This window comes from Antechinus flavipes, chromosome 4 (assembly GCF_016432865.1).
Source record: "Antechinus flavipes isolate AdamAnt ecotype Samford, QLD, Australia chromosome 4, AdamAnt_v2, whole genome shotgun sequence".
In the NCBI taxonomy this organism is placed as follows: domain Eukaryota; kingdom Metazoa; phylum Chordata; class Mammalia; order Dasyuromorphia; family Dasyuridae; genus Antechinus; species Antechinus flavipes.
In genome coordinates this window covers 72,415,735-72,559,913 of record NC_067401.1, presented here as the reverse complement: position 1 = coordinate 72,559,913, position 144,179 = coordinate 72,415,735, and the positions used below count along the sequence as shown (strand labels likewise).

Genomic DNA, 144,179 nt, shown 5'->3' with positions numbered 1-144,179 from the left:
GAGTCAATTCAACTGAATAAAGTTTCCTTACCTGAGTTACTCATTGTGATCCAAAAGCATCAGAAAAGCTTCCTGGAACTCCCCGAGGCATTTTTGTGTTCAGGTGGCTAGGAAGTAATTTCAACAGCCTTCACTTTCAGAGTATCCTGAGTCAACCAGAATTCAACAATGGTTTCAATACTTTTTAAGGAAAAATAGCCCAACTCACATAGTGGAGTCAGGAAATGATTTGCTGAGCATCGTCCATTTATGCTCTCATTTGACTTTCACAGTCGTGCTGTGGCTAGAAAATAATATCTATAACTAGAAACAATTTTATACCCATTAGACAGATGAAGAAACTGAGGCTTCCATAAACTCAAAGCTAGCAGGTTCCAGTGGTGGGATCTGAAGTCAAGTTTGATCTACCAAAAGTTCTCAGACTACTGATGTTAAATAAAGCAAAGAAAATATTCACATTGGGAAACCTAATTAAATAATTAATGAATTAGACTGTCTACACTTATTATTAAGCTGCATAATATTTAATTTGTTTGAGGGAAATTTTATGTCTTCGTTTTAGTCACTTAGATCCTAGATCTGGAATTTAGAGGAAACGTTAGAGAAGAAAATTAGGGATTATAACACCACCCGTATTCTACAGATGAGGAAAGTTAGTGCCTGCCTGTGAATAAGGATTTCACAGTCTTAAATTTCTCAGAGGGCATCAATATTAAATTGATAGTTTCCAGCATTAAATGTTGCGATCAATTCAAATGAGATGGTGGTGAATTACACTTACTTCTTCTGACGGCCTTGATAACCTAACTGCTGCCTTATAGCGACACCCTCTGTTTGAAGTTTGTAACAGCAATAGTCTTCAATTTCAGGTCAAGAGGCTGAATGGAAAGATAATGAAGTTGACACCCTTTTAAGTATCAAATTCTCCTAAACTGTTCCTGTGGGTGTTAGTGGAAGATTTAGGAGAAATAGTCAGGCGAGAAAGAGGAAAATGAAAAAGACTGGAAAGAAAAAAAAAAAAACAGGTGAGTGAAACAAAGAATAATAAAGCATATTAAATTAGAGCTAGAAAGAATCTTAGAGGCTATTCATTCCAATTCCCAATCCCATCTTACAGGGGAGGAAACCAAAATCCATAGAGGTTAAGTTACTAGCCCAAAATCACAGCTACAAATGCCAAAGCCCATATAATCTATTCAACCACTAACTCTTTTTAAACAAGGGTTCTTAATTCTGTCACTGACCCTTTTGATAGGCTAGTGAAAACCATGGACCCCTTCTCAGAATAAAGTGTTCAAAATCATAAAATTAAATTCACAGAATTACAAAAATAAATCAATCTTAGATATATACTAGATGTGTGATCTAGGGAAAGTAACTCAAACTCAACATCAGCCTCAATTTCCTAATAAAATTCTTTTATCAATGATATTATATCATAAACTTCTCAGTACAGCATATCAAAAGTTCTAAGCACTCAAGCCATCAGAGTCAGCTTAGTATGATGGAAAAAACAATGGTTTTGAAGGGATAGAGGCTGGGTTCAAAACCCAAGTCTGCTATTTAGTCATTGTCTGACCTAGAGTCTTAGATCCTCTTCTATAAAACAAGGGGATTTGACTTGGCCTCTCTTTATGATTCCTTCAATTTCTAAATTTATGACCCTCTATACTTAAGGTGAAAGAAAAACAGAAAATTGTATTAGTTTTTTTTTCTTTCATCTTTTTTTCAAGACACATTTATAGATTTCTTAGGTCCTGGCAGAGGCCTTAGAAACCATCTAATTTTAAGCTTTCATTATGCAGAAAAGAAATTTAAAGCCCAGAGGAACATGTTCAAGATCTTGTAATTAGATAATAAACTTTAATTGACACCTTCTTCAGTATTAATATAACTCTCAGCTACATAAACAGGCTATGTACCTCAAAGTTTCCTATTCTATTCGTTTTAAGGATAACCTGTTTCACAGATTTTCTTGTACATTTTAGTGGAAAGAATTCTGGAGCCAGAACTAGAAATTACCAAAGTTTGAATTCTCTGATGTTTATTTAATGGGCAAGTTATTTAATTTCTGATTTTTATTTTCTGGTATTTATAAAATTGGAATAATAAGACAATAGTATGGAATAGGGAAGTAGCCTTAAAAATAAGAGAGGGAGGGAGGGAGAAACAAAGGAAAGAAGGAAGGAAGGAAGGAAGGAAGGAAGGAAGGAAGGAAGGAAGGAAGGAAGGAAGGAAGGGAGGGAGGAAGGAAGAAGGAAAGAAGGAAGAAGGAAGGAAGGAAGGAAAGAAGAAAAGAGAAGAAAAGGAAAGAGGGAGGAGAAGAAAAAGAAAAACAGTATGCTTCAGTCTGTATTTAATCTCCATCTCTTTCTCTGATGGTGAATAGCATTTTTCATCATGAGTCCTTTGGGTTGGTCTTGGATCACTGTATTGCTGAAAATAGCTAAACTATTTACAATTATTCATTGTACAATACTGCTGCTACTGTTTATAATGTTCTTCTGGTTCTGCTTACTTCACTCCTTATCAGTTCATATAAATCTTTCCAGGTTTTTCTGAAATCATTCCACTTGTCATTTCTTATTGTGTTATTTTTTAATAATCCTGGTCCCTACCTATCCTAACTTAAACACTGATTAGTTTAGCAATTAGCATATCCTCTTCATTTATTAAAAAAAAAATCTATCTAGTTTTTATTTATAAAAGACTGTTTACAGACTTTCATAAATAATACAACACCTCCCCCCCTTCTGGATACCTCAAACTCAGTGCTCACAAGTTGCAGACTGAATTCCTAGGAATGACTCTTCCCCCAAGTTCAAAGAATTCTGGGTGGGTGCCATTCCTAAAACCATAACTCATTAAAGGTCTTTCTCTTCCATTTTTCTTGATATAAAATGAATAAGTGAAGCATTGAAGTATTTTTTTTTCTTCTTTGATGCAGCTCCTTGAAACTCCTCTTCATCATGGAAACAATAAGAGAATTGCTATGTTATCACAAAGAGTGCTTTCCAGCAAAGAATGAGGGAACGAAACAAATTCAAGGCACAGTGGCTACTCGCACATGGCAATGACTCTAATTAGTTTCTTCTGCTTTATGCTTCATCCCCTAAGCACAGGTGATAAAATATCAATCAAGAATTTTTATACTTAGTTATAATCTCATGAGTTCAAGAAGTTGGATATTCCTGCCACTTACTATGTAATGATTCTTCATCAGAAGTGATCTTTGCAAAATATCTGAAAAGGTGACTATCACCAATAGAATTTGGCCAAGATACATGCTTGCCAGAAAATGTTGACATTAAAGGGAGTTGCTCCCCATTAGTGGTCCCACAAAATGTTTCATATTTTAAATATCATGATGCCTTCTGGGAGGGCATAATGGGCAACATGGTACTATATTATGTTTTAACTATTTTTATGTGCATTTGTGAGTCTTTTGTGTTTATGCTCAAGCTTACCAAGGTCTTCTTTATGAACCCAAAGCTGGGATCTATGCAGAAAGAGTGTCTGCATGCTGTGGGATCTGTGGGTATTTTCACTTTGTATATATTTTACATTTTATTTTACATAATTATATACAAATAAGTATAAAACATGTATCTAAATAAATATCTGTATTTTAAATATTATACAGTTAAATACATAATAATGCAGATATTTATTTAGCTATGTGTGTTTTATGCATATGTAGATATATATGATTTATATACATACATTTTATTTCATCCTAATCCACTATGATAAACTTAGCTCTTCTCATCAATACAGTGATCCAAGACAATTCTATAAACTTGAAATAGAAAATGTCATCTGCTGCAGAAAAAAGCATTTGATAAAATCCAATAGTCAATCCTATTATAAACATTAGAGATTATAGGAATATATAAGAATTATAGGAAAATAAGGAATTTTCCTTACAATGATCAATAGCATCTATCTAAAACCATTGTTGGTGGAGTTATGAACTAATCCAACCATTATGGAAAGCAATTTTGAACTATGCCCAAAGGGCTATCAAACTGTGCATAGCCTTTGATCCAGCAGTGTCTCTACTGGGTTTGTATCCCAAAGAGATCATAAAAAAGGGAAAAGGACCCACATATACAACAATGTTTGTAGCAACCCTTTTTGTAGTGGCAAGGAACTGGAAACTGAGTGGATGCCCAGGAGTTGGGGAAGGGCTGAGTAAGTTATAGTATATGAATGATATGGAATATTATTCTTTTATAAGAAATGATCAGCAGGATGATTTCAGAGAGGCCTGGAGAGACTTACATGAACTGATGCCAAGTGAAGTGAATAGAACCAGAAGAACATTGTACATAGCAACAGCAAGATTATGTGATGATCAACCCTGATAGACATGGCTTTGTTCAGCAATGTGGGTGATTCAATCCAGTTACAATGATGGAGAGGGAGAGAGCCTGTGGAGCATTGTAGAGACTGAATGTGGATGGCAATATGGTATTTTCACTTTTTGTGGTTGTTTACTTGCTTTTTTTGTTTCTCATTTTTTCCCCTTTTTGATATGATTTTTCTTGTGCACATATGCAGCATGTGGAAAGAATTGCACAAGTTTAACATATATTGGAATTACTTGCTGTCTGGAGAGGGAGTGAGAGGAAGAGAGAGAGAAAAATTTGGAGCATAAGGTTTTACAAGTTGAAAACTATCTTTGCATGTATTTTGAAAATAAAAAGATATTTTTCAAAAAGAAAGAAAGAAAGAAAAAGAAATTGCCATCCTCATCCAGAGAGAAAATTATGGAGATTGAATATAGATCAAAGTATATTACTTTCACTTTTTTGCTTGTTTGTTTTTTTCTATTTTTTTCTTTTGTTTTGATTTTTCATTCAAACTGTGACTAATATGAAAAGATGTTTTAAATGATTATATTTGTATAATCTATACCAGATTGCTTGCTATCTTGGAGAAGGAAAAAAATTTAGAACTCAAAATCTTACCAAAATGAATGCTGAAAACTATCCTTATATGTAATTGAAAAAAATAAAATACTATTGAACTTTAAAATATATATATTACTTTATTCCCAGTTAAATGTACGCTTCGTGAGGGTAAAGTCTGTTTTCATTTTTGTCTTTGTATTGCCAGTTCACAGTATAATCCCTGGAATATAGTAAGAATCTAATAAAATGTTGTTGTTTGGCATGTATTGCTATACAATGGAATTGATCCCAAATGCTTCTTCCTCTTTCCATAATATTGTAAACCACAGTCTGTAGTATTTTCTAGATCCTTAGAGGAAGGTGACACTCAAAGGCAAGATAAAGAGAATTGTTTTAGTTGTTAAAGGACTACTGTGAGTTCTTTTTGTTATTTATATGTGCTCGGTTTCTGATAGATGAAATAAAAACTGTCCTACATCTGAGATATAGTGTTAGTTTACACAGACCCAAGAAGTTTTTTACCCACATATGCAAAGACCTAAAAATTATATGCTGTGGTGTCTCTAGGAGAAATTCTAGAAGTAGGCAAAATGAGCCAAATAAAGTGATTTACACAAAACCACAGATCAAATCTAGTCTATGTAAGCTCAGGACTTCTGGTCTTAGACTATGAGTTAAATGCATTCCTTTTTTTAAAGTTCAGAAAATACTAAACAGGTAACATCTCTCTTTTTTTGGTCATTAATGATACTTTACTATAGAAATATTAATAATTATAATATTATCATTTACATAACTTGAAGGAAAAAAATTACTTGACCAAATCCAACTTAAGTTCCAAAAGTTTAGAATGTACTGTAATTCTACAATCTAAAATAACTGTAATTTTAATTGGAGTCAAGTACAATCAAAATTGGTCTCCATAAATGTTAGCTACAAAAACAAGATCATATGTTACAATTAAGGGATTGGTTGGTTTTTTCACAGGAAGCCCTCAAAATTTCTGATTCAAGTAAATCCAACTGGAACTTTGTCTGGATTTTGCTTCTTTGAAATCTTTCCAAATTTCAAAATTGCCCCAAAAGTTGAATTGAGATTTAGAAATTATCTGGGTTATTAAAAAATAAATCAAATAATTGTTTTTCTTAGACTTGTTGTCAAATCATAGGAATTTGAAGATCTTTTACTGATTGTTGTTTTAATTTGTGTAATAGGAGACTGATCAATGAAAGTCCAGTCCTAGAAAGCTGATTCTGGAAGCTTCTGATAAACAGAATAAAAGATGCAGTTCTTCAATCCACAGCATATGCAGTTACTTTGTGATTGCTTCCTGTCCCTTTATTGCTTTGAAGAAAAAGTTCTTCAGTTGACTGCTGAGCCAGAAATGAAAATATACCCAAAAAATTGTTGATTAATAATTTCCAATTATATCTGATTTTATGGTGCTATTTAGGGTTTTTGGTTTGTTTTCTTTTCTTTTCTTTTTTTTTTTTGGTAAAGATATAGAAATATTTGGCCATTTCTTTCTTCAGCTCATTTTATAGATGTGGAAACTGAGGCAAATAAAGTAACTTACCCAGCATCATACAGCTAGTAAGTAAGGGTGGATTTGAACTCAGGAAGGGAAGTCTTTCTGAGTCTGGCTCTCTATCTAATATGCTATCTAGCTGCCGAAGACACAAAAAAGATCCTATTGGGAAAAAAAAAAAAACTTAATCTCTTTATTTCTTATTAACTACCTGTGGAAAAACAACTCTCTGAGCTCTAATGTCCTATGGTATTTTGAACAAGGGTTATGTACCCAGATTAATCTTCTCATTTATAATGTATGTTAGAATCATGACTGGCCAGTGTTGTTACCCATTTGGCTTACAACTTGGCACTGGTCAGAATTTATCAATGGATTATTATCAACCCATGCTTGGAGTTTTGTTTTTGAACTTCTCAGTACTATATCACTTGCCAGCCGGATATATTTCATTATCACACTTGTGAGTACATCCACTGTCAGTCAGACTTCTGCTGATTAATGCGTTTGGTCTCTAGTGACCATTACTGTCTTGGAATAGGACCAAAAAAAAAAAAAAAGCAAAAACAAAACCAGAATACCCAAGCATGCTCTGAAGTAGAGACAGGTCCCTCCATTTCAGAATATCACACTTCTAGTAGATTCATCAAATATCCATAAGTTCCCCTGTGCAGGTTCCCAGAACATTTTGAGAACTGGCTCTTCATTGGCCAGTCTCCCATTTCAATTAAATGAGAGAACAATCTAATTAGAGCTAATAAATTTATTCATAATCTGTTTCAGCACTGTGAAATTACACTAGGCTTGAACCCTGATAATTAAATAATTCTCAGCCCTAGTTTCGACACACCCGCGGGAGTCTCCTGTTTTCTTAAAGTGTATTGCAAAATTCTCAAAAGAAAACTAATTTAAATTCACTTGAAATTCCAGAGTTATATAAGGCTTGATGAAAGAATGAAATTTCTTAACAATCTGAGCTATCCAGCTCTTTTTGTAGTGGCAAGGAACTAGAAACTGAGTGCATGCCCATTAGTTGGGGGATAGCTGAATAAGTTATGGCATATAGCTATGAAATACTATTGTTTTATAAGAAATGATCAGCAGAATGATTTCAAAGAGGCCTGGAGAAACTTGATGACATGAACTGATGCTAAGTAAAGTGAATAGGACCAAGAGAACACTGTACACAGCAGCGAGACGATTATGTGATAATCAACTCTGATAGATTTGGCTCTTTTCAATAATGAGGTGATTCAGAGCCATCTGCATCCAGAGAGAAGACTATGGGGACTGAATATGGATCACAACATAGTATTTTCACCTTTTTGTTGTTGTTTGCTTGATTTTTTTCTTTCTCGGTTTTTTTTTTCTTTTTGATCTGATTTTTTTGTGTGCAGCATGATAAATATGGAAATATATATAAAAGAACTGCACATGTTTAATCTATATGGTATTAGTTGTCTATGGGAAGAGGGCAAGAGGGGGAGAAAAATTTGGAACTCAAGGTTTTTGCAAGAGTGAATTTTGAAAACTATCTTAACTTGCATTTTGAAAATGAAACTATTATGAAAAAAAAATTGAACTATCCAAAAGAAGCAATGAGCTGCTCTAAAGACACGGGATCCTGTTCACTGAAGGCCTACAGGTAGAGGCTGGATGACCACTTTCTGGGGAATTTTATGGACAGGATTCTTGTTCAGGGATTAGCTAGACCAGACTGGCTGTGAGGTCCCTCCCAATTCTGAGATGATAAGATTCTATGATGGAAAATAAATTATAGAAGATATTAATTAAATGTTTTAGAAAAGCAAACTACTCTTAAGTATATAATCATTTCCCAAAGGTTAAAATTCACTAGACAAGAGAATGAAATGAAAATAGACTGGATTCTTCACTCAACTAGACTATGAGTTGATACAGAGGAAAATACTAAACTTAGAATCAGGAAAACTTGGATTCAAATCCTGCTTCAGATATTTACTAGCTATGTGACAGGGCATGTTAACAACTTCATAAAATAAGCCTGTTTTCTTATCTGCAGAAAGAGGATGATAATAGTACTTACATCACTGAGTTGTTGTGAGGATTAAATTAAAACCATGTATGTAATAGCTTTTTGAAATCTTACATCAAGGCTAGCTATTTTTATTATTCTTTTATATACCTAAGACTCCTAGTAAAGTACCCTACAGTTACTAGTACACCCTATTTGCTTATTTACTTGCTGCTAACTTCAAGGAAATCAATAGCAGGATTACCATGAATTCACTGAAATCTCTTTCACTTCTCAATCTATGATGCTGTCATGGACCACTCTTGAAGATGAAGTAATAGCCTTTTGGCAGCAGAATGATCTCTCTACTTCGGACCTGCTAAAAGCATTAAACTACAAAAAGTTATTAAACTGTGCATACCTTTTGATCTAGCAGTGTTACTACTGGGCTTATATCCCAGAGATCTTAAAAAAGAGAAAGGGGCTTATATGTGCACTAATGTTTGTGGCAGCCCTCTTTGTAGTGGCCAGAAACTGGAAACTGAGTGGATGCCCATCAATGGAGAATGGCTGAATATATTGTGGTATATGAATGTTATGGAATATTATTGTTTTGTAAGAAATGACCAGCAGGATGATCCTTATACAAATCAACAATACTATATGAGGATCAATTCTGATGGGCGTGGCTCTCTTCAACAATGAGAAGATCCAAATCAGTTCCAATTGTTCAGTGATGAAGAGAATCAGCTACACCCATAGAGATGACTATGGAAACGGAGTGTGGACTACAACATAGCATTTTCACTCTTTATGTTATTGTTTGCTTGCATTTTTGTTTTCCTTCTCAGGTTTTTTTACCTTCTTTCTAGATCCGATCTTTCTTGTGCAGCAAGATAACTGTATAAATATGTATACATATATTGTATTTAACATATTCTTTAACATATTTAAAATGTATTGGACTACCTGCCATCTAGGGGTGAGATTGTGGGGAAGGAAGGGAAAAATGGAATAGAAGGTTTCGCAAGGGTCAATGTTGAAAAATTACCCACACATATGTTTTGTAAATAAAAAGCTATAATATATATATGAAGTAATAGCCTTTTGGCAGCAGAATGATCTCTCTACTTAGGACCTGCTAAAAGCATTAAACTACAAAAAGTTATTAAACTGTGCATACCTTTTAATCTAGCAGTGTTAGATTCCCACTAAAGCATTGAGCTAGCCTTACCCCAAGCTCACCCATGCCTAAATTATCACTTCTTTTTATAATATTTGGAGCCAGGACTGAGCCTAGGCAAACCTGTGGTATCTTTACATCTTTTCTTTAGTTTACACCATCATAGAATTTTAGGGTCAACAAAGTTTTTAGATCAATCTATTTATTATACAGATTAAGAAACTGAAGCTAGGAGGTAGGTAATCTTCCCCTTGATGACAGAACAAGGAGTATAAAAATATGAAAGGGGCTTTTGATTGGAAGCTCCCAATTTCAGTGCTCCCAGACAAATGGAAATATTTGCAAAAAATTATTTCCTTCTTTCTTCCTCCTCTGTTAATGATTTCCCTTGTGAACTCTTGACTACATTGTTTAGTGATAATATGTCAGGTCATTTTCCCTTCTTTTCCTCTTTCCTCCCCCTCATTCCTTGTTTCAGGTCCTCTCTCCTTGACAGCAACGTCATAGTTCTTCACTACAGATCAAATGAATTAATTCTATTCACTTTTTTGAGAAACCTATTTATAAGAAATCAGAATGTCTCAGGAGCATTTTGAGAATGGGAAATGGGTCTCTGCTATGTTTTTGCTGATGAGAGAAAGAGTTGTCATGCTTAATTTAAAAAAAAAAAATTGAAGGAAAAAAAGGCAAAAAACAACAAACAGCAAAGGTAATCAGTTCCAAAATGCAGCTCATGGTCAAGCAGCTTCTTCTGTCTGCTATGAAATTCTCCTGGCCAGTCTATGTCTGCCTCATAGATCCAGGACTTGTAACTTGTATTCTCTGGAGTAAAAAGAATTGCAGAATGTCAGAACTGGAAAAGACTTTGGAGGTCTACTCCAACCCAAACATGAGCAAGAATCCTCTCTCCATCAATCCCAAGAAGTGGTCATCCAATTTTTGTTTAAAAATCTGACTAGAAGGGGGAAGAAAAGAAATACCGAGGAAATTTTGGAGGATTTTAAAAAAAGAAATACTAATAAAAATGTATTTTTTTAATAAACACAATGGAAGTGGGTGAAGGAAGGGCTGATTTCCAGAAACTGTCCATTTCTCTCTAGGCTCTGCTACTGAATTTCTGGACTTGGATATCATACCTCGGCTACCATCACACTATGAAGATATCCATAAGCCCCTGAAGCTTCCTTACCCTGAAATCTCCATCATTACCTATTGAAGGGGGTGTGAAACTGTGTTTTCTTTTGATCTGTAAAATTAACACTCAAACTCTGTCCCCTTTGATTCCTCACTCCCAAACTCCAGAGAATCTATGAGAGCATGTTCTCGGGGCTGGCCCTTTCTAAGGCAAATCACCCCTACTGATAACGTGATAGCCAGATCCCCATTCAAATTCTTTTAGGAGACCTGGGCTGGATATTGATAAGCATCTAGGCCTGGGGACTTTGGCTTTCTTTTCAACCTGAAACTTGAGCTTCAAGATTCCTATTTAGAGGGCGATTTCTAAACTCATTCTTTGCAGAATGTCCGAAGTAGGACCCTGCCTTCTGTGGAGATATTCTCTTCTCAGTGCTAACCCCCTTTGCTTGCCACTGAGGAAGTCAGGCTTCCTAAAGCTGGCTTTCTATCCAACAATAAACTTCCATTTTTGACACCTAAAACTCTTGGGGTTCATGAATTCTTTCACAAAGAACCTGGGTCGACCAAAAAGGGATTTCCACAACTCTCTGAACTGCCACTAACCTCATCACCTATGACCTTCTCACCCTGGAACATCCTTCAATTTTTTCCTTCTTTCTTTGGTGAATTCTTCCAGAGCTTCTGTTTTGGGGAGGAATCTAGATTAGCCAACTTTCACCTCCCATACCATCTCTGCTTCTGAGTTTATGGACTTCATTCCTTCCCTACCATTTTGTTCTCTTTTCTTTATTGCCTTCCCCTATTAGACTATAAACTCCCTGAGGGAAGAGATTTTTTTTCCTTGTATTTGTATCATCACAGATTAAGCACAGTGTCTAGCACTTAATTCCTACTTACTAAATTCTAGTTGCCTCTTTGCCTTCCACTTCTGTATTGCTCTAATTATTAGGAGTTCCCTTTTTTAAAACATCAAAAATAAGCCTTCTTTTGTTCCTATTTCTGTCATCTAACACCTTTCCACCAGACAGCCTTTTTGAAGACAACTATCTTGTCCATCTTAAATCTTTCTTCCTATAAATTAAACTTACCTCATATCCACTGATCAGCCTATCCTTCAGAGAATAAGCCCTGACCACCAACACAATCCACAGAAACCTCTCCCTCCACTGCCTGCCTGTGGTCCTGACCATCTGTACTTTCTGAACTATATACAGAACTGTGACATCTCTCCTTACCTATTCTTTTGGATATGGTTCAGACTTATGAGGTCCCTCACAATTCTCAGATTCCGAAATTCTTATCTTGCTTGGAAATTGAAATTTTTGAATGTGTATATCTTGTATTCTCTACTTGACTATAAATTCTTTGTATATACAAGATCCTAATAATCTATTTGTTTGTATACCTTGGAGGACCTGCCACAATGTGGTCACAGACATGGCATAAAATAAGTTTACTATAATAGTTTCCCAAACTTAAAAACACCATTTGGTATTCTCCCTAAGAAATAGATTATATCCCTCACTTACACCTGCATCAATAAATTATGATTCCTTATTATGTGCTTATTTTTTTCCTTAACATATAACTGAATTTGCTCTAAATTAATACCAGCTCTTACTAAATCTCCTTAAGGTCAAGCCTTCTTGAGTCAACATTGGAAGGAAAAAAGCAAAGCTCATAAAAATGGCTGTATATGTTTAATGTCTTTATATTTTTATTAACTACATCACCACTTCAGGAATCCTTCATGCCACATATAAATTAATGTCGTCTGATTTATTTCCAGCATGAGTAGAGTGTTAGGTTTTGAACACTAGCCAGCAATCAAAGAATGTTTAGCAAAACTGAGGCCTAAGAGATTTTGAACAGTTGATTTCTAAACAAATAGTAGAGTTCAAAACTATTCTCTTTCTAGTCCACCATATTTTAATTGTTGACAAGACTTTGTCCAATCATGGCCATTATTCTTCGGGGACAAGTAATATTAGAGGATAATTTTTAATGTTTCATTTTTATGTTACATCTCTACGTTGGGATGAGGATAATTGTGTCCTGTTCAGTTCTATTAGCTGTATAGTCCATGATAGAGAACTCACATTTCAAGATATCTGAAAACATCCGATCAACATTTGTTAGCTATGTAGAGTCTAGGTCAGGATGTACCTCATTTTTCTCAACTATAAAAAAGAGTTGGTCTAAATAGTCATTCCTTCCAGCAATAGTTGCATGATTCTATGATCCTTTAAAATATAATGAAGCCAATTTGATGGTCAAGTGTGAAGTGCAAAGTCTTTCTGAGCTAATTTAGATATTTTTGCAGACTCCTTTTAGGCTGGATTTAGGGTATACTGCAACTTTAAAAACCTCATTAAGTGCTCACTTCTGTATATTATATGCTCAACCAGACAATTTCTTTTCTAACTTCAAGATGGAGTTTAAAAAAAGGACCTTTAAGAAGCTGTGGACATGTGAAAAACTAATACGTTGTCAGGAGAGGTGAGAATTGGTCTAACAATCCTGAAAAAGCAATATGGAGGGGGCAGCTAGGTGACTCAGTGGATAGAGCACCAGCCATGAAATCTAATCTAAATTAATACTAGTTCTTATTAAATCTCATTAAGGTCAAGCCTTCTTGAGTCAACATTGGAAGGAAAAAAGTAAAGCTCTATGCTGAGGAGGACCCGAGTTCGAATCTGGTCTCAGACACTTCATACTTCCTGGCTGTGTGATCCTGGACAAGTCACTTAACCCAAATTGCCACAGGGGGTAGGGGGTGGGGAATTTGGAGTTGGAAAAATCATTTAACAATTTGTACCCTTAGATCCAATTATGTTTCCTGAGCATGTACCATAAGGAGGTCAAAGACAGAAGGAAAGATCCCACATGTCAAAAATATTAATAGCAGCATTATTTATAGTAGCATAAAATTAAAAATGAAGGAGGCACCTAACAGTTGGGGAGTTCAACTCAGCCATTTTTCCAATTGTATCTGACTCTCTATGACTCTATTTGGGGTTTTCTTAACAGAAAAAATGGAGCCATTTCCTTCTCCAGTTAATTTTATAGATGAGGAAACTGAGGCAAACAACATTAAGTGATTTGTCCACAGTTAATAAGTATCTAAGAGCAGATTTGAACTCAGGTTCCTGACTTTAAGCCTGGCATTCTATCCATGACACTACCTAGTTGCCCAATAGCTGGAAAAGAGCTGAACAAATTGTGAAATGTAAACATATTAAAATATTAGATTATAAAACATGACAAATATTATTAAGGCAGAAAAATTTGGAAAGACTTTTAAGAACTGATGCAAAATGAAGAAAAGAGAGTTAAGAGAACAATTGACACAATGGCAATAGTAACAAAAAAGATAGCAAAAAAAGTCAGCAGAACTCTGATCAGAGCTTTCCAATTAATTCCAAAGAACTGACAGCAAAACAGCTCCCTCTTTTTGGCAAGGAAGTAGTTGATTGGATATATGCATTAAGGTATACATAGCCAGTCGCAGTAGGTGGATTTTCAGAATCACAAAATTTTAAAGATGGAAAGGACCTCAATAACCATATAATTCATCTATAGCCCACACCCCCAAAATTTACTCTACAGTATGCCAGATAAGTCATCCTCTAGCTTCTTCCTGAAAACCTGAAATGAAAGAGAATTGACTATCTTCCAAAGTAACCCAATCTCCTTTTAAATAGCTCTGTGTTAGGTTTTGTCTAACTGAAATTTCTTTGCTATAGGGGAGGGACATACTCAGGTGTGGACAAAGGTATTACTGGGAGGTGATAGCAAAACTTTTTTTAAAAAATTTTGGAAGCTTTTTCTTCTTTTTAAAAAGATCTTCATTCATCCAAGTAGTGCTGTATAGCTAACACAAAGAGCAACTAACAAAGTCACTAAGGCATTTTTTTCTTACGGTAGAAAATGTAGAAGGCACAAGAATTTAGTGCAAGCACTTTTACATCAGACTATGAAGGCAGGTGAATTCAGATGCTGGTTGAGTTGGGAAAAGGGAATTTGGGTCCAAGGAGCCCATGGAGACATCAGACTGCAGCCTGTTCCTTTTTTCCTTTTCCCTTCTTCTAATGAAGAAGTCACCAAATTGATATACAGATGGCACAATGGATAGAGTACTTGGCTTAGAGTTCTAAGTTCAAATCTAGCTTTGGATACTTACTTGGCCTTGGCCAAGTCAACCAACCCTGTTTCCCTCAGCTTCTCATCTGTAAAATGAACTAGAGAAGGAAATGGCAAATCACTTCATTATCTTTGCCAAGAAATCCCCAAATGGTGTCATAGAGAGTCAGACACAACTGAAAATGACTGAATGACATCTTTCCCAGAGTTTTTCCTTCCCTCCTTGTTTTCTAGATGGACCACACTCTACTGCTTCCACCTTCAGCAAACAAAAATAGTACCAAACAGGGAAGGTGAGGAGTGATGATAGCAATAGCAACACTGATAAAACACTTAGTATTTGTAAATTATGTATGTTGTTTTGATGGGGATGTGAAACTGTGTTCCCTTTTGATTTGTCTCCTTTGATTCCTGACCTTACCAGTCTCCGTGAAATCTGTAAGAGAGCTTCTCAGGCTGGGCCATTTCTAAGGCAAATCATTTCCATTGATAGCTGGATCTCCATTCAAATTCAGGCAGAAAAAGGCTTCAAAGTAATTTCATTTGGGAGATCCTGGTCTGATCAGCTCAAACTGCTCCAGCCCCGCCATCAAGATCTGCTCATATAATAGTTTTCTGTTTATTCTTTTTTTTTTTTCAGAAGATCAAAAGTAGCATGCATGTTCTGCTTCTTTGGTATAGCTACCAGGACCCTGCCTGCTGAAAAGGCATTATTTTCTCAGTGTCAGCCTCCATTTCCCTAAGCTGACTTCTCATCCAACAGTAAACTTCCATTTTTGTCACCTAAAACTCTTTGGGTTTGTGAATTCTTTCACAAAGGATCTGTGTTGACCAAAAGGGGATTTCCACAACTCTCTCACTGTCACTAGAACCCCATCAATTTCATCTGGTCCTCACAATAATCCTATGAGATAAATGTTATTAGTATCCCCATTTTACAGATGGGGAAACTAAGGTTAACAGAAGTAAAGTGATTTGCTGAAAGTCACACAAATGGAAAATCTTTGAGGTGGGATCTGAACTCAATCTTGCAAACTTACAAGTCCAGCTCAAACTTACTGCCACCTACCAGCCAATAATAGTAATGATGTTCCTAGGTTGTGAGCAAAATTCTCATCAAGGTCTTTAGGGCAGAGAAGAACAAAAATCTAAGAACATTGCTCTCCAAGGCTGAAGCATCATGGATGATGAAATCCTAGGAAAATCAATCAATCATATCAATCCACAAGCAAATTTTTTAGGTGCTAGAGATAACAAAAACAAATTGGAATCAGTCCCTGCCTTCAAGTTTACATTCTATCCTACTAGAAGAGGCAGCAAGTATATGTGAGTGTGTGTGTGTGTCTGTGAGCGTGTGCACATAAAATAAATGATCTTTAATTTGGAGAGAAAGGTACTAGCTGCTATGGAATTCTGGAAAGAGTTCCTACAGAATATGGCCCTTGAGCTGAGTTTTAAAGGAAGTGAGATTTCCTAAGAGGCAGAAGTGATGGATGAGGGAGTAATTCCAGATGGGAGAACTATATTGTGTGTGAGAAATATTTAAAAAGCCAGTCTGATTGCATCAATGTGAGTGTGCAAAGAGCACTAATGAAATTGGGAAAATAATTTGGGAGCCGGTTTTAAGAAGCTTAAAGTTGCATGGATTGTACTGAAAGAATCTTCCAATTCCAAAATACCTCTATAAATAAAATAACTATTTCTCCATCCCATTCAACTGAATTTACCAAAATTATTTCTTATATTATTTTCACATTGTGAATTACAAAGTTGATTTTAGGATTTGTTTCATTTTAGGATCAAATGATATAATATACTTTGCAAAATCTAAAATGATGTGTAAATATTATCATCATCGCTATTGCTGCTTGCTCTGCTTGGTGCCAATTGTCCCAGATAACAAAACCACTGATTAAGGCTTTGTTTTCAAACATAGGACAAGTCCTAACAAACTGATTGAAAAATGTTTGCCTAATGTAGGTGTATGTATGTATATAGATATATGTATGTGTGAGAGTATATAGGTGGGTGTGAATGTGAATGTGAATGTGTGTGTTTCTGTGTGTGTTTAATTGTAACCAACTTAAGAGAGGTAAGAGGGATGATGGGAGGGGAAGAATAAAGAAATAAGTACACAGCAGAAAACAAAAGAATAATCTACAAGTAAGCAAAAAAAGAGGGCAGCCATGAATATAATCTCTTCTATTATTATACATGCTTTCTTGAAAGGGAAATTTATTGTTATATATTTTGAATCCTCCCCAATATTCTGCTGGGCGCATAACAATGTTTTGCTGCTTTGTTGTTGTTGTTTTTATTTTCCTTTTCTGCCTTTCTTTCTCTATTTTGCTTTTTTCTTATTGTTTTAAAATTAAACTTTATTAGTTATAAATAATATTTTAAAGAAAAAAGAAAAATGTTTGCCTAAATTATTTTATCTTTCTTGTTCAAGTTTGCTTTTGTAAATCAAGTAAAAATTTGAGACAACACTTACTTCCCTCCAAACACACAAGTTGTTCCACTTTTGTTCAGTTATACAGCTTTCAATCCAATCCAATAAGATTTAATAATAATAACGATAACTGATATTTATATAATCTCTACTCCCAGGAGTGGGAGGTATTTTGTGCTAGGTATTTTATTTTCCCATTGAACCTCACAATCACTCAAAGGGCTAGTAAGTATGAGGCTGAAATTGAATGCAGATCTTCCTGGCTCCAGGTCCAGTGATCTATGTACTGTGTCTGTGCTTACTATGTGCAAGGTTCTAGGGATAGAAAAACATCATTTTTGCCCTCAGGAAGTTTAAATTCTATTCAGGAAATTTATTTATTCTGGATAAGAACTAAGATTTCATTGATCAAAGGAACTTCAGGAGGGACATTCCCTCTACCAATACAGTTCAGCACTTTCAAGTTTTAGTAGGTCATCTGAGACACTGAGAGATAAACTGGCTTGCCCAGGGTCACACATGTAACATATAGAATCATCCGGATTTGAACCCAAACATTTTTAACTCCAAATTCAGTTTCCTTTTCACTTGGCCATTGTTTCTATATACTAGATACTATACTGTCTTTGTATAGTCCCTGCCTTCAAAAGGAGAAGAAATCAAAATTATCTATAATCACACAAGTGCTCTAAATCACTAATGATTAGGGAAATACAAATTTCCCACCACATACCAATCCTCTCAGATTGGCTAAGATGACAGAAAAAGATAATGATGAATGTTGGAGGGGATGTGGAAAACCTCAGACACTAATGCATTGTCAGGGGAGTTGTGAAATGATCCAACTATTCTGGAGAGCAATTTGGAACTATGTCCAAAGGGCTACAAAATTCTGCATGCCTTCAACCCATAATTACCACTACTATATCTTTTATTGCAAAGAGATCAGGAAAAAGAAAAAACCCATATTGCAAAATGTTTATAGGAGCTCTTCTTTTGGTGTTGAAGAATTAGAAATTGAAGGGATGTCCAGCAACTGGAGAATAACTAAACAAATTGTAGAACGTGATTGTGATGAATACTATTGTGCTCTAAGAAATGGTGAGCAGAATGGTTTCAGAAAAACCTAGAAAGAGTTATATGAACTGATGCAAAGTGAAATTAGCAGAACAAAAAAAGCATTCTACACAGTGATAAAAGTATTGTACAACGATCAACTGTGAAAGACATCTATTCTCAGCAAAAACAATGATAGCAAACAATTCAAGTTTTTTGATGAAAAATGCTATCTACCTCCAATAAAAAAATGATGAATTTTGAATAAGATTGGAGCAGAATATTTTCACTTTTTTCACATTTTTAAAAAATGGCTAATTTTTAAATGGTTTTGCATGATTTCATATTATAATTGATATCACATTTCTTCTCAATGAATCAGGGAGGGAGAAAATCTAGAATCCAATCTTTTTTAAATGAATGTTGAAAATATGTAAATAATTAATTTGAAAAAAATAAAAGTAAATGATTTGAGACTCCTTGACTTTTGCAGACCTTTATGAGACAGATGGCACATTATCCCTAAACTCTTAACATTCTTGAAGTAACTGTGTCTTGTTGCTCTCCCACTGTGTAAGTAGGAGTATAAGGGAGGAAGAAAGGAAGGAAGGAAAGAATCAAAGGAGATTCTATTATAATCCCCTGGAGTTTCTTTTTTTTTTTTTTTTTTTTTTTTTTTTTTTTTTTTTAATTTTTTTATTTAATAATTACATTATATTTACACTCATTTCTGTTCCGATTTTTTTTCCCCTCCCTCCCTCCACCCCCTCCCCTAGATGGCAAGCAGTCCTTTATATGTTGGATATGTTGCAGTATATCCTAGGTACAATATATGTTTGCAGAACCGAACAGTTCTCTTGTTGCATAGGGAGAATTGGATTCAGAAGGTATAAATAATCCGGGAAGAGAAACAAAAATGCAGATAGTTCACATTCGTTTCCCAGTGTTCTTTCTTTGGGTGTAGCTGCTTTTGTCCGTCATTTATCAATTGAAACTCAGGTCTCTTTGTCAAAGAAATCCACTTCCATCAAAATATGTCCTCATACAATATCGTTGTCGAAGTGTATAATGATCTCTTGGTTCTACTCATTTCACTTAGCATCAGTTCATGTAGGTCTCTCCAAGCCTCTCTGTATTCATCCTGCTGGTCATTTCTTACAGAACAATAATATTCCATAACATTCATATACCACAATTTACCCAGCCATTCTCCAATTGATGGGCATCCATTCATTTTCCAGTTTCTAGCCACTACTAACAGGGCTGCTACAAACATTTTGGCACATACAGGTCCCTTTCCCTTCTTTAGTATTTCTTTGGGATATAAGCCCAATAGAAACACTGCTGGATCAAAGGATATGCACATTTTGATAATTTTTTGGGCATAATTCCAGATTGCTCTCCAGAATGGTTGGATTCGTTCACAACTCCACCAACAATGCATTAGTGTCCCAGTTTTCCCGCATCCCCTCCAACATTCATCATTATTTTTTCCTGTCATCTTAGCCAATCTGACAGGTGTGTAGTGGTATCTCAGAGTTGTCTTAATTTGCATTTCTCTGATCAATAATGATTTGGAACACTCTTTCATATGAGTGGTAATAGTTTCAATCTCATCCTCTGAAAATTGTCTGTTCATATCCTTTGACCATTTATCAATTGGAGAATGGCTTGATTTCTTATAAATTTGAGTCAGTTCTCTATATATTTTGGAAATGAGGCCTTTATCAGAACCTTTAACTGTGAAAATGTTTTCCCAGTTTGTCGCTTCCCTTCTAATCTTGTTTGCATTAGTTTTATTTGTACAAAGGCTTTTTAATTTGATGTAATCGAAATTTTCTATTCTGTGATCAGTAATGGTCTCTAGTTCATCTTTGGTCACAAATTTCTTTCTCCTCCACAAGTCTGAGAGATAAACTATTCTATGTTCCTCTAATTTATTTATAGTCTCGTTCTTTATGCCTAGGTCATAGACCCATTTTGATCTTATCTTGGTATATGGTGTTAAGTGTGGGTCCATGCCTAATTTCTGCCATACTAATTTCCAATTATCCCAGCAGTTTTTATCAAATAATGAATTCTTTTCCCAGAAGTTAGGGGCTTTGGGTTTGTCAAACACTAGATTGCTATAGTTGACTATTCTGTCTTGTGAGCCTAGCCTTTTCCACTGATCCACTAATCTATTTCTTAGCCAATACCAAATGGTTTTGGTGACTGCTGCTTTATAATATAATTTTAGATCAGGTACAGCTAGGCCACCTTCATTTGATTTTTTTTTCATTAATTCCCTTGAGATTCTCGACTTTTTATTGTTCCATATGAATTTTGTTGTTATTTTTTCTAGATCAATAAAATATTTTCTTGGAAGTCTGATTGGTATAGCACTAAATAAATAGATTAGTTTAGGGAGTATTGTCATCTTTATTATGTTCGCTCGGCCGATCCAAGAGCACTTAATATTTTTCCAATTATTTAAGTCTGACTTTATTTGTGTGGAGACTTTTTTATAATTTTGCTCATATAATTCCTGACTTTCCTTTGGTAGATAGATTCCCAAATATTTTATGGTATCAACAGTTATTCTGAATGGAATTTCTCTTTGTATCTCTTGCTGTTGGGTTTTGTTGGTGATGTATAAAAATGCTGAGGATTTATGGGGATTTATTTTGTAGCCAGCTACTTTGCTAAAATTATGAATTATTTCCAATAGCTTTTTGGTAGAATCTCTGGGGTTCTCTAGGTATACCATCATATCATCTGCAAAGAGTGATAGTTTGGTTTCCTCATTGCCTACTCTAATTCCTTTTATATCTTTCTCGACTCTTATTGCCGAGGCTAGTGTTTCTAATACGATATTAAATAATAATGGTGATAGTGGGCAACCTTGCTTCACTCCAGATCTTACTGGGAAAGGTTCCAGTTTTTCCCCATTGCATATGATGCTTACTGATGGTTTTAAATATATGCTCCTGACTATTTTAAGGAAAAGTCCATTTATTCCTATGCTCTCAAGTGTTTTTATTAGGAATGGATGTTGGATTTTATCAAATGCTTTTTCTGCATCTATTGAGATGATCATGTGGTTTTTGTTTGTTTGGTTATTGATATAGTCAATTATGTTAATAGTTTTCCTAATATTGAACCAGCCCTGCATTCCTGGTATAAATCCTACTTGGTCATAGTGTATTATCCTGGTGACAACTTTCTGTAATCTTTTTGCTAATATTTTATTTAAGATTTTAGCATCAATATTCATTAGGGAGATTGGTCTATAATTTTCTTTCTCTGTTTTCAGCCTACCTGGTTTAGGTATCAGTACCATATCTGTGTCATAAAAGGAGTTTGGTAGGACTCCTTCAATCCCTATTTTTTCAAATAGTTTATATAACATTGGAGTTAATTGTTCTTTAAATGTTTGGTAGAATTCACATGTAAATCCATCTGGTCCTGGGGATTTTTTCTTAGGGAGTTGATTGATAGTTTGTTCTATTTCTTTTTCTGAGATGGGACTGTTTAGGATATTTACTTCTTCCTCTGTTAGTTTGGGCAAGCTGTATTTTTGGAGGTATTTTTCTATTTCATTTAAGTTGTCGAATTTATTGGCATAAAGTTGGGCAAAGTAACTCCTAATTATTGCTCTAATTTCCTCTTCGTTAGTGGTGAGTTCTCCCTTTTCATTTTTAAGACTAACAATTTGATTTTCCTCTTTCCTTTTTTTAATCAGATTTACTAAGGGTTTGTCTATTTTGTTGGTTTTTTCATAGAACCAACTCTTAGTTTTATTAATCAATTCAATAGTTTTTTTACTTTCAATTTTATTGATCTCACCTTTTACTTTTAGAATTTCAAGTTTAGTGTTTGACTGGGGGTTTTTAATTTGTTCCTTTTCTAGCATTTTTAATTGCAAACCCAATTCATTGACCTTCTCTTTCTCTATTTTATACAAATAGGCCTCTAGAGATATGAAATTTCCCCTTATTACCGCTTTGGCTGCATCCCATACATTTTGGTATGATGTCTCATTATTATCGTTTTCTTGGGTGAAGTTATTAATTATGTCTATGATTTGCTGTTTTACCCAATCATTCTTTAGTATGAGATTATTTAGTTTCCAATTATTTTTTGGTCTACTTCCCCCTGCTTTTTTGTTGAATGTAATTTTCATTGCATCGTGGTCTGAAAAGGATGCATTTACTATTTCTGCCTTACTACATTTGAGTTTGAGGTTTTTATGTCCTAATATATGGTCAATTTTTGTATAGGTTCCATGAACTGCTGAAAAGAAAGTGTATTCCTTTCTGTCTCCATTACATTTTCTCCAGAGATCTATCATATCTAGCTTTTCTAGTATTCTGTTTACCTCTTTGACTTCTTTCTTATTTATTTTCTGGTTTGATTTATCTAATTCTGAGAGTGCAAGGTTAAGATCTCCCACTATTATAGTTTTACTGTCTATTTCTTCTTGCAGCTCTCTTAGTTTCTCTTTTAAGAATTTAGATGCTACCCCACTTGGTGCATATATGTTTAATATAGATAGTGCTTCATTATCCATGCTACCCTTTAGCAAGATATAGTGTCCTTCCTTATCTCTTTTAATTAGGTCAATTTTTGCTTTAGCTTGATCTGAGATCAGGATGGCTACCCCTGCTTTTTTGACTTCACCTGAAGCATAGTAGATTTTGCTCCAACCTTTTACCTTTAACCTGCATGTATCTCCCCGCTTCAGGTGTGTTTCCTGTAAACAACATATTGTAGGATTCTGGCTTTTAATCCATTCTGCTAACCGCTTTCTCTTTATGGGGGAGTTTACCCCGTTCACGTTTATGGTTAGAATGACCAATTCTGTATTACTTGCCATCTTGTTAACCCCGGTTTATGCTTTCCTCCCTTCTTTCCCCTTTCCCCCCTTCCAAGTATTAAGCTTGTGAGCACCCTTGCTTCTCACAGCCCTCCCTTTTTAGTATCCCTCCCCCCGCCTTAGAGTTCCTCCCCCTATCTTACCCCTTTCCCTCCCAGTTCCCGTATTCCCTTCCCCTTAGCTTATTCCTTCCCTTTCCACTTTTCCCTTCTCACTTTTCAATGAGATGGGAGAAGTTTCACCATAGATTGAATATGTCTTAAGATTTTTCACTTAAAGCCAATTCTGAAGGCAGTAAGATACCCACTATATTCATCCCCCTCCATTCTTTCTCTCAGATATAATAGGTTTCCTATGCCTCTTCATGAGATGTACTACCCCCACTTTACCCTTTTTCTGGTACAATGTCCTTTCCACATCAATTTCTAGAACAAGGTATACATGTATTCTTTATACATCTATATAGTCAAAATATAGTTCCCAAGATTAATCTTTACCTTTTTAGATTTCTCTTGAGTTCTATATTTGTAGATCAAACTTTTTGTTAAGTTCTGGTTTTTTCATCAGAAATAGATGAAATTCGCTTACTTCGTTGAATGTCCATCTTCTTCCCTGGAAAAAGATGCTCATTCTCGCTGGGTAAGTTATTTTTGGTTGCATACCAAGTTCCTTAGCCTTTCGGAATATCATATTCCAGGCCCTTCGATCTTTTAATGTGGATGCTGCCAGATCCTGGGTGATCCTTATTGTGGCTCCTTGATACTTGAATTGGGTTTTTCTAGCCGCTTGCAATATTTTTTCTTTCACCTGAGGGTTCTGGCATTTGGCCACTATATTCCTTGGTGTTTTGATTTTAGGATCCCTTTCAGTGGGTGATCGATGAATCCTTTCAATGTTTATTTTTTCCTCTGTTCCTATGACTTCTGGGCAGTTCTCTTTGATAATTTCCTGGAAGACAGTGTCCAGGCTTTTTTTTTCATCATGTTTTTCTGGGAGTCCAATGATTCTCAGATTGTCTCTCCTGGATCTGTTTTCCAGGTCTGTTGTCTTCCCCAGAAGGTATTTCACATTTTTCTCCATTGTTTGATTTTTTTGGATTTGCTTGACTGATTCTTCTTGTCTCCTCGAGTCATTCAATTCCACTTGTTCAATTCTGATTTTCAGTGAAGTATTCTCTTCACTCACTTTTTTAAAATCTTTTTCTAATTGTCCAATTGAGTTCTTTTGTTCTGTGGAATTTTTTTCCATTTCGCCAATTTTGTTTTTTAGAGAGCTGTTTTCTGTTTCCAGTTCACTAATCCTATTTTTCAAGGATTTTACTTCTTTATCCACTCTCTCTTTAACTTTCTCCAGACTCTTTTCCCATTTTTCTTCTAGCTCCCTTGTGAGAGCCTTTTTAATCACTTCTATGAGGTTCATCTGTGCTGAGGAACAGCCGATCTCCTCCTTTGGGGAATCACCTGGGGACTGCCTGTTTTTAGTCTCCTCAGGATTTAGAGTCTGCTCTCTATCTGTATAGAAGCTGTCAAGGGTTAAAGTCCTCTTCAGCTTCTTGCTCATTCTGTCTATTAATCAGAGATAAACTACCAAAGAAAAACAGAAAAAAACTGGAGTCTTTCTTTGGGGGAGGGGCTGGGTGTGTTATCGAGCTTCCTCTACAGACTGCAGGGGGCAGCAGTGAGGCACTAGCAGGACTGTGCTGCGCCTGCGCTCTGAGATCCCAGAGCGTGCTGAGTCACTGAGGGGGGGGAAGGGGGGGGGGGCCAGGTCCTGAGAGACTTCAGCTGTTTGCGGTTGTATTCTTCAGCCCCGGTGTTTTTAGCTTTTCTGCTGGGCTGTTGACTTGCTGCCGGAGGAAATTATCCAAACCTGTAGCGAAGCTCTCCCCGCAGAAACGGCTACGATCACTCTCCACCCCCTCTCCAGTCTGCTCCCGTGCTCTCACTGCTGCTGCCCGCCGCCTGCGCCCGATCTAAAACCGCCCCAGCCCTCCAGTAAAGACAGACCTTTCTTGGCGGATCTCAAGGATGGCTTCTCTTGGTAACTATTTGTGGGTTTTTTTCAGTCAAGCATTGATTCAGAGGCTTGTAATGAAGTGGATAGTGAGAGAAAGCGCGGAGCTTATGCAACTGTGAGCCTCCTCTCCGCCATCTTAACCGGAAGTCCCCCTGGAGTTTCTATGAGAATTGTAGCCATCTGTATATAAGGAAAAGTACTTGATTATAGCCTATTGTTTGTCCCTTCTGTGCATTCATGCAGGTTATTTTCAGACCTTAAATTATATTATTTAACATGTATTGGTCAACCTGCCATCTGGGGGAAGGGGTGGGAGGAAGGAGGGGAAAAGTTGGAACAAAAGGTTTTGCAATTGTCAATGCTGAAAAAGTACCTATGCATATATCTTGTAAATAAAAAGCTATAATAAAAAAAAAAACTTGAAATGTATGTTCTCCTTCCATATCTCTATTGAACTTCTTCTCTTTTTTTAAGGCTTAGCACCTTTAAGAGTCTTCTATGTTGCTTTCCTGATCACTAAATTGATAGTGTTTTTTCTTTTCCCAAGTTTTTTTTTACATTATTATATCTCCTGACAGATAGATGATATAGTGCTGGATCTGGAGTTAGGTCAAATTTGTCTTCTGCATAAAATTTGTTGGCAAATCACTTAATTTCTGTTTGCCTCAGTTTCTTCATCTGTAAAGTGAGGATAAAAACAGCATCTCCCAAGTTTGTGAGAATCAAATGATGTGTTTATGAAGCATTTGGTATAGCACATGCTAGTTTTTATGTTTTTTAACATAAAAATCTAGTCCTATATCATACATATTTGGATAGATACTAGATTTCCTCCCTCCTTTCCCCCCTCACCAGTAGATTATTAACTTCCTGAGGGCAGGGACTATATTACTTCCACCTTGTACTCCAGAACTTAGTATACAGCAAAGTGCCTAATTTATAGAAAGTATTGAATAAATCTTTGTTAAGTGGTAGAACCTGCATATTAAAAAACTTGTGTAGCCAGTATGAGGATTTCTTTTTCTTTCTTCTTCCATCACCGCACCCTAGGAGTGGTGTCTCCAGAGGGAATGCATGTGGCAAAACTGGTTGCAGATATATGACTTCTCCCACTGTAGGTGTGGCAGATAACAGCCTAGAGTTATTTGAATAATCCCACCCAGTTGCCCCATATTCTTTAGTAATTAAGGAGGATAATGAGGAAAGGTTGGGATGCTTAGTTAGATTCTGAGGGAAGGTAGGAAAGAAAGAAGGAAAGAAGGGTAAATAAGAAAGATAATGAAGAAAAAATGGTATGTTTTGTTAGATTCTGAAGGGAGAAAGAAAAGAGAGAAGAAAAAAGGGAAGAAGGGAGGGGAAAAGGAAGGGGGAGAAAATAGGGAGGGAAGGGAGAAAGGAAGAAGGGAGGGAGGAGATGAAAGATAGACTGATAGGCAATAGCAAGATTTGTCGTTACCATCTCTGAATCATTAATTTATGCCTGAGATTCTTTTAAAGACAAAATTTTGGGGAATACCTTCCAGGGAAATAAGAGCAGAGATCCACAAAAGGAATGTCAAGAAAATAACCTTAGAAAAAGAAGAGGGTTCTTGGGCTAGCATTGCATCACTACAGTTGTGACATGGGGATAATTGTCTCCTGTCATAGAAGTAAATTCAGGGGTCATTCCCATTTGTGGTTGTAAATATTGCATATGATTGATGTAATATAGATTCTAGACAATAATTTTAAGGTCTCCTGTCCTTAGGGGGCTTCTGTTCTAACAATCTGTCAATGATTCTAAATCTTCTGGCTTTCAAATCTATGATCCTAAGTCTCTCTGATCTAAGAATGCCATTGTTCTGTCAGTGTTTATAAAAGTTCTCTGGCCTAGAAATATAATATTTCTTCCCTTAGACTTTAGAGAAGATATATGTGAGTGATCCTGAGTCTATTGTTCTAACAATCTGTCTGTCAATGATTTCAAGTCTTCTGGCCTTAGAATAGACCTAGAAACATTACTGTCCATTGGTCAGTGATAACCAAATTCTTGAGACCACTCCTTGGTTCTACCCCTAGGCCCATAAAATTAGCATATCGATAACATGGAGAAATGCATAAATATGTCTCTTTGCTTCTGTTTCTTTGCTAAATTTAGTGGAATTTAGCCTGCTTCAATTGGCATTACAATTACAATAAACTTTGCCCCTTGATTTGGTTATGAGTGCAAATTCTTTTGAGACATCTTGCTACAAGGGCCTGCCACCCCCAACTTTTTGGGGTCCCTTCCCAATCTCAACATTTGATGGCCCAGTATCAGGAGAGCTGGGCCTCTTCTGGTATGATTCCCTCCTTGTCAAGGGAAGCTCTTCATTTTTTCTCCCTCAAAACTATAGCTAGGATACCCCTACCCACCGGGAGAAGGCTTGCCTGGTTAATCATGAGCTTTATGCCCAGCAAGTTTTCTTTGCCTGGGGCCCCCCAGACTGGGAAATTCTTGCAATTTTCAGCAAAATTCCTAGGCAAACTTTGTCACCCTTTCCCTTTCTCTGGCATGCCAGAAAAGACTAAATGTTATAGGATGGCTTTTGGCCAAATTTTATAACTTCTGGCGAAGATGGGACGGTCTTCTTTCATGACATTTTTGTCTGTGTCTGCATCTCTGTACAGGATACTTGTGTCATGTTTGTTCTGTGAGCTAGATTTTGTTACCTGGAAAGATTTAAAATGCAACCAGCAAAATAAAACCTTTATGCTATAGTAAGAATGTTAGGAAGATTTCTTTTAAAAGTCTAATTTTTTCCTGTGGACTTCAGCTCTGGCCAAGCTGAGACTACACAAAAGAGTTAGCTAATTAAAATTAAAATAGCATCTTAGCAGATGCTTAAAGTTTTGAGAGGAATGATTTAGAAGTTTGGCAATTAGTTATTTTAAGATGGCAAGAAAGATTCCTGAAACACTGGGGATAATTCCAGGAATTTGCCCCATTCCAAAAGAAAAGAAAAAAAAAAAAAAACAACTAGATAAATAGCAATTTTTTGCAAGCCCTTCCTTGACTCCTATCTTGTCCAGAGTCCCCTTCTTTTCCTTTAGGAAAGTACCCCAAAAGGTATTGATAGATTTTTTTCTACTCCACTCCCCAGAGTTCTGAGTGTATCTATCTTAGTTGTGGGGCTTCCTAACAAGATTATACCCTAAATCCTCTGTTTGCTAACTCTTCTCATCTCAGAACTATAGGGAAACTCAAATTCTGCCTCACCCACAGAAATAGGGGAAGCAATAAAACCATGGGGACCCCACACAAACACCTCCCTAATTCAGTTTTGGGGGAGTGAGGGTAAGACCCAACAGTCACTATTCCCTGAGCCCTGGCACCTGAAACTACCATCAAAGGGAGATCCTGGCACCAATCACCCCAGCTTTCAGCAGGTTCTGACCAGGAACTACCAAGGAAGAATTTGGGTACCTCGGGCACCATCCAGCGTGGCAGTGTGAAGTGAGAAAACTAGTCAGCCTCTGCATTTGGTTAAGACCACCATCCTCTGTTTCAATTGTAGATTTGTATTAATTATGTAATTTATAGTAAATATTTTATCTCTGCCCAATTTTCTGATTTGTAAAGAGAAATAATAGTGATTATTGTTGTGAAGACCACATGATTGCAAAAGTACTTAGTATAAAACATGCTATATGAATGTTAACTACTTTATTTGAAAACTTTATGGGTTTTTTTAGATGTGACCAACTGATAAATGATTTCTATTTGTGTGTAAAGTAATTTGGAAATCTGTTTAAAAATATGATAATAAAAGCTATTTTAAAGGAGCTCTAATTAAAGCCCACTAAAGGGATATGTAAATTGTAACCTATTTGCATTGGTAGCGTTAACAGAAGAGTTTGGGAACTTTAGGAAAACAGAAAAGCAGTTTGCTACTACTTTAAAAACTCTGGCAGCAAATGCTTGCTTTTGAGTTACATAGAGTCAGACTTCCAAGACCCCTGTCAGTAAAAACTGACATCTTAACCCTTTTCCTGATTTACAAAAGAAATGATTTGTGTGAATAGGAAAATAACCAAATGGCAATTCACTTTGTGAACATTTAATCAGATTCTAGAGAATCTCATTAACTAAATTGAAATCAATTTATAATCTGTTCTATCTCAATTTTAAGAATTATCTTGTTTTCTCCCTAAAACAAAAGGGAAACTTATTTAAGGGAATAGGAACTTCCCTTTAACAGCTACAATTATTTGGCTATACTTAGGAAAATTATAAAATTATTAATTAAGTTATTTGGAGTTGTTGTCATTGTGTTAAACTAAAATTGGTAATTACTGTGTGTGAAACAAGAGGGATAAGATGAAAGCCATATTAATTCACCTCCAAGTATGAGGTGTGCAATACCTTTTCCCCCCTTCATGCAGTGAGGGGAGGTATCAAACAGTCCAGCCCATAAAAACATTAAGAATAGTTGGGATGGGCAACAGCAACAGCCCCTTCCCTGGGGTCTCTGTCAACTCTCCTTAATTTGTAAGCTTGCCAGTTTTCTTTAAACCAATAGAGTAAGTAAGGTCATCAGCCCTGAGAACTGAGCCTGTTTAGGATTTATAGTTCCTAAATAAGGAATGTGTTTCCTAAGAACATATAAGCTAGTTTAATGATTGATCCTTTGTACCAGAATAAATTTAAATATATAAAACATGTTAAACAAAATCTCCTATGTGTGTAAGTCCTGGTAAATTTTAAAAATAAAGTTTCTAACCCTAAGCTGCAATTAGTAGAATTTGCTATTAGAGATAAAATCTCCTGGGACTGTAATTGATAATCTTTTGAGTTTTGAATTTGATTGTCTGATCATTAAATCAGGAACCCACAATTCCAGAGAAATGCTATAGGTTACTCAGAGGAATGCTTTCCTGGACCTCTTATCTGGGCAAGATTTGGAGGGCAACCTTAGTCTCTGCTTAAGTCCTTCTGACTCAGTTTCCCTGTTCTCTTTTTTGTTTCCCACCTGATTATTCTCGAGTCTGGCTATGAGGTGGAATTGTTACTGCATGATCCGTTGTCAAAGAGATCTAAGGATGCTTTATCCTATCATGTATATGTTCTCAGGCTAAAGTCTGAAGAATCTATTTTGACACTATTATACTCATGTCACTGCTTTTTTCCTCTTATAGCAAATTTCTATAATCAGAGCAAAGGGTCAGTAGAAGCCATGAGCCCGTACAAATCCCCAGGGAACACAATGGTTTTCTACCTTAGATCTTAAAGATACTTTCTTTTGCGTACCATTGCATAAAGATTCACAACATCTTTTTGCCCTTGAAGGGGCAAATCTAGGGAAACATAACTCCCATCAATTAACAAAGGCAGTCATATATATAAGATGGAGATAGCTCAGGGTTTTGTGATAGCCCCCACATATTTGGACAGATACTGGCTATCCAGTAAGTAGATGATATCTTGATCTGCAGCCCTATCTGAGAGACTTCTCAGGCTGCAGCCATATAAACCCCTTAACTTCCAGCTCCCCTCTCTGACCTAGGGCTATGAAATTTCTTTGTCTAAAGTCTATGAGTTTGATTAATCACTCCCAGAACCTACTTTCCTGAGTGCAGGAGAATTTTTATATCTATCTTTAATTATTGCCAAGCCCCTTTATAATTTCATTCAAGGCCCTGTCACAAATCCCCTCAAATGGGGCCCCTAATTAAGCCAAGGTTTTTAAGACCCTGAAAACTAATTTCTTGCCTTAGCCCTACCTAAAGCCTTTTACACTGTACATTGATGGAATGTGGGGCCAGATCCTGGGGTCTCGACTTAGTTTCTGGAACCCTATCCCAGACCCCTTGCTTACTTCCTTTATATATGTCTTTTTATTTACAAAACATATGCATGGGTAATTTTTCAACACTGACCCTTGCAAAACCTTCTGTTCCAACTTTTCCCCTCCTTCCCCCCACTCCCTTCCCTAGATGGCAGGTAGTCCAATACAGTTTAAATATGTTAAAGTATATGTTAAATACAACATATGTATACATATTTATACAGTTATCTTGCTGCACAAGAAAAATTGGATTTAGAAAGAAGGTAAAAATAACCTGAGAAGAAAAACAAAACTGCAAGCAGACAATAACAGAAAGAGTAGAAATGTTATGTTGTGGTCCACACTCATTTCCCATAGTTCTTTCACTGGGTGTAGCTGGTTCTCTTCATTACTGAACAATTGGAACTGATTTGGATCATCTCATTGTTGAAAAGAACTACATCCATCAGAATTGATCCTGTCTTGTTGTTGCTGTGTATAATGATCTCCTGGTTCTGCTCATTTCACTCAGCATCAGTTCATGTAAGTCTCTCGAGGTCTCTCTGAAATCATCCTGCTGGTCATTTCTTACAGAACAATATATTTCATAACATTCACACAGCACAATTTATTCAGCCATTCTCCAATTGATGGGCATCCATTCAATTTCCAGTTTCTGGCCACTACCAAAAAGGGCTGCCACAAACTTTTTTTCACATAAGGGTCCCTTTCCCTTCTTTAAGATCTCTTTGGGATATAATCACAGGTGTAACACTGAGGGATCAAAGGGTATGCACAATTTGATAACTTTTTGAGCATCATTCCAAATTGCTCTCCAGAACGGTTGGATACATTCACAACTCCACCAACAATGCATTAGTGTCCCAGTTTTCCCGCATCCCCTCCAACATTCACATTATCTTTCCCTGTCACTCTAGCCAATCTGAGAGTTGTGTAGTGGTATCTCAAAGTTGTCTTAATTTGCATTTCTCTGATTAATAATGACTTGGAGCATCTTTTCATATGGCTAGAAATAGTTTCAATTTTTCTGTCTGAAAATTGTTTGTTCATATCATTTGACCATTTATCAATTGAAGAATGGCTTGATTTCTTATAAATTAGAGTCAATTCTCTATATATTTTGGAAATGAGGCCTTTAACAGAACATTTGACTATAAAAATGTTTTCCCAGTTTATTGCTTTCTCATTTACTTCTTAAAGAAACTAGATGTCTTTGGGATGACTCTCCTGCCTTAAAGCTAGCTGCCACAGCCCTTCTAATTGAGGAAGTTGCTAAGTTCACCCAAGGCTAACCACTGGAGGTTCTAACTTCCCATTGGGTTCAGAGTATTTTGAAAGCCAAAGGTCATCAGTGGCTTGCTAGTGGGAGGCAGTTATCAGGCTCTCCTGCTAGACACCCCCAAGCTGACTCTCCAATTGTATTCCACTCTTAACCCTGCCATTCTGCTCCCTGAAAACATTCAGATGGGAGACATTATTCATAATTGTATGGAAGCTTTGGATTCTGTTTCCCCCAGTCAATCTGATTTGAGGGACATTTTTCTTGACAACCCAGAAGGTGAATGGTTTATAGATAGATCCAGTTTTCTTTTTTTTCTTTTTTCTTTTTTTTTAAATTTCAGAAGTCATTTAATTCAAACTCCTCATTACACAGACTAGGTAACTAAGAAACCCCAAAGTTAACTAATGTTTGCAATTTAACACAGGCAGTAAATAGCAAAAGTGGTTTTTAAACACAGGTTCTCTTGTATCAAAATGCAATCTTAGATAGATCCAGTTTTCTTGAAAATGGGAAAAGAAAAACAGGTTGTTCTGTGGTGACCCTCAATAGCCTCTTGGAGGCTAAATCACTCCCCCTCCCACCTCAGACTTCTGCCCAGAAAGCTGAACTCATTGCCTTTATTGGGGCTTTGGAACTGGGCAAAGGAATGAGAATGAATATCTATATAGACTCCAAACACACTCTTCATATTTCGCATATTCATGGGGCTACATAGAAAGAAAGAGGATTTTATTTTATTTATTTATTTATTATTATTATAGCTTTTTATTTATAAGATATATGCATGGGTAATTTTTCAGCATTGACAATTGCAGAACCTTTTGTTCCAATTTTTCCCCTCCTTCCCCTCCCCCCCTCCCCCAGATGGCAGATAGACCAATACATGTTAAATGTTATTTTAAAGTATATGTTAAATACAATATATGTATACATATCCATACAGTTATTTAGTGCACAAGAAGAATCGGACTTTGAAATAATGTAAAATTAACCTGTGAAGGAAATCATAAATGTAAGCAGACAAAAACAGAGAGATTGGGAATTCTATGAAGTGGTTCATACTCATTTCCCAGAGTTCTTTCCCTGGGTGTAGCTGATTCTATTCATTATTGAACAAATGGAACTGATTTGGTTCATCTTATTGGTGAAGAGAGCCACGTCCATCAAAATTGATCCTCATATAGTATTGTTGTTGAAGTGTTGAAATTGTTGAAAAGAACTACATCCATTAGAATTGATCCTGTCTTCTTGTTGCTGTGTATAATGATCTCCTGGTCCTGCTCATTTCACTCAGCATCAGTTTATGTCTCTCCAGGCCTTTCTGAAATTCTCCTGCTGTTCATTTCTTACAGAACAATAATATTCCATATCATTTATATACCACAATTTATTCAGCCCATCTCCATTGATGGGCATCCACTCAGTTTCCAGTTTTTGGCTACTACAAAGAAGGCTGCCACAAACATTTTTGCACATACAGGTTCAGAAAGGGGATTTTAACAGCAAAAAAATTCTCTTGTTAAATATGCAAGGGAAATTCTACAATTATAGCAAGCTGTCCATGAACCTAAAGAGGTTTCTATCATGTTTTATAAAGGTCATCCATCAGAAAGGAGATCAGGCCAAGGGGAACAGGCTTGCAGATTCAGCTGTCTGTGCTGCTGCCCATTTGCCCCTGACCATGGTACCTTTTGTTCCCCAGCTCCCTGACTCTTATATTCCTTCATGTATCTCCCAGGAACATGCCCTTTGCTAAAGAAAGGGGGTACACTTTCCCTCTGGGTAGGTTCAAACACTCTCATGCCAGCTTCTAATCCCAGAGCTAAGTGAGTTGAAACTCTTTTTGGCGTACAACAAGCTACCCACTTGGGGGGAAAAAAAATGCTCTCCAATCTCTTGTGAAATCTATTTTCACTATTCACAAGCTAGGAGAAACAATTAAACACATTTGTTAGATCCGCACAGTTTGTGCCCAAGTAAATTCTGAAAAAGCTGTTAAACCCTTCCCCCCTCTCCTGAAACCCATCTGGAAGAGGGGTACATACTTGGGGAGGACTAGCAGATAGATTTTATACATATACCCCCTCTCAGGGGACTTCAAACAGCTTTTGGTTTTTGTTGACACCTTTATTAATCGGGTAAAAGCTTTTTCTTGCAAGACTGAGAAGGCTCAGGAGGTATCGAAGTGTTTGCTAAAAGAAATCATACCTCCCTTTGGCCTGCCCATTTCTTTGCAGAGTGACAATGGCCTAGCCTTCACTTCTCAAATAACTCAAAAAGTGGCTAAGGCACTTAAGATTACTTATCACCTCCACTCTGCCTGGCAGCCTTAGTCTTCTGGGAAGGTGGAGAAAATGAATCACACCCTCACATGAGTCCTTACTAAACTGTTCCTGGAGACTCCAGAGAATTGGGTGAAGAATCTCCCATTAGGAAGGACCATATAAGGCCATTCTGACTACTTCAATTCAAAGGTCTCCCCAGATGAACTCATGTTTCTAGAATTAAAAGTGCTATTCCTGTTACTTTCCTCCCTCAACATTCCTGAATATTCCTGTAAACCCAAAGAGGACCTGAAACTACTCTTCCACAGGGTTCCTGAAAACATTGGAAACAACCTGGATATAGAAGAGTGAAATTGTCTGTGTCTTTTTCTCCCTCACTCTAGCTTTCTTTCTTTCTTCTTGTTTTCCCCCTTTTCCAGGTGTACCTTTAACAACACTCTGAGAATGAGAGCTGTGTTCTTATCCAACTCTCTCAGTGTCACTCTATGGGCCCCTACCAGTGGGAAATAACTCCTTAGTCTTTAGTCAGGCTTGGGAGCTCCATGGGCAGTTGGGGCATTCAGGATTGTTGGATGTGCCCTCAGCATCCTCAAGGCAGCCCACAGATGAGACCTGTTGCATTATTTGCAAAGGCCCCATTCCCAAATGTCACCTGAATACCAACCCATTTGTACTAGCTACCCCCCAAGAGAGGAACTTTAACCTGACTATCCCCTGTTTTCTTGCAGGGAAGGATCTCTTACCCACATAATAATTGTAGATATCCATTCCAAAACTATTCTGGCAAAGTCATAATGCTTCTACACCATGCTTCTTCATAACCTCCTGAGAACTAACATTCCTATTGGTAGATTTGTTTCCTCCAGACTCCAAACTATGAACTTTCAACTATTTGTTCACCCTGAATACTATTGACTAACTGATTCTGACACTCAGCCCCCATCTCTGAATCAGGCTGCCACCATCTTCAAGTCATGTACTTTTTCCTCCTCAGTCTGGACCCTATGCAAGCTTCTAGGGAAGAAAGCAATAATTTTAAGGTCCCCTGTCCTTAGCGGGCTTCTGTTCTAACAATCTGTCGGTGATTCTAAATCTTCTGGATTTGGAATCTTTAATCCTGAGGCCCTCTGATCTAAGAATGCTATTGTTCTGTCAATGATTATAAATATTCTCTGGCCTTAGAATATAATAATATTTCTTCCCTTAAACTTTAGGGAAGATATATGTTAATGATCCCGAGACTATTGTTCTAACAATCTGTCTGTGAATGATTTCAAGTCTTCTGACTTTAGGATAACCAGAAACATTACTGTCTGTTGGTCAGTGATAACCAAATTCTTGAGACCACTCCTTGGTGCTACCCTTACACCATAAAATTAGCATATTGATAACATGGAGAACTGCATAAATGTGTCTCCTTGCTTCTGTTTCTTTGCTAAATCCTCTTGGAATTTAGCCTGCTGCATTTAGTATTACAATTACAATAAACTTTGCCCCTTGACTTGGATATGGGTTCAAGCCTGCAAATTCTTTTGAGATGCTTCATACCCCCAACCTTTTGGAGTTCCTTCCCAACCTCAACATGATGACACATAAATATTTGTTCTGGGACAGGATTTATCTATGAGCAATGCCAGCAAGCACCCATTGGAATTTTAAGTGGAATCACAGAAGGAACCACCTGTTGCCCCATGCTGGGAACCTGGAGAATTACAGGAGGCATCTTTTTTTTTTTTTTAAATTTTTTATTTAATAATTACATTATATTGACACTCGTTTCTGTTCCGATTTTTTCCCCCTCCCTCCCTCCACCCCCTCCCCTAGATGGCAAGCAGTCCTTTATATGTTGGATATGTTGCAGTATATCCTAGATACAATATATGTTTGCAGAACCGAACAGTTCTCTTGTTGCGTAGGGAGAATTGGATTCAAAAGGTATAAATAATCCGGGAAGAAAAACAAAAATGCAGATAGTTTACATTCGTTTCCCAGTGTTCTTTCTTTGGATGTAGCTGCTTTTGTCCGTCATTTATCAATTGAAACTCAGGTCTCTTTGTCAAAGAAATCCACTTCCATCAAAATATGTCCTCATACAATATCGTTGTCAAAGTGTATAATGATCTCCTGGTTCTGCTCATTTCACTTAGCATCAGTTCATGTAAGTCTCGCCAGTCCTCTCTGTATTCATCCTGCTGGTCATTTCTTACAGAACAATAATATTCCATAACATTCATATACCACAATTTACCCAGCCATTCTCCAATTGATGGGCATCCATTCATTTTCCAGTTTCTAGCCACTACAAACAGGGCTGCTACAAACATTTTGGCACATACAGGTCCCTTTCCCTTCTTTAGTATTTCTTTGGGATATAAGCCCAATAGAAACATTGCTGGATCAAAGGGTATGCACAATTTGATAATTTTTTGGGCATAATTCCAGATTGCTCTCCAGAATGGTTGGATTCGTTCACAACTCCACCAACAATGCATTAGTGTCCCAGTTTTCCCGCATCCCCTCCAACATTCATCATTATTTTTTCCTGTCATCTTAGCCAATCTGACAGGTATGTAGTGGTATCTCAGAGTTGTCTTAATTTGCATTTCTCTGATCAATAATGATTTGGAACACTCTTTCATATGAGTGGTAATAGTTTCAATCTCATCCTCTGAAAATTGTCTGTTCATATCCTTTGACCATTTATCAATTGGAGAATGGCTTGATTTCTTATAAATTTGAGTCAGTTCTCTATATATTTTGGAAATGAGGCCTTTATCAGAACCTTTAACTGTGAAAATGTTTTCCCAGTTTGTTGCTTCCCTTCTAATCTTGTTTGCATTAGTTTTATTTGTACAAAAGCTTTTTAATTTGATGTAATCGAAATTTTCTATTCTGTGATCAGTAATGGTCTCTAGTTCATCTTTGGTCACAAATTTCTTTCTCCTCCACAAGTCTGAGAGATAAACTATTCTATGTTCCTCTAATTTATTTATTGTCTCGTTCTTTATGCCTAGGTCATAGACCCATTTTGATCTTATCTTGGTATATGGTGTTAAGTGTGGGTCCATGTACAGGAGGCATCTTAAAAAAGGGAAACGATATTTGCTAGAGGAGCTGCAACATCTATTTCTGGGATTAGTAGAGAAAAGAATTTGTCCCTTGTTGATTGTTAGTGGGAGAGAGTAGCTTATTGCAAACTGTATGTATTTTTTTAAGAGCTCTTGGGAATATAGAATTGGAGGTGGAAAGGATCTCATAACTCATAAAATCCAACTTGATTTTACAAATGAGGAAACTGAGGTTCAGAGTTCTGAAGCAAGCTCCACTTTATTCAACTGTTGCAAGAATGTTGCTAGACACTGTATCAGTAAGCCAGCACAGGATATAGAATGTCCAAACTGGTACACTGCAGTATATTTACCATTCAACAGGATGATACATAGCATCAGAAAGTGATCAATAAGTAGCATATAAACAATTTTTAAAAACCAAGCAATATACTTGATAAGTAGAAAATAGTGAACAGCAGAAAGGTCCTGGAATTAACAGAAGTTAGAGAATACTTCCTGTAGAAGATGGGATTTTAATTGAGACTTGAAGGGAATTAGGGAGGGCAGTAGACCGAGTAGAGAAACACAAGCATTGCAGGAATGAAGGACTCCCAGAGAGAATACTGTAGCCAAGAGATGGAGTCTTTTTATGAAACAGGAAGAAGAGCAGTGTCATTGAATGAATAATAGTGGGGGGAGCGGCAAAGGGGGAAGGTAGAAAGGGCCCAGGTTATGAAGGAGTTTGAATATCAAAAAGAGCATTTTTATTTGATCCTTTAAGTAATAGGGAGACACTGGAATTTACTGAATGGGAGGCACTGGAGTAACATGATCAGACCTATACTTTAGGAAAATCAGTTTAGTACCTTAATGGAAGATGGATTGGAACAGAGAGATATATGAAGTAGGTAGACTCATTTATTACAATAATCAAAGCACGAGATAATAATGCCATTAGAGTGGTAGTGGAGAGAAGGAACCATATTCAAGAGATTGTGAAGGTGAAATCTACAGGTCTTGGCAACAGATTGGATATGAGAGATGAGAAATAGTAATGAGGAAAACTCCTAGATTGTGAGCATGATGAACTAAGAAGATGATGTTGTCTTCTACAAAATAAAGAAGATGGGAGACAAGAGGCAGGGGAAGAGAGAGAAGGGCTTACTTAGGTAGACAGATAATGTGTTCCATTCTGGACATACTGAATTTAAAATGTTTACTGGATATCCAAGTTGACATGTCTAAAAGGCATTTGGAGATACAAGACCAGATAGGTCACTAGAGAGATTGGGGCAAGATAGGTAGATCTGAGAATCATCAGCACAGAAATAATTAACTCCATGGGAGCTGATAAGATGACCAAGTGAAGAGGTATAAAGAAAGAAAGAAAGAAAAAAAAAAAAAAACCACCCAGGACAGGACTCTAAAGATTACCTATAGTAAGAGGAAGTATTTTGGAAGAAGATTCAGCAAAAAAGACAGAAAGAATATAGGATAGGTAGAAGAAGAAAAGGAGGTAGCCCTTGACCTAAAGAGAAGAGTATCAAAGGAAAGAGAGCAATCAACAGTCCAAAAGCTACACAGGGGTCAAGGAGAATGAGGATTGAAAAAATAAAACCATTGGATATTACAGTTAAGAGATCACATTTTGAAAAGAGCAGTTTCAGTGTATTGATAAGGTCAAGAACCAGAGTGTAAGGGTTAAGAAGAGAATGAGAGGAGAGAAAGTAGAGTTACATATTTTGGCTGGCCTTTTTGAAGAGTTTAGCTACAAAGGGCAGAAGAGATATAGTATGATAGTTAACAGGGATGAAAGGATGAAGTGAGGGCTTTTTCAATGTAGGAAAGACAAAGGTATGTTTGTAGGAATAGGAAATGAGCTGGCAGAAAGATAGAGACTGAAGATAAATGAAAGAATGGGGATGACAGAGGGGCTAAATCTGTTGGAGGTAGGATGGAATGGGATCCCTTGAACAAATACAGAGGTTAGCTTTGGTAAGAGGTAAGACCACTTCATATGTGATTTAGAGAAGAAAGAGGAGAAAGTGGCAAAAAGTACTTTCTGATAAAAGATGAGGAAGAAGGAATTCACAGTAACTGACCTCAATTTTCTTTTTTAAAATGTGAGACAAGGTTTGCAGGTAAGAGGGTAGGGGGAGAGGAGGCTATTAGAGATTTAAGAATATTAAGAGTGAGATAGTGAGTTGATAAGGGAGGTATGGTAGAATTGCCTAGTACTGAGGACCAATTGAGGTTACATAACATTAATTTGTAGTAGATTCAATTATGTGATTTTCTCCACCTTTTAAGAATTTGCAGACTCGAACCCATCTCCAAGTCAAAGGGCAAAATTTATTGTAATTGTAATGCCAATTAAGTTCCAAAAGGTTTTAGCAAAGAACCAGGAATAAGAAGATAAATTTATAGGACAAAGTTTGAGAGACCAAAGCTTCATGCTATTTATTTGCTAATTTTATGGCTTACAGGTAGGTTTGAGAGGTGGTTTATTCACTATTGTCTCAGGAACTTGGTTATCATGCAACAATGTTTGTAGGATTATCCTAAAACCAGAAGACTTTAGAATCATTGACAGATTGTTAGACCAATAGCATTCTAAGGTCAGAGGTCCTCAGGATCACTGCCATATCTTCCCTAAAATCTAGGAAAGAAATGTATAATTATATTATTATATTTTATATATATTACATTATATGCCAGAAGACTTTGGAATCATTGACAGATAGATTGTTAAAATAATAGCACTCTAAGGTCAGGTGATCTCAGCATTATTGCTATATTTCCCCTAGAAACTATACCCTATCAATTTATCTTGAAATATAAAGATAAAGATAGATTGTAGATAAATTAGATACATAGATAAACAGACAGATGTTCTCCTTCTGAGCCATGTCACAGTAACAGTAGGTAACAAAGCAGTTTGAGGTAACATCTGGCTGGGTACATAGGCTAGAATATACTTTAAAAAAAAGGGGGGGGTGTTTAAATTGCTAAAAAGAAAAAAATAACTATACTGACCCAAAGGAAACTGTTCTATCAATCAGTTAATAAGCATTTGTTAAGTTCCTATCAAGTGCTTTATTAGTTAGGATAAAGAAAAGAGGGTGAGTTCCTGAAATTATTCAAAATCCTAACAGTTTTCTTTTGTAATTATAGATACATTGAAGGACAGGAAATTATAGTGTTCTTTCTGTTGTATCTTCAGGCAATCCACAGAAAGTCACAAGAATATAATGGCATCAAGTATAGGACAAAATGGAGTCAGTTGTGACTCCAAATCAATACAATCTTTCAAAAAATATTCTTTTTAAATTTTGTAAACCTAGTGGTTACAAGTAGGGAGTTAACATTTGGAGTGAAGGGTATCTTCAGAAATAGTCTCAGATTTCCTGAATGGATACTCCAAGCCAAGAGAATGAAAAAAATCTCCCAATGTCTATATTCTCACAAGGAAAATTTGCAGAAAAATATAAGATTATGGTTCAAGGGAAGACTTTTGTTTCACTGTTGTGCCACAGTTCCCTTTTAGTGTTCTGCCTCAATTTCCCTAAATTGTTCTGACTCAGTTTCCCCCAATCATTCTGCCTCAGCTTCCTTAATTGTTCTGCCTCAATCCCCTTAGTTACAAACCCCACCTCTGGTTCATTAAGACTGATATAATTCAGAGCTTATAAATTGTCAATGTGTAAACTTAAGATAAGGGGGAGTTCAGACTTCCTGGCTCCTAAATCCTCCTGTCATCAAGAATTTATTGTCCTACCCCCATGCTGTCATTGTTCTTCTTTATCCCAACTTTTCAGAATGTCTGATGCCTCCCCCAACACTGTCAGACCGGATAGATAGTCCCGTTTCCGCTCCCAGTGCTCTGTCTCCGCCCCTGCCTTGTTCTACCCCTGTAGCTGAGCCATATGTTTATGTATGTATGTATATATGTCATTCAGAACTCACATTACGTTAAAAAAGAAGAACTGGGGACCCAGAGTGATTGAATGGCTTGCCTAAGGTCATATCAATAGCAAAGTAGGTACAAAAACTAAGCTTGGAGTTAGGAAAACCTGAATTTAAATCTTACCTTTCATGCTAGCTGTATGACTCAGGGCAAATCATTTCAAATCTGTCTTTACATTTGTAAAATAATGGGCTTGAAAACCTTTCCCTTCTAAATCCATAATGCAAAATGGAAGAAGAAAGATTCAAATCCATTACTAGGGACTTTAGATCGAGAATTCTTTTGTTCTACGACAAGCTGTCAAACCAAAGGATTGCAATTGTAGTCATTAAACATTTAGCTATTCAAATCAAGTTAATACCAGAAACAAGTAGTGGCCCTATAATATAGATTATCAACTATAAAATCACTTCCAAACAGATGAGAGTCACCTGTGATAATGTTTATCGAGCACTGATTTGATTAGAACTAGTTACATAGAAGGCTCCAGACAAAACAGGAAAAAAAAAAAAAAAAACAAATCCACTTAGTTTCTCTGCTGCCAGACTCTGTCTCTACTCTAGACCAACTGGAAGGGACTCTTTCTTTCAACTGTGTTATCAATCGTTCCTACCTTCATTTGGATATCCATCAGTGAGTGACCTCTGTCTCCAGAGTGTATTTGTCCCTTAGGCCTTCCTGGACAGAAAGATTCTGTTCCCTGTTAAAGGATCTCCTATGTCTGATAGCCCTTGAGGGAGGTCTATTGTGATGGGGCCTCATCCAGTTGCCCCCATCACACACCATTCTCATCACTTGTACCTTGTTTAATGACTTAGCACCTTGGCAAAGAAAGAACATATAGCCCAAATTTTTCAAGAAATTGCATTTTAAAGGGAACAGGATGAACCTGAAGAGATCATTACTCTCCCTCAACCTCCTCAGGAATTTATTCTGAGAGAACTCCAGTTAATTATTAACAGGTATCAAATGGCAGATATAGACTCTCAAAAACAATTGAATAATCCATCAGAACTGTGCTACTGATATCTGCCAGTGTAATGCCAGAGAAACTGAGGCAAGATAGAGATTAGAGAGTTTTTAATATTTTATTTGAGAGGGAGAGATTGTGCTGGGGGCATGCTGCCCCCAGGGTTAATGTCTGAAAACATCCAGCAGTGAATGTGAGTTCTCAATGACATATATACACATGGCTCAAGCTACCGCGGTAACTGAGGCAAGAGCAAAGTCAGAGCACTGAGAGTGGGAACTATCAATCCAGTTCTGACAGGGTGGAGGGAGGCACCAGATATTCTGATAAGTTGAGACCAAGAAGAACAATGACAGAATGGGGGAAGAAGGTGACATTCTGATAAGTAGGGAAGGTCTAGGGTCGTGATATCTAAGACAGAGGTCTTTCTCCTTATCTGGATTAAACATTTATAGTTTATAATCTTAGCATAGCCAGCCCTAAATTATAGCAGTTCTAATGATTAGGAGGGAAGGGTGGTGTTGCAAACAGGGGGACTGAGGCAGAACAATTAAAAGGGAACTGTGGCACAACACCAGCATCTCTTTTGAAGGAAAGGATTCATAGACTGTAAAATTTGGCACAGTAGATAAAGTACCAGGCCTGGAGTCAGGAAAACTCATTTTCCTGAGTTCAAATCTGGCCTCAGACACTTACTAGTTGTCTGATCCTAGGTAACTCACTTTACTTGCTTACCTCAGTTTCCTCATCTGGAAATTGAGCTGGAGACAGAAATAGCAAATCACTCTAGTATCACTGCCAATAAAACCCCAAATGACCCCAAAAGGGGTCATGACTGAATAAAACAACTAAATAACAATGTGCCGGGCACTAAACTAACATTGGAGATACAAACAAAAAGAAAAACAAGACCTGCCCTTAAGGAGCTTACAATTTAATAGGGGAAGACTGCACAAAAGGAAGCTGGGAGGTGAGAAAAACTAGGGGATACTAGGTAGAGCTGAAAGCGAAGCAGGGCAATGGATGAAAAATGAAGTTCTCTGTAAAGTTCCAACCCCTCTATAAAGGAAGGCTTTGGGAGGCATTTATAGCTCATCACTTCAGCATCCATTCGGAGGGAAGAGGCAACTTGAGGGAGTGAGAACATATTGAATATCAAAAGCTGAGACAATCCACATTATGGTGATGAGATTTCAGATCGTCAGGTTATCTTAGGGAAAGGATGATGTTAGTGAAATTAAAACCAGGCATAGACTTTGATGGAAAATGAAGAAAATTGATGGAAAAAGATGATAAATGTTAAATCTCTCTGACAACACAATGAGGACCCTCCAAAAAATATTGATGAACTAAAACAATGGTTTAGTAACTAGGATGTAAATTACACTGCAGAAACCCTGTTTTAAGAATTGCTATTTTATAAAAGAACCATTAAAAAGCCTTAGAACTTTGAACTAAAAAAGCATGGGGAAGTCCATTCTTTTCATGAGGAAATAAGAGCACCATAATCAAGAACTTTAGCTGGAAATAAAAAAAAAAAATTATGTAGCCACAGACTCAGTGATTCTATAATTTTCAGTATAGAAAGGAGAGAAGAAAAGAAAAGAAGGAAGGAAGGAAAAAAGGAAGGAAGCATCAAGTCACAACTTCTATTTGCTTCAAGTTTCCTCATCTATAAAATGAGAATAATGATAGCACCAATCTTCCAGGGTTGATATGAAGATCAAATGAGATAACATTTTCATAGAAAATATTATCTAAAAGCTATTGTTTCTATTATCATATTGAATATTCATTCAATGCATAACTAGTGAGTGATGCAGTGCACTGCATTGTCCTAGGAAATGGGTGGCATTGTTTCAGGTATTGTTTCTTACATTGAAGAATTTATAATCTAGTAAGAGTTGTAATATCTGGAATTTATAGAATGTTTTGCATACATTATCTCTTTGGATGTTCACAGTAACCTTCGAGGGAGGCGCTATTATTTTCCCCACTTTACATATGGAGAAAGTTGTCCAGGACCACACAGCTAGCATCAGACAAAAGGTTTGAATCTAATAAATTGATTCTAGGGGCAATGGTCTAAGCATTGCACCACACTCCCGTACTTTCAACACTTGAATGAGAAAGGGTTCCTTCCCAGTGAGTTTATTGGTTGGGGAATTAGCCCAGGAAATAATTTAGTTTTTAATGAGTTGCTTGGGCCACCCAGAGGTCAAATGATAAGATCAGATCATCTTAATATCACCCCCTGGCTTTACCATTGAAGAAACTGAAGCCCATTGAGTAAAATGCTTTGTTCGAAGTCTAACAGGTAAGTACATGACATCCATGGGGATTTGCTCACAGGACATCCCCCGCAACATGCTGCTTCTCCACAATCACAGTATGTTAAGTAGGATTTGTACTCAGATTTCTTCTGCCTCCACGTTCAAGAAGCTTTTTCACTCCATCCAACCATATTAGTTTAGAAAAACACATGGGCTTCTGTATTTATTCTCAGGCACGGTGTGCAGGAAAGGCAGAAAACCTCCCAGTTCTCCAGTCTTCCCCTCCCTCCCCACTCAGGTATGAAGTTTCCAGGACAAATGAGAGAAGCTGGCTCCCACGCCAGGTCCTGCTCCTTTTGCGACGTCCGAAGTCACCTGGCTCCTAGAGGCAGGCGGGGAGGTGGGGCTCACAGATGCTGAGGCGGGGCTCGGGAGAGGCGGAGAGAGGTGCGAGGGGTGGGGCCACTGGCCTTGGGGACACTTGGCTGCCCGCACGCCTGCGGGCTCTAGCTGGCCACGTGGAGGCGCTGGCCGCCCGACTCCACCCTCTGCAGCCACGGCGACCACCTGCGGGCAGCTCTGCCTGCAGCTCATGCGGCTCGGGCTACTGGGCTTAGGCGGGGGTGGCCCCGGCTTCTAGTCCCCAGCGGCGGGTGGCAGCCCGTTGGCAGAATGTCGTGCTTCGGAGGGGAGTACCTGGTAAGCACCCGAGGAGAGCCTGCAGGGAGTGGTGGGCATCGGGTCCCGCACCTGCTGTCCCTTTGCATCCCGGGGGAAGGGGCGAGGGAGAGGGTAGCTGCGGAGCGAAGCGCGCCCCGGAACCCCAGTCTGCTGAACTGTGGGGCGTAGCCATTCCAGCTGCTGCAAAACTTTCTGACTACCTGTAAGTCTGTGGCCTAATGTGCACCCTCCACTCCCCCACCCCCCACTTACTTTCCTACTTTAGGGACAATACCTGTGGGTAGTAGGTCTGGAATAAGGGACCCCGCTCTTGCCCTTGATGATGGCATAGGGCCATAGGCTTGGAGTTAAAGCTGCATCCAGGTGTATGTAGCTGCGGCGAGCAGGTGGTATAATAATAACACCAATAATAACAATTAGGATTTATATAGCATGTTGAAATTTGCACAGCGAATGCAGCTTTCAAAAATGATTTCTGAACAATCACCCCCTCCCTTGGATCAGTAGTTATTCCCTGTATTTTATTTCTGCTATTAATGAATAAAAAAGTTAAAGTTTCAATTTCAGTTCCTGGGGTTGGGTTGGAAAGTTGAGACCCACGTGGTTACTAATCTTCTACAAGTGTCTTTGCTTTTTATTCCCGCCCCCCCTCACCCCTTATGTTTTTCCCTTGCTCTGAAAGGTTTCTGCGGAGGAAAACCGGAGACAGAGAGAATGGAGACCCCAAATTTATAGAAAATGTACAGATCCAGCCTGGTTAATCCTGTTCTTTCTTTTTTGGGCTGGTTTGGTAAGTCTGTTGGGGAGAGGGAGGAGGGAAAGGTGGAGAAGGAAGAGATTTATATGAAATGATGCATCTAAATTAGAACTCTGGTTCTTGTGCCTGGAAGGGCCTCAAGGCCTGGGTTCTATGATTCTACAAAGCTCTATATATTCTACAGTGGAATTTTTTTTTGTAACTAGCTTTATAAAAATATAAATGCTAGTGCTTATGTACCCATTGGGTGCTTAATAAATGTGTATTGTATTATGCAGATAATCCTGAGGAGTCTTGTTGGAAATTTCCTGTGGTCTGTGACCTGAACTCATATGAAATTTTCTCCTGATACCCTTCTGCCAGATCTTAATGGGAGACTCTCTAAGGGACACTGACACTGGAGTTTGCCAAGTGATAATAATGTCATCCAGTCTTCATTTTGTTTTCTGTGGGGATATGTGCTTATCCTCTTACCACCAGAGATTGCTGACTGAGAGTACAGATGATTCTCAGAATGTGATTTGGGATTTCCCTTTTTATTAAAAGGAAAAATGGAAATCAGAGAAAAGAATTATGGAAGACCACTTGGCATAGTGATGAGAAGTATGTTAAATTTATAACCAGAGCATTAGTATCCAGTTGGAATTAAGAGTTTTTACCACTTATCACTCCTGTGACCTTGAGCTTGTCACTTTCATTTTGGGGCTCAGTTTCCTCATCTATAAAATGAGGGGACTGGTCTAGATACTCTCTGAAGTCCCTGCTGTCTCTCAAACCACAATTCTAATTATCACTCATTTTGATTACTCATTTGGCAACTGAGACAAACCCCAGGAGAGTATTCAAGTGACTCTTTGGGGAGTTGTCTTGGACACACATACCTTTTGATATTTCGTGCCTGGAGCCTACTGTTAACAACACCCTGGCCCTCACTTTAAGGTGAATGGTACTGATTCCCCATCCCATCTTTCCTCTCTCCCCCTGACCTACAGCTGCCTCTCTGCTCCTTTCCAGCATAGTCTATAAAGGTTTATGGGTTTCCTCCAGCAAAGGCAAATTCGGAAATATACCAGTTCGGATGATTGTTTGCAGGAAGAGTTTGTAGGATTAATGAAGAGGGTCCCTCTCTCTCTTCTCAAAAATCCAACTAGTGTGGAAAATGAAAAGAGCTCTTTTATTCATTGAAAACAAGAGGGACTAGCCTTACCTGGTCAGGGCATGCTACTTGCTACCTTGTCAATGATTAATTCTGAAAGCAGTGGAACAGCTTCCAAGACCTGTGCACCTGGAATGAGATCCCTGTTGCTTAGAGCCTGGTTGGCGTTGAATGTGGGCAGGTGCCACTTTTGTCCTCCTTTAACACTGGTAAAGATATTGTTGACTCTACTAATTGGTTTCCAAAAAGGCAGTGTAATGCAGGGGGAAGAGGGTTGGTTTTGGAATCGGTACAGTTGTAATCTCAAATCCAGGCACTCCCCACCCATTACCCGTGTGACATTAGGTCAATAATAACAATAACAATAATATTAGCTTTTATGTAATGCTTTAAGAGTTGCAAAGATTTTTACATGTGTTATCATATTTGATTCTCACAAAAACCCTATCAGGTTGGTGCCATTATTTTTTTAAAAAAATTTTTAATAATGGCTTTTTATTTTCAAAATACATACAATAGTAGTTTTCAACATTTACCCTTGTAAAACCTGTGTTCCTAATTTCTCTCCCTTCCCACTCTATTCTCCTAGGTAGAAAATTATTTAATATAGATTAAACATGTACAATTCTTCTAAACATATTTCCACATTTATCATACTGCATAAGAAAAATCAGATCAAAAAGGGAAAAAATGAGAAAGAAAAAAAGCAAACAAACAACAATAAAAAAAAATGAAAATACTATGTTGTGATGTTGGATGCTATTGTTATCCCCATTTTACAGATGAGGAAACTGAGACCGACCCAAGTTAAATGACTTGTTCACGTTTGTGTATTTATGACGTGTCTGTGGCAGGATTTGAATGCAGTCAGTGTGTTCAGCTGACTCCAAGGCAGGCGTTGTATTCCCTAGCCTACCTCCTTTCCTCCTCTCTGGGCTTCAGTTTTCCCATCTGTAAAATGAGAAGTTGTACTAAATTAGGGCTTCTTAAACTTTTTTCACTCACGACCCCTTTTTGCCCAAAAATTTTTTGCGTGGCCCCAAATATATAGGTATATAAAATAGGTATACAAATCAAACATTTGTTGATAATAAATCATAATTTCAGAACCTTACATTCAATTATGGGACCCTATGTGAAGTGGGGAACCACTGTTTAAAAAGTTGAGGACTAGATGACTTCTAAATTACCACATCAAAAGCTTTCATCATGCCAATTGGCTGTGAACAATTAGTACACCTAATTTGGAATTCAGAGAATTGGGATTCAAATTCTTACTTTTCTTATTTGTAAAATTAAGGGATTCTATTAGATCACCTCAGAATCCCTTTCCTATTCTTAATTTATCATCTTATAGAAAGTACATAGAAATAAAATTAAATATTCTAAGTAGATGAAAGATTTTGGGGGAGAGAGTTTCAGGGTATCTAAGATTTGGGGGGGAGTGGCAAGAGAGGTAACAGTCAAGTATTTAAGTAATGGTCTATTGGAAAGAGTTAATATAACACTCCTTCAGGTTTATCACTAATTTTTCCCCACCATTTGTATGTCTTTCTACATTGTTTAGTGGGTATGTTGACATTTAAAGGCAGGCGAGTAGATTCCTGCACAGAGCTGCTTTCTCTCACAAATGGTCATTTTAATCTTCAGCTTTCAGTTCCAAACCCATTCTGGGAAAGAATCCTTAGCTGACAAGGCATTCACTTTCCTAAATCAGAGCTTTGGGGAAAGGGCAAACCAACTGCCCCTGGTAGGGGCCAGCAGAGTGTACCCAATTAGGGCCAAACAGAAAGTCCTGACTTTAGGAGACCCTCTTCCTAGGAGACTAGAAAATAGTGCCTATAGAATCTACTCAGTAACACTGAATGTGGATCAAGCATAGTATTTTCTCCTTTTTTTTTTTTTGTTGTTGTTTTTGTGTGCTTTTTTTTCCTTATGGATTCTTTCCCTTTTGATCTGATAATTTTCACAACATGCTGAATGTGGAAATATGTTTAGAAGTGCATATGTTGAACTATATCAGGTTGCTTACTGATTTTGGTGGAGGGAGAAAATTTTGGAACACGAAATTTTGCAAAAGTGAATGTTTAAATATATAGGGCTGATTGCCATCTTGGGGGGGGGTGGAGGGAGGGAGGGGAAAAAACGAAACATAAGCGAGTGCAAGGGATAATGTTGTAAAAAATTACCCTGGCATGGATTCTGTCAATACAAAGTTATTATTAAATAAAATAAAATTAAAATAAAAAAAAAGAAATATTATTATCCCTGTGCTCCTTTGATTGAATCCATTTTATGGATGAGGAACTTGAGTCCTGATTCAAAGTTCAAGTCCTCCTGTCTCCCAAATCCATTTTAAGAATTCCCAAGTCTGAGTAAGATTTCTTTTTTTTTAAGATAATTGGGGTAAATGACTTGCTCAGGGTCATGCCGCTAGGAAGTATTAAATGGCTAAGACCAAATTTGAATTCAGATCCTCCTGACTCAAGAACCAGTGCTCCATCCATTGTACCATCTAACAAATCCTGAAATTATCTGCTCTTGAGTAAGACTGGGTAAGGAGAAAATTTCTTTATACCTAAAGATGAAAAGATGCAATGAAATCCACTCACCTTATTAGATTTTTAAATATATATTTTTAAAGTATAGCTTATTATAAGCAAAGGACCATGAAGCTGAAACATGGAATATAGGGAAGGGTGTAATGCTACTTATAAAAAGAGGGAATTAGGATGACAGTTTAAAGAGCTCTAGCTTTTCAGGCAAAGGATCTAGGTTCAAATCCTGTCTTTCATACTTTCTACCCATGTATTACTGAAGATCCCTAGGTCCTCTTTCTTTATCTATCAAAGGAGGGAGTTGGGCTAAGCTGGCCTTTGAGATCCCTTCCAACTCGAAATCCGTGATCCTATGATGAGATTTTCCTTTCACGTCAAAGTTTCTCTGACTTTTAGACATGAGTTTTATAAGAAAAAGGCTGCCTTTCATTCACCCCTTGTTCTCATTGGGTTTGACGTAGGCATTCATCATGGGCTATTCTGTGATTGCTGGAGCTGCAGAAAGACTGGTCTTTGGCTATGACAGCTATGGGAACGTGTGTGGCAAGAAGAACTCCCCCGTGGAAGGGGCCCCTCTTTCTGGACAGGACATGACTAAAAGGAAGTAAGTGCCTGCATCAATTTCTTAAATAGTTCCGAGATCATCATCCCCTGATCCAGTAGGTATCTGAAGGTAGATCTGAACTCAGTTCTTCCTAATTGCAAGTCCACCATTCTATCCTCTGTGCTGCCTAGAAGTCTTCAATTATTCATTGTAGATCTACAACTATCTGGAACCTCAGGTGGCATCTAATCTCATCCCCTCTTATTGCAGATGATGAAGCTGAAACCCAGGGTGATTAAGTGTTTTACCCAAATTTACCCAGATCGTAGTCATCAGTGATGAAATTTGAATCTAGATCCTTTGATTCCAGAGTTTATTTAATCCTTTAACTCAACAAATACTAGTTAAGCTCTTCCTAGATGAAGACCCTGTACTCACACATGAGATAAAAAGGAAAAAATTACATAGAATCATGGAATTTCAGATTGGACGAGACCTCAGCCATTTTATTCATATCCAACCCATATCAGAAATGAACCCTCACTAATAAATCCTAAAAAAAGTGGATAATAATAATAGCAATAATTAACTAGCAATACAAGGTTAGCAGGCAGATCCTCCATGAAGATCTCCAAGGAAGGGAAGAACATTGCCTTCCAAAGTAGCCTATTCGGCTAGACATAGCCTTGCCCTCAAGGAGCATACAGTCTAGTGGGGAGGAAGGGTCAGACATTTATAGAAACAGCTCTAACACTAGGTAGAATACAAATAGATGCAAAGGAGAGGTTGGGGAAAATATCAAGGAAGTTTTATAGAGGAGATAATTTCAATAGACGGCAATATAAACTTTTTCTAGACATTAAACAAGAACACGTCAAGTCTGGCTAAAAAGATTAGCACAAAACAAAGCAGAAAAGTTAGACCCAATGTAGAGGGCCTTGAAAGTCAGTTAAGAACTTTGCATTTTACTTCATAGGGAATAGGGAGCTATAAACACCCGAGCACAGAAAAATATTATGATCAGATCTGTCAAAAAGATTATTGTGACAGTGATATAAGGACAGATGGTCCATTAGAAAGCTGTTTCTTGCTATGGTCTTTTTGGAGAGTGATGGAGGCTGAACTAGAATAATTATGGGAGGATTGTAAAGACATGAACAGAGGAGAGAGATCTTAGTCAAGATAGAATCCCTAAGTCTTTCAAGCTGCTTCAACATATCAGGAGAAGGAGGAGGAAGGGCCAAAGATAAATCTGAAGTTTGGGGCTTGAGTGACTGGGAGATGGGTGGCACCATAAATATGCAAAAATTAGGAGGAGGGTCATGAGGAGTTGGAAGAGACATCAAGAGTTACTTAGTTCAAATTTTAGCCCAAAAGGAATCTCATTACAACATACCGCAATGAGTGGTCATCCTCAGTGTGTTTGCTTGAATACCTCTGAAGATAGAGCATGCGTTTCATTCCAAGGATATATCCCAAGGCAATCCATTCCACTTTGGGATAGTTTTCTTTGTTAAAAATTTTTTTCCAAGTCTGCCCTTTGGGGCCAAATGATTAAAATCTAACTTCTCTTATACATGACAGTCTTTCTAGATGGGAAGAAGACTTCTATTTTAGACAGAAATATCAAAGGGATGTTCAGGTGGAAATGGTAACATTCAGCAAAAAGATGGAAAACAAGGTTAAAGTTCAGTGAGATTTTTATGAATCTAGCCAGAAGACTAGATTAGATTGCCCCAAAAGATAATATAAGCAGAAGAGAAGTAAATATTTATAAGAGAGAGGGTGGGAAAGAGAAAGTGAGATACCAGATAAAGAACTATAAATAGAACTATGTATAGAATGTGATATACTATATACATATATATACAAAAACAACTTAGATCCATATTTGCGTCTAATAATCATCTCTAAGGTAGGGGGGGGGAAGAAATTTAAATGATAACTTTATTGTGTTTTTAAAAGGAATAGCAAATTGCACATAATATATTTTACAAGTTTTTATGCAATCAGTTTTTAATTATACTATATCATGGAAATGCTTGTTTGATTCCATGAATTAAAAATAAAATAAATTTTTTTTTTCCAAAAAGAGCTTTGGGGTAAAAAAAGAGGGTAAGAGAAAAAAAAAGAACCAGAGAGATAAACCAAAAAAGAAGAGGGCAGGGTACGTGAAAGTTTTATCATAGAAAGTCAAAGAACAAAAATTCATCAGTAGTTCATGAGACCAGATGTTATGGAATAGAATTGATTTAGAGCTAGGACTTTAGAAGGGACCTCTTAGAAGTCAATGAGTTCAGTCCCTCATTTTATAGCTGAGGAAACTGAGGATGAAAGAAATTAAGCCCCGAGTCACAGATTTCATAAGTTTCTGAAGCCAGATTTGGACTCAAATCTTGCTGATTGCTGGAAGGGACAGCAAGGTGGCATAGTAATTAGAACACTGGGCTTGGAGTCAGGAAGACTCATCTTTATAATTTCAAATCTGTCTTCAAAGGACTTTGTAGTTGTGTGATAAGGAGTAAGTCGCTTAACTCTGTTTACCTCATTTCCTCATCTGTCAAATGAGCTAGAGAAGATAGCAAATTATTCCAATATCTCCAATAAGAAAATTCTCAGTGGAGTCTGGAAAAATCAGTAATAGTAACAGACGACAACTTCTCTATTACAGACTTACTCACCGGTTAAGGGGTCTCGTGAAGGGGCTTTTTGGATTGGAGAATTAGGAAGCCTGGAAAGAACAGTTTCAGGAAACTGAGGACAGAAACTCATTTTAGGGGAGAGAGGAATGAATAGTACATAGTTTTAAAAAATTGAGGCAGATAACATCAGCATCAAGAACTTTTTGGTCTGTCAATAAAAAGTTATTTAAAGAAAAAAAAATTTTTACATTTTTAAAAATTAAAAAAAACTTTTTGGGGGGACTTTGGAAATAAAGTGAAGAAGAAGGGATACAACAACTTGAGGAGGTGGTATTGGAGAAGGGAATTGTGGTCAAGAAAAATATACGGTGGTGGGGTTATAAGAGATGGGAGCCCTGAGTGTATTAGTGGGTAGAAGGAAAGGAACATAGCTGGTGGTGGTTTTGAAATTCCTCCATCCCTGGCAGCAGCATAGGGGAGTATTGAAGTGGTCAGGAGGGAGAGGGAAGGAAAGGGAATGTTTCTGCCCAGTGAAGAAGGATGCCCAGCCTCAATCATGTGAATTTTGCTCTACCTAGACCAAGCCCCAAATGTAGCTCCAAGAGTTTTTTTGAATGCAGAGGGGAAAGAGGGCTAACCTATACAAAATGTATACGTATTTGGAAATATCTACTTCTATGAGTGCTTTTGTGCAAGAGGAATGAGTCTGTTGCTCCTCTCTGTCCTAGCCCTTGCCCCTGTCCCTAAGTTTCCCCCGCCCCCTTCCCTTCTCTGCAGAAAGTTATGATGTGAAAACTTACTTGCACACATTCAGGTTTAAAATATGTCTTGTTTTTGTTTGGGATTTGTAATCTCATTCATGTGGGAACTGTCAGCATGGAATCTACCTCTTTAGACACAGAGCAGCAACTCAGCTGTAGTTTACAGTTTTAGAAAGTTGCTGGGGGCATTTAGAGAGACGTTTCACCCATCCCTGCTACTCTGCCTCCAATCACATTATCCTTCTATGTAAGAGGCAGAACCTGAAGTCTGGCCTTATTTCATTCAATTCCAGCATGCTACCTCCTTATTTTATTCAATCAACAAGCATTTATGTGCTACTATGCTTTATTATATTACAAACTTTATTATTTATTATTAATATTATAAACATTAATCCATGATAAAGACTATATATAATATATACTAAATATTAATATCATAAGCTTTATTATGTGGTATTATCTTCTAGGCACTGAAGACACAAGATCAAAAGAATTAAACAATCCTTACTCCCAAAATTACATTCTAATGAGGGAGAAAACAAATCTATATATAAAGTATGTTTTAGGCAAAAGACACCAACTATGTCCAGGCTGTAGTTAGTAGCTACTTCTGATCTGGATCACAGTCTCATGGGACCAAAAGGATCTTAGAGATCATCTAAAAGTAAGGAAGCGAGTATTTATTGACTACTGTATGTCCAGCACTGCCTCAAGTCTCTGTTTCTCTGTCTCTCTGTGTCTCTGTGTCTCTCCTCTCTCTGTGTGTTTCTCTGTGTCTCAGTGTCTCTCCTCTCTCTGTTTCTGTCTCTGTCTCTCTGTCTCTGTCTCTGTCTCTCTCTGTCTCTCTGTCTCTGTCTCTGTCTCTCTCTGTCTCTCTGTCTCTGTCTCTGTCTCTCTGTCTCTCTCTCTCTGTCTGTCTCTTTCTCTCTGTCTCTCTCTGTCTCTCTCTCTCTTTGTCTCTCTGTCTCTGTCTCTCTCTCTGTCTCTCTCTGTCTCTGTCTCTCTCTCTCTGTCTCTCTCTCTCTCTCTTTGTCTCTGTCTGTCTGTCTCTTTCTCTCTGTCTCTCTGTCTCTGTCTCTGTCTCTCTCTGTCTCTCTGTCTCTCTCTCTGTCTCTCTGTCTCTCTCTCTCTCTCTGTCTCTCTCTCTCTCTGTCTCTGTCTGTCTGTCTCTTTCTCTCTGTCTCTCTCTGTCTCTGTCTCTCTCTCTCTGTGTTTCTCTCTGTCTCTTTATTTCTGTCTCTGTCTCACACACACATGTCTATGTATATATGTGTGTGTGTGTGTATAATTTGATCATCAAAACAACCATAGGAGGTAGATGCTGTTATACCCCTTTAAAAGTTCAGAAACTTGAGTCAATCAAGAAGTAATGAATGTCTGAGGCTGGACTCTATCTACTATATTACCTTGTGGCATTATTTAATCCCATCCATTTATTTTACAAATCCAGATCCGGAGTTACACAAGTGCAAAGGTCTTGGTGCGGATTTAAGTTTGGAAGAATAAAAATGATAATGTTAGGGTCATGTGAACTTTATTCATACTCCTTCTTAGTACCCAGTATAGATATCATAGGATCATAGACTCAGATTTAGAGTTAGAGTAGTTTGCCATTTCTTTCTCCAGCTCATTTTACAGATGAGGAAACAAAGAGAGTTAAATGACTTGCCTAAGGTTGCCCAGCTGATAGTGTCTGAGGCTGAATTTGAACTGGCGTCTTTTGGACTCCAGGCCAAACACTGTGTCATCTAGCTGTCCACAAATACTTTAAAGGCTGCAGTTAAAAAATAACAAGAAAAATGACCTCAAACGTAATTCTCTCCTCTCCCTAGGCATGTATTCTTTATGAATTCCTGTAATTTGGAAACCAAAGACCTCAAAATCAATTCCATTGCTCTCTGTGTATCCAGTTGTCCTGAAGAACAATTAGACACCCTGGAAGACATCCAGCTCTTCGCCAAGAACAATGGTAGGAATTAGGCAGCACAGACCGGCTCCCCCCTTCCCCTACCCATCTGAAACTTAAGAAGTGTGACATGCAGTCCTCTTCATGAGGGGGATATTGTGAGCTGAGTTTCTTGGGGTGTATTACTTCCTTGCATTGGATAATAGAGGTGATAGATTTCTCTACAGCTTGTCCAGTTTTATCCAGGTGTGTCTATATTTATCTGAAACATTAGTTCCTCTTTGTATGTGTACTCAAGGTTGGAGAACATTTTTTTTCCCATGGAGATTGCCACTATTCAACAAGTGGACCAGTATATATGATTTATTACTGAACAGAACAGTGGGGAGAGTGTGTTAATTCAAAGAGAGAAGTATTTTAATTCAAAGAAGGAAAGGAAGAGAAATCCCTGAACGCAGATTATGAAAAAATATACTTATTTTGTCTGTAGTAGCACTATACAATACTTATGAAACCTGAAGTCTATTAAAATCTTCAGATCTTTCTTTTCTCCCCAAATTAACTGCCTTTTAACTATATCTCCACCTCCAAAAATAGTATTTTTCCTCCTGTACTACCCAGCTGTGTGGTAATGTCTACCATTAGTACAATTAATACCTACCACTGCTGCTGGGTCATATAAGTTTCATTAAGAGAGCCATAGGCAGGGGCACCTAGAACACTGCACAGACCTTTAAATCTGGCTTTAATTACTTTACACTTAACTAGCTGTTCAATCCTGGCCAAGTCACTTAACCCTGATTGCCTCACCAAAAAAAAAAAAAAAAATGAGAAGAGGGCTAGCCATAGGTAGAAGGGACATCTCAATTGACTTGAATCCTAATTAGCCATCATCCTCAGGCTCACTCATTCGCTGTTTCACCCACTGTTCAATAAAGGGGGAAATCAATGTCTCAGAACAAGGGAATTGACACTATTTGACATGAGAGACAACCATATTGAAGGGAAGATTTCCTCCTGGACAGGATTCGAGCTAAATCACTGAAATACAAATAAACCCTCAGAACCCACTGAACTCACCAGATTCTCATCTATGTTTTGTGCTTTTAGGTTCATTCCTTTGTGTTTATAACTTGAATTCTGTCAACTATACCCAAAATCCAAGTGCTGCCTCATTGTGCCCCAGGCTACCTGTTCCACCAAGGTAAGATGTTGCCTAGATGGTCATAACCCATTAGGGTGGAAGAGACCATAGGATCCTAGCTTTAGAGCTAGCTTGAAGGGGCTTCAGAGACCATCTAGGCCAACCCCTGATTTTACAGATGAACCTGAGGTCCAGAGAGATTAAATTTGTAGATTAATTAATTTATCCAAAATCCATCAGAGTATTATGTATCAAAATTAGAATTTTATTTGGGTTTCTTTGCCACCAAAACTTCAGATAGTATGCCAAAATTTATATTCCATTTCAAGTGGTAAAATGGAGACCATTCACACACAAGAACCCCTGCAGACTACATATTGACTTAGAAAATCATTTATTAACATTATTTATGTTTTATTGTTGTTGTTGTTTTTATTTATTTTGTTAACTACTTCCCTTTAACGTGGTTCAACTCTCACTTGAGAATGTTGAGAGCAGATGTTTGGCTCCTCTGATCTAATCCATCTCTTCACTTTACAAATGCATAAAATCAGCTCAAAAATGAAAAAAGTGACTTGTCTGAAGTCATATTATAAGAAAGAGGCAGAAACAGGGCTGCTGGTAGACTAGATTTCTAATCTATTTTCACTGTGATACAATAGGAATTCTCAATTTTTTTTTAAATCTTAGGACCCCTTTACAGTATTACAAACTGAGTACTCAATGAATTTTGATTTATGTAGGTTATATCTATTGATATTTGCCATACCAAATATTAAAAGTGATTCATATTTAAATATTTGTTTGTTTAAAATAACCACTACACACCTATACATGATAACATAAATAGTATTCTTTTAAGGAAAGTAACTATGCTTTCCAAAACAAATTTTCACGTGTAGCTAGATGGCACAGTGGATAAAGCACTGCCCCTGAAGTCAAGAGCACCTGAGTTCAAATATGACCTCAGACACTTAGTACTTTCTAGCTGTGTGACCCTGGGCAAGTCACTTAACCCCAGTTGCCTCAGCAAAAAAAAAAAAAAAATTCTTTTCAAAACAAGAATGGGTTTTTTTTTTTTTTGGTAATTCTCTCTCTCTCTCTCTCTCTCTTTCTGTGTATATATATGTATATATACATATATAGATAGATAGTTAGATAGATAGATACATAGATACATAGATATGATTATCCAAGTTCTCATATCTACTTCTGCATTCAATATGTTGCTTTAATTGAAAAAATAAAGAAAACCTGACCTGTCAGATATATAGTAGAAAAAAGAAAGAATTATTTGTATATTCAAATAGTGTTTTAATATTATGAAAATTATTTTTAACTTGAAGACTCTCAGAAAGGGTCCCTTGACCTCTATGGGTCTGAAGACTATATATTGTAAACTGTTAGACTACAGTATTCATTGAATGCTTGCGGTGAGTCAAGCCCAGGACTAGATAATTTGGAGATATAGAAAGATATGTTTTCCTGCCCTCCGGAGCAAGTTAAATGCTAGTAATAACAATGAGAACTCCATAATGCAAAAAAAATCTCTGCTTATGCAATTTAGAAAATTGAGCTAAGGGTGGATAGATTTCAAGCTTAAGTTCACCTGGCTAAGAAACTAATAGGAGTTAAATCAAACCATTAAGCAAGAAGATGTTGGATAGCGCAAGGTGGTATAAGGGAGGACCTTTTAGTTCTCCCCACTCATCCTATGACCACCTCAACAGAGGCAGTAAGGGAGGAGAAAACCATCTGTTCCTCTCCCCATGATAATGTGCCTGCTGAACGTCAGAGATAAATGCTACTTTTATTGTCTGCTCAAGGCCATTTTGTTTATAGACACACCCTCTATACAAGTTACCTTGTACAATGTTATTTTGCAATACCATCATTAATATTATTATTACCTCAATTACATTTTAGACCTGTAGCCAGTCAAAAGAAATTAGCTTTTTATTACAAAAGAAAGTTCAATTTGAGGGGTAAAGATGATATTTCTGTCAAGAAATCATTGTGAAAGAGGTCAAGGAACTTTTTTTTTTTCAGAAGGGAAGTTTGGCCAAGCAATGCTTATAAACCAAAAGAGTGTCTGTGTCAGTTGGACTTAGGAGGCATAGATGCTGGTGATCAGGTTATAAAATATAAATATTATAGTATAGTGTGATGGGTAACTAGGTGGTACAATGGATAGAACATCAAGTCTGGGTTAGGAAGACTTATCTTCCTGAGTTCAAATCCACCCTCAAATACTAGCTATGTGACCCTGGGTAAGTCACTGAATCCTGTTTGACTCAGTTTTCTCATCTGTAAAATGAACTGGAGAAGGAAATGGCAAATCACTTCAATATCTTTTTGCCAAGAAAACCTGAAACAGGGTCAGAAAAAGTCAGACATGACTGAAGAATATAGTATATAATATCTAAAATTTAGATATTAGCATAGTGCTTGCACATAATAAGCACTGTATAAAACATTCGCAATTATCAGTAACAGTAGTAATAGTAATAGTAAGGACTCTATAAATGTCAGCGATTATCAATAGTGGTAGTAATGTAGTAATACTACCACATATAAATATATAAATGTTAACAATTATAAGTAGTAGTAGAAGTAGTACTAGGAAGCACTATATAAATGTTAGCAATTATCAGTAGTAGTAGTAGTAGTAGTAGTACTCAGTATAAACATTAGTAATTATCAGTAGTAATAATAACCGTAGTAGTAGTAATAGTGGAAGAAGAGAACTGGCCTTAGAGTCAAGAAAAGCTAGATTCAAGTCCTTCCTTGGACACACAGTCAGTGACAGTGTGATCCTAGAAAATTTTCTAAAACATTTATAGGGTACTTTAACACTGGCAAAGCACTTTACATCTGTTATCTTATTTGATCCTCACAACCCTGGGAGGTAGGTGCTATTATTAGCCGTATTTTACAGTTGAGGAAACTGAGTCAGCAGGAAATTACAATGACTTGCCCAGAATCACACAGCTAGTAAATGTCTGAGGCAGAATTTGAAATCAGATCTTTGCATCTCTAAGCTCAGTGCCCTGTCCCATAAAAACTTGACTGCCTTTATAGGATAAACAACCCATTGAGTTGATCTATCAATACATATATCTTGACCAAATGCTATAGATGGACAATGAACTAGCCCCCAAATTGAATAATTGCAGAGTAGTCAGCAACAGCATTAGAGAAACTACTCAATGCTTCAGGGATTCCCAGATTTTTCTTCCTATCTCCCCAAAGTCCATTTTCCCAGCAATACTTTTCACTCAGTGCTCCTAGTTCCCATGGCTGAGAGTCGTGGAATCCTATGGAGAAGAATTCCAAACGGAGATGACCCAGAAGGCAAAAGATGATGCATGGGGAGAACAAGTCAGCTGTAGGATTTAACCCATAATTCCTTTACAGGTCAGAAACAGCATCAAAAATACCAACTAACTCTTGTATGAAGGGGCCAGTCACATAGCAAGAGCAAAGGACAGCAGCTAGGAAGTGTAACTGCTTCACTGGAATCCATGAGATAACCATTGGAAAACCTATACTGTAGTGGGTAGAAGTCATATGGAGGTTTTATGGAAAGTCTCAAATAAGAATCAAGTGGAGTAAAAGACATGAAGGGATTGGTAATCTTTGTGGGAAGGACCTTGGAAATCATAGGATCATAGATTTAGAACTAGAAATTACTTTAGAAATCATTTAGTCCAACCCCTTTATTTTACAGATAGGGAAACTAAGGCTGGAGAGGAGGAAAGCAAGTGACTTAGAGTCACAAAGCTTTTGTAAGAGAGCTAATTAAGGATTTGAACACAGAAGTCCAACTCTCTACCGTAGCAGGCTTTCAAATAAGATTTTATGCAGTGTTCTCACTGATGAGATCACAGATTCATTGAAGGACAGATATTTGTAATTTATTGTACATAAATCACACTGTGAAAGTTCTGAAATTATTCTGTTACATTGTTCAACCAATCTGTCCCTTGTAATGTTGGTTACAGAACAGCTTCGGAGTTCCTTCCCTGAGTAATGATTAGGAGAGCTGGGGTGGAAGTAGGACTAGTGCTCTAGAGGGTGCTACTATATACTTAAATACCTTTTTGAAGGCAGTGGGTAATAAGGAAAGTAAGCCCTATCTTTATAATAGTTTCTTTTCTCAGTGATGGGTGTTGAGGGGCTAGGCTCAACGTAGGTCTTGTCATTTAAAAACATTATTCCCAAGGCATTTTGATTCAGAATCCTGGGCTGCCTCTACCAGAGTCTGAGGAGAGATGGCAATCAAGGTGCTGATAATGCTTTGACTTATCTCTCATGGGCTCCTTCCTTAAAGATTTTTGCCACTTCACCTAGACCTGTATATCTCTTCATCTTATCCATAAGAATAGCTTTTGTCAGTGAAAGGACCTGGATCTGTGTTTTTGTTGATATTTTTCCAAAAAAGAAATGTACCAGTGCAGGTCAGTACCTTCTCTACAATTTAGATTCTTAGGAAGTTTCTTAGAGCACTAAGAGATTAAATGATTTGCCCAGGATTGTATGATCATCCATATATATCTGGATCCAGATCTCCCTGATTTTGAGACCACCTTACTATGTCACCTTGCCTCTCAATTCCAAATGCTTCACTAAAACCTAGTTGAACTATGTCAACAATATTCCCTTAATCTACTAATCAAGTAACATTCTCCATGAAAATCCTGCTGACTCTTTATATTATTGCTTCCTTTTCTAGATGTTCACTAATTATCTCTTTAATAGTATTTTATAAATTTTATCTGGAATCAAATTCAAGCTCACTGGTCTATAGTGTAAAGATCTTATTCTCTTTTTTGAAAACTGAGCTATTTGCCTTTTCAGTTCTCTGATACTTCTTCCACTTTCTATAATATTCCTTTCTTTAAAAAAAAAAAAAAGCTTTATTAGTACCCCTTGTTTTTCAGTACAGACAGATCTATGCATATCTCTTTACATTTGTATTGCGACCACCAAACCAAAAAACAATTTTTATAATTTTTCAAAGATCAGTTTCACTAGTTCAGTAATCTCATCTGCCAGCTTTTGAAATCCATGGAGATATATTAATGATTTGCTTGTAACCTTGAAGTCATCAAAGATAGTTAGGTCTTTTCTTATTATCTCCCTGCTCATTTTGGATTTTGACCCTCTTTTAGCTACTTTTATTTTTCCATTTTCAATCCCTAGTTATTCATGTTCTCAGAACAAAATGAAAAATTTAAGTTGAATAGTTCTTTCTTCTTCCATTCTGATTTTATCCTTTGCACCTTGAGCAGCAATCCTATGCCTCTTACCCGTAGAGCTAAAAGTGTCTCTGCATTCTCTTTGTGTAAAGCACCTGAGAAATATTGATACTTTAAAGATAAGAAATGACAAGATCAAGCACCTCATAGGCATTCAGTCATAGAATTGGAGATCAAAGATATCTGGAGTTGTCCTTGTGCTATTTCTTCTAGAGTCAGTGCCATTTGTCCTCAGTAAATCTGAGAGACAAGGAGAACTGTTGGAGAGGAAAGCAATCCACTCCCTTCCTCAGGAATGTCTTCTCCTCTGAGTCTCCTCTGAGATGTCAAACATACGTTGGTGAAATATAGCCATGCTGGGGAAGAAAATAGCAAATGTTTTAATAACTCACATCTAAGTTATACAACAGCTGAAGACAGAGAAATACAATGAGTACTACTTGAAACTAGTGAAGCAGTTAAAGGAGTATGGGCTTTTTAAAGTTGGAATGTAACCAGGGCTAACTGAACTTGCTCTTCTCACTGAACATGGGATTTGAATGCCACAGGAAGATTTGGGGCAGTGCCCCTGGGTTTTTTAAATTTCATTTGTTTTAATGTAAACTTAATAATTATCACCAAAAACTACAAAACAAGAACACAGAAAGAAGGAATGAACTCTTAACAAAAATCATTATTAGCGTTTAAGAGAGTAGAACAAAAACAAGTCAATGATAAGTGATAAATGTGTTTGCCTTGGTTCTTCAACAAAGTCTTCCTAAAATCCTGCTGGTTGGGGCTCTCCTTTCTTTGACTGGTCTTATGATTTCTTCAGCCTAGAGATATCTCAGAGGGCAGCTAAGTGTGCAGTGAATAGGGCATCAGGACTGGAGTGAGGAGGACCTGTATTTAAATGTGACCTCAGACACTACCTGTGTGACTCTGGGCAACTCACTTAACCCTGTTTGCCTCAGTTTCCAGTAACTCTGTAAAAATGAGCAGGAGAAGCAAATGACAAACCACTGTGTTATCTTTACCAAGAAAACCCCACATGGGATCACAAAGAGTCACAGAAAAGGGACTGAACTGTGAGATTCCAGTCAATAACTTCCATGAAATACAGATCAGAATTTGTTTTGTAACTTATAAGAAAGTTATGGGAAATTGCTTTTGGCTTACTTTCTCTTTTCCTACTGAGTTGTGATAACTGTCATCTGCATAGTATTTTAATGTTTGCAAAAGTACTTAATGTTATCTCATTTGATCTCAACAACAACCTTGTGAGCTAGTTGCTATGCCCATTTTGCAGATGAGAAAACTGAGACTCAAAGAAATAAGGTGACTTGCCCAGCATCTCTCAGCCTAGTAAGTATGTGATGTGGAATTCAGACATACGCCTTTGAGCATTCTCTCCACTGTGACCTGTAATGTGTATTCATAAAGCTTTTTTCTGCTGTATATTTTTAATTCAAAGCAAAACTAATAGTTAAAGTTCAGATGGATAATTATACCAGAAGAATGAATTATCCCTCTAATCCCACGCTGGTTAAAAATAAATGTTATATCATGAATTGCAGCTATGCCATGATATCATTGCTCTCCTGTAAACACTCATCTAATGCTGGCTCTTTAAAGGAAGACCAAGATGAACAAATCCATTTCTCCCTCTTCAATGACTGACATTTCTTGAGCTGAAGGGGACTAAGATTATCTCCATAATTCTATCCCCTTTTATAGGCAGGTGGAGTAGGATATTTTATTTCGGGTTGTGCTGCTAAGGTGTTTTTTCCTTTTTCTGAGAGGCAAAAATCTTATCCTGGCCTAACACTGGCAAGCCCAGAAGACTATTAAATTTGAGACATTTGGCTGTGGCACCAAAGGACATTTTCCAAATACCTCTCTCTGACTAAGCCAATTGTTTACTTTTTTTTTTTTTATCGGTCACTGGGATGGCTGATCCACCCTTTCCAGCAATGTCTGAGTATCAAGGACACCCTCCACGTTTGTAGAGGCACAAAATCACTTTGCTCAGTAATGGAAGCATGGCTCAGTAGATAATACAAGAGCCCAGTGCCTCTCTTTTCCCATCTTAACCTACCCAGTACTGTGTTGGACTTTCAATTTTAAATATACAATAACTTAAGTTAATAAGTACTTGCTATAATCAGGGCAGTCCTATGAGAAGTCCTATGAGAATTCAGTGCAATGGATAGAACTTTGGCAAGTTATTTAATTTTTAGGTGCCTCTGTCTACTCTTGAAACCTTTTTTTGTTTAGGGACATTTTGTTACCAAATAATCACTAGGAAGTTGTTTTTTAATGTGTCCAGGGCATTTAGTTCAGCCATTGATTTGTGCTGGGAATAGTGGGGACAGAATTTGGCAGACAGTTGAGCATTCGTCAGCTACCCTTGTGTAGAAAAATCAAGGGTAAGAATCAAGGAAACTAATTGTGAGGGTGGGATTCAAGGAATTGGTCCAGCAAAGATAAGAAGATAACATCTTCCATTTCTTGCTTTTTCTGAAAAAGAAGTGTTTTCTCTGTATCCTTCCCTCCAACTCCTCTTCTGGCAAGACATTCATGTCTGGAGAAGGGTCAGTGGTGCTTTCCTTGGAAACATATCTGACCACCCAACTTTCTTTCAGTTTCATGCTCCTATCTAGCTTCCAATGCTTCCAAAGGTTCTGGGTTTTGTAGGCGCTACCAGTACTGCTGGGTTCCAACTCCTTCCAAGTCATGGGGGGGGGGGACAGGTACATAAAAAAGGGTCAATCATGACTCTCTGAGTTAGGACTTTATAGATGTTGACCCCCATGGCATATGTGACAAACAGGACTTGCATATATCTGGGTCCTTCAGGGACTCTGCAGACAAGTATATCCCAGAAAATCTAGCGTATAGAAAGTGGCAGTACCAAGTAGCAAGGAATCCCACCAGATAATTCTGTTCAGGGTTGTTCCAAAGATACACTGTGTCATTCTCCTTAGGTCTTTTATCTATTAAGTCATAAATGGACTTCAGTCATCATTGGGCACAGAATGCCCAAACTGAAAATTTCTCGTGCTACTTGGATACAAAGACAGAGATGATAGGGTTCCTACCTTCAAGGAGCTTATATTCTACTGAGGAATACAGCATAGACACAAATAAGTATGGTACAGAGGAAACTGAGGAAGAAAAAAGCTCTAATAATGGGAAAATAAGGGAGGCTTCACAGAGAAAAGAAAACAACCATAAAAAACTCCAAAAAACCTAATGCCCAAACAATCTGCTAACATTACACAGTTAAAGATATATATGAAAGGGGTATTAAGTTCTAGAGAAGAAAATAGAAAACCCCCCTTGTGCCCAGAGCTACGTACAGCAATTTCTGCTTTCCTTATCCATCTCTCATTGCCCCCAAATTTCATTTAACAACAGCATTTCAACTTTTTTCTTCCCAGACTCACAGCCATGATTACCAACTTCCTTCCCTTGCAGAGCTTTGTCATTAGTCCCTGCACTCTTGCAGGAGGGGATTACAGAAGAAAGACCAATCCTTCTTTTCAGGAAACTAAAAAGTCTTTTCTAAAGTTAAATAACACTGGTGGAACCTAAAGAAAGGAAGGTTATCCCAGCAGCCGAGAGAATATTGAACCTGGAGGGGAGTCAAAGTACTCCTCTTTCCTCAATGCAATCTCCCCATTCAACTTTTGCTGCTATCATTCAGCAAATTCTGCAAATTTCACTCCATTAAAATATATTACCCAAGCCACATCTTGGAGGCAGTAAGGGGACATAGTAGATAGAGCACTGGACATGGAATCAGGAAATTCGTAGTTCAAACAGCTTCAGATACTTTCTAGCCATGTGACCCTGAGCTAGTCACTTAACCTTTAGCTGCCTCAGTTTCCTCATCTGAAAAATGGATCTAATAATAATACCTACTTCCCAAAATTGTTTGTGAGAAACAAATGAGATACTATTTGTAAAGCACATTATAAACCTTACAGCACTCTACAAATGCTAGCTGTTGACATTGTTGTTTGTTCTCTCCTAGCCTCCAAGTTATTCCTGTTTTCTTAAAGAGTTCATTCCTATCTAGCTGTCTTTTTCTCTTCCCCAACTCCTGTCTTTAATGAAGGCACTTCAGTATTGGTGATGATGCTCTCTCAAACATCCTGATTTCTTAATTCTTCAGTCTTTTTGAATCTTACAATACACATAGACAGATATGTGCACACTCATGCATATACTATGTTTTGACATCCCTCTAAGCATTTTCTCAGTGCTGCAGTAGTGCCTTAAGACTGTAAGTTGAAGCAGAGTTTCTGATCTTCATTGGTAGAGGAGGTTTCCCAATTCAAGAATTTCCTCTGTTAGGGAAATCACAGGATCAGTCCTTCTCCTCTATGAAATGTTTACATATGCATATATATAATTTTTCAAGATAGTGACAAAATTGCTCAGTGAACTTGTACTTCTTTTTATCTAATGTGAATTTTAAAAATGTTTCATTGATCCCTTTTGGGGGGAATACCCACTCCCTCTCTCCCTTTCTCTGATTACTATGTCCTCCAAAAAGATATCCTCCTTTATAATATGAATAAAGTCAAGCAAAAAAAAATGAACTCATTGGCCATATTTGCAGATCACAGTTATGTTGAGTGGTCTTTCTGTGATGTTGAATAGGATGGAGGAGAGAGAGAGAGAGAGAGAGAGAGAGAGAGAGAGAGAGAGAGAGAGAGAGAAGAGGAAGAGAAGGAAAGAGAAAGAAAGAAAGAAAGAAGAGAGGATTGATTTGTTAGGAGAGAGAAAAGAGGTCAGATAAGTAGAAGAGTGATATAGTTAGTGGTGAAGTTATAACTGAGAATGAGGTAGAAAAGAGAGAAAGGAGAATAAATGTATGAAATAATGGAAAATGGCATCCTAAAGTGGTTTGCAGATATTCCAGTGCTCCTTGAAATGTGAATTAGCTTAATATGAAAATGAGATCAGGCCAGGCTCAAGATCAAGTGAGTTAGAGTAGTTGGTGTCTTGGGTTTTTTTGAGTGGCTGCACGGAACAGAACAAAACTGAGTAGTTTGCAGATAGGAAGAGCCTGGCCTTAGTATCATTTATTCCAAGTACTGTCTTGCTAATTCATTCATTAATTGATTATATGTTAAATTGTGTATGTTACAGGCTCCTAATTTAGTTCATCAGATACTTAATGAGTATTTCCTGTATGCAAGGCTTTGAAGATACAAAGGCAAAAACATATTAATCCCTGCCCTCAAGGACCTTATAGTTTCTCTGGGGAGATATCACATATACCAGCTAAAAGCAAGATTGTTTGAAGTAGAATGCTCTGACATTTGGGAGAATCATGGAAGGTTTCATAAAGTCAAGCTTTGAAGGGAAGAAAGGATTCTGAATGGCAGATATGAAGAGGGATTGCATTCTAGGTAATGAGGTATTGGCTAAGCAGAGAGAAGCTTTTGGAAACTACAGAGGTGAAACTAGTACTGAGGCATCACTACTGAGATCGCAGAATCTGGGGTCCTTATACAACTCCCTGTTCTGTACCCAGGCATGCAGTTTAGATTGAATTCAGTCCTAGGAGAAGCACATCTTCACTTAAAAGGATTAAGATCCCTTTCTCAAATTCTTAAACTTGTTAAATCTCTCATTCCAACACTCTAGGCAAAAATTGCTTCAGACTTGGGTGATGGCTCATATCTAGGTCTCCTTAAAGTAAGAACTTACAAAGGAATCCAGTGTATAATATGAATCAGTTGTGGGACAAATAATTTATTCCTTCACACAAGGGGAATGCTCAGTACAGGACATTCCATAAGCATGAATGAACAGAATGAAACAGATTCAGAAACTTCTAACTATTGCTATAATCTCTTATTATAATCAAAATATAAAGCAATTTGCAGTGCTGCTGATTGATATTTATTTCCCACTTCACCTTGACTCAGCACTGTCCTTACAACTCTGCTGGTGAAAAGAAATATGCCTTTCTTGTCTGTGTTTATCCCCTTCAAGAATGCTGGAGGAACTGATTAAGATTCCCCTTCTACCTCCAGGGTACTCTCATAGTAGCTCCAGAGTCTCCTACAGTTTACCTAAAAAGTCAAAGTCAAGATAGCCAGCCAGAAACTTTCTCTTTTAACTGGCATAGCATTGCCCGTGGCTACTGTCATAAGGAAGGAAAATGACCAAGGGAGCACTCAAGGCTTACTATGACTTACCAGAATAGCAGCAATGGGTCGCCTCATGACTAGAAGCAACCACAGTGTTCATCATCTCCAAAATATCCTATTGCCGAACCACACATGTAGCTAGGCAGAATCAGACAAGAGAATATATTAATGTGCTTTGTTAGATAATGGGATGGCTCCAACTACACGGGAAATGGAAGGTTGACCATGAGGAGTTTATTAAAGAGAGAGAACGGTGTGACATGTCATGACATGTGCTTTAGGAATATCACTCTCACAGCCATGTGAAGAATGGTTTGAGGATGGATAAGCCTACAGGTCAAAATTAGGAGGCCATGGTAATAATCCAGGTATAAAATAATATGGACTCAAAACAGTGTGGTAATTGTGTGAGGAGAGATGGATCGGAGTTGTGGACTTGCTGACGAATTAGCCAAACATAAGAGAACAGGACAAGTAAAAAATTCTAAAGTTACAAACTAGGAAGAATGTGGTGCCCTCAACAGAAACAGAAGTTTAGAAGAAGGGCAAGTTTGGGGAAAAGAAACTGAGTTTACTTTGGGATATATTGAGTTTGAGATGCCGATGGGATATCCAAGTTGGAGATGTCCAGCAGACAATTAGTAATGAAGGACAATAACCTGGAAATCATCTGCTTAGAGGTGGTAATTTAGGGGTTAGATGACATCACCATGGTAGAGATTATAGAGAAAGAAAAGAATCATACTACTGAGATAATGCTGGAAGATACCTATGCTCAGTAGAGCAGAAAGAATGAGCAAACAGAGCTTAGAATGAACTGTGAACTAGGGAGGAGAAGAATCAGGAGAAACAGTGTCCTGGAACACAAAGGAGGAGAGAGAATCCAAAAGGAAGGGGATAGTTAATGATATCAAAAGCAATGGAGAGATCAAGGAGAATGAGCATCGAGAAAAAGATTTTGGATTTAGCAATTAAGAGATCATTGCCAATATAGTGCATATCTCTAGGAAGTTCAAGGACATAAAGATTCTATATATAACAAAATATTGAAAGCCTACTTTGTGGTAGCAAAAAATGGAAACAAATTAAGTGTTATCAGTTGAGGAGTGGCTAGCTTAATGGAGTACGTGAATGTAACGGGATTATTTTTCTATAGAAAATTAGGGAATTCAGAGACTTGTATGATCTATTGCAAAGTAAAGAAAGTATAACTATGAGAACAATGTATACAATGCGTATATTAATCATAACACTAAAAACTAATGAATTTTATAGATAGTCTCAGCTCTGGAGAACTGATGAAATATGTCTTCCTCCCTGCAGTAGATAGATGGGGAATTAGAAGTACAGAATTCACAATTAGATATTGTCATCATATTAGCTGATTTTGCCTTCATGCTTTTCTTTGTTTGAAGGAAAGGTTCAATTTGCAAGGGGAAAATTATGGTACAAAAAGCATTTAAATAAATTTTAATAATGCAACAAAAAGGCAGGGGAGAGAGTGTGTTAGTAGCTTTGGAAAAAGCAATTTCAGTAGATTATTGACTCAGAAACCAAAAGGTTAAGAAGTGAGTATGGAGGAAGTAGAGGAAATTTCTCTCCCTAGGAATTTGGCACTAAAAAGAAGGAAAGCTACAGGATGATGGCTGGACAGTGCCAAGATTACTGGCAACAGGAGAAAAAGATACTTGCATTAGCAGCCATCAACTCCAAACCACAGAGAGAATGGGCAGCGGGAAATGAAAATTCTGGGAAACAAAGGATGAGGGACGTTCCACGCGATGTGACTTGCTTATCAACAGAGGACCAAAGTTAATAGTACTGATAGTCAGGAAGGTCATATGAGGAAAGAAATCCCTGATTCCCTTTTCTCCAGGAGCAGTTCTTTTGTTTTCTATCTCTATCTGGCATATCCCTGGAGATGGACTAGGCTGGGTCTAGAGCCAGGAAGCTTAGTGTAATGACTGAGTAGAAGAATCTTATGTTGAAGGAGACTAATAGTTCCAAATGGGACTATTACACTCTCCCCTCCTACTACAGTCCCAGTCCCAGTGAGGGAATGGGGCTATGGCAATTGCCTTCTATTCTTTTCTTCATGGTAGTAAGAACAGAGTCCTGAACTTAGAACCAGGAGGAACCAGGTTCAAATCTCACATTACCTTGCTTCTCTGCCTCTGTTTCTTCTTTTGTAGAATGGAGGTAATGATACTTTCGATTGACCGCCTCGATGATATTGTTTGTGAGGCTCAAATGGTCTATATAAAATGATTTACAGTTTTTAAGGCATTATATAAATGTCAGTACTGCTGTTTCTAGGTGGTAACAGCAGACATTCAATGCAGAAAGATGAGAAATTACTGCCCTCTGCAGATGTCAGCTAGAAGAGCAGAGGGAACTTCCATGTATTCTTATCTCTGATTCTGAGGACAGGAAACAGAAGTTACTCTTCTGTAACTTCCCTTGACCTTCCCTTGACCAAGGCTCTGCTTGGAGCTCCCCAGTGAGTTTCAGCCAACTTCCTCTGGAGGCAGCCTGTTCTTCTCTAAGATGGTTCAGATTGTTAGGAAGTGCTTTATATAAAACCTAAATCATCTTCTCTGCAACCATTACTCCTGAGTTCTACTTTTGCTCTTTAGTGCCAAATTAAATGTATGAGAGCTCTTCAGGTACTTGAGGATGCTGCCTTGGCCTCAATGAGACTTCTTAGGCAAAACATCATTAATGTCTTCAGTTGAACCTTTTATGAGAAGGTATTATCTCTCTCGTGGCAATGTTCTCCAGTCCCTTCCTTTCTCCTCTTCAGAAGACCAAATGAGACCAGCAGTCTTGTTAATATACTCTGATCTATAATTTCATTGTGTTCTACCATTGCCACCAACTCATCTCCTGCCACTTCCACCAACTTCCCAAGAAACACGATTTCAATCATGAAAACTTGTAATAAATGATTGTTGCCTAGGAGGATTACAAAGGGCTAGGATATATTGGGAAGAGGTTACACTTAAAAAAGTCGGAAGACCTTAGTACCAGACTCAGAAGTGATACCCTGAGCAAGTCAGTCAGACAATAAGCATTTATTAAGCAACTCCTATGAGTTGACTCAGCTAGGGAGCTTCAATGGAAAGCTTACCAGATCTAGTCAGGAAAACCTCAATTTAAATCTGATCTCAGACACTTCCTAGCTCTGTAATCCTGGACAAGTCACTTAATCTCTGATTGTCTTAATCTGTTTGAGAATGAAATAGCAAGGGTAGCTAGTTAGTGCAGTGGATAGAGCACCACCTTGAAGTCAGGAAGAACCTGAGTTCAAATCCAGCCTCAGACACTTAATACTTCCTAACTGTGTGACCTGGACAATCACTTTACCTCAATTGTCTCAGCACAAGGAGAGAGAGAGAGTAGGGATACAAAGAAAGCCAAAAGCCAGTCCTAGAAAGTCACTTTACCTCTGTGTCCCAGTTAACTTTTTTTTTTTTTTTTTTTTTTTTGCTGAGGCAATTGGGGTTAAATAACTTGCCCAGGGTCACACAGCTAGGAAGTGTTAAGTGTCTGAGGCTAGATTTGAACTCAGGTCCTCTGACTTCAGGGATGGTGCTCTATCTACTACACTAATTAGCTGCTCCCCAGGCAACTTTTAAGACAACGGAGGAGGTCATCATCTGCATAGGTAAAGGAAGCTTCCTTATAAGAAGCTGACTACACAAATAGGCAGGTTTGTGACAGAAAAGAAAAAAAATCATTGTTGTTATCAAAAGATATACTTTCAATATCAATTAATATTTACTATCAGCTTACCTGGGTTCCATGACATCTAGAATATTAGAGGTTCAGTGTAGCTGAGCAAGGTCACTGTGATGATTAAGGATATTTTAGAAATGAGAAGTTGGAAATTAGGAGTAGAGGGTGGAGTAGAATCTGGTATTGCCATAATAGACAGAATGCTGGATCTGCAGTCAACAATACCAGAGTTCAAATACAGCCTCAGAGACTATCAACCTGGATAATTCACTTTAATTCTGTTTGCCTTAGTTTCCTCAACTATAAAATGGGAATAGTTATAGCACCTACTTCCCACAATTGTGAAAACCAAATGAGGTAATTTTTGTATAGTACTTAACATATAATGCCTATCATATAGAAAGTTCTCTATAAATGTTATTTATTATCCATAATTACTATAGCTCTTGTGTGTGTGTTTGCGTATTAGCTAAAAGGACTTATAACAGCATTGCCACCCATCCTATTTTTTATTTTTAGCAAATCTTTTCCCTTGTTCAATCGCTGCATCCCTCAAACTCCTGAATGCTACTCCCTCTTTGCATCAGTTCTGATCAATGATGTGGACACCCTCCATCGAATCCTAAGCGGAATCATGTCAGGAAGAAATACAGTGCTCAGCCTGTGTATCCTCGCCTTAGGTAATTTTCTTTTTTTTGATTCCTTTTGGCAAGGGCATGGTGAGACTCTGTGAGCCTAGAACTGAACTAGGTCCTGTCCTATGAGCATGCTTACCATCTGGCTTAGCCAAATAGAAATCAGCGTCATCATTTAGCCTGTATTCTTCTTGTGCCACTAAGAGTGAAGGCTCGTTATTTACTTTCCCCCAACTATCAAGACTGGGGACTAAGTTTTTCACTGAAATATTTGAAAAATGTCAAAAATCCTAACATCTAAAGTCATAACAATCCAGGGTCCTTCACACATTTAGCTAAAGAGCAGCTCAGCAAACATTTACTAAATGTCTCCTCTACTCCCAGTACTATGGGAGGTACTGAAGGAGGTACAGAATTACCATCAGACATGACGATGAGGATAGATGAAACAAAATGTATACCGTACCTTCGATTTACAAAGCGAACACTGGGCTGGAGTTAGAGAACCCTCAAAGCTTACTGCCTCCCAAAGCCTCAGTTTCTTCATCTGTCAAATGAGGGGATTAGAAGAACCTCTGAATCCTGTGATCCCATCTATTCTTCATTAGAGCCTTTCAATAACCCTATGAGGCAGGCATTATTTTTTACCTCATTTTACGATTACTTTTGGTTAAGTAATTGACCCAGGATCACACTATTAGAAAGTGTCATAGATAGGCTTCAAACTCCTGATTCCAAGATATAGTCCTATAATGAGCCTCTACTGCCCTCACGGGCCATATATATCAAGTAAGGGGAAAAGTCATCTGTGTATATAGCCGTAATAATTCACAACATTTCCTGAGAAATGCTTCAGAAAGTTACTAAACAAAGCGAAATGAGCAGAACCAAGAGAACATTATACACAGTAATAGTAACATTGTATAACATTCAATTACGAATAACTTAGCACTTCTCAGTGATACAGTGATCTAAGACAATTCCAAAAGTCTGCTGATGGAAAATGCTATTCTCATCCAGAGAAAGAACTGATAGACTCAGAATGCAGCTTGAAGCATATTTTCTTTTCTTTATTAATTATTTATTTTTTGCTGAGGTGGTTGGGGTTAAATGACTTGCCCAGGGTCACACAGCTAGGAAGTGTTAAGTGTCTGAAGCTAGATTTGGACTCAGGTCCTCCTGATTTTAGAGCTGGTGCTCTATCCACTGCACAACCTAGCTGCCCCAAGATAATTTTTAAATTTTATTTTTAAAATAAAAATTTTAGTTACAAATTTTCTCCCTCACCCTTTCCTGAGACAGTAAACAATTTGAAATATAGATTATATATATGCAATTATGTAAAACTTATTTCTGTATTAGTCATGTTGTGAAATAAGAAACAGCAAATCATGAAAAAAAATTGAAAATATGCTTTGAGGGGGCAGCTAGGTAGTGCAGTAGATAGAGAACTAGCCCTGAAGTCAGGAGGACTTGAGTTCAAATCTGACTTCAGACACTTAACACTTCCTAGTTGTGTGGCCCTGGGTAAGTCACTTAACCCTAATTGCCTCAGCAAAATATATATGTATCTTTTACAGGTAATTAGAAAAAATACTAGAGAGAGAAAGAGAGAGAGAGAATTAAGAAAAAGAGAGTTGCTAAACCTAGTACTCTATGAAGCTGAGGAGGGATATTGTTGGCAACATGGGAGGAGGAGGTTAAAGGAGACTCTTTGGAAGAGGTACTATTGGTGTGGGTCTTTAAGGGATGAAGATGAGTTCCACGGTGAGAATGCAGAGAGGGGCACTCCAGATATAAAGGAAGACCAAGAAGAGCACATACCTCAATGTGCATGTATGTTTGCAGGGGGAGAGTTGACTGAATTGATGGGGGTGTAGGAAGAAAGAGTAGTAATAAAATAAGACCAAAAAGTCAAGGTGATTACAGACTAGAAAGGGCTACAACCTCAGGAAGCAGTAGGGAAAAGATCTTCCATTAATTTCAGTAACCATTTATTAAAGTCTACAATGTACCAGATAACAACATGAAATCATATGTAACATGAAATCACAAAGATAAAAAGGAAATAACCTCTGCCTTTCAGTAATTTACATTTTCCTCTTCATGTTTAATTGGCAAACTTACAACAAATTGGAGCAAAAATTTCATTTAATCCCCACTCCATCATCCCTCCATTCCCATTGAGACAAAAAGAATTCATAAATATCAGGTTGCAGATCAGTCATTTTAGGATTGAAGGCAAAATCACTTTTGGGATTTGACGCTTTGTAAATATTTCTTCATAGTCGTAATAATTCTGTGTTTGAGGTGCTATGAACCCTCGGGACCTAAAGAGCAATGTGACACAGACTCTGCTCTCCAGGATCTAGCAAATCTTACTTATAATCTTATAATCCAACAAAATCCTGCCATTTCCAAATAATTAATGAATGACTCATTTTCCTGAGTAGGTCAGACTTCATTCAGCTAAGCACTCAGCACAGTGCGTGGCACATAGTAGATGTTTAATCATTGTCTATTTTGATTGATCACTCTCCCTTCACAATGCTGGGCTGTTCTTATGATCTCCATTTAGCAATGTTCAGAGATTTTACAGAATATGTAAAGCTCCTGGTCCTAGCGCATCAGCTGCTTTCTCCTCATTGTTGGCACCTGTGATTTCTTCCCTTGATTTTGCAGCTTTGTCTCTGACCATGATGTTCACCTTCCGATTCATCACCACCCTCCTGCTTCATATTTTCATTTCCTTGGTTGTTTTGGGCCTCTTGTGTAAGTATTTCTACATGGGTTGCAATTTTTTTCCATCCAGATCTATGATTTCATTGATTCAAAGAACTAGCCATACCTAACTTAAAGTCTTAAAGACTGAAAGACTTTAAAGACTTAAAGTCTTAGGACCCACCTGGGGCACTAAGAAGCTGACTTGCCCAGGGTCGCACAAGCAGCATATGCCATGTGTGTCTTTCTAACTCAAAGCCTGCTCTCTACCAAATCCCCTCTGCAAGATGAACTCATATATCTAATCTTCCTTCAAAGAGTTATAAAAATAACTTACACTTTCGGAGAATTGATGAAAGAGTTGCTTCTGGTTTGGTGTTTCCAACAGCTGAAATTCAGTCTATTGAGAATAATAAGAACTTATGTTTTTATAATACTTTAAGGTTTGCAAGATGCTTAGGAAATATTATCTCAGAACAGCCCTGAAAAGTAAGTCCCACATGTATTAGTCACCCCATTTTACATCTGAATAAACTGAGCTTTGCCAGTGGTCAAATAGCAATTAAGGACTAGTAGTGAAATTTGAACCAGATTCTTCTTTATTCCAAGTTCTATCCAAAATTCCACATTGCCAAATTTTGGGAAATCTACATTCCATGTGAGGCAGATTGGTGGCTCAGTGGATAAAGCACTAGCTCTTGAGGCAGGAAGATGCAGATTCAAATTTGACCTCAGACATTTACTAGCTGTATGATCATGGGCAAATCACTTTAATTTCTGCCTTAGTTTTCTCAATTGTAAAATGGTCAAAATAACAGAACAGCATCTGGTTCATGGGCTTGTTATAGGATCAAATGAGAGAATATCTGTAAAGTGCTTAGCACAAATGCTTGGCATGTAGTAAGTGCTATGATAATACTTATCTTCAGTCTCCTTTACATCTGTGTATATTCTTAAGTGAGTCAGGATGATATATGTTGCTTTTTCTCAACTCTGACCTTTCTTCTATATATTCAGGGATTATTTTGATAAGACTAGTATTAGGCACCTACTACATGCCAGTCACTGCATTGGTTGCTGGTTACAAAAAACACAAAGATTTCCATGGCATTTGATATGTAAAAGTGAAATACAAAATTGTTAGAATTTATACCTGTATGAACTTAAGCTAGTGAATTAATTTTTAGGAATCTCAGTTTCCACAAGGTGCAATAATAGTGGAATAACATCTAGGACAAGGGAAACGATGATCCTTTTGTCCTCTGTTCTACTGAGACCACACCTGGAGCATTATGTTCAGTTCTGGAGACCATATTTTAAGAAGACTTTTCATAAACAGGAACAGAGCCAGAGAAAGTCCTTAAGAATGGGGAAGTAAATGGGGCTGTCATTCTGAGTATTAACTGAAGGAATTAGTCTGGAGAAGACTTACAGAGAAGCTGAAAGCTGCCTTCAAGGGTTTGAAAATATGTCAGATGGAAGAAGGATTGGACTAGTACTTTATGGTCCCCAGATGACAGATTAAGAACAAAAATTAGAAGTAGTCAAGAAGTAGATTTTGCCCTGATATAAAGGAAAACTTCCTGATAGTTAGGACACTCAGGAGTGAATATGGTGGGAAAGCAAAAAGCAACAATAAAAATTACTTGGGGAAGAGAGGTCAGAGTGAGGCAATCGATGTTAGGTGACTTGCTCAGTGTAACACAATTAGTAAGTGCCAAGTGTCTGAGTTTAGATTTGAATTTAGATCCTCCTGACTCTAGGGCCAGTGCTCTGTCCATTGTGCCACCTAGCTGTCCTTAAAAATATTTTTAAAAGAACAACTGCCCCTATTCTAAGTTAGAATGGTCTCTTTTAGGAAGTAGTGAGCTCTCCATCCATTAAATCATTCAGTCAGCAATCATCTATTAAGCACTTACTAGTACCAGGTACTGTGCTAAGCACTTGGTGAGACAAAGAAAGGCAAGAATTAGTCTCTGACCTCAAGAAACTCACATTCTGTTGGGGGAAGCCAGTGCAAGGCACTCTATAAATAATCACTTAAAAAGAGAAATTCAAGTAGGAATTGGTTGACCATTTATTGGAGATATTACAGAGGGAATTGCTATTCAAGTACAGATTAGTACTACTTAATCTCTGAAGTCTCTTCCAGGGCTAAATCCTGTGATTATTCCTTGTTTAAGTGTTTGATAAATATGCCTTCATCTTATAAATAAGAAAGTGGGTCTCTGTCTTGCACAGGAAATCAAAGGTAGGACTGCTCCTACACATGTCATGTGGGGCACCTCCCTCTCCCCAGTTGACTGGGCTCTATTCTGACTCTAGACTACTCTTGGAGACCACTGGAAGATTCAAAGCAACTGCAGGGTGAAGCAGAAAGCCTTAAAAGCTAGTGCTTTGCAAGTTGCATTCATGACTCATTGCCTTCCCAATTCCATCTATGGCTTATTACCAGTAAAGCCTTCTGTGGTTTGGGACCCCTGCACTTGAGAGAGGCCATCCTGGGATAGACAGAAGTCAGACTTAGCAGGTCACAGCTTTGCTGTGGGATCCATATTTTCTAGTATGAGGATTGATTGAGGCCAGATGGTGTTTTGTTTTCCAGTTGTCTCTGGTGTGTTATGGTGGCTTTATTATGACTATATCAATGACCTCAGCATTGAACTGGACACCGAAAGAGAAAATATGAAATGTTTACTGGGATTCGCTATTGTCTCTACAGTGATCACGGTAAGAAGTGACCCTACTCCAGCAAGGCAAGCTGTCGATAGATCCTTGTTAAGGATTAATTATTATGTACTGGGCAAGGGTAGCTAGGTGGAGCAGTGGATAGAGTGCTGGGCTTGAAATCAGGAAGACTCAGATTCCTAAATTCAAATCTAGTCTCCGCACTTACTAGCTGTGTGACCTTTGCCTCACTTTCCTTATCCATAAAATGAGCTGGAAAAGGAAATGGCAAACCATTCTTTGACAAGAAAACCTCAGATGGGGTCACGAAGAGTCAGATGTGAATGAAAAAAATGACTAAAATCCTGGGTATGCAAAGAAATCTCCCTTCTCCCCCCAAAAAACCCAGTCCCCCCTTAAGGTTCATACATTTTAATGGCAGGAACAACATATAAATTACTATGTACTTGCAAGATATATAAAGCAAAGATGAAAGTAATTTGAAAGAATGAATTAGCCTTTATGAGATCAGGAAAAATCTCTTTCAGAAAGTAGAATTTGAGCTGAATATTTCAAGGCAGCCAGAACAACTAAAAGGTGAGAGGGCAGAGCATTCCACACATGGGAAACAGTCAGGGTGAAAACACAGAGGTGGGGGATGGAAGGAGCACATGGAAAAGAGCAGGACAAACAGTAGGAGCTGGGAAATCTTGAGAATTACCTTCTCAAAAAAACAAAAACAAAAAGGTCACAGTTAGCCCTTCACCTCAGAATGTGCAGGTGAAAGATGATGATTCTCTTTCTCTGATTCCTACCCAGGGATAAAGGAAAATCAGGAAGAATAGAAAGCTTCTATTTTTATGAAACCCCTCCTGCTCCCTCCCAGGCACCAATGGCTGCTAATTTAGCACTCTACTGTTTTCATTCCTGTCTAAGCAGAGACTAGGTAGTAGCTGAGAGGGGATGAGGTTACAGCCTCCCAATAACATGGCGAATGTTTCCTGTTTGGGAAGACTGGCACCTCCCACCGGCCAATGAACGAGCTGCTTGCTGGCTGGCGTAACATCTCACGATGCAGTGGGACACAGAGCCTTTTGTTTCCAAACCTGTTGGCTGCTGGGTGGGTTTAGTTTTCAGAGAACCTGCTTTCTCTTTCCCTATGAGCTCTTTAGTTAGGAACAGATGAGTGCCAAGTGGCAAGAGAGCAGAAAGAAGTTTTATTCTACCCTTCCCCCCCTTCCTTCTCAAAGGCTGAAAAATGTTACAGGGTCTGGTGGGTATTGGAACTGACTCTACCATGGTTTGCTAGGACCCTTCATGGGGTCAGAAATCAGCTGAGCTGTAATCCCTCTGTCTTTTGACAGATGAAATACTTTTTAAAAGGGAGGGAGGAAAGTGTTATTCTCCCAGAAATGAAGTCATAGAAAAGGAAAAGGTGGATTTCTTAATCCAAGAAGCAGGCATCTGCTTCTTGAGGCCTTCCTTTTGCAAGATTTCATTGCACACAAAATCTCCCAATAATATATATATATATTTTATTGAACCACACAGCTCCCAAAGTGTGTTATCCATTCTTGGTGAAAAAAAAAATTGTGTAAATTTGTGATTTAAGAGGGAGAAGGCAAATCCGTTGAATGGTCTGTGTAATATCCTTGAAAGGAATAGTTAAGAGCATTTCTTTCACTATGAAATAAAGGTGTTTCAACTATCAAAAAAGTTGGATAAGCTTAGATTAAAGAAAAGAATGCTATGATAGGGAGGGGAGTCTCTTCTTCCCATGCCTAGGGAAGATACAGTAGGGCCCACAGGAAAATGTACAGCATTTTTTTTTTTTTTTTTGCCTCAGCCCATTGCATCTGCCACTTGCATTGAGGTATTTCTTTTCATTTACTTATTCAACATTTATTAATTTATTGAGCATATACAATATACTCTGCTAGAAATTAGGAAAAAGAAAAGATAGGTAAGACATGATGCTTGCTCTCAAGGGGATTACAGTCTAGCAGGGATAGTAAGATATATATACAGATAAATACAATACAAATTAGAATGAGTTAATAAAAAGGCATTTATTAAACACGATGTACTGAGTCCTATGCTAAGCACTGGGAATACAGGGAGAAAAGTGAGAGAGTTCCTAAGATTGAGAAGTATACATTCAAATTGGGAAGTAAACACATATCAGAAAGATTCAGAGACTAAGTGCCTAAAGTGAGGACAATGAGATCAGATGAGGAAGAAATATAGCTAGGTCCCCTCTCCTCCCCCAAACTAGATGTCATTGGAGATCATTCCTCCATATGTATCTCTGCATCCAAATCAAATAATCCCCTAAAACATCATTCTCAGTATCCTCTCAGCCAATTAGGAGTTACATGTCTTTCAACATATATGACACCTCTCAGAATAATCAACAAGGATGTTAATATGTGTATAAGCATTTTCTATCTCATATTGTCTCCCACAAGATAGATTACAAAATATGTACTTTACAGGCTCATAGATTTACCTCTGGAAGGGAATTTAGTACATCATCTAATCCAAATTTCATTTAATAGAATGATCAATCAATCACCATTTATTAATTGCCTGTTGTATGCCTTTCCCAAACTAAGTGGCAAAATTAGAATGCAAATATATATATATATATATAACCTTTAATTCTATATCCAAAGTTCTCTGCACTGTAGCCTCTTGCTTCTAAGAACACCCAGATGACAATCTCACTTTATTCTTTAAAAGAACATCCCATTTTGCTTTATTTGCAATTTACGTCCAAATAAAAGATAAATGTAACGGCACATTATGGCACTTTTGGCTTCTTATCCTTTTGCATTTTACCTCTCATTTCCCATTAGTTCGCCAGCTGTTTTGAGCACCTTATGTACATTTTTATAGTAAGTACTATGGTAGAAATGTGATAGAAATAAAAGATGAATGCCCTGCCTAAGAAACTTCATAGTAATTCATTCTTCATTGTTTTATCTTACACCTTCCTTTCCTTTGGGCATGGAATTTATCAGTTAATGCAAAAAGAATAAACAAAACTTAGTCAATAAACATTAAGTATCTGCTATATACCAGGCACTGTGCTAAGTGCTAAGAATACAAAAAGGCAACAGACTCCCTGTCCCCAGGGAGTTTCCAATCTAATTGGGGGAGAGAACAAGTAGACATACATACAAGCAAGCTATATGCAGGAAAAATAGGAAATAATTAATAAAGGGAAGGCAGTAGGATTCAGGAGCCATGGGAAAGGCTGTACATGTAATTTTAATTGAGACCTAAAGGAAGTGAAGGTAGCCAATAAGTAGAGCTGAAGAAAGAGAATATTCTAGGTATGGGGGACAACCAGAAAAAATACTCAAAGTTGAGAAATGGAGTGGCTTATTCTTGGAACATTGTAGAGGCCCTTGTCACATTATGAAAGAGTATGTGGGAGGAAGGTGTAAGAAGATTGGAAAGACAGGAGGGAACAAGTTATGAAGGATTTTGAATGTCAAACAAAAGATTGAGCTTTTTTCTGAAAACTCAGTAGCTTTTAAATTTCTCAAAACTTAAAGAAAAAAAACTATTCTCCTAGGAATTTTTAAAAGAATTTGCTAATAGTTTTTTCTTTAACAGGTGGTTCTGCTCATACTGATTTTTGTTCTCAGAGAGAGGATGCAGTTGACAGTAGACCTTTTCCAAGTAACGAGTAAAACTATCAGCAGTTCCCCTTTCCTGCTCCTCCAACCACTTTGGACATTTATAATCCTCATTTTCTTCTGGGTGCTGTGGGTTGCTGTCCTGCTGAGTTTAGGAACTGCAGGTAAGTGGCCAGGTATTTTCTGGCTTCTCTAATTCTAAAAGTACAGTTTATTATGAGGACTTACTCTCTTGTTGCAAGGGGAAGTGACACCATGTCAAAGAGGAGCTGATGAAGATGGAGGAAGGAAATGTCAGGACTTTGCCACAAAAGAAATATAGAAATGTGCTTTCTACTGATGCGGTTTGAATGGTCTCAATACCTGGTGGTCAAGAAGTTAGTGGCAATAAGAGAGTTGTTAAGAATCTCCTTTAAATCAGCCACAGATTTAGGAGTGAAAGAATTCACTCATTCCTGATGCAAAAGGAAAATTTATTGTTGGATAGAAATCAATTTGTTAAGAGACTGATTTCTTTAGTGGCAGATCTATTGAAAAATGGAGTTTTGGTGCTAAGAAAATGCTTTCTCAGCGGGCAGAATGGTCCTGGCAAAGTGCTTGGGCCATCTGCAAAGACCATAGTTGAAGGAAGCTGTTATATTGGGTATCTGACTGGGGGCTAGGACAGCCTGAGCAGATCAGACCAGGATTCTTGGTGGGGCTTCAGGAGCCGAGATTCCCAGGCTTAGATTCTTATCAGTTTTTAGCCGGGATCTCCTATTGGAATTAACATCACTTCAAAGGGGTGTTTTTTGACCAGGATTTCTAATTGAATCAAAGGCTCTGGCATCCTGGAAAGATAACTTATCTAGTGGGGATATGCCTTCCCCATGAGGGGTTGAGACCCTGAAAGGAATCACAGTTCAAAAGGAAATAAGTTTCTTAAAGAGACCATAACTTATAATAAAGGAAACAGTACCCTCCTGCTTCATCATCTCTTATATAAATGTGACTTTGTTTATTGTGTATTGTATTATCTGATTATTTGGTTTTGTGAGAAGTAACAATGAAGTTTTTTTTTTCAGTATATATATGTATATATAGATACATAATATACATATCTACATGCATACTATATAATGAACCTGAAATGAGATGATAGGACAAAATGGAGGAAAGGCTGTATTATGGGCTCAAGAAATGTTTTCTGAAAGTGCTAAAGCATTTGTAACTGAGCCAAAATAACCCAGAGATGTTCCTAAGGAAACACAAGCCTTCCTTTCTTATGAAAATTAAATTCCTGGCAGTCCTTAAACTTCAGATCCCAATTACTGCTTCTGAGAGTCCCTCTGTCTGTACTATATAGACTCAGTGGCATTGGATCAGTTCTTTATCAATTCTGGGTGTCACTCAGTGACATCATAGGAGAATAGTTTCAAAGTTGGAAGGGATGTTAAAGAGCTCCTATATGCCTACCCATTCCTTTTGAGCACCCAGAGAGATTAAGTGACTGAATCGTGGCCACAAGCATGGTAGGTGAACACTGAGCCAAGATTCCTGAAATCATAGGATCCTGGACTTGGAAGGTCCTTCAGGGACAATCTAGTCCAATTCAAATCCAAACACAAAACCCTTCTACAGCATCAAGGACAAGTAGGTCATTAAGCTTCCCTGAAGCCCTCTGACTCTTCATCATCTCCAGAGTAAGCTCCTTCTCCTGTGGATTGCACTTAGTTTTTTATTTTTATCAAGCCTCTCTATTGCCCATCTATAATAATATCTCAGCCTTTTGGAACCAAATAAATTAATCTAGTCTTTCTATAGATCAGCTTTCCAAATGACTGAAGAAAGCTCTCATCTCCCCCCAAATCTCCTCCTCTTCACTATTCTCTGATTGGAGAATGGATCCATGAAATCCAACCCTCTGTTTAAGGAGTGAGTTCAGAAATCTCATTTCTCAGCTGACTGAACTATTTTGGGACTTCTCTGACTTCACCATGCCCCTGGATGGAAAACCTCTCCCCACTCTTTTTCATCTTCTTTTTATTTTCCTGTGTTAGATGTTAAACTCCTTGAGGGCAGGAATTATCTTTCTTTGTATTTGTTTCCAGTGCTTATTACAGTATCTAGCATATAGTAGGCGCTTAATAAATGTTTATTGACTAATAAACATACCACTAAACATGCTCATTTACTTCCATTGACCCTGATAGGACATGTTCTTGAAACCCCTCATCATTCTGATTTTCTCCTTTGGGTGGATGTGCTCCAGCTTATCAACGTTCTTGCTAAAATCAGGTATCCCAAATTGGGCCAAGACTCTAGATATGATACTTTGTGTTCTAGTATTATTGGAAATTTGTGTGCATTTCCCCAACTAGAATATGGGCTTGTTGACTCCTAGGATCTTGCCTTATAATTTGAGTTTGAAGCTGATTGCTTTTTAACCCTAATATCTTCTATCACTATGGATTGTACGGATGGAGACTACAAACACTACCACCTTCTGAGTGATTTACTGGAGCCTGAACTTGCAGGAAGGCAGTCATTTCTGTGTAATTAGCCATGTCATTAGCATATGATAAGGCTCAGTGAGGGTTTGCTGATAATACTATTGTAAGAAACAAAATATCTTACCAAGAATTTCACTGACTCCCTGATGAATGCAGAAAAGATTTATTTTACATTCTTGCATGAATGGGTACCTAGCTCAGTAGACACATTTTTGAAACCACAAAGGCAGTCTTTTATTTCCTATCCAGAAGTGCAATTCCCTCCCCTGGTTTCCCATTAATTAGGTATTACAGAAGTTACAGAATGTGAATCTCAACCCCTCATTACATAACCAGTCCCTGCCTCCAAGGAGTTTACATTCTTATGGAGGAAGGTAGCCATGAAGGGGAGAAGAGGTCAAAGCCCAGAAGGCTCCTATTCAAATCTAAAACCTCAGCCCCTCATTACATTTTTTGATGTCCTTGGAAGTCCCAGCATCCCATTTCTTAGGTTACAATTTTCTAATTTAAGTTTCCATTCTCCAATTCGCTTTTTCATAATGCTATGAAAATTAAATTACCATCTAATTCTCACACTTTCCTATGAGAACCCAGCAAGAAGCAGGATCTGTTGGCCAGCATCCTAGCTGACATAATTGTTAGGTTTCTACACTTGGAGTCGGGAAGAGCTGAGTTTGAGTCCTCCTCCCAATATTTATTTATTAGTTTTATTTCCTTAGCTCTTTTAATTTTTTGTGCTTTGGTTTCCTCGTCTATAAAAGAGACTGCTGAACTCAGTAGCTTCTGAAGTCCATTCCAACCCTAAATATATGATCCTATAAATATGGTGAATAACCTAAGGTAGACTTCCTGTCTTGGCTGACTTTCTTTTGAACCAGGCATTGGGGAGGGTAGCTCTTGGCCAAAATAAATAAATCTGTCTGTACCTGTGTGTTGATTTATCTCCTAATCCCTGAGGTTTCCTGTGCTCCAAGAAGCTTTAACCCTGAAAGCTGTAAGAGCTCAAGCTGAGAGAGAAGAAATAGAGAACATGCATTTATTAAGTGTCTACTATGTGCCTGGCATTGTGCTAAGCAATTTCAGATATTGTCTCATTTGATTCTTAGAGAGCTACTGTGTCCCCCAATACATACAGTCTGTTGACATTAGGATATTCCACTTGAATTTCTTCTCTTTAACCATCACCCCTATTTAGCAACCCTATCCTCCCCAGCTGCCATGCTACTTTCCTCTTCCTGTTTCTAATCCATCCTTTCCCACATTTTATCCCTCAGGGGCAGGCCCTCCTGAGCTATTTCTTTTGAGACCTATGATTTTTTTTGGTTCAGATAACTCCTACTGAGGAAATTCCCTTTATATTACAAATCAGTGCCAGCTTATAAAAGGTGATTCAACGGATAGAGTGCCAGGCCTGGGATCAGGAAAGTTTAAGTTCAGATCCAGGTTCAGAGACTGCCTAGCTGTGTGTTTGTAGCTCAATAACGTAACCTCTGTTTGCCTTAATCCCCTACTGGAGAAGGAAATAGCCAATCCCTCCAATATCTTCGCCAAAACAAACTCCATAGACAGTATGATCCAAGAGGGTCATGAAGAGTGAAGCATGACTAAATCAACTGGACAACAACAGCACCACAGACTGAAAGTCTTAGAGTGCCTGAAGCACTAAAAAGTTAGGTGATTTGCCCAAAGTCACACAGTCAGCACATATCAGAGACAGGACTTGAACTCAGGTCTTCCTGACAGAGAAGTCCTCTCTTTCTTTGTCTTATATAGTATTAGCTAGTCTGAAAAACTTGTACTTATGTGGTAGTGGTGAAAGGCCATAAGTTTAGAGAGAGGACCTAATGACATTCCTCATGCTTCTTGGCAGAAAGGTGGTGGACTGTGGATACAGCATTTTTTTTTTTTTTGTGTGTGAATTTATTCAAGACTTAAATGTAAGATAAGAAAAAACAGAATTAAAAAAGGAAAGAAAGAAAAGAAAAAATCTGTTGTGTGTGCAGCAGAACATCAGGGAGAATTTTTGAATTCTATACATAAAAAAATTTCTATTACAGGAAAGCATATTTAATAATAAACAATAATGTATTCATGGTTGTCCATCTTCTCTTTGTTTCCTTTTGTTCTCTATGGTATACTTTCTACTTTATTTTTTTTCCCCTCTTTCATACTCCCACTTTCCTCAAGCAGGCTACAGTTAAGCACAAATATGTTTATGTGTATATTATACACATATGAATGCATTTATATGTATAAATGTGTATATAAAGATATATGTATATACATACATATCTATACACACACATAAACATTCATACGTATATACATATGCCCATATACACACATCTAAAATAATATTAATATGACTGACATATAATGTAGCTTTCTCTCTTGATTGAATTTTTTTTAAAGTATGATTTTGAGATCAATGATTGCTACATATATTTTTATACATTGCTAATGGGACATAAGGTATATGAATGGTATCCCTCCAGCTTCTTGACACATTAGTAGCAGATTCTAGATGCAGCATAAAACATACATTTTCAGACACGGCCAGTTTAGTCAGTCAAAAATATTTATTGAATGCTTACTGTGTTCCAGAATTTACTGTGTGCTACCTTGGCAGATTCAAAGAAAAGCAAAAACATAATCCTTCCCTTTGGATAGCTCTCCTAATAGGGAAGTCAACGTAAGGGGGAAAAAAAGTACACACAAGATAGGATAGCATATAATCCCAGAGGTAAAGAGCCAGTAGGAAGGAGAGATGGAGAGCCGGAGTAGTGAGGCTCTTTTGCAGAAAAAAAGGGATTTGAAATGAGTCTTAAAGGAAGTCCAGGAAGCCAGAAGAAAAAGGTCAGTAGAGAGAGCATTTCAGGTATGGAAGATAATTAGGGTGAAGGACTTTGAAAGATGAAGTGTTATGAGTGAGGGGCAATAGAAAACCAGTGTAACTGGAGAAGGGTCTGGTGTAAAAAGACTATGAAAAGGAGGAATGGGGTAGGTTATAAAAAAAGCCAAAAGGAGTATCTTACGTTTGATCTTCAATTTTTTTTTTGTCAGATCTGTGTTTTAGCAAAATTGACAGTGGAGACAAGAAAATCAGCCTGTTAAGAGGGAGAAGGAAGTGGGGTGGCATGAGTTGGGGTGGGATGGATCAGTAGGTAGTGACTGTAAGGTAAAATTAAAAGGAGTAGCGATAAAATACATTTTTGAAAACAGAAGTCCATAGCAGCTTCTCAGAGCCCTTCCTGCAATGCCAAACCTTATTACATTAGGATAAATTATGGGATACTTTATTGTTATGACTATTCTTTTTATCTTTACTCTGCTGCCTCTTTGTAGCATGGAGTTGACTCTGGGGTCTTCAAGACCAGGCCAGTAGCAAGTTCTACCAATCAAGAAAGATTTATGGGATGGTCCCAGCAACAGCTTGAGTCTGGCAAGATGGCCTGTTCCACACAAAGAGCCATCTTTTGTTCTCAGAAGCCTTTTAGCCAAAATGTCAGTTTGGACTCTGAGAGACCAGAGGAAAAGCAAGAGAGAGAATCCTGACCAGTTGGCAGAAGCATCTCATAAGTGGACAGGTCTCTGAAGAAGTTGGTATCTCTCTACTTAACAGGACATTCTTTAAAGGATATTTCAACAACTGGCAGGAAAATGTTAGTTCTTTACACATTGGTATAAACAGGCAGGGGATTGGGGATGCTGGGAAACACCAGCAAGATGTGGAAATGTTGAGTTTAATATCCTCAGCAAGGAGGATTGCAATTTCTGACCATCTTTCCTATCTTTGGTCTGGGGTTCAAGACAAGTAACTAAAATAGAAAGTAAATATTTGCAACTTTTGAACCACGTTATTGGTTGAAAGAATATTTGACATTCATAAAAACCAAAAAGGGAAAATATGATAGCAATTAAGGAGGTTGGATGTTTGTTTCTTAAACAAATGGGTTCATTGAGAATGGGATGTTATTAAACCACCACACAGCTAATAAAATCCCATGAGAATTAAAGATGGGTATGGGCTAATCAATGGATGCCTCTGTGCAGCCAGCCACCATAGCACGCACCAACTGAAATGGAAAAAAAATAGAACTGTAATAACCTCAGCAAACCAGCAGATGCTGTTGTTGTACTGAAAGGAACCGGGATGAATTTGGCCACATTTAACTTCTGCCTTCCTCTTGCCTACGTCACCCTCTCTAGCAGCCTTGCCCTGCCTGGATGACAGACTGGGTGTCTGCATGTGGTAACTCAGAGGGATGAGCACGGCTGTCATCCTGAGCAAAAGTTGTGAGAGCCATAAAAAGATACCCAGATTATGAAAAGTTATGTGCTTAGAAAGGAGACCCCAGGACCTGTTTACATAATGACAAGAATTCTGTAAATGGAAACTGCCCTGATAAAGCAGCTGGTGTCAGATTAAACAAAAGGACCCATGTTAATCTCAGAGAACAGATAATGAATCACAATTCTTTCCTTTCCGAAGAGAGATGAGGGACTACAGAAATGGAATATTGCATATGATAACTCACTTGGCCATAACATCAGTTTTGCTTAATTTTTTCTCTATTAAAGGGGATAGTTTATCCCCCTTGGGTTTTTTTTTTTCCTAAGACTTGTCCAGGGTTACACAGCTAGGAAATATTAAGTGTCTGAGGTCAAATTTGAACTCAGCTCCTCTTGATTTTTTATTGAGCTGGTGTATCCCCTTTGTCAAAGGGAAAGGTGAAATGTAATATCAGGAAATGATTCTAGATAAAGGGGAAAAAAACCATAAGATTCTAGGTTAAGAACTGGAGGAGGACCTTGTGGCTTTCAAATCCAATCCTATCCCTGCCACCATTTTGTAGATAAGAAAAGATAGAAGCTACAAGGAAAAGGTGAGCTGCTCATCTGAACTCAGATTCTCCTGACTCTAAGCCCAGTGCCATATCCATTTTACTGTGCATTCTTTAAAAATCACAAATTCAATAAAACTTCTCTCTTTAAAAAGAAAGGAGGTAAGGTAGTCCAATGAGAAATAACATCACCAATGGACTTGAGATCCAGTCCTAACTCCATCATTTGGTTGACCTATTTCACAAATATGATGTGAGCATAAAATAAAGTAGTAGATCAGTCAGTCAGTCAACAAAATATTATTTAGTATCTACCATATGCCAGGAGGGGTTGCTAGGTAGTATAGTGGGTAGAGCACCAGGTCTAGAATCCTCTTCCCAAGCCTCAGACACTTGCTAGATGAATGACCTTAGATAATTCACTTAACCCTGTTTGCTTCAGTTTTCTTACCTATAAAATAAGCTGGAGAAGGAAAGGGCAAACAACCCCAGTATCTTTGCCAAAAAACAAACAAACAAACAAACAAAATCTTAGATGGGATCACAAAGAGGCAGGCATTACTGAAAAACAATTAAACAATAATGGGCTAAGCATTGTGCTAAGCACTGGGATACAAAGAAAAGTAAAAGATGGTCTCTGTCCTCCTAGAGCCCACAACATAATGGGAACAACAGTGTGTAATTTATTCATTTATTTCACTCATATCCAACTCTTTGTGACCCCATTTGGAATTTTCTCGGCAAAGATACTGGAGTGGTTTGCCTTTTCTTTCTCTAGTTCATTTTACAGATGAGAAAACTGAGGCAAACACACTTGCCTAAGATCATATAGCTGCTAAGTATGTGAGTAATGATATACAACAGGCTCTATACAGAATAAATATAGTGATCACAAAGTAACAGATTATTGTTTTATTGGAAATTATGTCAGTGTTGGCTGTTAATTTGTTTATAAAAAAGTTTAGGATCTTTCCAGGATTCTCATTGTTCTGTCTGGCAGATTTGAAAACAGTTTAGCCAGTACCTTCTTTCATTTAGTTAATCTCAAACATAGAGTAGGTCTCCGTTTTTTGCATGTCAGTCAACAACAATCAATGCTTGTTGATTATTTCAAAAAGTTGAAAGATCCTTACTGGTTATCTGCCATGTGTTCAGCATTTTGGAAGATGGCAGGTGGGGAGGAAGACAATACATCTCTGCCTTCAAAAAATCAGAATTGGAAGGAACTTCAAAGACATCAAGTCCAACCCATACCTGAAAGGTCATCAGCTCTCTAACTCATGTGCCAAGAGGTCATCCAGTCTGCTTGAAGACCTGCAGTGAAGGCAGGGTTTGGTGGGTTGATAACACCCCCATGTTCAATGACCCCATCTGTTCAAGAAACAAACACCACACTTTAGATTACATTTGCATGTTTTTCAGGCCAAATCAAAATCTGCCTTTGTAAATTCCCATCTCCTTGCTCTTAGCTCTGCCATCTGGGCCCAGACACAATGCCAGTCTTCCCTCTACAGGAAATATATGCTTTTCAAATACAGATAGCAGTCATGTCCTCCTCCCCCATAAAATCATCTTCTCTGAGCCAGAAATCTCGCTTTCTTTAATGTTTATGTGTTGCCGATTACTAGCCTTATCATTGTTCTATCGATGTTTAGGGGCTGGAAGCAACCTTGAAAGGGGTAGAAATATGGGAAACATAGCCCTATTGACAGTATATGATCAAGTACCAGATTAAATGATAGAAGGAAAGTGCACTCAACCTGAATTCAGGAGATCCAATCCCAGCTTTGACATATACTACACTTTTGCTTGAAAACTATTGAGGGGGAAAACCCAGAATTTCCCAAGACAGCTCATCTTACTTTTTTGAAAAGCTCTAATTATTGGGGTGTTCCCCCTTAAACAAGTCTAAATTTGCTTCTTGGTTATATTCAACTATCACTCCTAGTTCTGTTCTCTGGAGCCAAGGAAAACAAGGCGAATCCTTCTCCCTCCTGACAACCCTTCAGGAGATGGCCATTCTGTCAGATCCCCTCTTCTCTCCACCCCCTCTCCAAGCCTTCTCTTTTCTAGTCTTCTCATTGGCAGTACATAACTGATCACTCCATAGGGTGGCTTACTCTGGAGCAGGTTTGCTGGGGATGGCTAATTCCACCTATCATTCCTGGCTACCCAGAAAAGACCTCGACCTGATCCTTACCTCTTTCATCTTTCTTGCCATTCCTGATCCCCAGCACTCTTTATCTCTCATCTCCCATCTTGAGATTTTGTGCTGACTGTCCTACATACTTAGAATGCTTTCCTGTCTCTTAGAGTTTGACTTCTTCCTAGACTCAGTTCAGACACCACCTTCTAAAAGCAGCCTTTCTTGGTCCCTGCCTTCCTCATTGAAGTTACATTGTATCTGCCCTCTGTATATCTTGTATGTACCCATTAATATACATACTGGCTACTCCGATTGTTTTTTTTTTTTTCCTTTGTATTCTTAGCACTCCTAACCCATACTATGTCATTGTTCAGTTATCTGTCTCTTCTTGACCTTATATGGGGTTTTCTTGGCAAAGAAACTGGAGAGGTTTGCCATTTCCAATAGATTAAGCAAACACATTCAAGTGATTTTCCCAGAGTCACACAACTAGCCAGATTTGAATTCAGGTCTTCTGGACTCCAGACCCAGTACTTCATCTACAAGCCATCTAGCTACCTCCAATGCAAAAGAAAGTTAAGTTTCTTGTTCAAGATCACACAACTAGTAAGCTTCTGAGGCTGCTTTTGAATTCAGACCTCCCTGACACAGGATTCAATGCTCCATCCATTCACTCAGCCTTCTAGCTGTTGCCTCAGACCCAGACTCAGCCGGTATTACAATACTCTTAACTGACCGCAATCTAAACACAACATTCTTTGACCCTGCCGGAGGAGGAGACCCAATCCTATATCAATATCTATTCTGATTCTTTGCTCACCCAGAAGTTTATATTCTGATTCTACCAGGATTCGGAATTATTTCTCACATTGTCACATACTATGCAGGCAAAAAAGAACCGTTTGGCTATAAATTATTATAAATTATTAAATCCTAAATAAATGCTTAGGATTGATTGCTTTCCCATTTTCTATTGGCCATAGAATCTTAGGGCTGGGCAACAATTTAGAGATCATTGAATTTAGAATTCCCATTTTATGGATGAAATGAGGTTCAGAGAGATTAAATGATGTCCAAAACAATATATAGCTAGTTAGTAGAAGATGTAAGACTAAAACATAGGTTTCTTGTCCCTCATTCTGGGGTTTTTCTATTATAATCTCCCCTTCCTACTTTTTGGGGGTCCATCTGATTTTTTCAGAATTCTGGTCCCTTTTCAGACCTTCTTGATAAAGTAGGTAACCTTCTAAATTGGCCAGCAGAGGGCTCTTGAATGCACAAACTGGCATATTGCAGAGGGCACTCAAGTTACACCAACAGATACAAATACACTCCTACCTGCCAGCTCTTGGCTAGCTCAGACCTTAGTTTCTAAACTTTCAAAATGAATCAGGGTCTCTGATTTTTTATTTTTTTTAATGCAGTTTAAAGAGTAATTTTACACACACACACACACACACACACACACACACACACACACCTTGGGGAAGAAAAAGGCTAGCCAGAGGCTATAAGCATTCACTCACAGATCACCATAAAAGTGAACAAAAGGAAGGAAAAGTCAAATGCCTGGGAAAGAGACCTTTGCTGAGGTTCACATGCAAAGGGGAACAGACAGCACGTTTGGTTGGTCCATGTGATGTGGTAGAAGCAATATTGGACTTGGAATCAGGATAAGTGAGGGTTCAAATATTACCTCAGAAATTTACAAGCTATATTCACTGACTAGTCATGTAGCCTTTAGGAACTTCCATTTTCTCATCTGCAAAGTGATGGTATTGATGGGACAAAGTATAAATGCTTCCTGACTGGCCTCCCTTTCAGCTCTAAGATCTTTTGCAACCCTGGGCAATCACTTAACCCTTCAGAGCCCCAATGTTTTCTTCTGTAAAGTGTGGGGGTTGGATGAGACAACCTTGAAGATCCCTTCCGGCTCTGAGTCTGAGATTATATAAGCCTCCTAGCTCTTTGAAAACCTTAAAGCCACAGATAAACGTCAGCTGTTGTTATTCCTACTCAGATCTGTTTCTTCCTGAAACGCTAAGAGCCCTCTGGCCCAAGGAGACCTTCACTTATCAACTTCGGAAGTTGAGTTTGCTGCCCCAAACAGTGACCCCCCAGTGTGGCTGAGGTTGGGTCATTCCACATGAACACATCAGCAAAAACAGGCAAGAGATGGAAAAGATAAAATCTTCATTTTTTTTCATTCAGAGATAACCCCATTTCTGAGAAATCTGCATTTATGTTACACAGCATCTAATCTACTCTCTGGCCCTCCTGTTATTTTCATCTTAATTCCTAAGGAAAAACAGAACAGAAGAGGTAATATGTACTTAGTAGAAAAAAAATGTAGGAAGAAATTTTAAGAGATGAATGGAGTAATGTTGGGCTTGGAGTCAGAAATACCTAAATTCAAGAACACTTTTCTGAAATGTGACCATCCTAGAAAAAGCCTGCCTATTTATCAGTGCCTTGATTAATACCCAGGCTATAAACAGACCAAAGCAGAACTAGGTTGCCCATCACTGGAACCCAGGAAACAAGGAATTCTGGCCATCTCAAGGCTATACAGCATAATTCCTTTCCCCTTTATTTTAGGGACTTTGAAGAAGGGCTGAATTATATAGGGCAGCTTAGTGGCACCATAGTGCAAAGTGCTGGACCTGGAATCAAGGAGAGTCAACTTCCTGAGTTCAAATCTGGCCTCACTGGCTGGGTGAACCTGAGCAAGTCACTTAACTCTGTTTGTCTTAGTTCCTCATCTGTAAAAAATGAACTGGATAAGGAAATGGCAAACCACTGCAAAATCTTTGCCAGCAAAACCCAAAATGGAATCACCAAGAGTACAACACAAATGGAATAACTGAAAAACAGCAATTGAATTCTATAAAGTTGATTTGTAGCACTGCAGAAAATAAGACAATAACTTTTAACAGTTGTTTTCTCTGAGTTTTTGCCTTTCTTTATATCCTAAGTGTATAGCACAGTGCCTAAGACATAGTAGGTACTTAATAAATGCTTGTTGACTGTCCAGTTCCCCAGATCGCCATAAATGCATACCTTAGATGTGAACTCATGTTAATAAAAATTCTTATTTGTTTTGTGTCATGGACTTCTAATAATATTTTTAAATGCATAAAATAAAACACATAAAATTACCAAGAAAACCAATTACAATGTGAAGATGGGAGATCCAGTGTGCTACACATTACATATGTTTACGGACTTTTTCAATGTACCCGTCAGTTTTGCTGATTTTTTTTTCCTCTTAAAAATATTGGTATATGGGATGGGTCTCAGGAGAAAGAAAGAAAGGTACTGGAAATAGGTATAATTATAGGAAAAACATGATATCAATACAAATTTGATTTTTTTTAAAGAAACATAGTTATTAAGATATTAGGGGAAAAAAATAAGTTCATAGACCCCAGGTAAAGAATCTTTTTTTTAAATTGAGCCTACTAAGTTATATAATAGAAAAAGCAAAGTGTTTCTTGGCTGAGATGTGGAAACACTCTTCCTTCTCCACTCCAACTGCTGGCATCCTTTAAAATTCCAGCTAAAATCCCACCACCTACAGGAAGCCTTCCATAATCCTTCTTAGACATTTACTAGCTGTATAGCCATATATATAATAGGTTCCTACCTCACACACTCTCTGTGTGGTCAAGGAGGGAAATGTAATAGGTTCTAGAAGTCTATACTTTGTAGGGAAAGGGATGTTAAGATAAATTTCAGGAAAACAGCTAAGACTTCCAATTGTGTGGAGTAGTGGATAAAGTAATGGACGGAGTCAGAAAGGCCTTGGTTAAAATCTTGACTGAAATTTAATACTCTATGATCACAAGCAAGTCACTTAATGACTATGTATCTCAAGCAGCTCTTTAGAACTTCTTAAGATGTCAGTCTATCTTGATAAAAAAGACTTTCCGTATTGGAATGTCTATATCTTGATCACTTGTGCAAAGCAATGAAGACTCAGAGACAAAAAGAGTCCCTGCTTTAAAAGTTTACTTTCTACTTGAGGTCTTAACTAAAGATTAATCCACAAAGTAGACCTGCTGCCCTCTTGAACCATTTGGCAGTGCTGGACATTGGACAAGGTTGTTTGAAACATCGTTTCTTTGACCCTCTAGGTACGGCGCAGGTAACAACAGGAGGACGTGTGGAATATAAACTTCTTTCTGGCATTCGATATATGTGGTGGTACCATTTAGTGGGCCTTATCTGGACTAGTGAATTTGTCCTGGCCTGCCAACAAATGACTATAGCTGGCGCAGTGGTCACCTGCTATTTCAATCGGTAAGTACAGTTTCTCTTCTATTCTCCTTTTGAGGCATATGGATGATGTCTCATGATAAAAATCTCAGAAGAAATGTTGAGATAGCAGCAAGGTCAACAAAGGTATGGGATGTAGCAATAACAACTGACACATTGCTCCTTAAAGTTTTAAAAGTGCTTTTCTCTGGAGCCTCAAGGTAACTCTTCCAGTATTACTTTTTTTTACAAAGGAGGAAGCCAAGGCTCAGAAACTGACCTAGAATTATCCAATCCAATAAACATTTCTTAAATTCCTACTATATGCAAGGCATTATGGTAAGCATTTTTAAAAAACTATTTGTTTTGCACCAGACTAGTGTGTTAGGTACTGAGGATACAAAAACAAAACGAGAAATAGTTCCTGTCCTCAAGGAGCTTATATTCTAAGTACAATCACACATGCACAATAAGTAAAAATAAAATAATAGGGAATAGAGAGTTCTGTGTTTGTATCTGCAGCACATAGTAGATTCTTAATGCCTTCTTGTTTATCATTAAATAATACATTATGTTTTTTTTAATGAAGAAAATCAATATTTTATTTCTTAATTTTAAATCATTGACATAGAACAATGCATTTTTCTATGAAGTTATTTGTCATATTTGGATGTTTCATAACTTATAAGGATATGTATGTTTTTGATACCTCTCAAGTTCCATCTGTGTTACTTACAAGTCAAATTAATAATATATTGATTTTCTCTCTCTGCTTTCTTTTTTACTTTCTTATCTTGAAATATACAAGGAATCATCATCATCAAAAACCATTTCTGTAGCAATTTTTCACTTTTATATTCCACAACAACCCTTTATTAAGGCTCTATCTTGCCAACTGCTGAAGGTTATATCTCAAGACAATTAAAATACTTGAAAGCGGGGGGCCTTGATTTAAGAATCATGCACTATAATTCATTTCTACAGTCACCCTTTAGTCAAACAATTCAGGCCCTTAAGAGGTTTTCCTCTTTGACCTTGGCAGAGCCATGCTTCTCCATGTCCTATTTGATGTTTCAAGGCTCATTCTTATCTCATAGTTTCAGTACTGGAGACTATCCCTGCCTGTGTGTGGAAAGGCAGATTGTACCCATCCCAAGGATTTAATACAGTCAAAACATATTCATCAATGTCATTCACGTCATACAAGTTCCAAGAGTCCAAACAAACCAGGACATCAAGTCCGATGTTAAAGTCAACCAGTCACATTGGCTTTTGTTTTTTAATCCTTAGCTTGGGAAGGTTTCAACTGAAAGCCACATGGATGATGAAAGGCCTGGGAAATAATATCTCCAGGAGAGATGAAAGGAACTGGGATTATTCAGCCTAGGGAAGAGAAGCTTGAGGAGTGACTTCATAATAGTCTTTGTATGAAGAATGGTGGCCAGCTGTCCTGGCTCTGCTGAAGACCAAATATGAGGAAATGTGTTTTAACCTAAGCCTCTCATGGCATAGCTTAAATTTGGGAAGAGTTTCTTGACAGTTCAAATAGCTAGTGCATTACCAAGAGAAGTTGTAAAATTTTCTTCTGCAGTTCTTTAACAACTGGAGAGACATTCATTCATTCATTGGGCGGGGGAAATGGAGTTAATTTAAGATTGGACTGATTTAAAGCCAGAGGAATAGACTGAATAACTTCCCCAAGGGCTTTCCAAACCCAAAATAGATATTCATTCATTAATTCAACAGGCATTTAGCAAATGCCTATTGTGCCAAATTCTGTGTACGGTGGTGGGGATACTGAGACTAAAAAAGAAATCATCTTTGCCCCGAAAGAGCTTCCATTCCACTTGGGGGCATGAAGATAGAGGGGAACAACATAGGTAAACATCATGTAAATAAAGAGAGCGTAGTATAGAGGAAAAAGTGATGAACTTGCCCAGAAAAGTCCTAGTTTCAAATCATGTGTAACATTTACTAACTGTGTGGCCATAGCCAAGTCCCTCATTCCTCTCAATCATTTGTAAAATAGGGATGATCATACTTGAGACTCAAATGAACTAATGCCTGTAATATACTTTGGAAACTGAAGCACTACAAAAATGCCAATTGTTATTCCTATCATCATTGCCATTATCATTCTATCTATGGTAGAACCATGGAGCTCAGTCTGTACAAATTTGAGCATATGTTGATTGAAGGAATCTCTTCCAAAGTTATACGAATGATTTCCTTATTATTAATAACTCAACAATTATTCTATTAGCAATTAGATAGCTGGCCTTGAACTTAGGAAGATCAGGGTTTGAATATTGCCTCTGATACATACATACCATCTATAGCTGTTGAATTCTGGGTGAGTCATTTAACATCCAGTACCTCAGGCATTTCTCTAAATCTGTAAGGTAAAGATATTGTTATTCTGCATTGTTGGAGTAAATTTCTACCCTACATAGATGAAATCAGGTCCAAACAGACTTACTTGAATTTATATATCACTCTGAAATCACAGAGCAATTTCCTCATTCCAGTCCTGCTAAGTTGAAGATGTTATCATCCCCATATAACAGATGAGAAGACAGAGACACAGAGAAACTTAAGACTTCTTCATTACCACATACCTCATATCCCACATCGAATGAGATGAACATTTATAAAATACTTTGCAACCTTAAAGCTTAAACCCTTACTGTAGATTCAAACAGTCAATAAATATTTATTAAGCACCCACTGTAGAAATGCTAGCCATAAGAACCTTGCTATTATTATTATTCTTCCTAAGTTTCAGAACCAGGATATATGTCCATTTATATGATTTTTTTTCAAATGTCCTTAAGCAAATATGGAACTATAAAATCTCGTCTACTTTAGATGATCTACTAGAGATGATTACTCTAGAGCAATAACTTGTTTCTTGATTTTTAAGAATTATTATTTGGCCCTATGATCTGGCTAGCCAAGATTTGTCACTCAGCTACTCAGATGGATATGGGATCTTGTTATTTATGATCCCTCTCATGGTGCGTGCTGTCTCCTAGTCATTCATGCCCTTTGCTGTGACTCTGGTCCTTGTCCTTCTATAAGTTCAGCCAAAGGAAGTCCAACAAACGGGCCTGGGCTTTCCTCATTCTAATTTTCCCATGTGTCCTAAGCTGGCAAGGATGCCAACAGAAAATAATGAAATACATTGGTTGTTCTTCATTTTTCCTGGCACCATCCTATCTTCTTTTTTTGATTATTTATTTCTTTGATTACATCCTTTAATCTGCTTCTTTTTCAAAGCTCTTTATTTGGTAGGGCTTCATAGCTGTTCTTTGACCCATCGTTACTTTTTAAGCAAGACTTATTTTTAATTTTTTGCAGACTATTGTTTCATGCTTCATAGGCATAAAACACTAATAGAATATTGGTATTTACAAAATGGGTTTGTATTTTTTGAAAGAAATTTGGAGTCTTTTAAGGAGCATCATAATTTTTCAAAGACAGTCCAATCCATTTTCCCAACATGCTAGGTGGTACAGTGGATAGAATATTGGGCCTGAAGTCAAAAAGACCTGAGTTCAAAGCTACCCTCATATATTTACAGCTATTCAAGTCTGAACTAATTAGTTAACTTTTGTCTGCCTTATTTCCTTCAGTTGCAAAATGGGGCTAATCATAGCACTCATCTCCTATGTTTGCTATGAGGATTAAATAACATAATATTTGTGGCACCTGGTAGGTGCTTAATAAATGCGTATTCTTTCTTCTCCTAACTTTCCTCTCCACTTCTTTAATTCTGAATCCATCTTATTGTCTGTTTGCATTGTTTGTCCCATTTAATGAGCAAGTTCTACAAGTTAAACATCAATTACACATGAACAACCACTTGGCTTTTCTTGTGTTCCAAGTTAGTTTGGCCTAATCATCCACCTAGAGTTCATTAGAATGTTTTGTTTTGTTGTTAACTATTCTACCAATTCAGATTGAAAGGAATTTTGACACCTCACCAAATGCCTTGGATCAATATTGCTATTTTTTAGAATTGATGTCACTGAACTATAATAATCTGTTAGATGGTTTTAGATTTTATAGTTCCATATTTGCTTAAGGACATTTGAAAAAAAATCATATAAATGGACATATATCCTGGTTCTGAAACTTAGGAAGAAGAAGAATAATAGCAAAGTTCTGATGGCTAGCATTAGTGGGTACTTAATAAATATTTATTGACTGTTTGAATTTACAGTAAGGGTTTAAGTTAAAAGAGAAGAGCTTGAGTTTTATTGAGTCTGGGAGAGAATGGAAGGAGACAGATGGACCTACCAAGGCAGAGTCGTATCTTAGTGCCTTCATGAAGTCAATAAAATCTCATCCATAAGCAATATTTCCTTTTTTTTTTTGTTTTTCAGAATGTGTCAGGAGATTTAGGTATAAGGAAAAAATTTCTTCAAATTAAAAATGAAGCCCTATACCTTGGCAGATAGTGAATTATCACCAGTGTACTTCAAACACAGGCAGATAACCTTTTTTATTGGCAGCCTTTTCAAGGGAAGTTGATTTGGTTAGAGATTGTTCTAGGTCAAAGGTATCATGCCACATGTACTACAAACCCAATAAAATATAATTAGGAAATATTTATCAAAATGAAAATACAATGGGGCAGCTAGGTGGTATAGTAGAGTGACAGCCCTGGAGTCAGGAAGACCTGACTTCAAATCTGGCCCCAGACACTCAACACTTCCTAGCTGTGTGACCTTGGGCAAGTCACTTAACCCCAATTACCTCCGCAAAAAATAAAAATGAAAATATAATGAAATATAGATAACATTGTCAATATGCAGTCTACAGGAATCCTTTATATATGGTTTAGTAGTCTCAGTTTCTGAGTTTGATAATTGGGGATCCTTCCAAATCTGAGATATTATGAGTAACTTCAAGCTGGGCCAATTGCCTGCCATCCATATGACTTTTCAGCATTCTTCCTTAGAGTAACACCAAAGAAAATCTCCTACTCTTTAAAAATGTACAAAAGGATTTTTTAGTGCCTTTTTATTTTTATATCACTGTCACTTATATAAATACTGTTCTCACCTCCCAGATGAACACTCCCTCATAACAACAACAAAGCAAAACAAAGCAAAAAACAGTCCAACAAAAATTATTGAAATAGCCATCTCTGCCAAGATAATTCCCATACTTTTGATCCCTGAACACATACAAATAGAATTACATCTCTGCCAACCAGCAATGGAAGAACTACTAGTGAGAATTGAGGCCAGGGAGACTGAGGATAGGTAAGCTTGTTTCTAGTGGAATTGAAATAATAAATGTCCCAGTTGTCTAAAAAGATCTGAAAGGACTAGCAAAAATCTCGTTAACCCCAGTAGCCTCCCTAGAGGAGCAGGTAAATAGGTGCCAAGTAAGAGTCCTATTACATAGTTATAAAAATGAAGCATGAAAAATTTTATTTTCCTGGCCTCTTATCTCGCAGGAATAATGAAACACAGATAGATAGCCTCCAAGTTCTTTTTTCTAGCTGCTTACTTCAAGGAGAGATGTGTTTAAGTTTTTCTTATTTATTCACAATCAGAAATACCATTGAATTTGCAAAGAGATCGTATTTCCATGTACTTCCCTATATAACTGCTTCTTGTGAATAGATAGGTCCAGTGATTGGCTACATTTATAGTGTCCTTTTGCCTAAAGCAAGTACCTACAATCTGGAGATCAACCTATACTAGTCTATCTTTAAGCGTTCCTAGTAAACCTTCACTCTGGTTTTCCAGTGAAAGGAGGCAACAAATTCAGAATGTAATCACTATTATCAAAGGTGCTTCAAGACCAGGGGTTTTGCAACTCTTCCCCTCCCACCCCGAGATGGTATTTCCAGAAATGATTGTGATATAAAAACTCCTTACCTATAGTTTTAAAGGGTAGAAAAGTAGAGAGGCAGCTAGATGATGCAGGGGATAGAGTACCAGCCCTAAAATCAGGAAGACCTAGGTTCAAATTTGGTCTCAAGACACTTAATACTTTTACTAGCTGTGTGACCCTGGGCAAGTCATTTACCCTAATTGCCTCACCAAACCAAAAAAACAAACAAAACAACAACAACAACAACAACAACAACAACAACAACAACAACAACAACAACAACAACAACAACAACAACAGAAACTTCAGGTGTTATTCTGAAGGAAGAATGCTCCAGAGTGAGATGGGTGGCAGACACTGGGGGTTGGATCACCCTGCAGTTATTCACAGAATTATAGAGTTGAAAGGACCCCACCCCACTCAACCTCCCAACTACTGCATCACCAATCATCTTGACTTTTGTCTTAAAACTGGATTTTAATGACTCTGGAAGAGAGAGTGAGACTGATGATTTTGTGCAATTCTGCTTCATTTAAATCCAGTTCACACATCAATCAAGACATCACCCTGTGATATCACTGGTCTCCTTTGAAAATGAAGGACAAACAGCATTTGGAGAAATAATTAATGACTTTTTTCCCCTTACAAATAGGTCAGGAATTCCTGACCTAAAGCTTTGGTTTCATTTTAAAAGGCTAATATCTTTCTGCACTTCTTCAAAAACTGGTCTTGTCAGACTAACTTTACATCCTTTTTTGACAGGCTCACTAAACTGGTTGATCAGGAGAATACCATAGATCAAGATTTCTTAGGTATTTTTGTGTAAGGGATTTCTTTGACAGTATAGTAAAGTATATAACTCCCTCTCTGAATAATGTTTTTAAGTGCATGAAATAAAATACATATAACAAAGGAAATCAAGTATATCTAAATACAATTATAAAATATTTTGAAAACAAATTCAAGGATCCCAGCCTAAGAACCTCTGCTACAGATTCTAACACTCAATAAACATTTATTAAGCACCTGCTGTATGCCAAACACTGTGCTAAGTTTTGGAGATAGAAAGGCAAAATTAGCTTCTGTCTTCAAGAACATTACTGTGTAATATGTTTGCTTAGATCTTAGCAAAGCATTTGACAAAAATCTCTCATATCAAACTACAAATTTTCAAGTAGTTTTCAAATTTCAAACTACTTCCATGATCATGACTTAGCTAAATCTTTGAACGCAAGAGATTATTAAGTACCTACTATGTGCCAGGCACTGAGATATGTGATAGAAACACAAAGACAAAAAGGAAACAGCCCCTAAGGAGATTTTTTTTTTTCTGTCAAAGTAGATAAGATGGAAATGCATAAAGAAATATAAAGTATACACCAAGAAAATTAAAGGTAATTGGTGGGGAGAGGGAGGAAGGAGGCAATAGCAAAGGGAGTTGGAAAAGGCGTTTGAGACAGTTGTAAGGGGGAAGTGTATTCTGGGTACGGGGGACAAAGAAAAGCAAAGAAATGAAAGAGAATGTTGGGTGTGAGATACTGCTAGAAAGCCAGTTTGCCAAGATGACAGAGTAAATGAAGAACTAGGTCTGGAAAGACAGACTGGAGTCATTCTGTAAAGGATTTTGAATCCTTTGTATTCTATCATAAGTGAGAGATGGGCTCACTAGAGCTTTGTAAGCAGGGGAATGATACCACCAGCCCTGTGCTTTTGAGAATGTTCCTTTGGCAACTATATGTAGAGGCTGAATTGTAGAAAGAAGAGACTGATCTCCTACGCTAGTGAGGTAGTGAGAAACTAGAGCTTAGAAGAGAGGTTTGAAAAGATAGAACTGGAAGTTATTTTTGAAGTTAAAGTAATTGAACCAATGAAAACTGATGAGATCACTGAAAGAGAGAAAAAAGTAGAATCTTGGGACAGAGCCTTGGGGTGTATCCACAGATAAGGGGTGGAATCCAGATAACAATCTAGCAGGGAAGACTGAGAAGTAGTGGTCAGACAGGTAAGAAGAGAAATAACATAGAACAGTGTCAGGAAAGCCCAAAGATGCAAGATTATCTGGGAGGAAAAATAGTCAACAGCGTCACTGGCTGTAGAGAATTCAAGAAAGAACCATTGGATTTGGCAATTAATAGGTCACCTGTAACTGTAGAGAGAACATTTTCAGTCCAAAAAGTTCAAAGACCAGATTGTAAAAGATTTAAAGAAAGTGAGAAGAGATTAGTGGAGTCAGTGAGTGTAAACAATTTTCCCCCCAGGAGTTTGTGAAAGGAAAGAAATATAGCAGTAGCTTGAAGGGGTGGTAGGTGTAAATGAGAGTTGTTTAAGGGTGGGGAAAACTTGGGCGTGTTTATAGATAATAGGGAAACCTGGAGATTGGGAGCAATCAAACTTTGGTCCTGAAGGGAATGACTACAGAGGTAATCTCCAGGGTCTTCTGTAGGAGACTGAAGAAGACTCAAGGGTACAAATTAAGGAGCTGACCTTGGTGAGAATCTGCATCATCAGATATTGAAGTGAAATGGAGAAAATGGGGAATGATGAAGTCAAGTGGTTTTGAAATTGACAGCCAGGGAAAAGGAAGGGCTTAATGGATTCTAATTTATCTCTGAAGTAAGAAAGGAGATTCCCAATTGAGGCTTGAGGAGAGATGAAGAGATTTGTGGAAAAACCAAGATGGAAATATTGGGAATATTTGGGAGATATAAGGAAGAATAAAAGGATTATCTTGCTTCAGAGATGGCCCACATAAAATTAAATAATAAAAATTTGTAATAGACCCCATCAACATGGTGATGTGACTTGTTCTAACATTTTTAGCATTATGTGAGCAAGAGCAGAGAGAGGTAGAATTCATGATAATTTTAACTATAGAGTTAAAAATTAGGAAGTGGAGAAAGTAAACCTGGAAATGGGAATGATATGCTGAGGGGGGAAGAGGTCAAAGTACAGACAAAAAATGATTTTAAAATATACATAGGGATCAATGAAATGATAGAAGGTTGTCATTAGATAAAGGAATGTCAAAATTGGGTCCTAAAAGTGGACAATTATGGGTAATAGTGAGATCAAGGTCATGACTTGTGTGTGGCTGAAGGGTAACAAGGGTATAGGCCATCTAAATTAAGGAAATTGATGAAATAGAAGGCTAGAATGTTTGAATAAATCTCAATATAAAGGTTGAAGTCCCCTAATAAAAAGACAGGAGTTGGGATAGAGAAGACCATGATCCAGATAATGAATGAACTCTGAAAAAAAGAGGAAGAGGGCTGATAGATAATTGTCAGCAGGATCTGGTTTGGGTAATAAATTTGAAAAGAATAAATCTCAAAGGAAGAAAGAAATCTCAAAGAAAGGAAGAAAGGTTGCAGATTGATGGCAGAAAAGAGAGGATGTAGAGAGTAATGGGAGAAAAGGCATAAGACTATTCTTCTGGGTCAGTGGGAGCATGAGAGGATGGTAAAGATTCTTTTGGGAGAATCCAGGTCTCTGAAAAAACACAAGAAGAAGAGATCTGAAGGGAAGTTTATTAACAACAGAACAAGAATTGAGGAGTGGAAGGGGCAGGCAGAATTGTTTAGAAATTTGAGCAGGGTGGGACAAAGGGAGATGGAGATAATAAAATGGGAAGTGGTAACAGAAGTACATAGTTTTCATACTAGACAGCTAGGAACATAGTCTCACTGAGGATGAGAGAATAACTGGTGCTGTTAGATAAGGATTCCTGATATCTAACATGAATGTTAGAAGGCTATCTTAGTTTTCCTTCAAATACAAGGAAAGAAGAAAAATTGGACCTGATATTAAGGGTCTTTTCTATTGAAGAAGTCCTGGCAATAAGAATTTGATATCTGAGTTTTTTGACCCAAACTGGATTCTAGTAAAATTTTAGGATGTCTTTTATTAAGGAAATTTGGACATTTGGAAAAGAAAGTGAAAATCAAAATGAATCAGCCTATCTTCATCAAGAATAGGTCATGTATCACAACATAGCATTTCCATTCTTTCTGTTACTGTTTGCATGCATTTTTGTTTTCCTTCTCAGGTTTTTTTTTTTTTTTTACTTTCTTTCTAGATCCAATTTTTCTTGTGCAGCAAGATAACTATATAGATATGTATACATATATTGGATTTAACATATATTGGACTACCTGCCATCTAGGGGAAGGAGTGGGGGGAAAGAGAGGAAAAATTGGAACAGAAGGTTTGCAAGGGTCAATGTTGAAAAATTACCTATGCATATGTTTTGTAAATAAAAAGCTATAATAATAATAAAGAATAGGTCAAGTGAGAGTCACTTCATTTTTCTTTTTTACAAAGTTACTAAAATAATGAATCAGGGGAATTCTGTAGTTATTGTTTTATCTAGATCTTAGCAAAGCATTTAATAAAGTCTCATGCTGTTCTTGGGGAAAAGATGGAAAGAGAAAAAAATGGATTACTTATTGGTAAGGTTCAATTTAGCAGATTTGGGAACTGGCTGAATAACTAAACCCAAAGATGAGTGAGTCACTTAGAAGGTGGTCACCAGTGTAATGTCCCAAGTACTCAAACCTGGTCCTGTGCTTTTTTAACATTTTTTTTATCAGTGACTTGTTTAAAGGGTGTTAGGTGATAATCTTATCAATTTTGCAATGACGCAAAGAGAGGGAAAATAACTAACACTGAAAGACACAGTTGGAAGTCAAAAGAGATCTTGACAGCCTAAGAAATATGGCAAAATATACTAAGATAAAATTCCCTTGGCATATATTTATGCTTTTAAAAAACAAAAACTTCCAAGTTTCAAGATGGAAGAGGCATTCCATGACTCTAAGTAGCAGTTTGTCTAAGAAAGATTTAGGGGTTTCAGGGGACTGCAGGGGACTAATATGAGTCAACAGCATTATATAACAACCCTCACCATTTATGTGGTCTTAGGCTACATTGAATCAGTTTCCAGAAATAGGGAGAAGACACTAGTACTGTGCTCTGCTCTTATCAGGCCATATTTGAAGAATCATCTCCAGTTCCATGAGCTACATTTTAGGAAGATAACTCCTAAACTCTAGATCATTTAAACTAGAGGAAGTAAATGACAAGATGAAAAACTAAAAGCCCATGCCATCCATGTACAGGTCAGCTGAAGGAACCAAAGATATTTAGCCCAGAGAAGAAATTTGGGGTCAGCATGGCAGGAGAGGTGAAGCATATATGACACCTATTTTAAGTATTTGAAGGGTGCTCTTCTAGACAAGGGATTAGACTTGTATTTGAACCCAGAGAACATAAGTAGGAGCTGCAGATGAAAGATACAAAGAGGCAAATTGATATGAGGGAAAAGATCCTAATAAATTATCCAAAAGGAAAGTGGTTTGCTTCAGGAGGTAGAAAGTTGGCTATTGGCAGTCTTCAGGCTCAAGGCAGATGACTACCAATCAAATATGCTATATCCAGTCAATCAGTATGCATTTATTAATTTCCTACTATGTGCCAAGCAGTGTACTGGGATTTTGAAGAAAGGCAAAAGACAATCCCTGCTCTTATAATAAAGATTCTTTTAGGGATATGAGGTGTCAGTCAATAAGCATTTATTAAGTGCTTACTAAGTACTAAGTATTGTATTATATGCTGATTAAACTAGATAACCAGTGAGGTGCTCACCTTTGAAATTCTATAATTTATTTAAGCCCTAGACATTTATATTTCACCATGAAGTAAGTGTATTAAATCCCTTCCTAAGAATAGGTTGAATGGGGATGGAGGGACAAAAGTGAAGGCCCTGAGTCTGTAAGGTCTATCAATCAATCAACAAGTATTTTAAAAGTACTTGTTCTCCATCTTTTAACTATGACTGTAGAGCCCCATTCTGATATTTTTTGGACTTTGGTATCATTTCAATCTTTATTACAATAATTTCTTACCACATGATTTTTAGGTTGTACTCTGTGCAAACATAATGTAGCACTTTATAGTTCCTTTGTAACGAATCTTATTTGTTTCAAGTTGTTTAAAAAAAGGGACACAATATTAAAAATATACATTCTTTTCATCATTAAAAAAAAGTACTTGTTCTGTTCAATATTAGGAATAAAAAATAAAACAGCCTCTGTCCTCGAGGAAGTTACCTTCTGCTAGGAATATATAGCAAATAACCTGGTTCCTGCTCCTGTTAAGAGTCTCTCCCTTTTCCAGCCACTCCTTCCCTCAAAGGTCAAATTAATTTTCCTAAAGCAAAGTTTTGACCAACTTAACTCCCATTTTATCAACACTAGTGGCTCCCTATTGCTTCCAGAATCAAATATAACATTCTTTTTTGGTTTTTAAACTCCATAAACCTGGCTCTTTTTTGTCTTCCCAGTCTTGACACTTGATATGCCCTTTATATGACACCTGCTATAATCTGTCCTTACCCTCCATCTCTGGCTCTAAGCATATTCACTATCTGTCCCTAATACCTGGGACTTTCTCCCTTCTAATCTCTGCCTCTTAGTTTCTCTGGCTTCCTTTGTGTCTTATTTTTTTATTTATTTTTACCAGAAACCTTTCCCCTTCTTTCTTCATCTTAGTTCCTTTCTTCAGTAGACTATTCCCAATTTATACTATGTATAGCTTGTTTGTGCATAGTTGTTAGAATGCTGTCCCTTCCATAGATTGCAAGCTCCATGAGAACAAAGATTGGCTTGGTTGGAGATTTTTTGGGGGAGAGGGGAGTTGGGGTTTTTTTGCCTTTCCTTATATCTCCAGCAGTGAGCATGGTGCTTTGTACATAGTAAGTGCTTCACAAATGCCTGCAACATTGACTTGAGTGATATAAGTAATACAACATAAATAGGCAGTGATGTGTGGAGGGGAGACAGCACCGTGGGGAATAAGGAAAGGCTTCTTTGAAAGAGATGATTCTTAGTGGAGCCTTTAAGGGAATTAGAGATACCTAGATGGAGGATGAACAAGGAAGACATTCCATTGACAGGGGTTGAAGAAAAACTGATTAAAAACACGAAACTGGGAAGTGGAATAGTATATGTATAGTTAGAACAGAAAGCATATAAGAAGGAAAAAGGTATGGATAACCTTGAAATATAAGCTGGAATCTGCATCCAGAGAAACATCTTTGGAGACTGAATGTGGATCAAAGCAGAGTATTTTCATCTTGTTGTTGTTATTTGTTTGCTTGTGTGTTTTTTTTTCCTTTCTCATGATTTTTTCCCTTAGAAAATATGTTAAGAAGAATAGCACACATTTAATCTATATTGGATTGCTTGCTGATTTGGGGAGAGGGAAGGAAGGGAGAGAGGAAGAAAAATTTGAAACACAAAATTTTGCAAAGGTGAATATTGAAAACTATCTTTGCATAGATTGGGGAAAAAAAAAATATATATATATATATATATATATATTTTGCTGAGGCAATTGGAGTTAAGTGACTTGCCCAGGGTCACACAGCTAGAAAATGTTAAGTGTCTGAGGTCACATTTGAACTCAGGTCCTCCTGACTTCAGGGCTGATGCTCTATCCACTGTACTACCTAGCTGCCCCCTAAAATACTATTTAAGAAAAAGAAAATAAATATAGGCTGGAACATGGTCATAAAGGGATTTACATATCAGGCAGAGGAGTTTGTATTCAATCCTAATTATTGAGAAAAAGAACAACAGTCTCAAGCATTCTGAGTAGAACCAGTAGGGTTATGTCCTTTCTAGTCATATTTTAAATATTAACTTATACCTCATTCCCTAAGGAAGAAATATGGACGAGTTAGGAACACAGGCAGGAAAAGGTAGCAAAATAAACCTTGGTTTCTCTGTTACTCTACCAGGATGGCTGAATAGGATAAAGTCAGATCTCATAGATACAGAAGGCTGTCTTGGTTCCCCTTACCCTCACATCAATATCCAGGGCAGCTGTGCCCCAGAGCAAGTCTTAGAGCTGAGAATGAAAGGGAGGAGGAGCTGGTGATGGGGGAAGGGCAATGTGGGAAAAGTCAAAGGGTTTCTGCTCCTGCTGGTGGAGGCTGGCCTGAGGCCTGCTAGGTAGAGAAAGTTGAGAGCCACAGAGAAATAAAAGTAATTTCTCCAAAATCACTTAGATACCTTTAGGAATACCTGGATTTAAACCTAGTCTTCTGCCTCTAGTTTCAATGTTTCATCCACCATTCTAAATCCTTCCCTGGGACAGACATTCATAGTAAGTTAAGTTCAGCCATCACTAAGCAGATGGAGAGAGGGCTGAATTATCCATTTGCCAGTGAAGAATTTTGGGGCCAGCTGTAAAGAAATCAGACTTTGTCCTTCTGTGTCTACTAAGCGTGGTTAATATTTTAATTCAATGTTCTTAATACTTCTCCCCCAACCTCAGTGGGAGGAACTGGTTGGCATGGACTCTGATGAGGTCGCCCTGTTCCAGCATCCTATAATTCAACCATGGAATTTCCCAAGCCACCCTGTCCATAACCAACCTTGTAACGGGGTTTAGGATGGACTGTGCCCCTCCCGCTTACTCCTGGCAGCTTTGCCTTTGGATCATAGCATATAAACGTGGAACTTGTATGTTCATATACAAAATTAGACCTAAAAGTCATGCCCCTTCTTGTACCAAAGAGGAAACCAAGACTGAGAGGCAGTAGTGGCTAATAGGTAGTAAGCCTGCGATTGGAATCTAAGTCTGAATTCAGGATCACTACACCACAATGTCTTGAATGACAACTAAAATATTAAATGGATGTACTATGTGATGTTGCAGAAAGTAGGGGTGGAAATGTATATATGCTAGACTGATAGATGTGTTCCAGTAAAACCCTATTACTAATATCATGGCAGATCCATGGCTATGGGTCAGCCCCCAGGTCTCGTGTATATAATACTATACTTAAAATTCACTCTTCCATGGCAGGCCTGTAATAGAGATGTTATCCTTGATCCCTGGACACAAAATCAATCAATCAATAACCATTTGCTGTGTGCCAGACACTGTGCTAAACACTGAGCACTATAATAATAATGTAACTCAGCTGCATGTATGTTGTCCAAATAAGAGAGCAAACTTTCCTCTTCTCTCAAACATCCCCCGAAAAAAAAAAAAAGGCAAAAATAAAAGAGAAAATAGATTAGTTGTATTCCTGCAAGATGTTCTTCTCTGGGATTTTGTGAGGGTTGCAAGAACAAATGGGGGAGAGATAGGGAGAGACTCCAACCTATGATTTCATCTGGAGTGAGGAAAACAGGAAAAATGCTGATCTTAAGTAATGAGAGGACTTGGGAGGGATGGGATAGAGGTGGATGGGAACAATAGACTGGGAAGGTGATGGGAGAAGGAGGTAGTTTTTGCTTAGGCAACCATAGATCCTGTCTCACTGGGATTAAGTTATTAATACTTAGCAGTTTGATAGCCATGGCTCAGGGATATATGTAGGGCCTTTGGACAGGTGGTCTCTGAAATTAAAAAATAGTTCTTGCTCTAAAAGAGATTACATTCTAATGGAGGAGATAACATATGTGTTTGTATATGTAATACTTATATATCTTATATATAATATGTGTTATAAATATTATCTACATGTTTATAATGTGTATTATATGTTGTTTGTTATATACATTATGTAAACAACATTATGCTGTTTCCTGCATTAGAATGTAAGCTGTTTGAGGATAGAGACACACTAGTTGTGTCACCCTAGGTTGGTCACTTAATCCCAATTGCCTCATCATAAAACTCTTAATTTCTTTGAAGTAGGGATCTCTGCTTCTAAATTTTATATGTAACATGCATATGTATGGATTATGCATATATATATATACACACACACCCATATGTGTATGTAAATCCATGTAAAACAGATGGAAGATAACCTTAGAAAGTATGGTACCAGCATTGGGGTGTGACCAGGAAAGGCCAGCTGGAGGTTGTAGCCCTTGAGCTGAGTTCACACGGAAGCCAGGGATTCTGAAACATAGCAGTGAAGAAGGATTATGTTCTAGCCAGAGTAAACAGCCAGGGCAAAGAAATGGGAATAGGAGATACAGTGCTATGTGGGGGGTCCAGAATGGCTGCTTCTTAGAGTGAGAAGAAGGGAGTAAAATATAGGAAGCCTGGAAAGGTAGAAAGATGCCAGATTAGTTTGAGAATGGTTGAGAACCAGTTCATGCCTGGAATCTGCTGGATGGAGTTTTTATGCCAAAGAACAAGCATCCTATAAAGATGAAATCAGAGGGCTTGTTCTCCAAAAAAAAGAAAAAAATCCTGGTCTGAATAGATGATTTATATTCATGATAAAGACACATTTCTTAAAACCCTGAGACCTTTCTGCCTTTCTGCCAGAACAAGCCGTGAAGTAAGAATGTTCATTTTCAGGGGTTTCTCAGCCATCAGCTTACATTGCAGTGTAGAAGGACCCATTAGGGAGTCCATAGGGCTTTGCTTGGCAGGAGTGAAAGAACTGTTCACAAAGGCCTCTGTCTTTCCTGTGAACTATGTCTATGACTCTCCGTGGTGTGGTGTCGGTGGGAACAGAGTGGTGGGGCCGAATAGAGGGGCGTGGGGCTTGGGGAGGGCAAAGGTTGATATCCATTCTGCTCCTTTTCTTTTCTCTTCCTGCCTGTGACGCTGGCCCAGGGACATTCTTGGGAACTGTGTCATGACCATTTCTGTAAATGATTCGCATGAAAGTGACCTTTAAAGAGAAAACAGCAAGAACCACCAAAAAAAAAAAAATTCTTAAAAAAAAAATAAATAAAACCACCCCTTACTTTCAGGAGTGTCCTATCTGAGAGCTATTTGGAAGGGCCTGCATCTGAGAGTGTGGTTGTTTGGGTTGCTATGGGCCAACCAAAATGTATTTTGTTCGCAGAGGGTTATTGTTCTGTTGCTGAAATCCAATCACCAAAATCCTACACAACCACATTTGCTCTGGTTACATTCCCACGTGCAAAATCAGTTCTTTTGAGGTCATTGATTAGATATCCTGATAAACTCTGAAGCAGGAATGAGGTTAAGTTCAGTGACAGGAGTTCAGGAGCAAAAAAGAAGGAAAGTAACTACGGGGATTTGCTTACCTCAATTCTGAGGGCTTTCTCTGTTCTTATCTCCATTGACAGTATTGAATATAAGCAAAAGACCTTTGGGGCTGTTTTCTTGTTTTGTTTCGTTTTTTGTTTTGTCCTGGCCTGTGATTTCATTGATTTAAGAAGCTCCTACCTTTGAAGAAGGGAATTCCTTGTTCATCTTATGTCCTCAGAAGTTGGGACACTGAAAGTTTACTTAATTTGCCCAGAGTCAGCTAAGTGGCACAGTAGTTTAGCCCTGGGCCTGGAGTTAGGATTTGAATTCAAATTCACCCTCTCCCTTTCTAGGGCAAGTTATTTAACTTGTCTTTTCCTCACTTCTTCAGCTGTAAAATGGGAATGGTAATAGCACTTACTTTTTTAGGATATTATGAGGATCAAATAAGATAATATTTGTAAAGCATTATAAAGATGCTATATAAATGTTTATTCTTTTTTCTTCCCTTCCCTATCCCTCTTGACACAGAATCGCACAACTGGTATATGTAAAAAGCAAGAACTGAATCCAAGTCATAGGCATAAAATCTTAGATTTATAATTGGAAGGTTCCTCAAGGATCATCTCTAGCCATTCTTAATCTAGGACCCTGGAACTTTTTTTTTTAATGTTTTGATAACAATTTTAGTATGTTCAATGTTCTTTAGAATCCTATATACTTAATTTTATGCATTTAAAAACATTGGAGAAGGAATCCTCCATCACACACACACACACACACACACACACACACACACACACACAGAACCCCTGCTCTAGTCATACCCTTGTAATTTGTCACTTAGTGCTAAGGAAATTGAGACCCACAGAACCTTACCCAGTGTCACACAGATAGTGTCAGAGCTGCGATTTCAGATTCATATCTTCTAACCCATCTAACCATTTTTCCATTGTAGCACAGTGCCTGACTCCAAAGCTGGTTCCAGAACCAATTTCCTACATGACCTTTCCCCACAAGAGCTATTAGTAAGAAATTCAATGAGCCCAAATAATTGCTTAAATTTAGCAAACAGCAAAGTGTCTGAAGGCTCTCCTCTCCTCCATAACGCTAAAACTTTGAGCCCTCGTGCTGATCTAAAACACAAAGATGTCATGGAACAACTGGATCATTGCCTTTTTGAATGCTTTCTTTTTTTCCCCTTCCCTTCATAGAAATAAAAGTGACCCTCCTCGGCGCCCCATCCTTTCATCCTTGGTCACTCTTTTTAATTATCATCAAGGAACGGTTGTAAAGGGGTCCTTTCTAATCCCCATGGTGAGGATTCCGAGAACGGTTTTCACATACCTCTCTAACACCCTGAAAGAAAAGGTAAGTGAATTATACTGTGTGCTTCCAAACCCTGCCTCCTGCCCTGGCCTGCTGCCAAGGGTCAGGTTGCAGGAAAGAAACCAGCTGGAAAACTACAGCTAGCTTGGGGTGAGGAATCCAATCTGGGCCTTTGTCAGTTCAGTGGGCTTCGGTATTCTTTCAATCATTTGTTTTCACTGTGCAAGTCTTTCTCTTACTTTTTGTGAATTTTGGTGGTTGGGCTTGAGAGTGAGAGAAAAGGGAGGGAGAGAGAGAGCTGGAAATGGTTTGAGTGCCTCATCTATTTAGCTGAATTTTTTTCTCATTTAAATGTTTGCTAGAGGGGGAAAAACAGAGGAATAAATACTTGAGATAAAATTTGAAGTCCGCCAGGGCATTTATCCCACGGCCATTTTCAAAAAAACAAATAAATGAAGCACTAGGTAAAAAGGTTTACTTCTGGTTTTTATGAGAGAATATTCCCAATCTTTTCCATTTCGCACAGGATGTCATGGGAAGTTGCTGCTATGTACAATAGGAATGGGCAAGCTGACCCAGATCCCTGCTCCAAACCTAAGCAAAGATAGAAAACTATAGAGTTTTTGTTTGTGTTGCTGCTCCTCCCCCACCCCCCCAAAGCTCCCCCAACCCATCCCGCTGGTTTTTATTTCCATGCACATTTGGTTATGAATGCCAACAGAAACCAGAACACCAGGAAAACAGCTGCTCTCATGGTATTTCTGGCCCGCTGGAACAAGGAAAGATTGGAAATACCCCAAGCCAGCCTGTTCTCACACAATGTTTTGCCAGAGGGTTGGAGAAACATCCGAAGTTGCAACTATTTAAGATCCAAACCTTTCGAGTCTATGTACCATTAGTGAAATAGAGAAGATACTATATGTATGGATGTCTTCTCAAGTCCTTGGAGTTCTGGTTTTTGTTGTTGTTGTTGTTGCTTCTGGAGAGTAAAATTGTCTAGAAATTGCTGTGTGCTTTCTTAATAATCCATGGAAAAGCCACAAGATGAATACAGAAATTAGGAAACATTGATTGGATTTCACACAAAAACACTTTGGCTTCCGGATCATGAAATGCATATTAAGTAGTTGTCATTTGAGGTGTGGAGCTGTTGGGTTTGGGTTTATTACTGTCTGGATCTCAAGGAGCCACATTTTGGTAGTTTTCTTTCATCTCAAAGAGTCTTTTCCCCAGTCAGGACAAAACTGAAGATTTCTTCATTTCTGGCTTCTGCTTTTTCAGAAATGGTCTTTTGCTCCTCCCATCCCAAGAGACCTGAAGAAAGTGATTCCTTAGGGAGAAATTAATTTTTATATAACTCAAGCAAGAGGTTTAGCTGACCCAGGAGGCAGAAAAAAAAAAAAAAGCGCCAGTCTCTGAAGGGAAGCCTTTTTATAAATCTTGGGAAGAAATTGGCAGAATAGCTCCAGGTCTCAAGCATGGAATCATAAAATTTGCTTTATCATCACTAAGATTCCATGGCATCATGAAGCCCAAATCCTTTTTGATCATATTATACTTCTAAGGACTCTTAAAAGGAAGCAACCTGTAAGAGCCTTCAGGGGAAGAACATTAATCTTTATATCTCCAGGTTCTTAATGTTTATTGATTGATGGCAGAGTGCTGACCTTAGTCTCAAGGGGTTTGAGTCTAGTTTCCAGTTGTGTCACCTGTGTGACACCTGTGTCAACCTCTTTAGACCTCAGTTTCTTTATCTGTAAAACATTTGACCTCTAAAAGTCCCTTCCAGCTCTAGAGTGATTATCCTTTTCTAACTTAAAAAAATCTTCCTTCACACTAACAATATATCATCAATTTAGAAATTTCAGTCAACCACCATTTGTCTTTGCTACTTTAAATAGGCTAGTTTATGATCAGAGACAGGCCCAGAAGAACCCAGATAAAGTTTCATCCAATTGAATTGGCTTTAGAGCAAAAAAAAAAAAAAAAACCCTACCAACCACAAAAAAAAAAAAATAAGTCCATATAAGGCTAGGGTCCTGCCGATGTAAGATTTCATAGTTATTTGTGGAAATTCCTTAACTGATTATTAACTCTGATGTGGGTACTTCATGTTTGACTCCTCCCCTCTCTCTCCCAATAGTCTCAGTATTGAAACATGTGAGGAATTCAGATTATCTTTAGAAAATATAATTTTCTTTCTTGGACTTTAACCTCCAAACTAAAATTTTTGTTTCTATTTTATTTTATTAAAATGAAATAAACTCGTTCTCTTAAAATAAAACAAACAGGTTCTCTCTTTTTCGTGTATATGTATAGAGCTTGGGGATGGGAATTGGGGGATGAGAAGGAGATGGTATGAAAGATGGAGCTAGGTTTGTGGCCTGTCTTTAACAAACATTAGCTATGTGAATTTGGGTAAGTCATCTAACCTTACTAGGCCTCAGTTTCCTATTCTGAAAAATTTATGTAGAGTTCTGTTCCAATTCTAAAACTATAAGTTACAAGCAAATTGTTGGTTAGCAATAGCAGAGTTTACACACCAGGTATTCCCTACCTTATGAAATTGCTAATTCTGGTCAAAAAAGGGTATAGATCAAAGACCCACATTGTTTGGCATTCTCCCCAGAATGCTATGTTTTTTATATGCTAAAGCCATTTATAAAAATTGTGCGCAATTTAAAAAAGCATTTGGTAGGAACCAAAAAAAAAAAAAAATGGGATTCAAAAACAGTCTTAGAAAATTGCCTGGGGCATTTAAATGTTCATGAACTGCCCACTCTCATAGCTAGTCTGTATCACTGGCAGAATTTGAAGCTAAATCTTCCTGACTCCAAAACCAGCTCTCTCTTCAACTCCTGTGAGCTACAGTTTCCTGTTTTTTACTAAATAAAAACATTTCTGTGTGGTCATATAAGAATCACTATATTCAGAGTCATGCCCAAGCCAAAATAAACCTGTTTCCCAATTGCCTCCTTCACATTTTGCAGACAAACTCATGGATCCCCACTCCATCTGCTTTTTCTTCTTTTTCTAACATTTTCTTTTTCCCAATAGGAAGACAGTGCCTGTGCAAAGTACATGCTTAAGTGCTGCTTATGCTGTTTTTGGTGCCTTGATAAATGCCTGAGCCATGTAAGCCAGGTAAGTTTCTCAATTAGAAATGGGGTTTGGGTGATATGACACTGAAATGAAGATTGTAAAATGCAAGTTCCTTTTAGGACAGTTACCTTTTTGTTTTTCTATTCCCAGAATCTAGCACAGTGCCTGGTACTTAGAAGGTGCTTAATAAGTGTTTGTAGGGTTGAGCTTAATTGGATGAAATGGAAGGGGATAAAATTGATAGCTCATGATTGCCTTTAGCTTTAAAGAACAGTAGTCTCTCAGGTTTGAAAAGAAACATATTTCTCTTCTACAGAGAACAAAAGGGAATAAATCACTAGTTTAGTGAATATAGTATTTTTGGTGTCTTGTCAGAGAACTATAATTTTCCCTTAAATGGGGAGGAAATTGCCTCCCTAATTTTATACATTCCACCAATCTTCTTTCAAGATATAAATAACTTTCTCCCCCTGTGATTTATAAACACATACTATCATTGTTTAAATTTTGATTTTTTTTGTTCAAAAATATTCAAATTGATGAAAAACACAGATTCTTTGAGTTGAATTCTCTTTCTCCTCCAGAGGTATGACTTCCCCCTCATTCCCTCCCTTCCCTCATCTTCAATATCTCTTATTGACTCTTCTGATGATGACAAACACCCAGATCTCCCTAACCCTTAAAAACCCTTTACTTTCTCCTGCTATCCCCTCAAGCTATCATCCAAACTCCTAGAAATGACCATGTATAATCATTGCCTCCCAAATCACCTCTCCCACACTTAAAAAAAAAATTTTATTGATGTCCTTTTAAACATGGCTCTTCCCAGTGACCCCCTACCACCTTCACCATAGAATCCTTTTAAATAGAAAACAAAACAAAACAAAACAAAAATAAATAAATAAGCAAACAAAACAGCACTTTGGCTGCGTCAAACCATTTACATCCCACTGTTCATCTGTATGGTCCACTATTTCCTTGCCAAGATGAGAGAGTTTAGTTTCACTGATACATTGAACTCTGAAGTAAAGAGGGTCATTGCACAACTCAGAATATTGGTGTCTTTGAGTATTTTACATTAGTGGGACTTTACAACCTATATTAAAAAAGTATCATCATTGTGTAAATTGTTCTTTTGGTTTTTCATATTTCATTCTGCATCATTTCATGTAAAGCTTCTCAAGTTTTTCAGATTTCTTCATATTTGTCATTTCATATAGCACAATAATATTCTGTTCCATTCATATATATAGTTTATTCAGCAGTTACTCAATATGCAATACTTTTCCCTCTTGTCTTTGACTTCTTTGGGATATTATCCTAGAAGTGAACCACTGATACAAAAGTTATATAATATATAATAACATTTTTGCTATAATTGCAAAATTATATTCCAGAAAAGGGGAGAATTTGGACCAAATCTTCTCATAGGTCCCTTGTAACTCCAACATTTAATGGCTCTATAAGTATTTACTAAACACATATTGAATGCAGGGACATACAATATAGGTTAAGTGCTGTGGCAGAACCACAACCTGTAAATCACCACATAAGAGAGAAGATGTCAAGTACTGAAATGAATTTTACAGAGCCCTAAGATATTTCAGAAAAGGGAATTAGTGCAATCTGGAGATATCAAAGAAAGCTTCATAGCAAGGAGAGTGAGGGAAACATTAAAATTAGAGGGTACTAACTTCCCACTGGAGATCTTTACCTAAATGAAGGTCCACTTTCATATAGGTAGAAAATATCTAGCTGATCTACATTTAGTAACAAAATCTTAGAAAATTCCCTTAGGCTCAATGACTTGCACATGGTCACAGAGCTAGTGTCAGTGGCAAGGTTTGAATTTAGGTTGCACAGTGGAGAGAGTGTCAGGCCTGATATTAGGAAAATTTCAGGAGTTCAAATCTGGCCTCTGACACTAGTGGTGTGATTCTTGGCAAATCACTTATATCTGTTTGTCTCAGTTTCCTCATCTGTAAAATGAGCTGGAGAAGAACCCCAACATGGGGTTAGACCCCAAGAGTTAAACCCAATTGAAAGGAATGAACAAAAACAAGAACTCTTCTTGACAAGAAAATACTCTATTGACTGCCTGACATTGCTAATCATTTTTATACCAATGACTAATAATAATAATGCTTACAATTATGTAGCTCTTTAAGGTTTACAAAAGATTTCCCATGCATTATCACATTTCATCCTCAGAACAATCCTGTAAGTAGGTAATATTATTACCTCCATTTTTTTCAGATAGGGAAACTGAGGCTAAAAGATAGGATCATATAGCAAGTAAATACTGAGAAAGGATTTGTTGAATGCATGTCTTCATGACTCTAAGGCTAGCACTCTATGGGCTAGGCCAAGCTTTCTTTTCACTAGTCCCTAATGTATGGGTTGGTATTGGTTGCTTTTTTTTTTTTTTAACATCTTTGAAAGAGGACACAAGCTCCCCCTTCCTCTATTCCCCAGTGTACTCAAATCCACCTCTCACAGGTCAATAAGGTTTCTAGAATGCTCTACCTTGACAAATTTGTTCCCCTTGTACCTGAAATCCTACGATTTTTTTTTTACATTTTTACATTTGTAAAGTGCCTACTCTGTGATGGATATTGCTAAAAGCTGGGGGTGAAATATGAAAGTGAGATAATTCTTGCCCTCAAGAATTTTATATTCTGTTGGGGAAAAAAACATATTTGCAAGTAAATACAGGACATATTATATATACACATATACATACACACATATATCTGAATCTGTTTTTTTTTTTTAATGTGCATTACTATGCAGACCTAAGTGACCAAAGAATTTTTGTTCTCAGTGTTCATATCATATCATGCCTTTCCATAGGAAGGCAAGTCAATGATCATTTATTAAGTGCCCACTGTGTGCTCTTTGCTGCCTATACCTGTCCCTGTTGATTTTTTAATTATTAAACCTAAAACAGGGACTGCTGGGATGGTACTCTTTGATGACTGCAGTGATGACATAGTGTCATGTATTTTATTTTATTTTTAATAATATTTTATTTTTCCAAATACTTTTAAAGATAGTTTTCAACATTCATCTTTGCTAAACCTTGTGTTCCTAATTCTCTCTCCTTTCCTCCTTCTCCCTCCCCAAGACAGCAAACAATCCAATATAGGTTAAACATATGCAGTTCTTCTAAACATATTTCCATATTTGTCATGCTGCACAAGAAAAATCTTATCAGAAAGGGAAAAAACAAGAGACAGAAAACAAACAACAACAAAAAAAGGTGAAAATGCTATGCTTTGATTCACATTCAATCTCCATAGTTCTCATCCAGAGGGATACAAATGACACTTTCTATCACAAATCTACTGGAATTGCCTTGGATCACCTCATTGTTGAAAAGAGCCAAGTTCATCACAGTTGGTCATCACATAATTTTGTTGATTCTGCGTACAATGTTCTCTTGGTTCTGCTCATTTCACTCAGCATCAATTTTTTGTCTTTTCAAATTTTTCAAGTCTTTTCAAATTTTTCTTAATCAACCTGTTCATCATTTCTTATAGAGCAATAATATTCCATAACATTCATATATTATAACTTATTCAGCCAATCCCTAATTGTTGGATATCTACTCAACTTCCAGTTCCTTGCCAGTACAAAAAGGGCTGCTGACGTCATGTATTTTAGTGATAAGGAGCAGGGAAACGATGTGGCAAGTGTAACTTTTTTTTTTGACAATATAATTTGAGTGAGTGACAAAGCCTATAATACTAAGTTCAAGGCAACATTGTAACGGTCAGAGTGCTGAAATTGGAGTTAGGAGAGATCTGGGTTCAAATGTTGCCTCTAACAATTATTACATAACCACAAGTAAGGCATGTAACCTTGCTAAATTTCAACTGCCTGATATGTAACATGGGAATAATGATATTCCTTAAATAAGGAAGTGCCTTCTTCATAAAGCTGATGTAAGGAGCAAATGCAAACCTTAAAACATATAAATATCTTTTATTTCTAATAATCATAGTATTATTATTATTATTTAGACTTTTTTTGGGGGGGGGGAGGGGGCAAGGCACTTGCAAGTAAGTGTTAAGTGTCTGAGGCCAGATTTGAAGTCAGGTTTTTCTGACTCTATTCACTGTACCATCTAAGTGCCCTTATTATTTCTATAATTATTTCTGTTATTTCTAATAAAAATAGCTGATTTTTTAGGATGATAGATTTCAAGCTAGAAGCACCTTTGGAGGGTACTGAGTCCAACCCTGTAATTTTACAGGTGAGGAAAATTGCAGCACAAAGAAGTTGTGATATGCTCAGGGTCATACAAGTAGTATCTGAGATGAAATTTGAATCTGGCTCTTCCTACTCCAATTCTAGTGCTCTCTCCAATACACAGTTTTTAGTACTTTATTCTGGCCAAAGTATCATGAGACTGTTTCTACTGTTATTATTGTTGGCTTGGACCTATGGAGATAATGTGATATAGCAAAGACCTGACCTCAGAATCCCAAAGACCTGAATTCAAGTACTGTCTCTGACACATCCTGTTTGTGTGACCCTTGGTAAGACTGCAGTTCTCTGAACCATAACTAAGTCTCTAATATTATAAAGCTGCAAAAAGCAATTGTTGATCTTCATCGGTCAAGAGAGTTCCTCCATAGGGAGGAAACCTAAAACCCTTAAACTACAGGCTATTATCATTATTATCATATCAATAATAGAGAAGCAACTATATAAGAGAGATGTCTCCTTCATAAAGTAGATGTAAAAATCAAGTGCTTACCCTATTTTAAGATGTGTGTATATATATGTGTGTATGTATGTACATATAAGCATATTTATATTGTGTACCTATATACATATAAACACAAGTGTACATGTCTGTGTTATGTATAAAATCTATAATAACAATGTAAATAATAACCACAACAATAATAACAAAATCTTGCATGTTGCATTGCCCTGATCTGGGGCATCTAGAAGATTGGCAGAGATGAGGATGCTTTCTGTATCTTCCTACCAACATTATTTTTGTTTGTTTGTTTTATTGGAGAGTTCAGGTGTTTTTTTTTTTTTTTTTCATTTATATCATAGTGTCTTCCCAATCCTATTAACCTCCAGCAAAAACTCTTCAAACAGAGAAGTACAATTCAGCAAACAAAGTGATATGATTATATCTGGCATCATATATTTTATTCTGTAACTTTAGTTTACCACCTCTTTACTGAGAAGAAAGAACTATATTTCATTTTCTGGTCTCACAAATCAAGATTGGTCATTGCATTGGTCTGAGTTTAATGGTTTTTAATGTATTTTTCCTTTACATTCTCTAGGTGATTGTGTGTGTTGTTTTCTAAGGTTATTTTCTCAGTGTTCATGCTGTGTAAAACAAAGAATGACATCTAAGGTGCTAATAAAATTACAGCCAATGATAGTTTCAGAAACCATTATTCAATGCCACATTTCTGCCTTTGGCTGTGATGTGGGGATTGCTATGGAGCCAGTTAAGTAGTTCAGTGCTCTGTTTCACTGACCAATGGCCAGAATCAGGACAAGATGAATCACATTTACTTGGTTCAAACAACAAAGTTTGCCCGGCTCTCTACAGTTCTATCAGCTCAAAGATCCTAAATAAATATAAGATCGTTATCTCTTTCCACCCCAGATTCTACTAACTTTCAAAATATTTTGGTCAGCAGGATCCCTAAAGAGCCCATTGAAACCATCTCAGCCTTTGTCTGATGTGATTTAAAAAAAAAAAAATCAGTGGTAGCTAAGAAGTATTTAGATACACACATCCAACGCCCCCGCCTTCCTCTCCGCCCCATACTTTTTTCTGGCTTCCAAAGCACATAATGTCTGCTTCTGTCTCAAGAGTCTTTGTTGCAGAGACTTCACTTTTTAATATTTCAAAGCCTTCTTTTCTTCTGTCTTCCTCTGTGAGCCCGATTTCAATGAACCTTTTTTTTTCACCGTCTATCAATAGTGCAAGGGTAGTCCTTCACTTTTCCATTTGGAGTTTTGGTTCATCCTCAGCCAACTGGCAGATCTTCAGTTACCCTCTTCCATAGAGCAGCACGTGCATTCAGGAAGAAAGTAACGAATGATGTGGGGTTTCTTTATCCAGATGCCCAACATGATTTAAAAGCCTTAAAGGGGCCTCATCCTTCTAGAGTAGATATTGCCAGAATCAGGATGCCTTGGGAGATTTTAAGCTAGCCAAAGAAAGCTATTCTTTTAAAAGTTTGCATGTCATTAAAACAGTCATTCTGAATTCAAGTTACCCTCTTAGTCATGTGTTTTCTGGGGACTGGCAACTAATCTTGTGAAGATGGATATGCTATGCACGTGTATGCATATCATGCAAAAATATACATTTGTGTATACATGATCATTTGCTGGAAAAAAATCTCTTGTAGCCAACAGTAATCCTCATAGCACAGCTGTTTCTGGGCAAATGGTACTTATCCCTATTTTAAATAGAAAGGAATGGAGGCACCAAGGAAGCTTACCATTTTCCAGGAACCATGAAGTGTCTCAAGAGCAACAAATAGAAGCTGGTATTAGAAAGGTATTCTGTTTAGAATTGAAAGAAACTTAGAGTCTTATCTATCTCATTCTGAACATTTTTTCAAGCCAGAGAAGTAAACAGATCAAATTTATCCAGGGAGTAAACAAACCTGGAATTTGAACCCAGGACTTCTGTTTTTATTCTACCTATAACTCCTCACTGCCTTGATCTTGGATCCTGGGGTGTCAGTTGGAAGCCACTGAGGCTGGGGAGCATGACTTTCTATAATTCTGAGATAGCATAGCTGTCTCAGACTGCTAAAATGTGGGCTGGAATCTGGGACTAGAACTACATTGGACCCTACCATTCTTGACTTCCATCTGTAACAAAAACGAGAGCACGCCCATCAGAAATCAAGTTCTTTTTAATAGTTCCTGGCTTAAAATTTCTCTTTCTGGACATGCAGGAATAAATCAACATAGAAAGGATGGTAGAGAGGGGTAAAAAGCGTGTGTGTGTGTGTGTGTGTGTGTGTGTGTGTGTGTGTGTATTGTGTATATGTGTGTATGTGCACATAAGCTCAGATATATAGAATTCCCCACTTACAGTTTTTTGTTTGTTCATTTATTTTGGTCATGTCTGACTCTTTGTGACCCCATTTGAGGGGTCACAAAGATACTAGAGTGGTTTGTCTTTTCCTTTTTCTGGCTCATTTTACATATGAAGAAACTGAGGCAAACAGTTAAATGACTTTTCCAAGATTACTCCCCCCAAGGCATTAACTTAGTGGTAAATGGGAGTCTATCTATAAGACATAATTATGTGACTGCTTCTAAAGAAATTATTTATGAAGTTATGGTTTGATCTTCTTAATTTAATTTAACCAGCAATTAGTATGCCTTCTATATGCCAAGCATCGACAATACAAAGACAGAAAAGTGATCCCTGCCTTCTAGAAACTTATCTTCTTCTATAGAAGGAAACAACATAGACATAGAAAATGAACTACAAACTATGTATAATTTGGGAGGAAAGAAGGGTCATAAGCAGTTGGAGGAGTCAGGATAGGCTTCTTATAGATGACCCTTGAATTGAGCTTCAAAGGAATTGGGAATTCTGTAAGGTGACTGTAAGGGAATGTGTCTGTTCCAGGAGTGGAAATTTGAAGATAGGAATTGAGATGGTGAGTACAAGGAACACGTCTCTCTGGTTGGAACAGAAAATAATAAAGTAAACTGGAGCCAGACTGAAAAGAACTCTAAAAGTAAAACAGAGGAGTTTGTATTTTACATTAGTGGCCAAAAAAAAAAGGCTTCTTCTTTTAGCCCTTGCAAATAGATGAAAAATTGAGAGATTAGAGGTAAAGAGGTTGTGATTTACTAACCAATGAATATTTGTTGAGTGCCTGCTATATGCCAACCTTTATGCTGCAAATGCAAACATAAAAAATGAAATAACTCCTGCCCTCAGAGAACTTACATTCTAATAGAGCCAACAGTCTGTGTATGAGTTCAAATCTAGATACTTCCTAAAGGTGTTTCCCCTAGCAAGTCATTCCCCTCTCTAGACTTGATTTCCTCATCTGTAAAAATGAGGGGATTAAGTTTGATGACCTCTAAGGTCCCTTCCACTTCTAAATCCATGATCCCATGAGCCTCCCAATACACATAGTACATTTATAACTTTGAGGGGTAAAGGCAGTAGCTGCCAGAGGAAGGACTTAAACCTAGATCTCAACTAATTATAAAACTAATATTCTTTCTGTGTGTGTGTATGTGTGTGTGTGTTTATAATCTATTTATTCTGCATGTGTGTGTATACACACACACAAATACATTGAATGGATATACACATAGAACATATATTTTAATCTATATGTACTATCTATATAGACTGTACATAAATAAATAGAATGTATAAATACATATACACACATACATAGACATACATATATATAGAATGTAAGCTTTTTTAAGGCAGGGGCCATTTCATTTTAATCTTTGTATCCCCGGTACATAGCACTGTTCCTGACACTTAAATACTGGCAGTATTTAGTATTTATAAGAATGTTTGTATATTATTCAGTATATAGAAAGACTCCTTTGTATAAATAACTTAATTGCTCACAAGATTGTGAGTTCCCTAAGAGTGGTTACCATGATTTCATGCAGCTATGTGCTGATTAATATTTAACAATCAGTTTTCTGAAGAAAAGAAATCCATGCAGGACCCAATTCAAATTTAATCTACACTATTAACATTTTCTCCATCTTAAACCTAGCCAATTATTCAGAGCAATAAATCAAGCCCTGATTTGTAGCATTTGCCCATTTCTAAGGCATAAATGGAAATTTACAGTGAAAATTTAACCATTAATTTGGAATTGATTCCAGCACATCCTTGCCCTTATGTGTCTTTTGTTATCCTCTTAATACCTAAAGCTGTGCCCAGGACACATCCTCAGCTTCCAAACCCAGTGCTCTTGCCATTGACCCACATAGAAGTGAGGAACAAAAGGCTGTAAAGTACAATAAATGGTAAGATAACTTGATAAATTTGGTTGAATTGAACTGAAGGACTAGAATCTCCCTTTGATGTTACAATAGCAGAGAGAGGTTTGAAAAATGCCATGGTGGCATTAAAGGTTTCAATAGAAAGTTGAAAAATTCTAGGTAATCATTTAATAGAGAAAGCAATGGAATTGAGTCCTCAGGTTTTAAGTTTAAATTAGGACTGCCCCCCCCTTCTCTCTCTCTCTCTTTCTCTCTCTCTCTCTCTCTCTCTCTCTCTCTCTCTCTCTCTCTCTCTCTCTCTCTCTTTCTCTTTCTCTCTCTCTCTCTCTCTCTCTCTCTCTCTCTCTCTCTCTCTCTCACACACACACACACACACACACACACACTTGTGCATATCACTCTCCTTTTCTGTAGACCTTGTACAGCCAAGTAATACCAAATAACACCATTTAGATTGTTTCCTTTCTTAAAAACTAAAGGAGACTGGACCACTGCAGCAAATCCCACCCACCAGCATATCGAGCTTCCTTTCTTCAGTCCTGAACTAATTAAACTAACAAATACAACTGTCAAAAAAAAAAAAAAAGCAATAGAATTATGGACTCATAAGTTCATAGATCCAGAGGAGAAGTGACGTTTGGGATCATCTGGTCTCTTTGGGGTCCCTAAAAGGTTAAATTAATTGCTCTGGATTACACAGATAACAAGGGATATAGCTAGGATTTGAACTCATATCCTGTGATTCCAGGTCCAACAGTCTGTCTGCTCCACCATCAATCTCTGACTCCAAACTTAGTTCCATTTCCCTAGCATCCCCACAGAACTGAGGAAAAACAAGATCTGAGTACAAGAGAACTTGATTCTGCACCATAGGGACCTGAGTTCAAATCTAAGCTCCACCACTCACCATCTGTATAACCTTGCATAAATAACTTGACCTCTCTCTATCTCAGTTTCCTCGTCTGTACAATGGGGAAGTTGAATTATAAACTCTCTGATCTTTTCTGCTCTATGGTCTTTGATTCTGCTGTTTTGGCTTAAACTAGTTCTGTGTTCCTGGCACGTAGTCAAGTCACTTTCAACATGATAGCAGCAGGGCAAGGAAAGTGAATTCAAAAGGAAATTAAGTCTGCCATCAAATGCGATGGATAATCTTCTTCATAAAACAGCTGCTGCTGTGGTATCTTAGAAAGAACACACACACTCACACCCACACTCATGCTTATATACACACTTGGGGACACATGTACATGTATACTTGTACACATACATGTGTAGTCTTACACACAGCGACTCACACTTATATGCACAGATGTGTGTATTTACACATCATGTACATGTGTAGACATATATACACTTGTGTACACACATACACCCACTTTTATATCTACTTGTATATCCATATATATACTTGTAGACTCACACTTATATATACAAATACATACAACACACACATGTATTCATACACATATGACTCTCCAAGTAAAAGTTCCAGAAAAAGGCTAAACTGATAGAGCTGATTCTTGTTCTTTGGTTCTTGACAAGGAAAAAAAAAAAATCGGTTGCCATGGAAATCCTTTCAGCAGCCTCGTTTTCTCTGAGTTTCGGCCTGCCATAAGGAGTTCAGCTGTCACACAGAGCAGGCTTTCTCTTCACAAACAGGGCCCTTTCCGTTTACAGCCTGGCTCTCAGCCACACGGCTTTCCTCGTGAAGCTGCCCAGGTCAGCCCTTTGCCTGCCCAGCCTGGCCAAAGCTGTGTACGCCTCTTCAGAACGTGCCTTCGGCGGTCTTTTCAGAATGTATGGTGTGTGGACATACATCAACATTCCCATTTGGCCATCTATGATTGCTCATATCCCATCCTATCCTACTCCTTCTTAGTCTAAAGAGAGATGGCTGTGGCCCCCCAAGGCAGAGGATCCACTGAAATGGTATGATCTGTGTGGCTTGGGACTCTGTGAAAATAGATTGGGATCAGGAATGAGGGAAGAAATCTACTCTCTAGGGAGAAGTTATTTTACCTTTTTTCTGTTAGAATTGTCAGGCAGGATTTTCTCAGGGAGAGAAAATAAATGTTTGTCAAGCGAAAAAATAAAATTTAAACTTCAATTAGCATCAGTTGATGTAAGTCAATTAAAAAAAAACTTAAATAAACAATAAAAGATGCTTCTCATCTTGTTTGAATTTTGCCATACCACTCACTCTGACTCAGGTTTTCTGCAAGAATTAAGTGAGGTTTGAGAAAACTATGCGGGGAAGTACAAAGAGAGTAGATTCAAGGCCCATCTCTGAGAACAACTGGACTTTCTCTGCATCCCCAGCACTTCAACAAATGGGTACATAGTAAGTGCTTCATAAATCCTCATTGGCTGTGTGACCATGAGCCAGTCATTTGTCCTCTCTGTGGTCTTCCTGGGCAGCTCTCCCAAAGACTCTGAATTAAGGAGAAAACTTTGTTCTGCATTGATACAGAAGGATTTCTTTCACCTAGCAGTTAGTTCCCTGTACCAGTGGAATAACAGTCCCAGGCCCTAAGCCTACATGCATTTTGCAGATGATAAAGCACTGTAGAAAGAAGAATTTGTTATTCAGTAAGGGCTTACATAGTCCATGGAACCATAGGCTTAGAGTTGTAAAGTCAGAAAAAGTCATCTAGTTCTAGAGATCCCTCCAGTTGTTGTTTAGTCAATTAGCCCTGTACAACTCTTTGTGGCCCCATTTGGGATTTCTTTGGCAAAGATACTGGAGAGGTTGGCCATTTCCTTCTCCAGCTAATTTTACAGATGAGGAAACTGAGGAAACAAGTTTAAGTGACTTGCCTGGGGTGAAGCGGCTAGTAAATGTCCGAAGCTGAGTTTGAATTCAGGTCCTGATCCCTAGCCTCACACTATCCATTGTGCTAGCTAGCTGCCCATTCTAGGGCTGTTTTTTGTTGCCCACTCGAAATCTAGTGCAGTATAGTGTATTGATGGACATGTACCTAATAAATCATTGCTGAATAAATGGAGAGATTAGGCTGGCTGTGGCTCTTGTATGGCACCATTTAGTTATTATACCTCAGCACATAAAAGTTTTTTTTCATTTCAGTTCATCTCCAGTGTTCCTCTCAGAACCAATCACACACAGTTCCTGTATGACTTCATTCATGGGTGTCAGGAATTTGGGGAGCTAAAAAATTCATCTCTGTGGCCAACCTGGTGATGACACTCTCTAAACTTAATTAAATTGTGTCATGTTATTTAGATTATGCTCTATTCAGTTTCATGAGCTTCATCAAATTCATTGTGCATATTGAAAGGTGTTTTCTGTTCTGTGAATCCTTATTATTCAACTTAATTTAACAATCAATTCAGCAATCCTATATGAAACAGCTTGTGCAGGGCATTACTTATGAATGGAAGGCACAACACATGCATTTCCATTAGCTAAAAGTGTATTTAAACTTTCACAAGAAGCATACAATTTATGAATTTCCAGCAACTTTATTAGTCCAGCACCAAAGCCAGTGCAGCAATTCCTTCCACAAATTCCCTAATTTGTAGTCCACCAGCTTCCATTAGAACACAGCCAAAGATGGAGAACTCCTGTCTTGTGATATAGTCCTTTTTCTCCTCTTCACAACACTTCTGCATTGTCCGTTTTGACTTTACTACCAGAATTTGTTCAACCATTCTCCTCTCAGTAAGGACCAACCTTTCTTCCATTTTTTTGTTTGATAAAAATGTCTGCCATGAATATTTTTTTGTGCTTATGGGAGCTGTCCCTCCTTTTTCCAGTGGATTTATCAAAAATCCAGGGAATAACTTAGTGATAAAATAAGAGGCTTTAACTTGTTTCCATTTTCAGGACACTATCTAGGCATGAAAATCTCCAGAACTTGACAGACCCACATAGCACCACTTGCTTATCTTAGCCTGAAAACCAGTATATCTTCCCATTCACTGCTTCATTTCATTTCTTGTAGCCAATATGATGAGTGAATTCCTGGAGTAGCCAGAATGGAAATAGTTTAGTGAATGCTAGCATCACATAGGCCCAAGGATTTTTAATGAGTAGCCCTGCTTTTCAGCAGGGCTCACAATTCAACTCAGACTTGGATGAATGAATGAATAAATGAAGCATTTATTATGTGTTTACTATGTTGAAAGCCTTGTGCAAAGGGCTAGAAATACAAATAGAAAGGCAAAATAGTTCCTGTTCTTATGTGATTGCATATATATGTGTTAAAGTAGATTAAATAAGAAACCTGCTAGTCCGTTTTGTTTTCAGGACTATGTGATTTCCCTGGTATTTCATTTAGTTCTGGAAGAGCATATGAATCACAGTACAATTCTGGGAACCAAGCAGTTTTTTTATAACTCATATTCTTGGGCTGTAGCCGATTATTTATTCTTATGTTTCTGGTGCACTATGAAATAGATGGCCATTTTCTTGACAAACTAAATGGATTAATTCTTTTTAGATGCTTTCGGTCATAACCCAAGCATTTGGGGGTTGGAGATTTTGGGTCCAAACCTGTGATTCCGTTGGCATACAGAACTCCCTAGAAGGAACCACTCCCTGCTAATACAAGTCAGCTACTGTTATGCTTTTATACTGTTATTTAGAGTTCTACAGGGTGGCCTACAGCAAAGCTTCTTAAACTGTGGGTCATGACCCCATATGGGGTCATATAACTGAATGTGGGGAGTTATGAAATTATGATTTATTACCAGTAAATGTTTAATTTACATACCTGTTTTATATACCCATATACCCGGGAGCATTTAAAAATTTCTTGGGCAAAAAGAGGTTGTGAGAGGAAAAAGTTTAAGAAGCCTTGGTCTAAAGTATTAAGAGGTTAAGTGACTTGGCTAGGATCACACATTCCTATTAAAGGCAGGACTTGAATCCTGGGAGTTTTCTTGACTCTCAAGCTATTTCACTATGTTCTCTTCCTTGCTGCCTCTCATTCCTCACACAACATGAAAGGAAAGTAGTTATTGCTTTAAAAGAGTGAGTTCCATTCCAAAATGAAAGCTGATGTTTCTTTTTTCTTGCCAGGCTCCTTGGTAAATATCTTTACCCCTTTGCAGGGATATTAATTGTGCTTACTTTCATGAAAAGAGGAGCTATGTGAGTTATGAACCTATTATCAATGTGGGGAGGCAGCTAAGTGGCACAATGGCTCGAGTGCCAATCCTGAAATCAGAAGCTCAAATCTGGCCCCAGATACTTACTATCTGTGTAACCTTGGGTACACCATTTAACCCTGTTTACCTCAGTTTCCTCATCTGTAAAATGAGCTGGAAAAGGAAATGACAATTCTATTTCAATACCTCTGAAGGAATACCTCAAATGTGGTTACAAAGAGTGAGAACAACTCTATAAAAATACCAGGAATTTCAGGAAATTCTTGAAATTGCAACTGTTTTATTCAATGCTGATACACAATTCATCAGAAACTTATGAATTAGTTTTTGAGAAGTTCCCTAGAGCTCTGAAAAGTTAATTAACTTAACCATGATCACACAACAATCAAATAAGTGCTTTATGAAGGATTGGAACAGATGCCCTTCTGGTTCCATGGCTAACCTCATCCTCTACACCAGGGGAAGCCCTCCATTTCTTTTTTGAATGCATTTTCTGTAGAGTATTTACAAAAAAACAGTGACAAGAATGCAAATATACCATGTCAACAAGCATTTATTAAGCACCAATTATGTGCAAAGCATAGTGCTAAGTGCTGGTGGTGACTACAAAGAAAAGCAAAAACCATGGAGGAAGACGATACACAAATAACAATGTGCAATGAGATGGATACATGCAAACTTGGAGGAAATCTCAGAAGGAGGCACTAGCATTAAAGGAGAAGAGGAAAGACTTTGTGTGTAAGGTGGGGTTTGAACTAAATCTTGAAGGAAGCCAGGAAGTCAAGGAGACAGAGGAGGTGAGAAGGAAGAGGATTTCAGCCATAGGGAAAAGCTAGTGAAAATTCATGGAGTGCTTAACAGAATTTGGATGAGTCTCAAACTCCTTGACCTAATACAGTTAGAAGGCGTCTCCACAATGATGAGTTTCTAGAACCATTTGAATTATTGAATTATAACAATTATAGGTTTACAGTTTCTCTTTCCAAGAAGAAATTGTTCCAGTTTCCTGGAAGAGAAAATTTTGGCTCTCTTTAAAATGAGATGAATGATAGGACAATGCTGGTTTCAGTTTGAATTTAAGATGAAGAAGCATTTTTTCCATGTCAGATCTACATAGTGTTTTTCTAGGGGCAACTGGTTGGCACAGGAGACAGAGCACCAGCCCTGAAGTTAGAGGACCTAAATTCAAATCTGTCCTCACTCACTTAACACTTCCTGGGCAAGTCACTTAACCCCAATTGCCTCAGCAAAACAAAACAAAACACAAACACATTGTTCTCCCTCCCTCCATTTCTGTCTGTCTGTCTGTCTATCCGTCTCCCCTTCCCTTTGTCCCTCTCTCTCTTTCTCCTCCTCTCTCTCTCTCTCTCTCTGTCTCTTTCTCTCTCTCTCTCTTTCTCTTTTCTCCCTCCTCTCTCTGTCTCTCTCTTCCCTCATCTTTTTTCTCTATCGATTTTCCTCATCTCCTTCCCCTCTTCTTTCTCTCTCTTTGTCTTTCTCTATCTCCCTCCCTTCCCCCTCTTGCCCTCTCCTTTTCCCTCCCACCTTCTCTTTTTCTCTACATTCCTCCTTACTAAGAAGTGAGTTGTATCCTTTCCATTTTCATTCTTTGATGCTTCAATGCAAAAGATTATAAATTGGGAGGGGGGATGGATTGCAGTATACACCCACTTATCCTTGAAGGACTGAATCACTTCTAGGGAAACAGCTCAGTGCCCCATGGAGTGTATTCCATGCCAAGTATTCACTATAACTTAATTAAAAGACTGCAAGTAGTACAAGAGATCTGATTTTAAATAATTTAATTGTTATACTTTTAAAAAATTTGGTCACTATGAGAGCCAGAGAGTTTGTGATTCCCTGGATCAGGAATCTTAGTTAAAGCAATGTTCTTCCTTGCTTATGTCAGCACGGGGAGATTTCCACTGTTTCTCTCTACAACTTTTGTAAACTGTCTTTTATATTGTCCTGAGTTTTTCTGGAGGAGATCAGAATAAATCTAATGAGCAAAATATTTTTGTTGTGATTGGCCCCAAGTGATTCAGGAATATACTTCCTTTGAGTCTGTATCAGCATCGAATAGATCATATGTCCTCATTTATAGTGAGACAGCATGAAACATTGTAGATAAAGAACAGACTGCAACAGTTGGGTAGATTCACATCTCATGCCTGATCCTGATGTTGTGATCCTAGACAAATTACTTGGTGTCCCAGATTGCTTTCTAAGTCTATAACTTGCAAAAATGGTTATTAATCTGCACTTATAGAGAGGGTATTCATACTAGAAGTTACCTACAACAATGGAATCACAAATGTAGACCAAAAAACTTCAACAAAATCAAAAGAAAACCTTTTTAATTACACAAAAAACTTCACCATCTGAGGACCATCTTTAGGAATCAGCTTTCTGACAATTTTGTTGTCATTTTTCAACGATGTTCAACTCTTCATTGCCCCATTTGGGGTTTTCTTGGCAAAGATATTGGAATGGTTTGCCATTTCCTTCTCTAGTTCATTTTACACATAAGGAAACTGAGGCAAACAGAATTAAGGGGCTTGCCTAGGGTCACATAACTAGTAAATATCTGAGGCCAGATTTGGACTCAGAAAATGTCTTTCTGACTCCAGATCCAGGATTCTATCTACTCCCTAATGATTAGAACTATCCAAACTGAAAATGATATGCCTAAGGATGTAGAGGATTTCCCCTCATGGGAAGTCTTTAATCAAAGGTTAGATGTGCAAAAATGTTTGTAGCAGCCCTTTTTTGTAGTGGCAAGGAAATTGTTAGATGCCCATCAGTTGGGAAATGTCTGAATCAGTTGTAGTAGTATATGAAAAGAATATTATTGTTCTGTAAGAAATGATGAGCAGGCTGATTTCAAAAAAGGCTTGGAAAGACTTATATGAACTAATGTTGAGTAAAGCACAATCAAGAGAACATTGTACATAGTAACAAGATTATGTGATGATCAATTGTAATAGACTTGGTTCTTTTCAACAATGAAGTGATTCAAAGCAATTCCAATGGAGTTGGGATGGAAAGAACCATCTGCATCCAGAGAGAAATATAGAGACTGAATGTGGATCAAAGCATAGTATTTTCACCTTTTTTTGATTGTTGGTTGGTTGGTTGCTTTTTTTTTCTTTCTTATTTTTTTTTGATAATTTTGATCAGATTTTTCTTATGCAGCATGATGAATTTGGAAGTAAGTTTAGAAGAATTGTGCATGTTGAACCTATATTGGATTGCTTGCTATCTAGGGAGAAAGGGAGGGGAGAAAGAGAGGGAGAACACAAGGTTTTGCAAAGGTGAATGTTGAAACTATCTTTGTATATATTTGGAAAAAATAAAATACTATTAATTAACCAAAAAGAGGTTAGTTGATCACTAGGGGAGTATTTTGTGGAAAGGATATTTTATCAAGGATAGATGAGACTATATGATCATTGAGATCTGAATCAGAAAACTATTAGTTAAAGCAGTGTTCCTCTTAAGTCAGGATGGGGATACTGCCATTGTATCTCCCTAAGAATTTCACAGACAATCTTTCAAGACAGCCAGAACTCAAATATGCTTGGAGATATAATGAATTTTCAGTATGTTTAGAGTGTAGTGGTGCATGCCTATAATTGCAGCTACCAAGGAGATTAAGGCTGGGAGATTTCTTGTGCAGAGATAAACTAGACTGGGCAAAAAGCTGAATGAGGGTCTATAGGGAGAGAGCCCTCATTAACTCTGTATTAGGAGAGAGGAGCCAGGTTATCTAAGGAAAATGGAGCAAGTCAAACCTTGTATGCAGATCAGAATGAGCCTGAGTGAATGGAAGAATGCTGTACACATTCTGCTTGGATGAGCTAGAATCCCAGTTTTAAAAAGTGAGAAATAGGGCAGCTAGGTTGGTGCAGCCCTGAAGTCAGGAGGACTTGAGTTCAAATCTGGTCTCAGAAATTTAACACTTCCCAGCTGGGTGAACTTGGGCTAGTCACTTAACCTCAACTGTCTCAGCAAAAAAAAAAAAAAAAAAAATAGTGAAAGGGCCAGTGGATTGGGGGTTCCAAAATTCTGAGTTAAAAATACTCCATCTCTGCCATTTATTACTCACATGACCTGAGACAAGTCATTTAAAACCTCCCAAAATTTTAGTTCTTTCATCTGTAAAATGAGAAGGTTAGGACATAGATTTCTTTTAAAATTGGAACAATTAAAAAAAAAAGTCCTAACTCTGTGTTGCCCTGAGCCTCTCCTATAAAACCTGAATAATGAGAAGGTTTGCCTGGTAATACTAGCTATCTTGGGCCCTTTTTCCATTGTGCTAAAAAGATTAGCCTACAGGATCTCTTGAGAAACTTTCCCAACCACACCAGCAAATTCCCTAATCCTTAGATAAACATCAGAGTTTACAGATTCCTTTAACACAACCATCCCTGAAATTCACTGGTCCAACCCAACATACCAATGCTTAGAGCAGTTTTAAATATATTACAAATGCACTATAATCCATCTTCCAGCTGTCTTTGACAAAGAAGCAATTTCTCTTTCTAAGTGGCCAATTAGCTAATGTTATAACTATAGAAAGCTTCATTTCATTTCCTGTGCCTTGAGTGTTTCTGCCTACCTCCCACCCCATATCAGCCCCCACTTACATATTCAGACATTAATTCTAGGTCTCCTTATTGGACTCTGGGAATGGAATCTTTTGAACCAAAATGCTATGTAGCAGTAACTTCAAGCAAATATATATAATTTCCCTGTCAGGGACTTTATGTGGGTATGGTTCATCCTTTTGTTAAAAAAGAAATCTTTTTTTTTTTTTTAAAGATTATAGGTACAAAGAAATTTGAAAGATTGTGAGAATTTGATAAAGGACCATGTTAACAATTGAACATTTTGGCCAAGGACTAAATTTATTTTTATTTCTTTTGGCAGGGAGGTGGAAAATTGTCAATAAGGTAACAATATTTCAGGGGAGAAAAAGACATCTCAGCAAAAATATTATTTAGTAACAACAATTTGGCACTATGGAAAAAGTTAGTACTTAGGAAACAAATAAAGAGCTCTAAATCTAGTAGCAGTGCCTTGCCCCTCTGAAAAGGAATGATTGAGCCACAAATGGAATGTAATTTGAACATCAAGGCCCACCCACCTTAGTCATGTTACACACTCCAAAGAGACAGGTGGCAAATTCTCTCCATTCTCCTAGTAAACTAAGTACTTCTTAATTTCCAAATGGCAAATGTGCTCTGTTTCGTGAAGAACAAATGGCTATATCATCTTGAGTGTGGAAAGCAAGCCGTCTTGTCCATCCAAGTTATCTCCCTCAGGGTGACAGTGATGGTCCGATGGAGGGTAGCTTTCCACAGTCATTGGACTTCGGCTGTGTTCAAATTGCAATGAGTGTGGAGTGCTTGACCAATTCATCCTTTGTATCACACAGAGTAAATGAGTAGTCTTTAGCTTCTCATTTAAAGCCCTCACCAGATAGCTCCCATGTATACTACTTCACTTTTATTTCTTATTAGTCCCTTTCACTGATTCTCCATTCCAATCAAACTGGTTTGTTAGTTATTCCCCACCCCTACAATAAGCCCTTTCTGCTTCTCCAGGTTATTAGGGCTTTTTCTCTCTTAAAAATTACTGTGTAAGGCTATGAACAGACAATTTTCAGATGAAGAAATTAAAGCCATTTCTGGTTATATGAAAAAATGTTCTAAATCACTATTGATTAGAGAAATGCAAAATAAGACAACTCTAAGGTGCTGTTTCACACCTGATAGGTTGATTAAAATGACAGGAAAAGATAATGAATGTTGGAGGGGATATGGAAAAACTGGGACGTTGTTTGTGGAGTTGAGAACTGATATAACCATTCTGGAGAACAATTTGGAACTGTGACCAAAGGGCTATCAACTGTGTATACCCTTTGATCCAGCAGTGTCTCTACTGGGTCTGTATCCCAAAGAGATCATAAAAGAAGGGAAGGGACCCATGGGTGCAAAAATGTTTGTAGCAGTCCTTTTCATAGGGGCAAGGAACTAAAAATTGAGTGGATACCCTGGAGAATGGCTAAGTAAGTTATGGTATATGAATGTAATGCAGTATTATTGTTCTGTAAGAAATGATAAGCAGGCTAATTTTAGAAAGGCCTGGAAAGACTTAGATGAACTGTCACTGTGTGAAGTAAGAAGAACCAAGAGAACATTGTACACAGTAACAAGAAGATTATATGATGATCAATTGTGATGGACTTAACTTTTTTTTTTAACAATTAGATGACTCAGGGCAATTCCAATAGATTTGTGATGGAAAGTGCCATCCACTTCTAGAGAGACAGTTATGGAGGCTGAATGTGGATCAAAGCATAGTATTTTCACCTTTTTTTGTTGTTGGTTTGCTTTTTTTTCCTTTCTCATATTTTTTTCCTTTTTGACCTTATTTTTTATTTTTGCTCAGCATGAAGCAAGAATGTTTAGAAAGAATTGCACATGTTTAACCCCCCAAAATGACTTTATATTAATTTTATATGCTATGTGTTTACTTATAGATACACTATATTACCCTTCTCTCAGCAGTAGAAAAAGTTCTTGAAAGCAGGTATCTCATTTTTTGTCTCCATTCCCAGTGCCTAGGACAGTGTCAAGCAGGTAGTAAGTGATTAATAAAAGTTTATTGAACTGAAATGAACCTAATATATCTTTCTCTAATGATTATAGAAACATCAAATTTTAGAGCTGAAAAGACCAGGGATTGATATGTGCAATTTATTGATCCACCCCATCCAAAATATATCTTCTACCTCAGCAGCATACTCTTGACAATTCAGACAAGCCCACTGCAGATTCAGTGTGTCATTGCTAAGAAAGTCTATCACTCAATCCACCAACATTCATCTTTGCCAACTTTTTTACCCCAATTGCTTTTTTTCTGATTAACAAGTTTTTCTCTATCTCATACTTTTCCCTTCAATTTCACAATAAAAAATGAAAATAAAGATCCTTTTGTCAAGTACAGTCAAACAAAACAAATCCACCATGTCTTATACTGCATTTTGAGTTGATCATCTATCTCTCTGGCAGAAGGTGTGGGGCATCTTTCAAAGTTATTTTTTTTTCCTTTAGAATGTCATTATATGAATTTTTCTTCTACTTCTTTGCTTATTTCCCTGAGTAGTAGTTCATACAGGTCTTCCCAATTTCCTCTGAAATAGTCCATTTTCATATGTTCTTATATCATAGTAATAGTTCATTATTTTCATATACTATAATTTGCTTAACCATTCCCCAATAGATGGTCACCTTTTAAAATTTCCAGTTCTTTGCTGCTACAAAAATTAGTACATGTGGGTCATTTTTCTCTTTTAAAAAAAAAAAAGATCTTTTGGGGAAACATATTTTTTAACAGTATCGCTGAGCCAAAAGGTAGACAACAATTTTGTGACTTTGGGACCCTGGTTCCAAATTGTTCTCCAGAATGGCCAGACCAATTCATAGCTTTACCAACAGGTTATAGCATTTCTCCTTTCTATATATATTTTTCAAAGAAATGTTAGAAGAAGGTGGTCTGGAAACATTTCTGTTTCATACAGGAAAAGGGATTTGTCAATTAGATCAGAATCAGCCTCTAACCTTTGGGTGGCCAGAGCCAAACAGAGAGACAGGAGAGTCAGGAATTGAACAGAAGTTTAATTTCAAAGTGAGGAAAGCCCTTGCAAGCGGAAGTCCTTCTGAGGGGGGGGAGCTTAACATGCTGGGGCAAAGCCAGTACTTTATATATATGAAAAACCACAAGCAGTTTGGATTATGATATAATCATTCTTAAGTGTTGAGTAATCAATTCCCATGGCAGACTCGTACATAGACAACGCTTGCCTTCTTGGGAAGGAGAGAGAAAAGAGAGAAAAATTTGGAATTCAAATTTCCTATTTTAAAAAAGAATATTGTGACTTTTATGGAAATGTTTTGCAACTTCACATATGCCTTCTCATTAGGGAAGGAGGAAGGGAGAGAATCTGGAACTCAAAGCTTTAAAAACAAATTTAAAAAATTGTTTTACATGTAACTGGGAAAAATAAAATCTCAAATATATTTTTTCAAAAAAGAAGCAGTAAAAAATGAATGTTGAAAACTATCTTTACATGTAATTGAAAAATGTAAAATACTATTTACGTTTAAAAAAATTTACATTCTAATTTTTCTAATCATCCCTTCTTTTAGAACGCCTATATTGCCACTTCAATCAACGGGACAGATTTTTGCACTTCTGGAAAGGATTCACTCAGTATTTTATCCAAGAATCCAAGACATATTACCTCTATTAGCTGCTTTGGAGACTTCATGATTTTTCTAGGAAAGGTGAGATACCTTCATTAAATTACTAAATGAGGTACCTGTAATCCTAAATTAGCCATGTTGTGGTAGTCTTGGACAGGTGATTTTTTTCTTTTTTCATATGCAAAATGGAAGAGGAGCAATTCTAATCTAAAAGTTTTGATTCAAGTTTTAAAGCTTGACAGATGTAGTTTGTGTCAGTTATGCTATAAATGTGGGCCATTTGTGGATATTTGTGTTTTTAAACTATTGAGAACTATTAAATGTATTAATTAGGGTAAAATTCACCTATATATTATTGGCCAAAGTTTCATAGAAACTTGGTGATCCAACCTTTCACCTACTAACAGGTAACAGTAGTTACCTCTGGGCAAGTCACTTAACTTTGCCTCAGTTTCCTCATCTGTAAAAAAATAAGGATGTTGGACTCAGTGGCTTCTGAGGTCACTTCTGGCTCTAAATCTGTGGGATCCTATTATCCTATGACTATCTTTGACAAATGAAACCCACATTTGTCTCTAGTGACAGGGAGCTCTCTGTGTTTAGAGAAGACAATCCATTACATTTTGGAGCAATTCTGATTATTAGCAAGTTTTATCTAAATGATGCAGTGCTTTAGTGGATGGAGTGCTAGCTAGAATTGGAGTCTAGAAGACTTCAGCTCAGATACCAGTTGTGGTACTAAATAGCTGTGTAACATGGGACAAAATCTCCAAATCTCAATCTTTTCCTCTGTTCAGTATGAATAATAATACCTATAGCAGTTAACCTATCAAATGATACACATTATAACACTTTGCAAATCTTAAAATACTATAGAAATGCTATTAATATTATCTCATTGCAAAGCTAAAATAAGAACTAAAGTTTTTTTTTATTAAAAAACATATAGAAAAGAGAATTTTAAGGCTAAAATAAGATCATGTGTGTAAAGCACTTTATAACCTTTAACTGCTATATCAAGCTATTATTTTTCTGCTCATCTGCCTCCATTTGATTTTCTCCCACTGGATTTAGCTCTGCCCTATAAAACCAGACAGAATATATCTCCTGATGAGAACTTGTCACCACTACCATTCCCCAGGCTTTCTCTTTTTCAGGTTAACTTTTTTTTTTTTTTTTTTTTGGTGACTCCAAGCTTAGCCCTGTGTCCTGTAGACCAGGTTGCCTTTTCATAGATCATCAGGGTCGTTCCTTTTCTGATTACTCTCCACCTTGATGCTGTATCTCAGACCATCTTTCCTGATCACAACTCCAGATGTTATTTTCAGAAGATACAGACAGTAGGACTTTACCTTCTTTCCTCTAACCATGACATTTCTTCAGGGCTTGTTGCAGGCTCTTTATTTGTTGATATATCTTCCCTTTCTTCTCTGGGCTTCACTCTTCCTTAGAGAGAGGAGAGAGGTCCCCTGTATCCTCACCTTGCGTGTTAATAGTTTTAGGTTTAATCTTGTCCCTGGGAACAATTGTAGAGAGTAAAGGTTTACAGCAATACTTTTTTTCAGGACCAAATGAAATAAATTCCCTTTATTGACAATATCCAAAAGTTGATGTGTCACATTTTTCATTCTGAGTTTCTTACTTCTTTGAGAGCAGATGGGGATTTTTCATCCTCTGGAATAATAATTGTCGTTTCATTGATCACAGCTCTAAATGTTTCAAAGTTGTTTTTATTTTAGTGCTATTGTCATTTCATAAACTATTCTGACTTTGCTTCCTTTGCAAAATTTCATAGAGTTCTTCCTAGTTTCTCCTGAAATTGTCTATTTTATAATTTCCTATGGTGCCATGCTATTCTATTTTATTAAAATGCCATAATTTTTTTTAGCCATTCCCTAATAGTCAGGCATCTTTGGTTTCCAGGTTTTTTGTTTTTTTTTTTTAAGTGAAAATATCATGATGTGATCTATACTCAGCCCCCATAGATCTCTCTCTAGGTGTAAATGACTGTCCATCATTGGACTGTCATTGAATCTGGCTTGAATCATCTCACTGCTGAAAAGAGCCACATCCATCAGAATTGATTGTTATATAATATTGTTGTTACAGCAATACTTTTTAATTAGATGCTAGTCTAAGAAAGGGTAAAATGTTTAAAAGGTAAAATTGCTACTTAAATTAAAAAGTATTAGGAAAACCTCTCCCTATATATTGCTACTAAAGATGAATTTTATTAATTTCCATTTTATTTTTTGAATAGGTATTTGTAGTATACTTCACTGTTTTTGGAGGGCTAATGGCCTTTAACTACCATCGTGAGCTGCAAGTATGGGCAATTCCTTTGTTATTGGTAGCTTTTTTTGCCTATTTAGTAGCCCACAATTTCCTATCTGTGTTTGAAACTGTGCTGAACACTTTGCTTCTGTGTTTTGTCATTGACATGGAAACAAATGATGGATCGCCAGAGAAACCCTACTTTATGGATCAAGAATTGATGGTAAGCAGTTTGATTTACATATGGATTTATAGGTAGGCACACCACATAAAAAGACTGTGTCTTAGTGAGTTTGACAGGCAGCATGGGATAAGATTTGAACTTTTATTCTTTAACTGGATTTGAGTTAAAGAATAAAAGTTCAAATCTTAGCTCGGACACTTGCTCCCTGTGTGATCTTGGGCAAATCACAAATGAATCATGAAAAATCATGGCATATCTTTCCCCTGAAAAGCTTCTCTTAGAAAATAAGCTCTGTTATCCCCAACTCTAAAGAAGTATTACTTGAATTGCCATGAAAGATTAGCTGAGATATGAGAGGTGCATTTGATTGTGGGATCAGTAATCTTATTTGTGGACAAAACATATTCTGGACCTCTGTTTCTTCATCTGTAAAATGAGAAGATTAAAGTAGATATTTGAGTTCTGAATCTCAAATTTAATATCATATTTTGCGACACTAAAATTCATTTATGAGACATAAGAAAATCTAAAGAAAATGACACTTTCATGAAGGTGCAGCACTTTTATTTCAGATTATCACTTCCTTTTTTTCCCTTTCCAAGGAAAAAATGTGGTTTCATTTTAAACTGCAAAATGATTATATAATAGATAAACAAATTAAATATATGTATATGTCCACATTGCCTATTTCTTTTCAGTTTCATATCAAAATATCATTGCAAGTAATATAAGTATTATGAAAGCAGATGATTGTATTGGGAGAAAATATTTTTAAATTCTTTGTTTTAAGTATGTAAGGCATTTTAATAATCTGTTAGGTCCAGAATAGAATTATGGTTTTACAATTACTTCTGTTATTGTGTACTAACCTTTACCAAAGTCCCACTCTAATACCTCATTATGGCATGGAGGAAAACTGGATAGCTATACAATAGAATCCTTTAAATTCAAAGCCAACACTTTTTTCACTGTACCAGAGAGTTATAACTGGAAAGGCTTTAAGAATAGGCCCAGAGGTGGTCTGTCATCTGAGAACCAGCCTAGCTAGGTTCAGGGAGGCATATTATTACTAGGTTGGCCCCAGGGGTTGAATTTTTAGAGTGCAATAAGTCCCAAAGCTATCTTGTCTCTTGTAAGGAAGGAATCAAAGGGTTGGAATCTGTGTTAGAATGTAAGCATTTTGAAGGCAGGGGTTGTTTTTTGCTTCTTTTTATATCTTTGGCCCTGTGTCTGGTATATAATAGGCTTTTATAAATGTTGATGGATGGATGGAGAGAGGAAATACTCAGAGACAATACTGTATGAATAAGTTTTTTAATACTTTGTATTGGTAAGCACATAAAGGACATTGTTTCTAATGGTTTTAAATAACTAACTAGATATTTTCATGCTCTTAGCCACATGCTTTCATCATGTTTTTATGAGCTATTTTTATTTCATTTATATCTGAATTAAATAAACTTTTTTGAAAATTAATTTCTCACATGACATATAGCAAAATATTAGCTATATTATCTGTGTATTATTAGCACTGCAGGAATACAGCCCTGGAAACTACTTCCTGTCTTTTTTCTTTTTTAATAGAGCTTTGTGAACAGAAGCAACAAATTAATTGATTCAAGGATAAGAAGGAACAGAAAGTCATTAAAGAATGAAGATGGAACAGAACTCCAGCCCATTGTGAGATAGGAGACATTTCCTTACAGTCCAGTGTTTATGCTTCTTTTGGAAGAACATTATTGCTTTCAGCCCTCATTATGTCTTTTGCAAAATAAATTTTTAGATATAACTGATTCTTGATTCTCTCATTTTTAAAAATAAATTATCTTGCTAGAATCATGTTGGTTAAAGTAAATATTTTTTCATACTCTACAAATGGGTTAACAACAAAATCTTTTAAATCCCCAAGTGACTGTAGCTAATCTGTTAAGACAAATATTTAAAACATGGGGTCCTTAGCTTTGGATTCAGCTCTGTGGAGATTTCAGAGAGTACAGAAACTTGGATAAGGAAAAATATTCATCTTCATTTTCATTAAACTAACTGTAAGTGAAATTTAGCATTTCTTTCCCTTATGAATGTGAATGATAAACATTATTGTGAAAAGAATTCTGTACGCTTTGGCAAAGAGATATATTTCACACACACACACACACACACACACACACACACACACACTCCTGATTTAAAGGGATATAGTGCTACATATAGGATCCAAGGTTTAGAACTAGAAAGGACATTGGACATTAGAGGTCACTATACCCCTATCATTTTACAGTTTACAGTTTACTAAACTGAGGACCGAAAGTTTAAGTGATTTGCCCAAAATCACACAAACAAGTATTAGAGCTTGAATTTGAATCCAAAGCCTCTACTTCAAAACCTCCAGTGTTCTCTCCATGGCACAACAGTGTGTCAAGGAA

General features: G+C 37.4%; 1 protein-coding gene across 2 annotated transcripts; it reads left to right on the top strand.

Moving 5' to 3' along the window:
• The first annotated feature begins 45,426 nt into the window (after window positions 1-45,426).
• Window positions 45,427-143,545, top strand: SLC44A3 (solute carrier family 44 member 3). Of its 2 annotated transcripts, XM_051993304.1 has the most exons (16): window positions 45,427-45,615; window positions 46,280-46,387; window positions 50,530-50,672; window positions 55,851-55,987; window positions 57,035-57,128; window positions 72,739-72,899; window positions 75,537-75,626; window positions 78,181-78,305; window positions 81,867-82,053; window positions 95,508-95,673; window positions 113,670-113,826; window positions 116,842-116,928; window positions 139,242-139,379; window positions 141,559-141,624; window positions 141,764-141,795; window positions 143,341-143,439. In XM_051993304.1, exons 1-15 carry the CDS (start codon window positions 45,589-45,591, stop codon window positions 141,791-141,793), a joined length of 1,716 nt encoding a protein of 571 aa, XP_051849264.1. In that variant the 5' UTR covers window positions 45,427-45,588; the 3' UTR covers window positions 141,794-141,795; window positions 143,341-143,439. The 2 variants fall into 2 exon arrangements, with proteins under 2 accessions (XP_051849264.1, XP_051849262.1); XM_051993302.1 differs by having other exon boundaries at window positions 45,444-45,615; window positions 141,559-141,795; window positions 143,341-143,545.
• Window positions 143,546-144,179: the final 634 nt, after the last annotated feature.

What these genes read in the sequence shown, in the direction of transcription:
- SLC44A3 (XM_051993302.1), top strand. Translation starts at nt 45,589, where the DNA reads ATGTCGTGCTTCGGAGGGGAGTACCTG. An exon ending in CAGGACATGACTAAAAGGAA is followed by an intron (nt 50,673 to 55,850) that starts GTAAGTGCCTGC and finishes TCCTCTCCCTAG; the next exon opens with GCATGTATTCTTTATGAATT. An exon ending in TCATGATTTTTCTAGGAAAG is followed by an intron (nt 139,380 to 141,558) that starts GTGAGATACCTT and finishes TTTTTTGAATAG; the next exon opens with GTATTTGTAGTATACTTCAC.